General features: G+C 49.2%; 3 protein-coding genes across 8 annotated transcripts; 2 read left to right on the top strand and 1 right to left on the bottom strand.

Moving 5' to 3' along the window:
- The first annotated feature begins 32,699 nt into the window (after nt 1-32,699).
- RIPK1 (receptor interacting serine/threonine kinase 1) lies at nt 32,700-66,281 on the top strand. 4 transcript variants are annotated; one of them, XM_019986152.2, is made up of 11 exons: nt 32,700-32,973; nt 40,145-40,343; nt 41,028-41,184; nt 41,793-41,930; nt 43,347-43,575; nt 45,521-45,670; nt 48,828-48,904; nt 53,659-53,749; nt 55,068-55,631; nt 63,339-63,491; nt 65,370-66,281. In XM_019986152.2, the coding sequence occupies exons 2-11, from the start codon at nt 40,192-40,194 to the stop codon at nt 65,654-65,656; spliced, it is 1,998 nt and encodes a 665-aa protein (XP_019841711.1). In that variant the 5' UTR covers nt 32,700-32,973; nt 40,145-40,191; the 3' UTR covers nt 65,657-66,281. The 4 variants fall into 4 exon arrangements, with proteins under 4 accessions (XP_019841711.1, XP_019841710.1, XP_019841712.1 ...); XM_019986151.2 differs by having other exon boundaries at nt 32,700-33,077; XM_019986153.2 differs by lacking the exon at nt 32,700-32,973 and adding an exon at nt 33,200-33,961.
- A 3,546-nt stretch (nt 66,282-69,827) lies between these two features.
- Nucleotides 69,828-91,534, top strand: BPHL (biphenyl hydrolase like). 3 transcript variants are annotated; one of them, XM_019985775.2, is made up of 7 exons: nt 69,829-69,984; nt 76,805-76,908; nt 80,174-80,340; nt 81,672-81,825; nt 85,315-85,446; nt 87,475-87,598; nt 91,228-91,534. In XM_019985775.2, exons 1-7 carry the CDS (start codon nt 69,878-69,880, stop codon nt 91,313-91,315), a joined length of 876 nt encoding a protein of 291 aa, XP_019841334.2. In that variant the 5' UTR covers nt 69,829-69,877; the 3' UTR covers nt 91,316-91,534. The 3 variants fall into 3 exon arrangements, 2 of the variants coding, with proteins under 2 accessions (XP_070634578.1, XP_019841334.2); XM_070778477.1 differs by lacking the exon at nt 87,475-87,598 and having other exon boundaries at nt 69,828-69,984; nt 76,805-76,982; XR_011563548.1 differs by lacking the exons at nt 69,829-69,984; nt 76,805-76,908; nt 80,174-80,340; ... (1 more) ...; nt 87,475-87,598; nt 91,228-91,534 and adding an exon at nt 81,832-84,977 and having other exon boundaries at nt 85,315-85,447.
- Nucleotides 91,535-92,215: 681 nt separating this feature from the next.
- TUBB2A (tubulin beta 2A class IIa) lies at nt 92,216-96,335 on the bottom strand. Its single transcript, XM_019985774.2, has 4 exons — nt 96,176-96,335; nt 94,661-94,769; nt 94,177-94,287; nt 92,216-93,472 (listed from the first exon to the last, which is right to left on the bottom strand). Exons 1-4 carry the CDS (start codon nt 96,230-96,232, stop codon nt 92,412-92,414), a joined length of 1,338 nt encoding a protein of 445 aa, XP_019841333.1. The 5' UTR covers nt 96,233-96,335; the 3' UTR covers nt 92,216-92,411.
- Between the last annotated feature and the right edge of the window lie 19,361 nt (nt 96,336-115,696).

Genomic DNA, 115,696 nt, shown 5'->3' with positions numbered 1-115,696 from the left:
CATCACACTCCCAACTGCACCTCCTGGTCACACGCCCTCACCTGCCTCCTCCCTGTCCACCCCCCTGGCCCCACAGGTGTCTTCAGACCCTCCTCCACCCTCATTTTCTTTCTCCTCTTCACCTGATCCACCACCAGACGGTGTTCCGTGTTCTTAGCTTCCCTTCACATCTTCATCCCTCTCTCAGAGCTGTTATCTTCGAATCAGATTGATTTTTCAGGGTCATTTCTTTCTGCCTTTCTCGACACCATTTTCTTCAGGCTTTTTCAGAGCGTCCCCGCGTTTTCTTTCAGCGCCACCATCCCAGACCCTCTCTGGGGCTGTCCCCCCAGGTGCCTGCTCAGGGTCCCCTCCAGACTGTCTTCATCATCTCTTTTGAGCCTCGGTTCTCTCGAGATCGTTCTTTTCAAACCGTTGGAACTGGCTTCTTCAGACACTCTTTGGGCCCTCTTTTTGAGCAACTTTTTCAGACGCATCTTCTTCAAAACCTCCCATCTTCTGTGTTTTCTCTCTTTCATGTGTCAATTCTTTAAATGCCGTGCTTGCTGCAGCTTCTTCAGCCTTCATCCTGGTGTGCTGGGATGTTCAGGCAGGACCTTACATAGGAGACCCTGTGCTTTGAAGCAAAGATGGGGTTTGAACACTGACTGCCCTTGTGGCCTCAGGACACTGAAGCGACCCTCATTCTCTTGGGGTCTCCTCAGCCTGGTCCCATCCTGGGACAAAGGTGTGAGAACCACCAAATGTCCTTCCCATGGAGGGTTTGAATCTAGCCACCAGTCTCCTCTGTGCCCTTGGGACACAGGTTGTATCTGGACATCTGTCCAAGAGGAGGAGCTTCCTAACTGGCCCAGACCTTGGACACACTCCTCGGAGGTTTCCTCTGCCCCCTTCAGCACGTGTGGACCATCCTCAGAATCCACACAACAAAGCATCTTTGATGATGTTGGCTCGGTCACAGCTCAGTCACAGCTTGCTCGGGACAGTCCTGCGGCTTTTATTGAGAGACCACTTCCTGGGGAGCTTGCACCTCTCCTGAGCCTCGTTCTGCCCTTCAGTATCCAGGCCCTCACTTGATTTCTTCTCCATGCGGAGATGTTCACATGTGATTCACTCTTCAGAAAACGGCAGCGCCATCTCCTGTTAAGATCATCTCCTTGGTGGTCATGCTGCGTTGGCTAGAAAGGGCGTGGAAGGCTTTGCTGCGATGTCTGGGGACAAGCCAGCCATCAGCCCAAGGCCTTTCTCCCCTGCTCCCCTGCTCCTGAGGTTGGGGGTTTGGGTTTTCTCTGCAGAGGTGTCTCGGCTTTGCTACACCATCATGTGTGTCTGCAGAGGAACCTGACCGACGCGCCATCACGGAGAAGCCAGGTAGCCTGATGTATGGAGCTGATGTCTTCAGCAGTGTCGGGGAACCAGCCTTCTTTCCGGGGGTGTCATTGGCTGCTGCCCAGGAGATGGATTTCTCTGCTGGGATCTCCTGGGCTCACAGCAGGGCACCTGGGCTCACAGCCACTCAGGTTCAGAAACCTGGCAGAGGTTGGGGCAGCACTGAACAGAGGCCCTTTTTGAGAAATGGTGTACAGAGACCCCATGGTGAGTTCATCGTGGGGAAAGAGGAAATCTGAGCCAAGTGCCCAGCCCAGCAAGGGCCCCATGTTTGTGGGTCATACGGGTGCCTCCACAGAGTTTCTGGTTGAGACTGAAATCCTACTGAGACTGAAATCCTACTGAGACTTCCAGTTCCTTCTCCTGGCAGATGGCAGATGAGATTTCTCAAAAGGCCTCCTGCAGCACTGCCCCCACAGCCCATTTAAATGCAAGAAACACACTTCTAAAAACACATCTTAGGAAACAGGGAAATGTCCCGGCTCTGTCCACCCTCCCCCCGCAACACACACAGCAGCCTTGTCCCATAACAACACCTAACGAGCTGCTGGCGGCAGAATGGACAGAAATACGGACCTTCCGGGTCACATGCCGACACCAATACCCTGTGTTACGAGTACTCTCTACTAGCAGTGCTCTACGATACCAGTATTCCAGCACAGAAAGAAGCGAGAGACCAGGCCCTGGGTGTGTGCACTGGGGGCAGCTCAGTTGAGACCTCGCAGAGAGAGGGCTGCCCACCTGAGAAGGAGGCCCTTCTCACAGTAAGACAGGACGCTGAGCTGTCTCCGTCTCAGCTCTGGGTAGAAGAGTCTCTCTCCTGCACTGTGGGGTCCTGGAGTGGGACTAATTCTGCCCGCATCTACAGAGCAAGGGGAAATCTAAAGAAATTAAGTGGGCCCACTTAATTGGTAAAGAATCTGCCTGCAATGCAGGAGACCCCGATTCAATTCCTGGGTTGGGAAGATCCACTGGAAAAGGGAAAGGCTACCCACTTCAGTATTCTGGTCTGGAGAATTCCATGGACTGTATAATCAAATGGGCTCACAAAGAGACATGACTGAGTGACTTTCACTTCACAATGTCCTCAGCAGAGGAAGAAGTCAACAGATTTGCTCCAGAGAAAAACATCATCTTACGCCTGTGAGGATGCTCCCTGAGCAAGTCAGCCTCACAGAAACCCCCAAATGGCCAAATACATGCAGAGACCGCACGAGATGAAAATCAGCAGAAACACCAGGTGGTAGATTTTACCACGCAGGAGCTTCAGATATCAGTGCTATGAGATAGATAACACAAAGTAACAGCGTATAAGGTATTTAAAGAAATGGAAATGGAATCAAACCTGAGCAGCAAACAAGAGACACTCAAAAGTGACCAAATGGGTTTGAAAAAATAGTGACTAGGTGAAGCAGTTGGTTAGACACGGATAGAGAGAGAGTGGATGTACGCACTTCAGGCATAATGTCGAGTGTCACAGAAGATCGCGTGACCAAGTGTACAAACACGCCAGACACAAACTCATCTGGAGATTCTACTGAGGTGGTAGAATGAAAATGAGATATTCAGAATAGGAGTGTGATGGGAGGGGCACAAAGGTCTTTACTGACCTTTGAGAAATCAGCTATGACAGCTATACATTCGAAATCATTTGCAAAAGTAACAAGAGTCAGTCTAGGTATTTACTGTTGTAAAGCCTTCTGAGGGAATGAGCTGAGAGAGTTGCTTTTTCAGAGCCTACCGTGGGAGCCCCAGGGGCTGGGTGGGCTCTGAACCATCTAAGACGTGACTGTCTCAGTGGGCTAAGTCCAGAGGCTGTGCTAAGTCCAAACCTGACCGTGACCCCCAGATGGCCGGGTCAGAGACACAGTGCTGGCGGGCAGTTCAGACTTCTAAGCCCTTCACCTCTTAGGGGTTATAAGTGAAAACCCCTAGAAAACAAACAAGAATTTTGTGCAGTTTGGGTAGAAGTGGGGAGCCCAGTGAATAAGGGCATTTAAGGACCCATGGGATTGACTGGAGGAACACGAAGGATTTGTGCCCGAAGCTGGTGCCGCAGGTGGCCTGAGCTGCTGCTGGAGCAGGGCCCTGCCAGCCCAGGCCTTTCTGTCCACCCCTCCTCTGAAGACCGTCCTCTCCCAGCCCACGGCCCTGGGTTTGGGGCTGGCAGACAAGCCAGAGCTCACAGAGGGCCCCTTTGGCAACATCCATTTGGGAACCCTGAATAAATTCTTCAGGAAGAAGAAAACCATCTTTCCAAGAGGTGGCAGGTTTAGAAGCATGGGCTATTGGAGATGAGGATGAAAAGCCTTGACAAGAATTTTACTTGAATTTCAAACTCCTTGGAAGAATGACCTAAAACATTTTTGGGTTATGTATGTATTATCTTTTTAAGGTCTGATGCAGAACAAGAATTGATGATGTAATTGCATCGCTCTGTCCCCCAGCCCAGCGTTTGGCCTTTGGTGCTGCCCCCTGGCATGGGGGTATTTCCCATTCCACCTCCTGGGAGGACGAACATCCTCACAGGGGCATCCGAGAGTCCAGAGCCCCTGGCCTGGGACAGCAAGGCACAGGACAAGCGAGCCTGCAGGCCTTCCCAGGTCCTGTGCCTCTGTGGTCACCCTGCCATCTGAGTGTAATGGGTCTCAGTCTCGGGGAGCTTAGGCCAGTCCTTCCCACTGTGGGTTTAGTCCAGGACTGGAGGAGAAGACAATACAATCAGGTCGATACTTGTCGGGGTGTGGCTGTGGCTGAGGGCAGAATCAGTGCCCCATCAGCCTGGGTCTACAACGTGAACTTCTTTTATCTTCAGAAGAGCACAAAACTGATCACCTAAAATAACAAAGTTAGACAAGATTTCTAATGGTTTGCTTGTTTCATCATGAGAGGATGTGACTTAGGCTGTCCTATTTTCCAGGTGTATGTGTTGTGAAATCGAGTGACAGTGAACAGTGCAAGTTACCGCTGAGTGTGAACGATCTCTGTGTTAAAGAGTGTGCACTGAGCAAGCCTTCCTGCTCAGCTGGGCCGCAGTAAGGCTGCTGATGCTTTTCTTCTTCCTTGAATTACCACCGAGAGGAATTTTTTCCCGGGAGGATTTCTTTCCAGATTTAGGTAAGAAGGTGGTCACTGTCCGTGTCTTTCAGTGGATCCCTGAAGTGCCCCAGAGGTGGCTGAGCTGAGCCGGCAGGGCCGCGGCTGTACCGTGCCATCTCTGTGTGGTGGACGTGGAGCTGAGGGCTGCAGAGAAGATGCCTCTGGTGAGTTTACAGTTGATATTTACACCCATTCTCTAAAGGTTTCCCTTCTTTTTCTTCATAAGAAATTATCCAGCTGTGACCACGTGTTGAATGGCAAAACAAGATCCAGGAGTGGGGTTTAGGGAGAGGAGCTGGTGGTACCCCCTTACATTTCAAAGCCATGAACATCCGTTTCCAGTCCAAGTGCAGACAAATGAGCCCTTTGAGCTACCGACTGACCAAGCTCATGGGCCTGAGATGGGCTTTCAGCGCTGCTGGACTAGACCAGTCTCATCTGACCCGACAGCTTGTACTGGTTCTGTTTGCTGTCCTCAAAAGATGGAGCACCTAGCACAGACGTTTGCATGAAGTATGTGTACGCACACGACATTGTTCATTAACACAGCACTACCTGATACCTCGAGCCTGTAGGTCACAAGTGACTGGAAGCTCTCATAAGGGCAGGTTTTCTCATAAATACAAGACCTCATGCTCCGTCATTCTCCCTCTCTCTTTCCTATCCAAATAACAGGTCCAAAAAAAAAAAAAAAAGGACAGCAGAGTTTTAAACTTAGGATATCAGAACAGGTTCGGACTTTGCCCACTCAAGACAAAGCGTGCTCATAAACTCTTAGGCACGTGCTCCACCGCTAATGGTTCTGATCTCCGACTCTGCCATCCTGGTCCTGCCAGATGCTGAGTCTGGGATGTTGAGCAGGTCATCTTCTCAGCAGCTTGGTGTCAGCGTTTGTAGGATGGAGATAACAAGCTTCAGCCTTGTGTATTTTACAGAAAAGAATGTCTCTATGCAGCAGGCATTCCGTGTCGTACACCATCTAGTACTTCACACGCGTCCACACTTAGTTGTTATTGATGTCCGAGTCCACGGGAGGGTGGTCCTGGGGACCCAGTCAGAACCGCAAGGACCACAAAGTTGATGTTCTGAGTCTCCAAGCCAGACACAGCTGAGGCTTCTCAGTCAGCCGCATTCCTTCCACCCAGCTGTGGCCAGCTTGGACCTGGCCTTGCCACCATTGTCCTGGTCCCTGGGATCCCAGGACTCCTGCCCGACAAGGCTGGAGGACTGGAGGAGAGTCCCCCTTGTCTCTGTGCACCCTGACGCTTGTCCCCTGCTCGTGATCTTCACACATGGACACTGGCCTGAGAGAGTCAACACCTGCCCACATATCAATTCTCATCTGAGGTGCGGCCACCCTAAGCCATGGAGCCCCCTGTGGCAAGCCCCCTACCGTACGTCCTGGCCTTGGGCCTGTGGAGGAGCAGACGAGCCCCAGGGTGTCTGGGTCTCCAGTGACTCAGAGGGAAGGAAGCCCCGAGCCTGGGCCTCTGACCCACTCCCCAGCACCGAGGGGGACGGGCTGGGCTGGGCGTTTGCTTCCCTCTGGTGGCGGGTGCTGGAGGGAGCAGGGACCAGGTGGCCTCCCTGGAGGGGCTCCGTGACTCTCCCCCGTCCCCTGGGTTCTTCCCATCCCAGTCTATCATGAACACCCTGTGCTGGGTGTCACCTCGGCTCTTCCCCCAACTGTTCCCTCCCCTCCTTCATTCCCAGGGGTGCAGCACGACAGACACCCCAGCCCAAGCAGGTCCCACTGAGCTCACCTCCTCCCGGCCCTGCTCCCTGCGGCAGGGGTGTGAGCCGGCCCTCCCCCATCAGCCCTGACAGTCAGCCTGGACAATCAGTCATCAGCTTGAAGAGCTGAATCTGAACATAAAGACGAAACTCCAGTTGGGACGTGATCGCCTACTTTGCCCTCGTGGCCGCCTCTCTGGCGCTGTGTGAAGCTTTGTGCTAAAGCAAGGGTCCCCAGCCTCCGGGGGCCAATGCCTGATGATCGGAGGTGGAGCTGATGTAGGAATAACTGCACAATAAGTGTAATACACGTGAATCATCCAGAAACCATCCCCCACCCACACCATCCAGGGAAAAGTTGTCTTCCACGAAAGCAGTCCCTGGTGCCAGCAAGGTTGGGGACCACTGTGCTAATAAAGGACAGCACCTTCCAGCGATGCCCGCTGAGCACTGACCCCCTGAATCCTCGGGACGGAGCCCAGGGCAGCCCTTCTGGGTGCGTTCTCTGACGCGGTGCACCAGGCACCCCCAGGCTGAGGCTGCAGCAGGATGACACATGCCAGCATGGTGCCCCCAGGGCATCTGGAACCAAGCGCAGCCACCTCATGCTGCTCCCTGCAGGATGCAGGACGTCTACGTGGAGCAAAGGCCGAAGAGAAGACCGTCTCCAGGAGGAAGCGTGTCTGCTCAGAAAGGGGGTGGCTGGAGGCTCTGAGAGTGGAATTCTGAAGTGTGATGGCCACCATGGGAAACTGCCTTCTTGCTCCATGGGACCTGGACCGTAGCTGGTCTCAGCCGCAGGCAGAAGGCAGAAAAACCACAGGCGTCACTCCAGGACATCCTGTGCACTGGGCCTGACCCCGCTTGGTCTGCTTGGCGAGGCCGCATTAGGGCGTCTGCTTTGAGCTTAGGGGCATTCAGCCTGTCTTGAAGGGGCTTTGGGATGCTCATTTCTCTGAGTGAACGTGGCGGGGGAGGCGGGGTGGGGGGGTTCCAGCTGACAGTCCTGTGTGATGTCCGTGCTGTGGGCTGCACATTTGTACGTCTGAGGTCCTTGCCGTCACATGAGTTTTGCTCCCGAGGCCGCCTCAGAGAAAGGAAAGTGACGGGCACTGTGGCCCCGCGGCTGGCAGTCCTCTGAGGACAATAACCAATAACCTGGGCAGTAACCAGCCAGGCACTCAGCCCACAGAGGGGGCCACTGGCTCTGGGGCAGTCTCCAGGGAGGCCAGGGGTCCACGGCACAGTGTCAGGACGCCCACTGGATCCTACCCAGCAGGGAGCTGAACATGCCACCAGCACGGCCCCCTCCGCAGGGGAACCAGACCCCCGGTCGCACCCAGCCACCTGCGGCTGGGAGGGAGGGTCTATGCAGCCGTGCGTGGAGGCCTCGGCCCTGCTCACTTGGGGTTTCGGGGCTGCTCCCCAGGGTGGCCTCTTGCTCGCCCAGCAGCTCCAGAGCCACGCCAGCCTGAGGCGCACCTTCTCCACTGGGCCTGAACCCCCCGCCAGCTGTGCTCTGGCGGGCTGTGTCCCTCGGCCCGGGGGCGCCTGGAGAGTTGCTGAGGGCTTCCATGCGCTCTTTCATTGCTCCTCTGATACATTCCTCATGTTAAACTCCTATTTAACCTCCTATGTGCCTTCTACCTCCTCAGTTCAGTTCAGTTGCTCAGTCGCGTCCAACTCTTTGTGACTCTATGGACTGCAGGACGCCAGATCCCCTGTCCTTCACCAACTCCCGGAGTTTACTCAAACCCATGTCCATTGAGTCAGTGATGCCATCCAACCATCTCATCCTCGGTCACCTCCTTTTCCTGCCTTCAATCTTTTCCAGAATCAGGGTCTTTTCTAATGAGTCAGCTCTTCACATCAGGTGGCCAAAGTATTGGAGTTTCAGCGTCAGCATCAGTCCTTCCAATGAATATTCAGGAGTGATTTCCTTTAGGATGGACTGGTTGGATCCAAGGGACTCTCAAGTCTTCTCCAACACCACAGTTCAAAAGCATCAATTCTTCGGCGCTCAGCCTTCTTTATGGTCCAACTCTCCTGATAGCACTGGGACAGCTCCATTTCATGTTGCACATAAAGGCTTCATGATCAATAACCCACATGGTCAGAAACTTCCATGAATTAGGGTGACTGATATCTTCCAGTCAAGTCGAGCCTTTCCACATCTTCAAAGGCTGTTCCAGAGACCCCTGGGTTCACGTCCCATGATGCTGTCTGGTGCTTTCATGGACCTCATTCTCCACTACGGTGATTTCTCGTCACAGATACGTGTACGGAGCCGTGTTTTCTTCTACCCTTGCTGTTTCTCCTTTCTGGAAGTAATGAGAATTTATGAAGAAAATATTCCGTTCAGTTCAGTGCAGTCGCTCAGTCGTGTCCGACTCTTTGTGACCCCATGAATCACAGCACGCCAGGCCTCCCTGTCCATCACCATCTCCCAGAGTTCACTCAGACTCATGTCCATTGAGTCGGTCATGCCATCCAGCCATCTCATCCTCTGTCATCCCCTTCTCCTCCTGCCCCCAATCCCTCCCAGCATCAGAGTCTTAAGTTCATTCTTGAGGACTTATCTGAAGAAAATTGTTTAAAAATCACCAAGTTACTTTTTTTTTAATGAAGAAAATTCTAAGTATTATTTGATGAAGCAAGTTTCACTGTATCACACTGACATAATGGCACAAACTGAGAGGAAAAATACATGGTGTTACTCATGGCCTAGAAACCTGCTCACTGTGAGTTGGAATCAGGTGAAGCAGGATTATGCAATCATTAAGAATGGACTTCATGTTGATGTAGGAACCAACACAATATTGTAAAGCAATTATCCTTCAGTGAAAAAGAAATACATCAAAATAAAAAAAGATGAAGAAGAATGAGCTTCCCTGGTGGCTCAGACAGTAAAGAATCCGCCTACAATGCAGGAGACCCAGGTTCAATCCCTGGGTCAGGAAGATCCCCTGGCGTAAAGGAATGGCACCCCACTCAAGTATTCTTCCCTGGAAAATTCCACAGACAGAGAATCCTGAGGGGCTACAGTCCATGGGATTACAGAGAGTCAGACACAACTGAGTGACTAACACTTTTACTATTTTTTTTTTTTACCAAAGAAGGGGCAGCTCCTAGGGCTGACAAGCCAGCCTGTCACATCCTATTTCGGCAGAAGTCGTGAGACTCTGGGCAAGACACAGGATGCTGTGACCCACAGCGAGAGCGGTGCTAGAGCTTATCCTTCTTTTGTGGTGGGTCCCCCTCCCCTCCCTTCCCCAAGACCCTCCCGAGGGTGCCTTCACCGGCAGAGGGCAGCTCTACAGAAGCAGAACCCTAGCTTATGCTTCCTAAACAGGGGGTAAAAAAAAGAGAAGTCACTGCATTTAGAGGAAGCCAAGGCGAGCCTGCTGTTTCCTGAACAGGGATGCTAGCACCTCCCTGGCAGCCGCCCACTGCAGACACGGCCCTGGGAAGCCCCTGGGTGAAGGGACAGGACTGGAGCGCGGGGAACACTCAGCAGGCTCAGTGCCCTCAGGGCCTCGCCTTCCCAACAGCAGAATGTAAAGTAGGCATGAAGCGCGGAGACAGAAGGAAAAAGGCATGAAAAACTAGTTTTGTTGACGTGGTCCTGTTTGCTTTGGCATTGTTCTGTGTGCAATGTGTACATGTGTGTGTACATGTGTGTGTAAGCATATTTGTGTATGAGGACTGGGCAACAAGCACTGTCCGTCTGTTTTCAGAAAACCAAGCAAGAGAGCTCTTCCTGCCAGTGCCGCCTCTGCCTCTCCTCTGCCAGAGGTGCATGCAGCTTGTCACTGTCCTCGCTGCCGGCCACCGGGAGGACACGTCATCTCCCCACGTCCCCGTGGTGCACAGCTCTGCACCTCCCGGGGGTACCCTGTGAGCGCCAGCTCTGAGCTGCCCCCACCCCCACCAGAGGCATCATTCATCCATGGACAGGATCGCTTCGTTTCTTCTTTTCCAACTCTTGTCCACTTTCGCCTTCTTGTGTTTTTAGGGAAACTTCCTATACCATAGCTGGACATCCTTGTCTTATTACTAATCTTAATGTGAATGCTTTTAAGGATTCACCATTAGTATGAAGAATCATTGATGAATTTCTCCATTATTTGTATAAATGTATTAAGGTAAGCATGTTTTAAACTTCAATCTCTTGACTCAGTAAATTTTAGTGATTGCTTTCCTGATTATAAACTAACCATGCTTTCTTGGGAAACCTACTTGGGCCATTGTGTATTATCTTTTTTATATCTCTATGAATTGTTTGCTAATAGAGGATTTTGCATTTATGTTGATGAGTTAAGATTAGCCTGTAATTTTCTTTCCTCTTTCCTTGTCAGATTTTAATATGAAACTTAACCGCAAAAAATGAGTTGGGAGTGCAGCCTCTTTCTCTGTATCCTGGATTAACTTGATTAAGAGTGAAATTGTTTGTTCCTTGAATGTTTGGTAGAACTGTCCTGTAGAACCATCTGGATGTGAAGTTCTGGCTTGATTTTATGGTTCTGAATTAGGTAAGAAAGGCACAGTCTTCTACCTAGTCTCTCCTGCTGACTGCGGCTGTAAAGCCTGGAGAGATGCTTGAAGTGAAGTGAAGTGAAGTCGCTCAGTCGTGTCCGAATCTTTGCAACCCTGTGGACTGTAGCTCACCAGGCTCTTCCGTCCATGGGATTCTCCAGGCAAGAATACTGGAGTGGGTTGCCATTTCCTTCTCCAGGGGATCTTCCTGACCCAGGAATCGAACCCAGGTCTCCCACATTGCAGGCAGATGCTTTAACCTCTGAGCCACCAGGGAGAGATGCTTTGAGAAGCTATTACAGGAGTGTAGCAAGTGAAATTGCAGACAGATTGGGGACGGCCAGTGCTTGAAGTCCTACCAGCCTGGCAATGGGAATCCCCCTGAACTCAGCACAGCCCCAGACCCTGAAGTAGGCATAGGTTGAAGGACAGAACATCTCCAGGAGAAGCCCTCTGGTTCTGGGTTGAATGGCAAGAATGAGAATTGCTCCTTTTCAGGGAAGTGTGAAATATTCCATTCTTTTTCTTTAGCAATCCAGCTTGCAAGTAATCCTGCCATGGCAATTAATGAAGCCTGGGATATCCCAAAGCCGTCCTCTCCAGTCAGTGACACCATGGCCCCAAGACCCTGGGATCAGACCCCGTGACTCTTTCCATTTGTCTCCTCCCATCTCTTGACTCCAGACAGGGGTGCACTTAGTGGGGCATGTGTCAGAGTCTGTGAAAATTAAAGTCCCAGCTTTCTCTCTGCACACTGGAAATAAGGTCCCATAGTACCACAGAGTACTGGGGAGACCATGGAGAGGCAGAGACAGGAGCACAGGAAATTCATAGCCTCAAGTTGCCTGTGAACTCCTGGGCTCACCTGCAAGCTACCACCATGTAGCTCTGACTCCAGTCCCCTGACCAAGGACTGAGAGCAGAGCACAGCTCAGGTTCCAGACTGGACACTAGGTGGCACACACGAGCTGCGTCGGAACAGCCCGGCCGAGGTTTTAAGACCTGCACGGCCTGGAACCACAGCCCACTGATGGCCTCTGGGACTACCGGGCTGAACCTAACCAGGTTTAAAGGGAAAGTAAAAGTCGCTCAGTCGTGTCTGACTCTTTGCAACCCCATGGACTACACAGTCCACGGACTTCTCCAGGTGAGAATACTGGAGTGGGTAGCCTTTCCTTTCTCCAGGGGATCTTCCCAATCCAGGGGTCAAACCCAGGTCTCCCTCATTGCAGGTTGGTTACCTGCTTAAAAAAAAAAAAAAACTAACAGAATTCTCCATGGGATTTCAGTAAGACCCAGGGTTTCATGACATAATATGAAACTTAGCTAGAACACAGTTCAAAACTAACTGCTTGGAGTTCAAAGAACCAGGAAGATCTCAAATTGCATGGAAAAGAAAATCAAGAGATGCTAACACCAAGAGGACACAGATGTGAGGATGAGCTGACACAGAGACTTCACTTGGGGAAGAGCCCACACGCTGCAGGGCAACCAAACCCACGTGCCACAACTACTGAGCCTCTGCTCTGGAGCCCGGACGCCACAGCACTGGAGCCCCCAGCCCTGGAGCCTGTGCTCCGCAGTAAGAAGCCACCACGATGGGAAGCCTGCGGACTGCAGGGAAGAGTAGGCCCCGCTTGATACAACTAGAGAAAGCCCGTGCAAAGCAAGAGACCCAGAACAGCCCAAAATAATAAATACGGTAATAATTCATGGGTCAAAAAGGAAGTCTTGAGAGAAATTAGAAAATATTTTTTTTTAATATTTTGAACTAAGTGAAAATGAAAATACAACATGAAAATTTGTGAGATGCGGCTAGAGAAGTGCCTAGAGAGAAATTTCAGAGAAGGCAATGGCACCCCACTCCAGTACTCTTGCCTGGAAAATCCCATGGATGGAGGAGCCTGGTGGGCTGCAGTCCATGGGGTCGCTAAGAGTCGGGCACGACTGAGCGACTTCACTTTCACTTTTCACTTTCATGCATTGGAGAAGGAAATGGCAACCCACTCCAGTGTTCTTGCCTGGAGAATCCCAGGGACGGAGGGGCCTGGTGGGCTGCCATCTATGGGGTCGCACAGAGTTGGACACGACTGAAGTGACTTAGCAGCAGTAGCAGCAGCAGAGAGAAATTTATAGCATTCAGTGCTTATATTAGAAAAGAAGGTCTTGAATCAATCTAAGCATCCACCTTAAGAAGTAAAAATAAAAAGAGCTACATACACCCAACAGAAACAAAAGTAAGGAAATAATAAAGATAGGAGTAGAAGTGACATTAAAAAAAAAAACAATGGAGAAAATCAATTAAATTCAAAGCTGGTTCTCTAAAACAATAGTGAGATTGATAAATCTCTAGAAAGACTGAGAAAGCAACAAAGGAAAAGACACAGATTATTGATACAATTATTAAAGACAGGATGTCACTACAAACCTGCAGACAATAAAAAAACTAAGATGCCAATAATACTATAAACATTTTTACACACATAAACTTTAGATGAAATGGACCAATTCCTTGAAAACTACAAACCACTAAAATGTGCCCAAGTTGCAATAGACAGAATTAATAGTCCTAGGATTACTGAAGAAACTGAATTTATAACCTTTCAAAAACGAAGTCTCTAAGTCCATATAGTTTTGCTGGTGAGTTCTACCAACTATTTAAATGAGGAAAAAATCAATTCTACACAATCTGATCCAGAAAATAAAAGAGAGAATATTTCCCAACTCCTTTTACAAAGCTAACATTACCATAACAGCAATTAAGTAAATAAATAATTCTTTCTCACTATACCTGTGGCATATCACTATACCTCTGTGTGTTTTTAACATAAAAGCAAAAATTCTCAGCAAAAAGTTTGCAAATCAGACCCAGTGACTTATCAGTTCAGTCTTTCAGTAATGTCCAACTCTTTGCGACCTCATGGACTGTAGCACACCAGGCTTCCCTGTCCATCACCAACTCCCGGAGCTTACTCAAACTCATGTCCATTGAGTCAGTGATGCCATCCAGCCATCTCATCCTCTGTCGTCCCCTTCTCCTCCTGCCTTCAATCTTTCCCAACATCAGGATCTTTTCTTTTTTTTTTTTTTTTTTTCTAATTTTATTTTATTTTTAAACTTTACATAATTGTATTAGTTTTGCCAAATATCAAAATGAATCTGCCACAGGTATACATGTGTTCCCCATCCTGAACCCTCCTCCCTCCTCCCTCCCCATACCATCCCTCTGGGTCGTCCCAGTGCACTAGCCCCAAGCATCCAGTATCGTGCATCGAACCTGGACTGGCAACTCGTTTCTTACATGATATTTTACATGTTTCAATGTCATTCTCCCAAATCTTCCCACCCTCTCCCTCTCCCACAGAGTCCATAAGACTGTTCTATACATCAGTGTCTCTTTTGCTGTCTCGTACACAGGGTTATTGTTACCATCTTTCTAAATTCCATATATATGCGTTAGTATACTGTATTTATGTTTTTCCTTCTGGCTTACTTCACTCTGTATAATAGGCTCCAGTTTCATCCACCTCATTAGAACTGATTCAAATGTATTCTTTTTAATGGCTGAGTAATACTCCATTGTGTATATGTACCACAGCTTTCTTATCCATTCATCTGCTGATTGACATCTAGGTTGCTTCCATGTCCTGGCTATTATAAACAGTGCTGCGATGAACATTGGGGTACACGTGTCTCTTTCCCTTCTGGTTTCCTCAGTGTGTATGCCCAGCAGTGGGATTGCTGGATCATAAGGCAGTTCTATTTCCAGTTTTTTAAGGAATCTCCACACTGTTCTCCATAGTGGCTGTACTAGTTTGCATTCCCACCAACAGTGTAAGAGGGTTCCCTTTTCTCCACACCCTCTCCAGCATTTATTATTTGTAGTCTTTTGGATCGCAGCCATTCTGACTGGTGTGAAATGGTACCTCATAGTGGTTTTGATTTGCATTTCTCTGATAATAAGTGATGTTGAGCATCTTTTCATGTGTTTGTTAGCCATCTGTATGTCTTCTTTGGAGAAATGTCTATTTAGTTCTTTGGCCCATTTTTTGCATCAGGATCTTTTCAAATGAGTGAGCTCTTCGCGTCAGGAAGCCAAAGTATTGGAGTTTCAGCTTCAGCATCAGTCCTTCCAATGAATATTCAAGACAGATTTCCTTTAAGATGGACTGGTTGGATCTCCTTGCAGTCCAAGGGACTCTTGAGAGTCTTCTCCAACACCACAGTTCAAAAGCATCAGTTCTTCAGTGCTCAGCTTTTTTATAGTCCAACTCTCACATCCATACATGACTACTGGGAAAATCATAGCTTTGATTAGACTGACCTTTGTTAGCAAAGTAATGTCTCTGCGTTTCAATATGCCGTCTAGGTTGGTCATAACTTTCCTTCCAAGGAGCAAGTGTCTTTTAATTTCATGGCTGCAGTCACCATCTGCAGTGATTTTGGAGCCCAAAAAATAAAGTCTGTCACTGTTCACCATTGTTTCCGCATCTATTTGCCATGAAGTGATGGGACCGGATGTCATGATCTTAGTTTTCTGAATGTTGAGTTTTAAGCCAACTTTTTCATTCTCCTCTTTCACGTTCATTAAGAGACTTAGTTCTTCTTTGCTTTCTGCCATAAGGGTGCTGTCATCTGCATATCTGCGGGCGTGCTTAGTCGCTTCAGTAGTGTCTGACTCTCTGTGACCCTATGGACCATGGCCTACCAGGCTCCTCTGCCCATGGGATTCTCCAGGCAAGAATAATGGAGTGGACATTTACTTCTCCTGGCATATCTGAGGTTATTGCTGTTTCTTCCAGCAATCCTGATTCCAGCTTGTTTCATCCATCCCAGTGTTTCTCATGATGTACTCTGCATATAAGTTAAATAAACAGGGTGACAATATATAACCTTGACGTACTCCTTCTCCTATTTGGAACCAGTCTGTTGTTTCATGTCCAATTCTAACTGTTGCTTCTTGACCTGCATACAGATTTCTTAAGAGGCAGGTCAGGTGGTCTGGTATTCCCATCTCTTGAAGAATTTTCCAGTTTGTTGTGATCCACACAGTCAAAGGCTTTGACGTAGTCAATAAAGCAGAAGTTGATGTTTTTCTGGAACTCTTGCTTTTTCGATGACCCAATGGATGTTAGCAATTTGATCTCTGGTTCCTCTGCCTTTTCTAAATCCAGCTTGAACATCTGGAAGATCACAGTTCACATACTGTTGAAGTCTGGCTTGGAGAATTTTGAGCATTACTTTGCTAGCATGTGAGATGAGTGCAGTTGTGTGATACTCTGAATATTCTTTAGCATTGCCTTTCTTTGGGATTTAAATGAAAACTGACCTTTTCCAGTCCTGTGGCCACTGCTGAGTTTTCTAGATTTGCTGGCATTGAGTGCAGCACTTTCACAGCATCATCTTTTAGGATTTGAAATAGCTCAACTGGAATTCCATCACCTCCACTAGCTTTGTTGGTAGTGATGCTTCCTAAGGCCCACTTGACTTCGCATTCCAGGATGTCTGGCTCTAGGTGAGTGATTACACGATCATGGTTATCTGGGTCATGAAGATCTTTTTTGTATATTTCTTCTGTGTATTCTTGCCACTTCTTAATATCTTCTGCTTCTATTAGGTCCATACCATTTCTGTCCTTTATTGTGCTCATCTTTGCATGAAATATTCCCTTGGTATCTCTAATTTTCTTGAAGAGATTTCTAGTCTTTCCTATTCTATTGATTTCCTCTATTTCTTTGCATTGATGACTGAGGAAGGCTTTCTTATCTCTTCTTGGTATTCTTTGGAACCCTGCATTCAAATGGGTTTATCTTTCCTTTTCTCCTTTGCCTTTCACATCTCTTATTTTCTCAGCTATTTGTAAGGCCTCCTCGGACAACCATTTTGCCTTTTTGGATTTCTTTCTCTTGGGGATGGTCTTGATCCCGGCCTCCTGTACAGTGTCACGAACCTCCATCCACAGTTCTTCGGGCACTCTGTTTATCAGATCTAATCCCGTGAATCTATTTGTCACTTCCATTGTATAATCATAAGGGATTTAATTTAGGTCATACCTGAATGGTCTAGTGGTTTTCCCTGCTTTCTTCAATGAAGTATGAATTTGGCAATAAGGAGTTCATGATCTGACCCATAGTCAGCTCCCGGTTTTGTTTTTGTTAACTGTATAGAGCTTCTCCATCTTTGGCTGCAAAGAATATAATCAATCTGATTTTGGTGTTGACCATCTGGTGATGTCCATGTGTAGTCTTCTCTTGTGTTGGAAGAGGGTGTTTGCTATGAGCAGTGCATTCTCTTTGCAAAACTCTGTTAGCCTTTGAACTGCTTCATTTTGTACTCCAAGGTCAAATTTATAAATGGCATGACAATGTGGGTATATATCTCAGGCATGCAAGGCAGTCCAGTAATTAAAAATCAATGCAATCCATTATACATTAATGCAGAAAAAGTAAATGATTACGTTAATTAGCACAGTAGAATCCTTCATGACAAACAAAAACAAAACTTTCTCAGCAAACATGGATAGAAAGAAATGTCCCTAAGCTGATACAGCAGAGAAGGCAATGGCACCCCACTCCAGTACTCTTGTCTGGAAAATCCCATGGACGGAGGAGCCTGGTGGGCTGCAGTCCATGGGGTCGAGAAGAGTCAGACATGACTGAGCGACTTCATTTTCACTCTTCACTTTCATGCATTGGAGAAGGAAATGGCAACCCACTCCAGTGTTCTTGCCTGGAGAATCCCAGGGATGGGGGAGCCTGGTGGGCTGCTGTCTATGGGGTTGCACAGAGTTGGACACGACTGAAGCGACTTAGCAGCAGCAGCGGCAAGCTGATACGGAGCATTTGGGAGACCTGGGTTCAATCCCTGGTTTGGAAAGATCCCATGGAGAAGGGAAAGGCTACCCACTCCAGTATTCTGGCCTGGAGAATTCCATGGACTGTATATGTATAGTCCATGGGGTCACAAAGAGGTGGACACGACTGGGTGACTTTCACTTTCACAAAAACCTACAGCTAATGTTAAACTTTTTCTGATAAAGACTAGGGCAAAGATGTCCACCCACCACTCCTATTCCATTTCACCCTAGAAGACCTAGTCAGGGCAACAAGGAAAAGACATGGAAGTTACACACACAGCAAAGGAAAAACTAAAACTGTCCCTGTTTGCAGATTATATGATTGCTTACATAAAAAATTTTGAAGAATATACAAAAAAAACTTCCAGAACAAATTAGAGAGTTTAGTGAGGTCACAAGATACAATAGCAAGCTGTATTTCTATATAATAGCAATGTACAGTTGGAAACTGAAACTAAAATATTTATGAGAGAAAAATGAAATAATGTAACAAAACATGAACACTGTCTCTATGCTGAAAACTATACACTGATAACAAAAAACTAGAGTAGATCCTTAAATATAGAAACACACCGTAATTGTGGATTGGAAGAATCAATAGTAAGTCAATTCTCCCCAGCCACCCCCTTACACATTTCCTTATACATCCATTTAATACAGTTCCAGTCAAAATCCTAGATTTTTGGTAAATACAGAGAAGTTGATGCTCAAATGTATAGAAAAAGGCAAAGAAGCTGGAATAGTTAAAACAGTTTTGAGAAAGCATACATTTGGATCCACACTGCCCAGCTTGAAGACTTACCCTAAAGCTGCAGTAATGAACACAAGATCAACTAAAGAGAGAGGGATACACCCACACAAGTACAGCCGACTGATCTTTTTTAGCATTTTAAAAATTAATAGACCATTTAAAAGAACAGTTTAGATTTATAGACTAATTGAAAGATAGGGCAGAATTTCTGCACGCCCATGGATACAGTTTCCCCTTTATTCAGTTCAGTTCAGTTCAGTTCAGTCGCTCAGTCGTGTCTGAATCTTTGCAACCCCATGAATCGCAGCACGCCAGGCCTCCCTGTTCATCACAAACTCCCAGAGTTTACCCAAACTCATGTGCATTGAGTCGGTGATGCCATCCAGCCATCTCATCCTCTGTCATCCCCTTCTCATCCTGCCCCCAGTCCCTCCCAGCATCAGGGTCTTTTCAAATGAATCAACTCTTCGCATGAGGTGGCCAAAATTTTGGAGTTTCAGCTTTAGCATCAGTCCTTCCAATGAACACAAAGGACTGATCTCCTTTAGGATGGACTGATTGGATCTCCTTGCAGTCCAAGGGACTCTCAAGAGTCCTCTCCAACACCACAGTTCAAAAGCATCAATTCTTCAGCACTCAGGTTTCTTCACAGTCCAACTCTCACATCCATACATGACCACTGGAAAAACCATAGCCTTGACTAGACGAACCTTTGTTGGCAAAGTAATGTCTCTGCTTTTGAATATGCTGTCTATGTTGGTCATAACTTTCCTTCCAAGGAGTAAGCGTCTTTTAATTCCATGGCTGCAGTCACCATCTGCAGTGATTTTGGAGCCCAAAAAAATGAAGTCTGACACTGTTTCCACTGTTTCCCCATCTATTTCCATGAAGTGATGGGACCAGATGCCATGATCTTCGTTTTCTGAATGTTGAGCTTTAAGCCAACTTTTTCACTCTCCTCTTTCACTTTCATCAAGAGGCTCTTTAGTTCTTCTTCACTTTCTGTCATAAGGGTGGTGTCATCTGCATATCTGAGGTTATTGATATTTCTCCCAGCAATTTTGATTCAGCTTGTGCTGCTTCCGGCCCAGCGTTTCTCATGATGTACTCTGCATATAAGTTAAATAAGCAGGGTGACAATATACAGCCTTGATGTACTCCTTTTCCTATTTGGAACCAGTCTGTTGTTCCACGTCCAGTTCTGTTGCTTCCTGACCTGCACATAGTTTTCTCAAGAGGCAGGTCAGGTGGTCTGGTATTCCCATCTCTTTCAGAATTTTCCAGAGTTTATTGTGATCCACACAGTCAAAGGCTTTAGCATAGTCAATAAAGCAGAAATAGATGTTTTTCTGGAACTCTCCTGCTTTTTCGATGATCCAGCGGATGTTGGCAGTTTGATCTCTGGTTCCTCTGCCTTTTCTAAAACCAGCTTGAACATCTGGAAGTTCACAGTTCATGTATTGCTGAAGCCTGGCTTGGAGAATTTTGAGCATTACTTTACTAGCGTGTGAGATGAATGCAATTGTGCGCTAGTTTGAGCATTCATTGGCATTGCCTTTCTTTGGGATTGGAATAAAAACTGGCCTTTTCCAGTCCTGTGGCCACTGCTGAGTCTTCCAAATTTGCTGGCATATTGAGTGCAGCACTTTCAGAGCATCATCTTTCAGGATTTGAAATAGCTCAATTGGAATTCCATCACCTCCACTAACTTTGTTCGTAGTGATGCTTTCTAAGGCCCAGTTGACTTCACATTCCAGGATGTCTGGCTCTAGGTGAGTGATCACACCATCGTGATTATCTGGATCATGAAGCTCTTTTTTGTACAGTTCTTCTGTGTATTCTTGCCACCTCTTCTTAATATCTTCTGCTTCTGTTAGGTCCATACCATTTCTGTCCATTATCGAGCCCATCCTAGCATGAAATGTTCCCTTGGTATCTGTAAATTTCTTGAAGAGATCTCTAGTCTTTCCCATTCTGTTGTTTTCCTCTATTTCTTTGCGTTGATCACTGAGGAAGGCTTCTTATCTCTCCTTGGTATTCTTTGGAACTCTGCATTCAAATGGGAATAGCTCCTTTTCTCCTTTGCTTTTTGCTTCTCTTCTTTTCACGGCTATTTGTAAGGCCTCTCCAGCCAGCCATTTTGCTGTTTTGCATTTTTTTCCCATGGGGATGGTCTTGATCCCTGTCTCCTGTACAATGTCATGAACCTCCATCCATAGTTCATCAAACACTCTATCTAAGATCTAGGCCCTTAAATCTATTTCTCACTTCCACTGTATAATCATAAGGGGTTTGATTTAGGTCATACCTGAATGGTCTAGTGGTTTTCCCTCCTTTCTTCAATTTCAGTCTGAATTTGGCAATAAGGAGTTCATGATCTGAGCCACAGTCAGCTCCTGGTCTTGTTTTTGCTGACTGCATAAACTTCTCCATCGTTGGCTGCAAAGAATATAATCAGTCTGATTTCGGTGTTGACCATCTGGCGATGTCCATGTGTAGAATCTTCTCTTGTGTTGTTGGACGAGGGTGTTTGCTATGACCAGTGTGTTCTCTTGGCAAAACTCTATTAGCCTTTGCCCTGCTTCATTCCATACTACAAAGCCAAATTTGCCCATTACTCCAGGTGTTTTTTGACTTCCTACCTTTGCATTCCAGTCCCCTATAATGAAAAGGACATCTTTTTTGGGTGTTAGTTCTAAAAGGTCTTCTAGGTCTTCATAGAATCATTCAACTTCAGCTTCTTCAGTGTTACTGGTTGGGGCATAGGCTTGGATTACCGTGAGACTGAATGGTTTGCCTTGGAAATGAACAGAGACCATTCTGTCATTTTTGAGATTGCAACCAAGTACTGCATTTCAGACTCTTTTGTTGACAGTGATGGCTACTCCATTTCTTCTAAGGGATTCCTGCCCACAGTAGTAGATATAATGGTCATGTGAATTAAATTCACCCATTCCAGTCCATTTTAGTTCACTGATTCCTAGTATGTCGACGTTCACTCTTGCCATCTCCTGTTTGACCACTTCCAATTTGCCTTGATTAATGGACCTTACATTCCAGGTTCCTATGCAATACTGCTCTTTACAGCATCAGACTTTGCTTCTATCACCAGTCACATACACAACTGGGTATTGTTTTTGCTTTGGCTCCATCCCTTCATTCTTTCTGGAGTTATTTCTCCACTGATCTCCAGTAGCATATTGGGCAGTTACCGACCTGGGGAGTTCCTCTTTCAGTATCCTATCATTTTGCCTTTTCATACTGTTCATGGGGTTCTCAAGGCAAGGGTACTGAAATAGTTTGCCATTCCCTTCTCCAGTGGACCACATTCTGTCAGACCTCTCCACCATGACCCATCCGTCTTGGGTGGCCTCACATGGCATGGCTTAGTTTCATTGAGTTAGACAAGGCTGTGTCCGTTTGATCAAACTGTCTAGTTTTCTGTGATTATGGTTTCAGTGTGTCTGCCCTCTGATGCCCTCAAAACACCTACCGTCTTACTTGGGTTTCTCTTACCTTGGACGTGGGGTAACTCTTCATGGCTGCTTCAGCTAAGCGCAGCCACTGCTCCCTACCTAGGACAAGTCTCCCCTCCTGACCTTGAATGTGGAGTAGGTCCTCTCGGCCCTCCTGCGCCCGCACTCTTTGGACATGGAGTTGCTCCTCTCAGCAGCTGTCCCTGACCTTGGACGTGGGGTTGCTCTTCTCAGCCATTGCCCCTGACCTTGGACGTGGGGTAGCTCCTCTTGGGCACCGCCCCTGACCTCAGACATGGGGTAGCTCCTCTTGGGCACTGCGCCTGACCTCAGACATGGGGTAGCTCCTCTTGGGCACTGCCCCTGACCTTGCACGTGGGATAGGTCCTCTCGGCAGCTCCTGCGCCATCGCAGCCTGGCACTCTCGCCTTTATTATCTTACTTTAATATGGCATGCTTGTTACAATTAATGAACTAACAGTGATACCTTATTATTTTTAAAAGTCCATAGTTTATCCAGATGATCTTGGTTTTTATCTAATGTCTCTTCTTCTGTTCGAGGGTTCCGTTCATGATACCATGTTGTATTTAGTTGTCATGTCTTCTTAGGCTTCTTTTATCTGTGAGAATGCTGAGATTCTCACTTTCAATGACCTTAAGGGTTTTGAAGAATGTTGGTCAGCTATATTGGATGTCCCTCTAATCAAATGTGCCTGATTTTTTTTTTTTTTTCTTTTTCGTCACTAGGCTGGAGTTATGGTTTGAGGAAGATCAGAGGGAGAATGCCATTTTCATCTCACCATGTCGAGGGTACATACTCAAAATAGGATTTATGATGACTGGTATTGAACCTGATCTGATCAGCTGGCTGAAGCCATTGTATTCTGTATGCCACCTTTCCATGGTGTGTGCTTTGGAAAGAAGTCACCTTGTGGATGACACACTTGAAGAGTGGGAGTCATGCTCCCCCTTGGCTAGCCTAGGGGGCTAATGTATGTAAATACAGTAAGTTTGTAAATAATTTATTTGGATTTATATAGTTATAAATACATTTATAATTTATTTGGAATTCTTCTGCATAGGAGATTTATTTCTTCCCTATTTAGTAATTTATTTGTATCAGTATGCATTCATGGATGTTATTTTCTACTTTAGGTTATAATCCAATGCTACTTAAAAAAAAATAATTTTATTTATTTACTTATTTTTGGCTGCTGGATTTTCATTGCCATGCGGGCTTTTCTCTGGCTGCAGAGAGCAGGGGTACTCTCTGTTGCAGTGCACGGGCTTCTCCTTGTGGTGGCTCCTCTTGTTGTGGAGCACAGACCGTAGGGAGTGTGGGCTTCAGTAGTTGCTGCTCCCAGGCTGCCAAGCCCAGACTCAGTAGTTGTGAAGCACAGGCTGGGTTGCTCCTTGGCATGTGGAATCTTCCCCAACCAGGGATGGAACCCATGTCCCTGCATTGGCAGTTGGGTTCTTTACAACTGAGCTACCAGGGAAGCTCCGATGCAACTTTTAAGGTATCTTGCTCAATGTCTTCCAGCTTTGGCCACTGAGAACCATTTTGGAAACAAGTTCTGGTCACTGGGCCTGCTGGTTGCTCTTTCAGGCTCCCTCAGCTGGCAGAGTAAAGAAATGTATGTGTGCAGCCAACGTATGTGTATGTCTGTATCTGTAAGTATTTCTCTGTGCAGCCATCTGTATCCACATTAAGTTCTTACCATCGTCTACTCTGTCCCTTCCATGTGGATTATTCTAGCTTCCCCCCCTTTCTTATCTGTAAATTCTCTGACAAGAAAACTGGCTTCCACCATCCACCATCCATCTGCTCAATTGTTCAGACCCAGCAAACATGTATAATGGCGTCAGAACTGTGAAATTGGTACACCGCGGGAACTGACTTTATCAACTGAAGTGCTGACCTGTGTGAACTGGTGCACCATGGGAACTGACTTTATCCCCTGAAGTACTGTCCTGTGTGAACTGGTGGACCATGGGAACTGACTTTGTCCCCTGAAGCGCTGTCTGGTGTATCGGTTCACAGTGGGAACTGACTTTATCCACTGAAGCACTGACCTGTGTGAACCGGTGCACCATGGGAACCGACTTTATCCACTGAAGAGCTGTCCTGTGTGAACTGATGCACCATGGGAACCAACTTTATCCACTGAAGGGCTGTCCTGTGTGAACCGGTGCATCATGGAAACCAACTTTATTCCCTGAAGCGCTGTCCTGTGTGAACTGGTACACCGTAGGAACCGACTTTGTCCCCTGAAGCGCTGTCCTGTGTGAACCGGTACACCGTGGGAACTGACTTTGTCCCTGAAGCGCTGTCCTGTGTGCACTGGTGCATCATGGGAACTGACTTTATCCACCAAAGGGCTGTCCTGTGTGAACCGGTGCACCGTGGTAACCAACTGTGTCCTCTGAAGTGCAGTCCTGTATGAACTGGTGCACCATAGGAACCAACTTTGTCCCTTGAAGCGCTGTTCTGTGTGCACTGGTGCATCATGGGAACTGACTTTATCCACTGAAGCGCTGTCCTGTGTGAACCAGTGCACCGTGGTAACCAACTTTGTCCCCTGAAGGGCTGTTCTGTGTGAACTGGTGCACCGTTGGAACTGACTTTATCCCCTGAAGCGCTGTCCTGTGTGCAGTTCCTTCTGCTTTAGTCTTAGGGACTCCTCTCCTTTCCACAGAGACCGAGATCAGCACTTCCCCACCCCCAGCTCTCCTTGGTGTGGTCGTTTTGTACTTTTGTGATACTTACGCTCTCTTGTCACAGTCTACATTTTTTTTTTTTAATCTCCAGACCTCTTAAATTATTAGGAGCATAAAGTTCATTCTTGGTGTAGTCAAGTTCTGTGGGTTTTGACATGTCTGATCTTATGTACTCATCGTGATAGTGTCATATAGAATAGTTTCACTCGACTGAAATTCCCTGTGCTTCACCTGTTCATTCCTCCCCTTCTATGCCCACACTTCTGGCAACCACTGATTTTTTTTTTTTTTTTTAACCACTGATCTTCTTATTGCATGTGTAGTTTGCCTTTTCCAAAATGTCACAGAATGGAATCAAACAGTATGTGGCCTTTTCAGACTGGCCTTTTACTGAGAAATAGTCATTTAAGCTTCATCCATGTGTTTCTGTGGCTTGATAGCTCATTTCTTCCTATTGCTGAATAATCCATTGCATGGATGTACCATAGTTTATCCTTCACCTATTAAAGGACATCTTGGTTGCTTCCAGTTTTGGGAAATTATGAATAAAGCTGCTATAAACATGTGTTCAGGTTTTTGTGTAGACTTGACTTTTCAATTCATTTGGGTAAACAAGTAGGCATATAATTGATGCTAAGACCGTGTTTAGCTTTTTAAGAAACTGCCAAACTTTTTCCACAGGAGCTGTACCATTTTACATTTCCAGCAGCGATGAAAAAGTTACTTATTTTCCATATCCTCTTCAGTAACTGGTATTGTTACATTTTATGGTTTTAATTTTAGCCATTCTAAAAGGCATATAGTGATGGCTATAATAAACAGCTCATTGCTGCTTTAATTCCTTTATGACAAATGATACTAAGCACCTTTTCATATTTTTTTGCCAGATCCATATTTTCTCAGTGGGCTTTCCAGATATTTTGTACATTTTTAATATGGTAGTTTGATTTTGTACTGTTGAGTTTTAAGAGTTTTTAAAGAATATTTGAATAGAAATCCTCTATCAGATACATGCTTTGCAAATATTTTCTCACAATATGTAAAACCTCTTCATTTTCTTAATAGTCTATTTCCAGAGCAGAAGTTTTTCATTTTAAGAAAGTCTAATTTATCAATTTCTCTATCATAGGTCATGTTTTGGTTTTTGGTATTATACCTAAAAATTCATTGCCAAACCCAGGGTCACCTAGATTTCCTGTTTTCTCTAGAAGTTTTGTAGTTTTGCATTTCAAACGTATGACTGGTTGTTTAGTTTTGTGAAAGGAATAAGGTCTGTGTCTACATTTTGGGGGGAATATCATTCTAATTATTCCAAGACCATTTGTTGAAAAGAGTACCATTTCTCTATGGAATTACCTTTGCTTCATTGTCAAAGATTAGTTGACTATAAATGGGTGGGTCTTTTCCTGGGTGTTCTATTCTGTTCCAGTGATGTATGTGTGTTTTCTTTCATCAGCACAATACTGTCCTGACCTTTGTACCTCTGTGGAGTTTTGAGGTCCGGTGATGTCTGTCTTCCAACTTTATTCTCCTTCTACAGTATTGTGTTGGCTACTCTGAGGTTTTCTGCATTTTCATAACATAGTTTTCATATAGAATTAGTCAATTTCAACAGAATAACTTCCTAGGCTTTTGTTGGTACTACATTAAATCTGTAGATCAGTTAGAAGAACTGACATTTTAAGAATATTTATTCTTCCAATCCATGAATTTGGAATATCTTTCCATTTATTTATATCTTTGATTTCATTCATCAGAATTTTGTCATTTTCCATGTTCAAACTTTATCCGTATTTTCTTAGATTTATACCTATTTCATTCTTTGATGCTAATATAAATGATATTAAGTTTCAGTTGTTCATTCTTTTTCTTGTCCTACTGCACTTGCTAAGACTTGCGGTACAATGTTGACTAGGAGTGGTGAGAGGAAACTTGCCCTGCTTTTGTTCTTAGGGGAAAAGCATCCAGTTTCTTACAATTAAATATGATGTTATCTGAAGATTTTGTGTGTGTGTTTAGTTGCTTCAGTTGTGTCCAACTCTTTGCAACCCTATGGACTGCAGCCCACCAGGTTCCTCTGTCCATGTCAAGTTAAGGAAGTTCTTCTGTATTCATAGTTTGCTGAGACTTTATCATGATTGGGTGTTGGATTTTCTCAAATGCTATCCTGCATCAATTATATATCATTTTTCTTCTTTAGCTTATGGATGTGATAGATTACTTAATTGATTTTCTAATTTGAATAACCCATGCATGCCTGGAATAAATTCCAATTGATCATGATGTATAATTTTTTGTATACATTTTTGGATTGAGATTTGCAAATATTTTGAGTTACTTTGTATTTATGTTTAAAAGATATAGTTTTTTCTTGTAATGTCTTCAGCTGATTTTGGTGTTAGAGTAATGCTGACATCTTAAAATGATAAGTAATCTCTTTGCTTCTGTTTTCTGGAGATTATGGAGAATTAATATATGCCTACTCAGATTATTTAAATTTTTGTGTTTCAATAGTTTTGTTTTTCAAGAAATTGGTCCATGTCATCTGAGTGATTAAGTTTGCAGGCATAGGGTTTTTAAGTCTTTGTTTACTGCACTTTTCGATGGACATGAGTTTGAGCAAGCTCAGGAGTTGGCGATGGACAGGGAAGCCTGGCGTGCTGCGGTCCATGGAGTCACAAAGAGTTGGACGCGACTGAGCGACTGAACTGATCTACTACACTTTTCACACACACAAAATCAGTTGTGATAACCTCTTGTTGAATTCTGAAATTAATTTGTGATTTCTCTTTTTTCCCCCTTGGTTGGTGGTTTACTGATTAATGATCTTTTCAAAGGACAACTTTTTATTTCATTGATTTTCTCTGATTTTTTATTTCAATGTCATTAGGTTTACCTCTAATTTTTATTATTTCTCTTTTTCTTCTATCTTTAGGTTAACATTGCTTGATCCTTCCTCATGTGCATTTATAACTAAACAGAATGACCCAACCAAGGGCAATTTAGAATACCAATGGCCATTATGGGGAATTTTTGAAGTCCCCAAATTTAATTTACTTAATTCCACAACAGTAGTTCTATTTTGAGACTTCCAAACATTATCAGGAACCTAAAATTGCCTTTCTGCAAAATAAGATTTTAACTGAGGCAGGCAATTAAAAGAAAGACAAAATAGTTCCCAACACCTCAAGTTCTTCCTTGGCTTCTTTGTATCAGACTCAACCCCTGGCACCACCTTGTCTTTCTCCTTCTGCTCCTCCTGCCCAGGGCCTACCACCAGTACCATCTTCCTCCTTCCCTTCTATGCCACCTTCATCTTCTCCATACTCTCAGCTTCCCCATACTAATTCTCTCACCAAACTTCCCCTTTTCTTCTGAACTTATCACAACCTGTCCCTTAAAAATTAAGCCTCTGTGGATCCAGAGACTAAACTCTTAATTTCCTATAGTCCATGGACTAAAGCTGAACTGTAAGCCATAATCAAAGATTTTCCTAAAGTAACTTAAGACCCTCACATATTTGCTGAAGAATTTCATACAGACACTCAAACCTATTAACCTGGTTTCTCTGGCTTATACCAACTAGTTCATATGCTTGTCAGTGAAGCCAGGCCCAGCACTGGGTTTACCACTAACTGACAAAATCCTGAAGGGTACCTAGGATTGCTACTGCAACACTTGGCCAGTCCCTGGAGGAGGACATGGCAACCCACTCCGGTATTCTTGCCTGTAGAATCCCCATGGACAAAGGAGCCTGGTGGGATACTGTCCATAGACTTGCAAAGAGTTGGACACAATTGAGGCAAGTTAGAACAGAACAGCACCTGACCACTAACTTATATGATCAGGCTTTGGCAGTCACTCAGTGACTTAACCAGCCAATTCCTGTGCTTTTCCAAAGCCTGTTGATTAGAACAAAATTCACACTTTCACACAAAAATCTGATGAACCAGTTCATGACTATTAGAATCCATTCTAGATTATTTTTAAAGAAAATTCTAATCTTTCTGCACATGTTGATTCCATTGAGGTAGCTTTTAACTCTGTTTATCAATGGGCAGAACTGGAATCTGTCCCTTCTATTAAAAAGGACCACAACAGACTAGAAAACTGTATCCACTCCAGATCTAGTTACTCTTCTGTCTCACACTCTAGATGAGGCACGACGAAGGCAGACTACCAGATTTCTTACCTTCAACTGCAGTAACGGAAGGCTCCTGCTGCTGCTAAGTCGCTTCAGTCATGTCCGAATCTGTGCAACCCCATAAGACTGCAGCCCACCAGGCTCCCTCATCCCTGGGATTCTCCAGGCAAGAACACTGGAGCAGGTTGTCATTGCCTTCTCCGTGGAAGGCTCCTAAATAAAACCAAAACCCTCCTAGTTTCTGCCATTCTTGCAAACAGTCAAGTTGTTAGAAAACAGGTTATTACAACTTCAAATGCTTTAGGTACCTTCTGCGTGCTAACCTAAGATTGCCGGGAGAAATATCAATAACCTCAGATATGCAGATGACACCACCCTTATGGCAGAAAGCAAAGAACTAAAGAGCATCTTGAAGAAAGTGAAAGAGGAGAGTGAAAAAGCTGGTTTAAAACAACATTCAGAAAACTAAGATCATGGCATCTGGTCCCATCACTTCATGGCAAATAGATGGGAAAACAATGGAAACAGTGACAGACTTTATTTTGGGGGCTCCAAAATCACTGCAGATGTGACTGCAGCCATGAAGTTAAAAGATGCTTGCTCCTTGGAAGAAAAGCTATGGACCAACGTAGATAGCATATTAAAAAGCAGAGACATTATTTTGCCAACAAAGGTCCATCTAGTCAAAGCTATGGTTTTTCCAATGGTCATGCAGGGATCTGAGTGTTGGACTATAAAGAAAGCTGAGCACCAAAGAATTGTTTTTGAACTATGGTGTTGGAGAAGACTCTTCAGAGTCCTTTGGACTGCAAGGAGATCCAGCTAGTCAATCCTAAAGGAAATCAGTCCTGAATATTCATTGGAAGGACTGATGCTGAAGCTGAAACTCCAATACTCTGACCACCTGATGTGAAGAACTGACTCACTGGAAAAGAACCCAATGCTTGGAAAGACTGAAGACAGCAGGAGAAAGGGATGAGAGAGGTTGAGATGGTTGGATAGCATCACTGAATCAACGGACATGAGTTAGAGCAAGCTCTGGGAGTTGGTGATGGACAGGGAAACCTGGCGTGCTGCAGTTCATGGGGTCACAAAGAGTTGGACACGAATGAACTGAGCCTTCTAACCTGCCTTTCTAGTGTCCACACCATCTTCAGTGATATTTTTAACTGCCTAATGAACTATTCCAGTTCTTGCAAAAAAAACTTCTTCCTTCTCAAGGATGTATTTTGTTTATAGTCTGCATGTTTTCTCACTGGACTGAAACTTTCCCTTGCAGAGAGGCTACTACCCCATTTTGTGGTAAAAGTTCTTTTGGAAAACAGTATTCCTATCTGGGAAACAATTCTCAAATGTCAAAGTGATCAAGGAGCCCATTTTACTGGTGAGGTACTTCCAACAAGTGTGCACTGTATGGCCAGTTTTACACTTTCACTGCACTTACCACCCTCATCCTTTGGTTAAGTTGAAAGCACTGATGGTGCTATTAAGGCTCAATTAGGAAAATTTGCAGAGGTCCTCCACGTACTTTGGTTAAGAGCACTGTCATTGGTCCTTCTGAATCTTAGATCCATCCCTTATTTTCTTTTGACTACACCATGGCCTGCAGGATCTTAGTTCCCCTGACAAGGGATCAAACCTAGGCCCTCAGAAATGAAAGCATTAAGTCCTGACCACTGGACTGCCAGTGAATTACTGATCTATTCCTTTTAAAATTCATAAATTTTCCTTTGAGACAGTCACAAGACACTCAATGAACTTAGCTCCCATCTCTTTTGATCCAGAAGTGATAAAAGGAGATGTTCCAATATTGTAAAGGCCTAATCATAATTACTTAAAAATAAGTTATGACCAACCTAGATAGCCTATTACAAAGCAGAGTCATTACTTTGCCAACAAAGGTCCGTCTAGTCAAGGCTATGGTTTTTCCAGTGGTCATGTATGGATGTGAGAGTTGGACTGTGAAGAAAGCTGAGCGCCGAAGAATTGATGCTTTTGAACTGTGGTGTTGGAGAAGACTCCTGAGAGTCCCTTGGACTACAAGGAGATCCAACCAGTCCATCCTAAAGGAGATCAGTCCTTCGTGTTCATTGGAAGGACTGATGCTAAAGCTGAAACTCCAATACTCTGGCCACCTCATGCAAAGAGTTGACTCATTTGAAAAGACCCTGATGCTAGGAGGGATTGGGGGCAGGAGAAGGGGACGACAGAGGATGAAATGGCTGGATGGCATCACCAACTCGATGGATATGAGTTTGAGTGAACTCTGGGAGTTGGTGATGAACAGGGAGGCCTGGTGTGCTGCGATTCATGGGATCACAAAGATTCAGACACGACTGAGAGACTGAACTGAACTGTGTTTTGGTAGAGCAGTCTTTTCAGTGTTTTTTCAGTGTCTCTCAGAAAATGAAGACCTAAAGCATCACACCTTGCCACCTGGAGATTTTATCTACTAGAATAGATACCTCCAGAAAAACTCTCTTCAGCCTTTCTGGAAAGGCCCCTATTAAGTATTCCTAACCAACTCTTGTGACACCAGATTCTAAGGAACTGACTCTTGGATTCACATGACACAGTTAAAGAGAGCGCCACACGCTGACTAGACCTGCACATCATCTGGTGACCTGAAAGTAAAGACTTCTCAGAATTGAACCAGATGACTTCTAATGAGACAGTTTTCCCAAAATATTCAGAACAGGCCTGTTGGAGTTTGTCACCACACCTTTGATGAAGACACTTCAGATGATCGCCACTATTATCCTGGAAATGTATGCACTTTAGGCAAAAAGTGTTTCACAGTTCTGCTACTCCTTGTTATTCAAATGTAAACTCAGTAGGTTTGCAATCCACACTTTCCCTCAGATGTGAAATTGTACAAAGGAAAGGTCCTCCCTGGCATTGAGATACAAAGTCACTGACACACACACAAAAATGTCACACTTGGATCAGCACTGCTTTCTGAGAGATTCTGATCAAAAGGGGGAAATGTAAAAAACAAACACACAAAAAACAAATCTCGAAGAGTCAGGAGATCAGAAAGGCTGGAGAATCTTTTCTAACAGAAATCTTTCTTTCCCCCCTGGCAACGATTCAGCCAATGAAAAGCAATGGACTTTTAAAACATCTCTCCAACTTCCTTTTCCCCCATAATGGTGTCCTCTCCATTTTTGTTGGGAACTTACAAGTTCCCAGGGTGGCAGACCTCAAATTGCAATTCTTTTCATAATAAACTTGTTTACGTTAGAGAAATAGTTGGCAGTCGATTTATTTTAGGCAGACAATATGTGGTGGCATCTCAGTGGTTTTTCAAAGTTAGAGTTTCCTAATATCCTATAATATTGAGCATCTTTTCATATACTTACTTGTCATTTGTATGGCGAGGTGTCTGTTGAGATCTTTTGCCCATTCTCAATTGCATTTTTCCTTCTCTTGCATTTTTAGTATATTTTGGATAACTTTTATCAGCTATGCTTTCTGCAAATATTTTCTTAGTTTGTGGCATCTCATTATCTCCAGATATCTTTTTATAGTATGTAATCATGCTATATATATAATTAACTTTTCATCATAACAGTATAGCAACCATTTCCCATTTTGCTTCAGACTTCCCAACCATCCTTGTATGCTGCTGCTTCCTCCGCAGCCCCACAGAAGAGATTATCCCCACTTTGCAGGTGAAGGAGATAAATGCCTGGGAGCTTGCTGCCTAGGGTTCCCGCGCTGCTGACCTGCAGAGCTCAGAATCCCCCGGGGAAGCAGCCCATCGCCTCCGACCCTGCCTGCCGCGCCCGGCAGGTTTTTGGGAGTGGTTTCTGTGACTCGGCATTTCTTCTGTCCTCTCGGCCTCCCAAACCGCTCTGAGAGCACGATCCTTAGTCTGAGCTTGTCCCGGGATTTCAGAACCGGCCTGCAGGCCTCTCCAGCCGCTGGGCGGGCGCTCTCCCCACCCTCCTCCGGGGCAGGAGCGGAGGCGGAGCGAGCAGTCCACGCCCTCCGCCGGCCGGGCTCCCTCAGTCGAAGCGCGGGCGGCGCGGACACCAGACCGGTGTGCCGGAGCGCCGACCCCGGAGCGCGGGGCCCCAGCGGGCCCACTCCGTGAGGAGCCCGAGCGCGCCGACCACTGGACAGCACGCGACGGACGGCTGGCCCGCGGAGCCGGGCGCGGTGTGGGCAGGGCGGGGCGGTCCCCGCCCGCCTCCCAGCCGACGGCTCCGCCCCGGAGACCCCTTATCGGGCCCGGCGTGCCACCCCGGCCTGCGCCGGCCAGGTACTGCTGGGCGTGGGAGCAACTCTAGGCTGCCCCGCCGCCTCCTTCCTCACCCAGCCTGGGGCCTCAGGAGGTCTCCCGCGAAAGCGAAAGCGAATCTCTCGGTGCGTCAGCTTGGGACCGCCGGGCCCAGAACAGTCTCTCGGGCTGGCTTCCGGAAGGGGGCGGGGCTTTTGCTTCCGGTGGGGGGGGGGCGGGCGACTCGGCTCCCGGAGTTCGGGCGGTGGGCGTGGCCCGCGGCGTTCCTGGAAGTCGGGCAGTGGGCCAGTAGGGTGGTAGGCGTGGCCCGCGAGTTTCCGGAAGTGGGGCGCCCAATTGCCAGCCGTCCACTGGACAGCACGGTTATCCCTGAGGCGTCTCGTCTCGCCGGGAGTTTGGGTCCGGCGGGACCGGGCGGCGATTTGGCTCCGGCGTGATAACTGCGTGACGTGGAGACGGCCCGTCACGTGGTCTGCGCTGTGGTGTCGGGGGAGGTGGCGGGTCGTCCCTGCGATGTCGTTACGAGCTTTCGCCGCCCCGGGTCACGCGGGCGCCCTGGGGCAGGGCCTCTGACGGGGGCGCCGGGGCCTCCGCAGCTCGCGACGCCGTCAGACGCCTTCCCGCGCCGTCTTCGACGAGAGCTGGGAAAGAAGGATCGACGGGCACGGCGGGGAGGGCGTCGTCAACCGGTGGCGCGTGCTTTTACGAAGTGACTGAGCGCACACACGCTCTCGTAGCCTCTTCAGAGTTTTGAAGAAGGTCAGCGCCACCCTTTTCCTTACACTGGACAGCCTCCCACAGAGGCGGGGTTGGCTGTTCATTACTTTGTCTCTCGCTGTTCCTTCGGCTCTTCTTTGCTCGGAGCTCTTGTGTGTCCTGGACAAAGCCCGAGGCCCTTTACACTCAAGCGACTTTGCAGTAGAACCGCTATTACTTCTCCCTCCGTTCACACAGGAAGAAATCAAGGCAGAAGTGACTTCTTACTTGATCTACATTTTGTAACCATCAGGTACGTAGGTGCAAGAGTGGGAAGGAAATTGTAGTCAATTATAAATTTGGGCAACTGCACCCTTCCAAACACAAAAGGTAAAGAGGAAGCTTGTTTAAAACATTTGAGGTATCTCATCATTGTAACTATTATTACTGATAAAACAACTAAAATGATGAACTGTAATTTGCATGTTTCTCTCGCTGAGCTGTATTGAGCACCACAGATACATTGCACTTTCAGGATTGTGAATATTCACGAGAATAAAGAAAAATCCCTAAATAACAGTTTCCAAAATTGAAAATTTCTCTTGGATGCTTATTAATCGGCAACATGGTAATACCACCAGTATGAGCTGGGAATTTGAAAAAGCACAGCTTCCCATGCTATGGTTGGATGTTATACTTCGGCAAAAATGATCGTGTTAACCTAGTAGAATATTGATTTTGAACCACATGTTTTCATATGTTTTTAAAATTTAGTCTGTACTTTCCCTATGTTTCTGAATGTGGCATACTTATTTAGTACAGGTGAGCAGAATTGTAAGATAGGTCTTTGCATCTGATTTTAACAAAGACAAATGATTGTTTGCTCTCTGGAGAAGTAACATGTGTTAGTGAACTGACAGTGGAAATTTGAGTGAAGACATTAAGGCTCAGTTCTGGGATCTGTTACTCTAGGTGAATCATTAAACTCTAAATTTTAGTTTCTTAATTTGTAACTTGAAGCCGATGTATTAATAAGTTGGTACTTCAGAGGGTCATCATGTGCAGGATAACACTGGGTTGAACTCTTGCAGTCTTCTCTCTTGCCCAGAGCTCTTGTTTATCTGAGGCAAAGTATCAAGCAGTTAAAATCCAAGAACCTTGAGAAATTCCCATTGGATGCCTGAATAAAAACAGAGTTCCATCTGCAGAGCAAAAGGGGGGCATGATAGTTGGGTAGCCAGCATTTTCTGTCAGACTCATCATGTATGGTCCTCACTGAAACATTGAAAAAAATTGCCCTCAACCACTTAAAGGTAAATATGAATTTTTTTTAACTTAAAAAAAATTATTGCAATACACAGAAAAGAACACACATCATAACTGTTTGACTCTCTTAAGTGTCCTGAAGTGAACATTAAGAAGAAACAAGTATTGCCATCACTCCCCCACACTTCCTTTCCTTCCCTGCCTCCTGCTTCCACCTCGTAGTAACTACTACCCTGACTGTTAATTTTGTAGATTAATTCTGCCTGGCTCTTTGATGTTATATATTGTTAGTAATTTGTATTTTTCCCCAGTTTTACTGAAGTATAGTTGACAAAATTGAATGTAGATATGAATTTTTTTTATGTAGACTTACAGATAATTTGTGAAGTTTCTTGGAATTTTCAATTAATTTCAGTGGAGAATTCGCTTCCTTAAATCCCTGAATTAAGTACACTTATGCAAAAAACATTTTGAAAATCCATTAAAATAGACCGTTATATTCTCTGTTGAAAGTCCTTGATCATAAGATGATATGACAGGTTAGTGTGTGTTCATTAATTACTGTGTAACATGACTTTACAGTGTGACTTTCTACTTGGCTACTTTCAGAGTTTCTGTGACTCTTGGGTATCTAAACCACTCACCAGTCCCTCCTAAGATATTCAGTACTTACGGAGTTGAATCATTCATGGGGAATGGCCGGGGGAGGGGGGGAGCAATAAAAACAAGTCATTGGAAACCATGCAAAAGGTGCATAAGGTGAAGTAAGACCAGGCTAAACCAGCAAACCACAGATGAGGAGAGCCAGCTGGGGTCAGAAGCCAGCCTCACAGAGTGCTGCAGGCCCACCTGGAAGCCCCTCTCCCTGGAGCTGCATCGCTCCTGCAGGAGGCAAGGCAGGTCCTAGTTGGTCTTGGCAGCTCTGAAGAGAGAAGACCTAGCTGAAGGATAGAGAGCAGGTAGAAGTCCTCATCTAGCTGAATCTTAATACCCTATGGTCATAGTTCAGGGCATGGTTATAACTCCTTCCTGTTTCTGTACTGTCTGGGAGCCTTTTTTAATGTTACTAAACATTCATGCTGTGCTTAGTTGCCCAGTTGTGTCCGACTCTTTGTGACCCCATGGATTCTAGCCCACCAGGCTCCTCTGTCCATGGGATTCTCCAGGCAAGAATACTGGAGTGGGTTGCCATGCCCTCCTCCAGGGGATCTTCCTGACCCAGGGATTGAACCTAGGTTTCCCACATTGCAGGCAGATTTTTTACCAGCTAAGTCACCAGGAAAGCCTAAGAATACTGGAGTGGGTAGCCTATCCCTTCTCCAGGGGAACTTCCTGACCCAGGAATCGAACCAGGGTCTGCTGCATTGCAGGCAGATTCTTTACCAGCTGAGCTACTGGAGAAGCCCACTAAACATTCACATATCACATCATTTTTGAAAACTGCTAGATGACTTTCATAATGTGAATGAGCCATAACTTACTCTCCTGTGTTATGTATATGTCAGTTGTATTATGTGCTTTTGCTGTTCTCTCTAATGTTACTGGGAATATCCTTGTACATAATCTTTATCAGTGTCTCTGATTTGATTCCTTAGGATAAAGAATTACTGAGTGAGGAACTTAACTCCCTTTAAAAAAATTTTTTATTATAAAGGTAATTTGTATAAAAATTAGAAAATGTAATAAATGTGTAAAGAAGAAATAAAAGTCACCTGACCATCCAGATATCCTTGCTAACATTTAGGTGTCTTTTGCTGTGTCTTTTTTTCCTGTACATATAGCTGTATGTGTACCTAGCCATCCACCTGTTAATGTATTGACTATATAATACTATATTTTATGAATGTGCTATAATTCACTTAACTTTATTTTTGGATGATTAAATAGTTCTCTTTTTTAAAAAAAATTATGCATTTAATGACCAACTGCCTTATGCCAGGTTATGTGCTGGGCACTGTAGATTGTGCGTAAGATAGTTTCCTGCCTTCTGTGAGCTTAATTGAAATAATTCCCAAATTATAGCTATCTAACTGGTTCAAGGTACTGGGTGCTGTGAAAATGTCTAATAGGAAGACATAGGATGGCTTCCCTGAGGAAATGACATCTCTGAGACCTCAAGGGGGAGCAACTTTTAGCCAGGAGAAGAATGTGCACTCAGAAGCTTGTAGGGGAGAGTGGACACCCCCACCCTGCTTCACAAGGACTGGTCCATAGAGAGCTACTGTGAAGAGTGGATCCCAGCTGCACACCCCCATTCTCACAGCCTGGGAAACAGTGTGAACGTGACGAATAGGGGTAGACGGGTGGGCCAGTCATAGCCAGAACCACAAAGCAGGCACCAATGTGTGTTCAGATGTTTCTTCTCATACACTGCTTACCAGTCTGTGAGGCAGTCATTATTATTTCCTTTTGCAAATGAGGAAATTGAGGCTTATGTAAGTTACCCAAGGACTGATAAATTAGAGCTAGATTTCATATGGGAGAAAAGCCTGTGCCCTCTTCACTGTCGTGACAGCTTCTAGTAGCTCACCTTCAGGCCCTGCCTCCCCTGCCCCCACCATGGTCATGCCCTTTACTGGGCAGCCTCCCCACACCCCGTGTCACTGCCCCAAAAATGTGCTTCTTTCCAGAGGGCACTTCCTCTTACTTGGAAATGTCTCATGTTACAGGAAAATGGCTCATAGTGTAATCCGCCATGCTGATATGTGAGCTTTGTTGGAGTAGCAGGGCCCACCAAAGACTTTGTGCAGGATGTAGAAGGTTGGTTACCTGAGCCAGACTACAGCAGGCCGCTGACAGGACTGCTCTCAGCTTAGGCATTTTCAGAAACCCCTTCAGCCACTTAAAAAGCTTCCCATCCCAACATTTTATTAAAAATTTCAAAGTGCAAAGTTAGGTTTTACACCCGCAGCTAACATCATACTAACAATGAAAAACTGAAAGCTTCTTAAGATCAGGAATAAAAGGGGAATTCCTTGGTGGCCCAGTGGTTAGGACTCTGTGCTCCCACTGTTGAGGGCCTGAGTAGAATCCCTGGTCCAGGAACTAAGATCCCACAAACCACATGTGCGGTGCTACCAAACAAAACAACAAATCAGGAGCAAGACCAGGGTGCCCACTCTTGCCTCTGTTATTCAACATAGTATTAGAAGTTCTAGCCAGATCCACTAGGCAAGAAAAGGCATGTGAATGGGAAAGGAAGAAATAAAGCTGTCACTGTTTGCAGATCATGTGAGATACATAGAAAACTCTAAAACACTCCATCAAAAAACTGTTAGAACTAAGGAACAATTTCAGCAATGTTGTAGGATACAAAGTCACTAAGTAAATAAATGTTAGTCGCTTAGTCCTATCTGTCTCTTTGCAACCCCATCGGCTGTAGTCTGCCAGGATCCTCTGTCCATGGGATTCTCCAGACAAGAATACTGGAGTGGGTAGCCATTCCCTTCTCCAGGGGATCTTCCCAACCCAGGGATTGAACCTGGATTTCCCACATTGCAGACAGGTTTTTTTTACCATATAAGCCACCAGGGAAATCAGTATACAAAAGTATTTTGCATTTCTATATACTAATAAAGATAGTGGAGGTGATGGAATTCTAGTTGAGCTATTCCAAATCCTGAAAGATGATGCTGTGAAAGTGCTGCACTCAATATGCCAGCAAATTTGGAAAACTCAGCACTGGCCACAGGACTGGAAAAGGTCAGTTTTCATTCCAATCCCAAAGAAAGGCAATGCCAGAGAATGCTCAAACTACCGCACAATTGCACTCATCTCACACACTAGTAAAGTAATGCTCAAAATTCTCCAAGCCAGGCTTCAGCAATACGTGAACCGTGAAATTCCAGATGTTCAAGCTGGTTTTAGAAAAGGCAGAGGAACCAGAGATCAAATTGCCATCATCCACTGGATTGTGAAAAAAGCAAGAGAGTTCCAGAAAAACATCTATTTCTGCTTTATTGACTATGTCAAAGCCTTTGACTGTGTGGATCACAATAAACTGTGGAAAATTCTGAAAGAGATGGGAATACCAGACCACCTGATCTGCCTCTTGAGAAATCTGTATGCAGGTCAGGAAGCAACAGTTAGAACTGGACATGGAACAACAGACTGGTTCCAAATAGGAAAAGGAATTCGTCAAGGCTGTATATTGTCACCCTGTTTATTTAACTTATATGCAGAGTACATCATGAGAAACACTGGACTGGAAGAAACACAAGCTGGAATCAAGATTGCCGGGAGAAATATCAATAACCTCAGATATGCAGATGACACCCTTATGGCAGAAAGTGAAGAACTAAAAAGCCTCTTGATGAAAGTGGAGAGTGAAAAAGTTGGCCTAAAGCTCAACATTCAGAAAACGAAGATCATGGCATCCGGTCCCACCACTTCATGGGAAACAGATGGGGAAACAGTGGAAACAGTGTCAGACTTTATTTTGGAGGGCTCCAAAATCACTGCAGATGGTGACTACAGCCATGAAATTAAAAGACGCTTACTCCTTGGAAGGAAAGTTATGACCAACATAGCATATTCAAAAGCAGAGACATTACTTTGCCAACAAAGTTCGTCTAGTCAAGGCTATGGTTTTTCCTGTGGTCATGTATGGATGTGAGAGTTGGACTGTGAAGAAGGCTGAGAGCCGAAGAATTGATGCTTTTGAACTGTGGTGTTGGAGAAGACTCTTGAGAGTCCCTTGGACTGCAAGAAGATCCAACCAGTCCATTCTGAAGGAGATCAGCCCTGGGATTTCTTTGGAAGGAATGATGCTAAAGCTGAAACTCCAGTACTTTGGCCACCTCATGCGAAGAGTTGACTCATTGGAAAAGACTCTGATGCTGGGAGGGATTGGGGGCAGGAGGAGAAGGGGACAACAGAGGATGAGATGGCTGGATGGCATCACTGACTCGATGGATGTGAGTCTGAGTGAACTCCGGGAGTTGGTGATGGACAGGGAGGCCTGGCGTGCTGCGATTCATGGGGTCACAAAGAGTTGGACACGACTGAGCGACTGAACTGAACTGAGCTGAATCTTCCATGTTTGTAGAAATGAAAGTCTAAGGAAGAAAGATTGTGGTCTTCTGTGATTCCTGGAAATAGGAAAAACATTCATCTTAGAGACTATAAATCTATCTTCAAAAAATAAAGGCACACCAAGCGTGTGGTGGAGCGTTTGTACACTGTTTGTGTGACGACTTGTCTGTACTGACGTGTCCTCTTTTCTTCACAGGGTTGTGTGTTTTCGGGGCATTCTGGCCGTTCAGAAGGAAAGCAGCCATGTCCTTGGACGACATTAAAATGAGTTCTACAGACTTCCTGGAGCAGGCAGACCTGGACAGTGGGGGCTTCGGGAAGGTGTGTCTGTGTTTACACAGATCCCACGGACTGGTGATCCTGAAGAAGGTGTACACGGGCCCCAAGCGCACCGAGTGAGTCAGGGGCAGATTTGGGCAGGCCACGTGCTGTGCCAGGGCGGTGGAATCGGGTGGCACAGCCTTTATGAGACAGACCTGGGTGCAAGGGTCAGCCCTGAGGCTTCATATCGGATGGCCCTGCAGGGCGGTCATTGACATCCCTGACTCACGAGGATTCAGACGCCGGCTAGGGGAGAGCTCCGAGCTGGTAAGTAACAGAAGAAAACTGAAGAGGAGGAAACAGAGAGGAGGCGGCCCAGGGCAGTGCAGGGGCGCTGGGAAGAGGATGGGAGGAGAGGCGGGAGCAGGTGAAGGCTCTGCTCCACGGTGGGTGAGGACCAGCCCCGAGCATGGGCACGAAGCCCTGGTTCGTGAGTCACAGCGTCCAGGACCCTCTCTCTGAGGCAGTCGGGAAGCTGTATTATTTCCCTCTGCTCTCGCCCGAGTGGCTGTGAGACAGGCCATGGGTTTAGTCCACTGTCCAGTGCGGTCTTTGTTTCCCGGCCGCATTTCCTTGGTGCTCTTCACCAGCTTTGCGTTGATTGGTCATTGGGTTAACGCTTCCTGTGCACTGGCCGTGGTCCCGGGAAGGAGGCACCCAGGGTGGAGGGGCAGCCCCGGGGACGCTTGGGGGCGTTCCCAGGGCCGGGAGAGGAGCGGGCTGCCCCTTCCCATCTGACCCCTGCCCCCTGCCCCCAGGTACAACGAGGCCCTCCTGGAGGAGGGCAGGATGATGCACCGGCTGCGGCACCGTCGCGTGGTCAAGCTGCTGGGCGTCATCATGGAGGAGGGCAGCTACTCACTGGTGATGGAGTACATGGAGCAGGGCGACCTCATGCGCGTGCTCAAGGCCCAGGTACGCCTCGCCCGGCCCGCCAGCCCCTGTGCCTCGGACTCCTGTGCGAATGGCTGGTGGTTTGGATTTTCTCAAGAATAACAACACTGGATGAGAAGGTTTCCAAGAGCAAGATTCATCCTGTTTACCAAAGCCAAATAATTTTAATGCATTTTTAAAAGTGTAGATACCTGGACTTTCTCGGTGGTCCAGTGGTTGAGACTCCCTGCTTCCACTTCCAGGGGGCACGGGTTTGATCCCCGTTCGGGGAACTAAGATCCCTGCCTGCCCTGTGGGGTAGTCAAAACACAAGTGTATGTACCTGTTAAGAGCAAGGCCAGTGCTGTTTGCTCAGGAAGCAATAGCAAGTGTGACAGATAACGGGGCACAGGTCGGGATGTGAATGTCTGGTGCGGTGGTGTGTTGACAGACACGCGCACAGCGAGCTGTGGGAACACAGGGGAGGGGCCCCCACCCTGCAAGGTGGTCAGGACGCATCTTCGGGGCCTGTGGGAAGGGAAGCTGCTGGCTCTGTCCTCAGGTCCGGATCCACTGCTCTTGAAGGAAGCTGGTGCTTTGGCCCCTTTAAGTCCCTTTCCGTCTCCCGGACTGACTGCCACTCGTTTCAGGTCAGCATCCCCCTGTCCGTGAAAGGGAGGATCATTATGGAGACCATCGAAGGAATGCGCTACCTCCACGGAGAAGGGGTGATACACAAGGACCTCAAGCCAGAAAATATCCTCGTTGACAGCGACTTCCACATCAAGGTAACCACAGTCAGGGCTTCTGGGGGTCGGCGCGATTCTGATTCTCAGTGTAAGTCCTTTTTCCGGATATGATGTGTGCCAAGAGCAGAGCTCGCCCAACTCCTCCCTGGTGACGGCAGTGCCAGAAAGCTGTGCCAAAGAATGAAAAGAGGGAGACTTGGTGGGGGTAGTGATCTTTATTTATTCCTTTACTTACATCGGGAGAAGGCAATGGCACCCCACTCCAGTACTCTTGCCTGGAAAATCCCATGGACGGAGGAGCCTGGTAGGCTGCAGTCCATGGGGATGCTAAGAGTCGGACACGACTGAGTGACTTCACTTTCACTTTACTTACATCTCCTTTTTAAAAATCCGTGTCCTTTTGAAAACTCTGTCCACTGTAGTCAAAGGAAAAAGAGGGAGGGTTTTCTTTTCTCCTCTAGGTGGACCATCATGTCAAGGTGGCTTTGGCAGCATGAATCCCAGCCGAGCACAAGGGTCTGAAAGGGGAAGTGGAATTGTGGGGAGGACGCAGGAACTGCTTACGCAGGCGTCCCTTTACCAGAAGATTCTGCTTCTAGCGCTCTGTTCCAGCCCTGGACAGGGGTTTTTTTGTTTGTTTTTTTTTTCTTGTGTCTTTAAAAGAAGGTTCTTTACGTTAATAACTTACCTCTTAAGATCTGGGTTAGAATTTGAGGATTCTAGACAATCACATGCCAGAAATCATCCCCAAAAGCTCGGATTCCCTGAAGCAAAAGTGGAACTGCCGCCTCTGGTGTCTTCACTGTATAGCTCTGTCATTCTGCCCTGCCGCCTCCCTCTGTGCTCTGTGTCTGACCTTGGTATTTTTTTCTTTGCCTTTTTGTCTGTCTTTCCCCTCTTCCGCATCCCATCTTCTCTCAGGTTCAGGCTCCCAACTCAGCACCAGCAGCTACACTCCTATCCTCCGTGTGTCTTTGGGATCCTTGGAAATTCACATCCATGGGCTTCTGGACACCCTTTGGGAAAACAGAAGGTGCAGTACCATGTGCTACACAAGCCTGCTGAAAAGAAAGTGCCTGTTTTCCCTAGCCTCAGAACCAACAGAAAACATGCAGAATAAGTGAGGAGTTAGAGTAAACATGTCTAGTTGTTGTTCTTCTCAGGAATATCTTCTGCTTTTCTCCCCATCAACCACCGCCCCTCACCCCCAGATATTGCGTAAGAATCGAGACACCAGAATTTCACACAGACTTTCTTATGGGAGATTTTCCAGACGTCTGAGGACATATGTTTTCTACTAGTTTGTTCAGAGGTAGCTGTTTTAAACCTGTCCGGGGCAGCCGTTTCTGCAAATGTTACAGTCCCTTCATCTACTGGATAAGCCCCCAATATAAAGACAGCTCTGATTTGCTTGCTGCCGTCACAGGAGCATCCCGTTGGTTTGCTCTCCTGCAGATAGCTGACCTCGGCGTCGCTTCCTTCAAGACGTGGAGCAAGCTGACGAAGGAGGAGCACAATGAGCAGCGGAAGGCGGGCGGCAGTGCCGGGAAGAGCGGTGGCACGCTGCACTACATGGCCCCTGAGCACCTGAACGACGTCAACTCCAGGCCCTCCGAGAAGTCCGACGTGTTCAGCTTTGCCATCGTGCTCTGGGCGATCTTCGCCAACAAGGAGCCATACGAGAGTAAGGCATTGATAGAGGAGGGGGCCTGGGGGCTGATGGGAGTTGTCAGTGGGGTAACAGCGTGCAGTGAGGTCGTGGAGGTTTATCACTGTTTGTTCAACGTCTGTCTCACCCACCGGACTGTGAGCTCCACAAAGGCCGGGACCACATCTCATCCATTCACTGCTCTTCCCCCGGTATCTACACACGGAATGTAGTGGGTACTCGGCAAGCATTTGTGGAATGGATAGTAATCTCGATTTAGGAACCGGGGGTCATAGGACAGATCGGAGCTTGGGTAGTGCATCTCAGCTTGCAGGGTGCTCAACAATCCAGGCTTCCTCCCGGACAGGAAGGCTTGCTTGGTCCTTGTGAGGACTTTCAGGGCACACACTCCATACTTTCATCCATCGACACACCCCTCCATTCAGGAATTGTTTATTTTCAGTACTTACTGTGGGCTCTTTACTGGGAACTCAGTCTATAAAGATGAGAAAGACAGGGTTTGTGCAGGAGAACAGGTACATAAGTAGCTGTTCTTCACTGTGTTAAAGTGAAGTCGCTCAGTCGTGTCCAACCCTTTGCGACCCCATGGACTGTAGCCTGCCAGGCTCCTCTGTCCATGGGGTTTTCCAGGCAAGAATACTGGAGTGGGGTGCCATTTCATTCTCCAGGTCAGTGTGTTAAGAACCTGAACTAATGGCCCTTCTCCTGCCTGCTCTTCCTGGGTGACTGTCAGCTTCCAGGATTCAATCCCCTCTTTGCTGCTCAAACCCCTAGTGGTGGCCTGGACATCCTCCTATCTGTTAGATCCAGTCCACGTACCAGAGGACCCCCCAAAGCAGTATCCCCCAAAACTAACCCATGTTTTCCATGCTGCCCGAGTGGCTCACTCAGCTCTGCTCTTACATCCAGAAAATGGCGTTACCATCCACCAACCAAGCTGCCCAACCAAGAACCTCAGTCTCCAGACTCAGCCTTGCCCTCCTACATCAATCAGACATAGAAACCTGTGAATTTGGGAATCCCTGGTGGTCCAGTGGTTGGAACTCACACTTCCATTGCTGAGGGCTAGGATTCAGTCCCTGGTCAGGGAACTAAGATCCTACAAGCTGCACAGCATGGCCGGAAACTGTGACCTCCGGGCATATCAGATTCAAGATGCATCCGCATCTCTCTGTCTCCAGAGGACCCTGTCCAGTTCACACCCTCTGTGGCAGGCTCCTCGTGCCACCACCGCTCGCTCACACTGCCATCAAACAGGCCAATCAGGCCTCTCAATCATCTGTTTAAGATCCTTCCAAGATACCCTTGACATTCGGGATCAAGTTCAAACCTCTCAGTATGGAGCACAGGGCCCTCTCTGATTTGGCTAAGCTGTTCCTTCCCTCCCTTGCCTCAGCCAACATGCCCAGTTACACTGAGCTGGTCATAATTTCCAGATACATCTTGATTTCTGCAACTCCCAACCTATTCAGATCCTGCTTTGTTGGCCTGGAATCTTCCTCTCTGAATCTTCCTTCCCAGTTCCTTACCTGGATAACCCTGTTTATCCTTTTGGACCCAGCAAAGCCTTTTCTGACCTTCCAGTAGTGGTCCTGCCACCAGAGCCCTCTGTGCTTACTTCTTGAACAGCCAGTATCGCTCTGAATTTTAAGTCACTCTTACTAACGAGCTCCTTCAGCGCAACCGCTGTCTGCTGTTTGTCTCTGTATTAAAATCTGGAGTGTGTCACGGCTTTATTTACATATTCAGTCGTCTGCCAGGAGACAGCTTTGCCAATAATCTGCCTTTCCTCTCTTTGATCATCTCTGGGGAGGAACAGGTCTGCTTATCGTCCCAGGGCATTCTGCCCCTCCCTGGTATAACTGTGAGAGATCAGTGGCCTGGTCCAGGTTCTGTCATCTCCCTGCCTGAGAGGAGTGGGACCTGAACGTCTCAGCTCTTCTTTCCATTTGCTCTGTAGACGCCATCTGTGAGCAGCAGCTGATACTGTGCATCAAGTCTGGGAACAGGCCAGACGTGGAGGACATCATTGAGTTCTGCCCGCGGGAGGTTATTGACATCATGAGGCAGTGCTGGGAGGTGAACCCGGACAACCGGCCCACGTTCGCGGGTGAGTCCCCTCCGTGCGGGCACCGCCTCCCTCCCATGTCTTCCTAGTGAGAGGCTGACGGGCGGTACTTGGAGTTTTTAGGAAACCGAGTTCCACCCCTGATTTCAAACTGATTTTCTAGATTCCAAAGGCTTTGTTCAGAGAAAAGTTGCCACCCCTCTCCCAAGCATGAAGGCATACAAGGTCCTTTTGTTTCTTGGTGGTATTTTCCCCCATAGTTAAATTTGTTTAATTGTATTAAAATATACGTGACACACAATTTACCACTGTAATCAATTTTAGGTGTTCAGTTCAGTTCAGTTCTGTCCAACTCTTTGCAACCCCACAGACTGCAGCACGCCAGGCTTTACTGTCCATCACCAGCTCCCAGAGCTTGCTCAAACTCATGTCCATCGAGTCGGTGATGCCATCCAACCATCTCACCCTCTGTTGTCCTCTTCTCCTCCTGCCTTCAGTCTTTCCCAGAATCAGGGCCTTTTCCAGTGAGTCAGTTTTTCGCATCAGGTGGCCAAAGTACTGGAGCTTCAGCTTCAGCTTCAGCTTCAGCATCAGTCCTTCCAATGAATATTCAGGACTGATTTCCTTTAGGATTGACTGGTTGGATCTCCTTGCAGCCCAAGGAACTCTCAAGAGTCTCCTCCAGCACTGCAGTTCAGTGGCATTTAGCACATTCACAGCGTCTTCACCTTCCTCACCTGAAACCGTACCCGTTCACACTGACTCCCCACCTGCTCCCAGCCCCTGGAAGCCGCCACCCTCCTGTCTGAACACTGACTCCCCACCCGCTCCCAGCCCCTGGCAGCTGCCGCCCTCCTGTCTGTCTCTGTGAACTTGGCTTCGCGGGGTCCCCCATGTAGGCGGAATCCCACAGTGTTGTGCTGTCGTGACTGGCTGGTTCACTGAGCACAGTGTCCAGGGTTCCTCCAGGTCATATCCTGTCAGGATCTCCTCCCTATTTCCTGCTGAGCGGTGTTCCGCAGTGTGAGGACCGCACCGTGTCTGTCCAGTCACCTGCTGCCGGATGCTGTGGTGCTTCCCGGCCGTCTGACTTCTTAGCTTCTTTGATCTCAGTTCCTTCCTGTGTGGCTGGCATCTCTGGAAGTGTTATTTGCCATCTGCATCGGGCTGAGAGCAAGAGGAGAAGGAAAGGGACTGGAGTTTGTCACATCCATGTACCTCTTGTCATCCCCCTTTGTCACCTAGGGCCTTACTAAGGTCCTGGAGGCAGAGGGAAAGAGAAAATTGGGTCAGGAAGAAACAAAGAGCAGGAAGGAACTTAGGAGCCTGCAGGGGGTTCTGTGCTCGTATTTCTGCTTTGAGGAAACCGATTTGAAACCCCACCAGCCACTCCCATGAGAGGGTTATGGGGTGATTGATTCAGTTGCTTTCTTACTCAGTCAGCCTGAATCTTGTCCTGGCTTGGTTTCTTCTCATGCCTTTTTCACCTTTTTAAACTGAAATTCTGCTTCTGAGATAATTGTAGACCTATATGCAGTTGTAAGAAATAATGCAGACATCCCGTGTACCCTTTACCTGGCTTCCTCCAAGGATCACATCTGGCCAGACTCAGTACACACCACAGCTGGAATACTGACCCTGACACAGTCAGATTCAACACACCACCATCTCCACAAGGGTCCCTCCTGCTGCCATTCACAGGAGTAAAGCTGCTGGGGATACTCACGTCACAGGTGTTCGTGTGAATGTAAATATTTCTCTAGAGTAAGTACCCAGGAGTTAAGTAAGTAAGTCATAGGTGGTTTAATGTTTAGTTTTTTTTTTTTTTTTTTTTAAAGAAACTGCCAATCTGGGTATTCCCTGGCTGTCCAGTGGTTAGGACTCTTTGCTGTCACTGCCAGAGACCCAGGTTCAATCCCTGGCTGGAGAACTAAGTAGGATCCCAAAAGCTGTGCAGCATGGCCAAAAAAAAAACCAAAACCCTGCCAGCTGTTTTCCAGAGAGGCTGCGCCATTTTATATTCTCACCAGCTACGTGCAAGTGACCCAACTTCTCTACACCCTTACCAGCACTTGGTGGTGCTGCTGCTCGTTAAGGTAGCCTCTGATAGGTACGTAGTGATAGCTCAGTGTGGCTCTGGCTTCATCTCCCCAGTGCCCAGTGACGGTGGGCATCTTCTCGCGGGTGTCTCTGCCATCTGTGTCTCTTCCACGGCGCAGTGTCGCTCTGTGTCTTTTGCCCACTTTCTAATTGGATTTTGTCTTCTCACTGTTGAATGTAGAGTGTTCTCTGTATGTGCCATATAGTGTTCCTTTCTTGGACATGTGATTTTCAGTTAGCTTCTCCCAGTCTGGAGCTTGGTATTTTTTTTTCCATTCTCTTCTCAGGATCTTTCATAGACTGAAAGTTTTTATTTTGATGAAGTCTTCTTCGTTAATCTCTCCTGTTGTGGATGATAATTTTGGTGTCAAGTCTGAGGACACTGTCAGGATTAGATCCAAAATACTTTCTTCCCTTTTTTTTTCTGAAAATCTTAAGAGTTTTACATTTAAGTCTGTGTTAAGTTCTTTTTTTTTTTAATGATTGTCAAGGAAAATTCATTATTGCCAGTGAAGGAATGACAGCACAGAACTAAATATTTGGTTTCTTTTCTTGCCATTTATTTAATGTCTTATTGGGAAAATACCATGATCCATGTCGAGTTAATTTTTGTATGAGGTGTGAGGTTTAGGCTGAATTTTGGTTTTTCCTTTTTGCCCTGTTCCACCGCCATTTGCTGAACGGCTGTCTCTCCTCCATTACCTTGTTTCTCTGACTCTTTACACCAGATCCCTACCCTGCGTATTCCATCCTGGATCACCTCTGATGCCAGAGGGACAAACAAGGAGCCCACCCTTCCTTTATCATCTGGATATTAGCCCTCTTAGGCAGGGCCTTGTGCTGCAGCAGAGCAACTACCTAAAGCTGCATTGTGTTGGGCAGGAGCCCTTGGTTTCCTTCCAGTGGTATCCCAGCCTTCGTTCTGTCTGCATAGAAATTAGTCTTGTCTATTTATGAAAGTGATTTAAAGTTTTATTCTGTTGCTTTGCCCACAGATTAAGGCACGTAATTCAAAGATAATAGACTCTTAATATCTAAATTTTTAGAAAATACTTAAGAAATTTTAAAGTGCTTTTTTTTTTTTTTTTTTTACGTATAGGCATTGAAGAAAAATTTAGGCCTTTTTATTCAAATCAATTGGAAGACTATGTAGAAGAGGATGTGAAGAGTTTAAAGGTGGGTGACATACCAGCTGCATTAAAGCAAATACCGTATCAGTCATGAAAACCAAAGCATTACACTTTACTACTGAGATTCGAGCTAAGCAGCTGGGGAACTGGGAAGTTCCCCTGTAGGGGGGCATGGCAACCCACTTCAGTACTCTTACCTGGAGAATCCTCATGGACAGAGGCGCCTGGTGGGCTGCAGTCCATGAGGTTCCAGAGTCGGACACGACTGAGTGACTAAGAACAACAGAAAGCACAGCTTGGTAACCACAAAAAAACAAAATTAGCAGTTTTATGCAGGTATCATCAAGTTAGCATTACTGGACCCATTCCTCTGTCAAAACAAATGAAGTGAGAGGAAAATATATCTAGCAATATGGAAAAAGATAAGCACAGCATCACTGGAATAGGGTGGAAAGGAACCATAGGTGGGTCAGTCATTTTGAAGAATTCTTGAAAGATTAAAACGCCAACAGAAATATCTTTTGAGACATATAACAGGAAAAAAGTTTTAAAAGGCCAACTCAAACATAATACTCAAGAAGTCCTGGAGGAGGAAGTCTTGGGTCAGCGTATAGAGGAACAGATCTCACCTGGCACGTTGGCGGGCATTGTCACCTGGGAGCCATGCTTGTGTTTGTTTCAGAAGTTGACTCTTCCCCCCAGCCCCTCCGTGCTGAGCAGCAGATGGGAGCAGACCCTTCCCGGGATCACAGAGGTTTGTCAGAGACCGTAGCCAGCTAACCAGCCAAGAGGAGCAGAGACTTCCCCCACTCACATGCTCGGGAAACAAGCTATTGTCCTAAGTCTTACCATGTTGCTCTTATCGTGGGAGAGAGACTGCGCTAAATAAAACAGGCAGGAAACAGAGGTTTTAAAATACATACAGATACACACACGCAATCAGACAGTCAAGAACTGCCAGACTTTTGAGGGACACCTACACTGTAACAGAGAGGTACCCGGTGCAAACCAAGGAAGCAATCACAAGGACATCGAGGAAGGCAGTTGCTAAAGCAGAAAAGCATGAGCGCAGCGCTCAGGGATATCTCACGATGATAAAAGCTTCATTTCACCAGAAAGATGATAGCCTGAAGTCTGTTGGCCTTTGAACAACACAGATTTGAACTGCATGGTCCACTTATACTCAGATTTTTCTCAATAAACACATACTACATGATCGTCACTTGGTCGAATTTGTGACATGGAACGACAAATACCAAGGGCCGGCTGTAAAGATGTATTTGGATTTCCGGCTGTGAGAGAGGTGAGTGCCCCGATTCCTCTGTTCAAGGATCAGCTGTGTAATTTAGAGAAACCGGCTCAACTAGAGACAGAAAACCTGAATATTCCTATAACTATTAAAAGAGAGTTAAGCAGTCTTACAAGAAAATTCCACAACCACATAACTTAATCAGCAATTTCTGTCGAATATTCAGTGAAGAAGTTACCCCGATGTTATACAACTTGTCTGGATAACAGAAGAGGCAACTTTTATGAGATGAGCATAACCTTGATTCCCAAACCTGAAAGGCAGATACAAGAAAGGAAAACTACACAATGATTTCGCTTAACAATGTGGTTTTGAAAATCCTGAACAAAATGTAAACAAGTTGAATCCACCAATGGACGATAAAGATTGCAAAAGATATGTGGTTTCACTAACAGAAAAGCAAAGTGAATTCATTATAATTTTTCATCCATTAGATCAACAAGAGTTTTGAAAGACTGATACATCAAGTGTTGGTGAAAATGCAAAGTAACAGACACTTTCATGCAGTATTAGTAACAGTGTAAGTTGGTAAAGTTTATTGAAATGTGAAGCATCTATCAGACTTTTAAGCATGAACTTTTGCTGCAGCTCTGCTTAGTAATCTATCCTGTTCACGTGTATGCTCAAAGATTTAGCTTCAGATGTTTGCACCTTTGTGAGACTTAAAATTTGGAAATATATAAATTTGGAAATCACCCAAATATTTCTAAGTAGATGTACTAAGTTATGGTTCAGTTCACTTCAGTCACTCAGTCACGTCTGACTGTTTGCAATGCCATGAACCACAGCACGCCAGGCCTCTGTGTCCATCACCAACTCCTGGAGTCCACCCAAACCCATGTCGGTGATGCCATCCAACTCTCATCCTCTGTCGTCCCCTTCTCCTCCTGCCCTCAATCTTTCCCAGCATCACGGTCTTTTCAAATGAGTTAGCTCTCCACATTAGGTGGCCAAAGTATTGGAGTTTCAGCTTCAACATCAGCCCCTCCAGTGAACACCCCGGACTAATCTTCTTTAGGATGGACTGGTTGGATCTCTTTGCAGTCCAAGGGGCTCTCAAGAGTCTTCCCCAACACCACAGTTGAAAAGCATCAATTCTTCTGCGCTCAGCTTTCTTTATAGTCCAACTCTCACATCCATACATGACTACTGGAAAAACCATAGCCTTGACTAGATGGACCTTTGTTGGTAATGTCTCTGCTTTTTAATATGTTGTCTAGGTTGGTCATAACTTTCCTTCCAAGGAGCAAGTGTCTTTTAATTTCATGGCTACAGTCACCATCTGCAGTGATTTTGGAGCCCAGAAAAATAAAGTCAGCCACTGTCTCCCCATCTATCTGCCATGAAGTGATGGGACCGGATGCCATAATCTTAGTTTTCTGAATGTTGAGCTTTAAGCCAATTTTTTCACTCTCCTCTTTCACTTTCATCAAGAGGCTCTTTAGTTCTTCTTCACTTTCTGCCACAAGGGTGGTATCATCTGCATATCTGAGGTTATTGATATTTCTCCCGGCAATCTTGATTCCAGCTTGTGCTTCCTCCAGCCCAGCATTTCTCATGATGTACTCTGCATAGAAGTTAAATAAGCAGGGTGACAATATACAGCTTTGACATACTCCTTTTCCTATTTGGAACCAGTCTATCGTTCCATGTCCAGTTCTAACTGTTGCTTCCTGACCTGCATACAAATTTCTCAAGAGGCAGGTCAGATGGTCTGGTATTCCCATCTCTTTCAGAATTTTCCACAGTTTATTGTGATCCACACAGTCAAACGCTTTAGCATAGTCAATAAAGCAGAAATAGATGTTTTTCTGGAACTCTCTTGCTTTTTCCATGATCCAGCAGATGTTGGCAATTTGATCTCTGGTTCCTCTGCCTTTTCTAAAACCAGCTTGAACATCTGGAAGTTCACGGTTCACGTATTGCTGAAGCCTGGCTTAGAGAATTTTGAGCATTTACTAGCATGTGAGATGAGTGCAATTGTGCAGTAGTTTGAGCATTCTTTGGTATTGCCTTTCTTTGGGATTGGAATGAAAACTGACCTTTTCCAGTCCTGTGGCCACTGCTGAGTTTTCTAGATTTGCTGACGTATTGAGTGCAACACTTTCACAGCATCATCTTTTAGAATTTGAAATAGCTCAACTGGAATTCCATCACCTCCACTAGCTTTATTCATAGTGATGCTTCCTAAGGCCCACTTGACTTCACATTCCAGGATGTCCGGCTCTAAGTGAGTGTGAATGATCACATCTTCATGATCATCTGGGTTATGATCTTTTTTGTACAGTTCTTCTGTGTATTCCTGCCACCTCTTCTTAATATCTTCTGCTTCTGTTAGGTCCATGCCATTTCTGTCCTTTATTGAGCCCATATTTGCATGAAGTTATGGTTAGTAAACAGTGTCAGACTTTATTTTTCTGGGCTCCAAAATCACTGCAGATGGTGACTACAGCCATGAAATTAAAAGACGCCTATTCCTTGGAAGGAAAGTTGTGACCAACCTAGATAGCATATTCAAAAGCAGAGACATTACTTTGCCAACAAAGGTTCATCTAGTCAAGGCTATGGTTTTTCCTGTGGTCATGTATGGATGTGAGAGTTGGATTGTGAAGAAGGCTGAACGCCGAAGAATTGATGCTTTTGAACTGTGTTGTTGGAGAAGACTCTTGAGAGTCCCTTGGACTGCAAGGAGATCCAACCAGTCCATTCTGAAGGAGATCAGCCCTGGGATTTCTTTGGAAGGACTGATGCTAAAGCTGAAACTCCAGTACTTTGGCCACCTCATGCGAAGAGTTGACTCATTGGAAAAGACTCTGATGCTGGGAGGGATTGGGGGCAGGAGGAGAAGGGGACGACAGAGGATGAGATGGCTGGATGGCATCACTGACTCGATGGACATGAGTCTGAGTGAACTCCGGGAGTTGGTGATGGACAGGGAGGCCTGGCGTGCTGCGATTCATGGGGTCGCAAAGAGTCGGACACGACTGAGCGACTGATCTGATCTGGTCTGGTCTGATAGTAACTATATAATCGTTTAGGAGTGGTGGAAACTAACAAATGGAATGGAAAGATCTTCAAGACTTAGTGTAAGTGAAAAAATAAATCGCAAAACCACAGAGCATGACTCTGTACATGTGAGTGCTCAGTTGCTCAGTCGTGATAAAGAATAATAAAAAAATTTTTTTTCATCAGTCAGCTTTATATGCAAGGGTTTATTTTGGTTTCATTATATTCGTTGGTCTATATGTCTTTCCTTAGTCCAATACCACACTGTTTGATTACTGTAGCCATGTAGTGAGTTTTGAAATCAGGAATCTTTTTAAGATTGTTGTGGCTATTTAGGAAAAAAAGTTCATTTATTTTTTTTAATATTCACTGCTTGTAAGAACTATGTGATATTTCTACCTTCTGAAAAATTAATTCTTGTAAAAATTTTTTGGAACTATTTTCTGCTGTTTACCTAAAGTGTGTTTTTATGCTCTTAATTTTAGAAAGAGTTTCCAGGCCAAAATGAAATTGTAAAGAGAATGAAGTCTCTCCAAATTGACTGTGTGGCAATAGCTCCAAGCAGGTCAAATTCAGGTAACTTATATTGTGATTGAAAATCTATTTATTTACTTGTTTGCTCGTTCACTCACACAACTGCGTAAAATGTTATTTGAAATTGTATGAGAAAAAGAAGCTGTAAAATTTAACGCCTATCTTAAAGGAATTAATAGTATATTTGGAGTTAAGATACATATGGGCTTACCTGATAGCTCAGTTGGTAAAGAATCCGCCTGCAGTGCAGGAGACCCTGGTTCGATCCCTGGGTTGGGAAGATCCCCTGGAGAAGGGAAAGGCTACCCACTGCAGTATTCTGGCCTGGAGAATTCCACGGACTGTATAGTCTATGGGGTCACAAAGAGTCAGACACGACTGAGCAACATTCACTTTCAAGATACATGTATTTGAAATACTGGGTAACAACAGGTTCACCAAATTCATCAAGTATCCTGAACACATACTCTGATAGGGACACATAATATATCTGATAGGGAGGAGGTGACAGTTCATGAAAAAGAAAGGAACACAGGCAGGAGCAAGGTCCTCGAGAAGGTCAGGGACGGGCACATCCAGAGGACGTGCAGGGAGGCTGGCCTCAGAGTCAAGCAGGCGTGCTTTTCTCATTGTCACAAAAGGGAAAGCAGAGTCTCAGAAATTAAAGCCACTCATCAGTTGTCTATTCTGGGGCAAATTACTCAACTTCTTGTGAGCCTCATCCATCATTATGGTAATAATTGCTCCTGGTCTTTTGTGCTAAGTCACTTCAGTCGTGTCTGACTCTTTGCAACCCTGTGGACTGTACTCTGCCAGGCTCCTCTGTCCATGGGATTCTCTAGGCAAGTATACTGGAGTGGGTTGCCATTTCCTCTTCCAGGGGATCTTCCTGACCCAGGGATCTAACCCACGTCTCTTGCATCTCCTGCACTGGCAGGCGGGTTCTTTACCACCAGCACCACCCGGGAAGCCCACTCCTAGTCTTACAGGGCTTTTAAAGAATAAAAGAACCCACGGAAATGCTTAGCCCAGAGCTGCTGCCGTTCTCATTTTCCACCCCTCATCACACCAAGGAGACACTTTCTCTGCTCCAACACAAGTCCCTTTCTTCCTTAGTCATTCCTACAACACCTGCTTTTCTGCTGCTTGGTTATAACTTTTCTTGTGCTCTCTCACCACCAGCAGGACAACCACTCACTACCTATGCAACTAGGAGGAAGACCAACTAGTAAATGCTCTTTATTTGTTCTCAGAGTTTTCAGTCTCTTGTCCGAGGTGCAGATTCCCGATGGTGCTCGGGGTCTGTTTTACTTCTTAGTGTTCCATGATGCTCTTTCCGATGCTGGTCATTTCTTTCCAGCCACAGAACAGCCCAGTTCACTGCACAGCTCACAGGGCTTCGGCATGGGTCCCGTGGAGGAGTCCTGGTTTGCTCCCGCCCCAGATCACCAGCCGGAGGAGAATGACTTCCTGCTGCACAGTAAACTCCAGGAAGAGGCCAACTACCACCTTTATGGCAGCCGCATGGACAGGCGTACAAAAGAGCAGCCTAGACCAAACATGGCTTACAGCAGTGAGGAGGAGAGGAGGCGCAGGGTCTCCCATGACCCTTTTGCACAACAGAGACCTTATGAGAATGCTCAGAGCCCAGGGATAAAAGGCCTCGCTTACCCTGGTGTGATGAGTCACACCAGTGCAGCCCAGCAGCCAGCGGGGCTAAGCAGCCAACCCCAGTCACCATACTGGAGAGATGGATCATTTCATCCACTTGGAGTGAGACCGCTGGACCTGGGGACCATGAGTCCACGAGTTTGGTATGGGCCAAACCCAGGCCACATGCCAAGCCTGTATAAAACTCCAGTGCCTGAGACCAACCTCCTGGGGAACACACCCACCATTCCATTCACCTCCTTGCCATCAAGAGGTAAATGGGCCTTGGAGTCACACTGTTCTTTTAAATTTTCCTGAAAATAAAGCCAGCCACTACTCTGTCAGAAACTAGAAGGTAACAAAGGTCAAGCTGTTTGGAGTCTTCAGCCGCCAGACGCACCTTGCCACCCCGGAATAGTCTCATCAGATCCCTCAGCCTAGGCTGTCTGTTCAGGTGGGCTTCAGGCAGCTACCCACACGTGCGGGGTGACAGAGCCTGGCCTCCAGGAGGCGTCCTCCGCTCTAAGCCGAATCTCAGTAGTCCACTGTGTCCTGGCTCTGATGTAAGGGGAAGTAACTGCCTGTATTCTTTCACTTGCTTGCTGTTTTCTGAAGGTAAGAAGTAAGTCTCAGACACGTTCATCCTTTATCTCGTCTAGACCACAGACTACCATTTGTGATGAAAACCACATTGTTGGGCAACCATCCCCTCCAGAACTCTTCCTTCTTCCCAAACTGAACCTGTCCCCGTTAGACACTAACTCCCCTTTCTCCCTCCTTCCCAGCCCCAGGCAGTCAACCTTCCGCTTTCTGTCTCTACAAATTTGATGACTCTGGGACCTCATATAAGTAGAGTTGTATGGCATTTGTCCTTTTGTGACTGGCTTACTTCACTGAAGAGTGTCCTCAAGGTTCATCCATGCTACATCATGTGCCATTATTCCCTTATTTTAAGGCTAAATAGTAATGCATTATTATTATGTGGTCCATCCAGAATGGACCACATTTTGTTTATCTGTTCATCTGTTGACGGACACTTGGATAGCTTCCACTTTTGGGCTGTTAGGAATAATGCTACGAACATGTGTGTATAGATATCGGATTAAGACCCTGCTTTCAGTTCTTTGGGGCATATACAAGTAGAATTCCTGCATCGTATGGCAGTTTTTTTTAACTTTTTGAGGAACCACCACTGGTTACCACAGTGGCTGCATCTTTTTATATTCCCACTAGCAGCGCACAGAGGTTCGTTTCTCCACATCCTTGCTGACACTGGTTGTTTTCTGTATTTTTGATAGTTTCCAACCTAATGGATGTGAGATGATTCAGCCAACTTTTTTTTTTTTTTTATAATTAATTTTATTTTATTTTTAAACTTTACATAATTGTATTAGTTTTGCTAAATATCAAAATGAATCCACCACAGGTATACATGTGTTCCCCATCCTGAACCCTCCTCCCTCCTCCCTCCCCATACCATCCCTCTGGGTCGTACCAGTGCACCAGCCCCAAGCATCCAGTATCGTGCATTGAACCTGGATTGGCATCTCGTTTCATACATGATATTTTACATGTTTCAATGCCATTCTCCAAAATCTTCCCACCCTCTCCCTCTCCCACAGAGTCCATAAGACTGTTCTATACATCAGTGTCTCTTTTGCTGTCTCGTATACAGGGTTATCATTACCATCTTTCTAAATTCCATATATATGCGTTAGTATACTGTATTGGTGTTTTTCCTTCTGGCTTACTTCACTCTGTATAATAGGCTCCAGTTTCATCCACCTCATTAGAACTGATTCGTATGTATTCTTTTTAATGGCTGAGTAATACTCCATTGTGTATATGTACCACAGCTTTCTTATCCATTCATCTGCTGATGGACATCTAGGTTGCTTCCATGTCCTGGCTATTACAAACAGTGCTGCGATGAACATTGGGGTACACGTGTCTCTTTCCCTTCTGGTTTCCTCAGTGTGTATGCCCAGCAGTGGGATTGCTGGATCATAAGGCAGTTCCATTTCCAGTTTTTTAAGGAATCTCCACACTGTTCTCCATAGTGGCTGTACTAGTTTGCATTCCCACCAACAGTGTAAGAGGGTTCCCTTTTCTCCACACCCTCTCCAGCATTTATTATTTGTAGACTTTTGGATTGCAGCCATTCTGACTGGTGTGAAATGGTACCTCATAGTGGTTTTGATTTGCATTTCTCTGATAATGAGTGATGTTGAGCATCTTTTCATGTGTTTGTTAGCCATCTGTATGTCTTCTTTAGAGAAATGTCTATTTAGATCTTTGGCCCATTTTTTGATTGGGTCATTTATTTTTCTGGAGTTGAGCTGTAGGAGTTGCTTGTATATTTTTGAGATTAGTTGTTTGTCGGTTGCTTCATTTGCTATTATTTTCTCCCATTCTGAAGGCTGTCTTTTCACCTTGCTAATAGTTTCCTTTGATGTGCAGAAGCTTTTAAGTTTAATTAGGTCCCATTTGTTTATTTTTACTTTTATTTCCAATATTCTTGGAGGTGGGTCATAGAGGATCCTGCTGTGATGTATGTCAGAGAGTGTTTTGCCTATGTTCTCCTCTAGGAGTTTTATAGTTTCTGGTCTTACGTTGAGATCTTTAATCCATTTTGAGTTTATTTTTGTATATGGTGTTAGAAAGTGTTCTAGTTTCATTCTTTTACAAGTGGTTGACCAGAGTTCCCAGCACCACTTGTTAAAGAGATTGTCTTTAATCCATTGTATATTCTTGCCTCCTTTGTCAAAGATAAGGTGTCCATATGTGCGTGGATTTACCTCTGGGCTTTCTATTTTGTTCCATTGATCTATATTTCTGTCTTTGTGCCAGTACCATACTGTCTTGATAACTGTGGCTTTGTAGTAGAGCCTGAAGTCAGATAGGTTGATTCCTCCAGTTCCATTTTTCTTTCTCAAGATCGCTTTGGCTATTCGAGGTTTTTTGTATTTCCATACAAATTGTGAAATTATTTGTTCTAGCTCTGTGAAGAATACTGTTGGTAGCTTGATAGGGATTGCATTGAATCTATAAATTGCTTTGGGTAGTATACTCATTTTCACTATATTGATTCTTCCAATCCATGAACATGGTATATTTCTCCATCTATTAGTGTCCTCTTTGATTTCTTTCACCAGTGTTTTATAGTTTTCTATATATAGGTCTTTAGTTTCTTTAGGTAGATATATTCCTAAGTATTTTATTCTTTTCGTTGCAATGGTGAATGGAATTGTTTCCTTAATTTCTCTTTCTGTTTTCTCATTATTAGTGTATAGGAATGCAAGGGATTTCTGTGTGTTGATTTTATATCCTGCAACTTTACTATAGTCATTGATTATTTCTAGTAATTTTCTGGTGGAATCTTTAGGGTTTTCTATGTAGAGGATCATGTCATCTGCAAATAGTGAGAGTTTTACTTCTTCTTTTCCAATTTGGATTCCTTTTATTTCTTTTTCTGCTCTGATTGCTGTGGCCAAAACTTCCAAAACTATGTTGAATAGTAATGGTGAAAGTGGGCACCCTTGTCTTGTTCCTGACTTTAGAGGAAATGCTTTCAATTTTTCACCATTGAGGATAATGTTTGCTGTGGGTTTGTCATATATAGCTTTTATTATGTTGAGGTATGTTCCTTCTATTCCTGCTTTCTGGAGAGTTTTTATCATAAATGGGTGTTGAATTTTGTCAAAGGCTTTCTCTGCATCTATTGAGATAATGATATGGTTTTTATTTTTCAATTTGTTAATGTGGTGTATTACATTGATTGATTTGTGGATATTGAAGAATCCTTGCATCCCTGGGATAAAGCCCACTTGGTCATGGTGTATGATCTTTTTAATGTGTTGTTGGATTCTGATTGCTAGAATTTTGTTTAGGATTTTTGCATCTATGTTCATCAGTGATATTGGCCTGTAGTTTTCTTTTTTTGTGGGATCTTTGTCAGGTTTTGGTATTAGGGTGATGGTGGCCTCATAGAATGAGTTTGGAAGTTTACCTTCCTCTGCAATTTTCTGGAAGAGTTTGAGCAGGATAGGTGTTAACTCTTCTCTAAATTTTTGGTAGAATTCAGCTGTGAAGCCGTCTGGACCTGGGCTTTTGTTTGCTGGAAGATTTTTGATTACAGTTTCAATTTCCGTGCTTGTGATGGGTCTGTTAAGGTTTTCTATTTCTTCCTGGTTGAGTTTTGGAAAGTTGTACTTTTCTAAGAATTTGTCCATTTCTTCTTCGTTGTCCATTTTATTGGCATATAATTGTTGATAATAGTCTCTTATGATCCTTTGTATTTCTGTGTTGTCTGTTGTGATCTCTCCATTTTCGTTTCTAATTTTATTGATTTGATTTTTCTCCCTTTGTTTCTTGATGAGTCTGGCTAATGGTTTGTCAATTTTATTTATCCTTTCAAAGAACCAGCTTTTGGCTTTGTTGATTTTTGCTATGGTCTCTTTTGTTTCTTTTGCATTTATTTCTGCCCTAATTTTTAAGATTTCTTTCCTTCTACTAACCCTGGGGTTCTTCATTTCTTCCTTTTCTAGTTGCTTTAGGTGTAGAGTTAGGTTATTTATTTGACTTTTTTCTTGTTTCTTGAGGTGTGCCTGTATTGCTATGAACTTTCCCCTTAGGACTGCTTTTACTGTGTCCCACAGGTTTTGGGTTGTTGTGTTTTCATTTTCATTCGTTTCTATGCAAATTTTGATTTCTTTTTTGATTTCTTCTGTGATTTGTTGGTTATTCAGCAGCGTGTTGTTCAGCCTCCATATGTTGGAATTTTTAATAGTTTTTCTCCTGTAATTGAGATCTAATCTTACTGCATTATGGTCAGAAAAGATGCTTGGAATGATTTCTATTTTTTTGAATTTACCAAGGCTAGCTTTATGGCCCAGGATGTGATCTATCCTGGAGAAGGTTCCATGTGCGCTTGAGAAAAAGGTGAAATTCATTGTTTTGGGATGAAATGTCCTATAGATATCAATTAGGTCTAACTGGTCTATTGTATCGTTTAAAGTTTGTGTTTCCTTGTTAATTTTCTGTTTAGTTGATCTATCCATAGGTGTGAGTGGGCTATTAAAGTCTCCCACTATTATTGTGTTATTGTTAATTTCTCCTTTCATACTTGTTAGCATTTGTCTTACATACTGCGGTGCTCCTGTGTTGGGTGCATATATATTTATAATTGTTATATCTTCTTCTTGGATTGATCCTTTGATCATTATGTAGTGACCATCTTTGTCTCTTTTCACAGCCTTTGTTTTAAAGTCTATTTTATCTGATATGAGTATTGCTACTCCTGCTTTCTTTTGGTCCCTATTTGCATGGAAAATCTTTTTCCAGCCCTTCACTTTCAGTCTGTATGTGTCCCCTGTTTTGAGGTGGGTCTCCTGTAGACAACATATGTAGGGGTCTTGTTTTTGTATCCATTCAGCCAGTCTTTGTCTTTTGGTTGGGGCATTCAACCCATTTACGTTTGAGGTAATTACTGATAAGTATGATCCCGTTGCCATTTACTTTATTGTTTTGGGTTCGAACTTATACACCATTTTTGTGTTTCCTGTCTAGAGAATATCCTTTAGTATTTGTTGGAGAGCTGGTTTGGTGGTGCAGAATTCTCTCAGCTTTTGCTTGTCTGAGAAGCTTTTGATTTCTCCTTCATACTTGAATGAAATCCTTGCTGGGTACAATAATCTGGGCTGTAGGTTATTTTCTTTCATCATTTTAAGTATGTCTTGCCATTCCCTCCTGGCTTGAAGAGTTTCTATTGAAAGATCAGCTGTTATCCTTATGGGAATTCCCTTGTGTGTTATTTGTTGTTTTTCCCTTGCTGCTTTTAATATTTGTTCTTTGTGTTTGATCTTTGTTAATTTGATTAATATGTGTCTTGGGGTGTTTCACCTTGGGTTTATCCTGTTTGGGATTCTCTGGGTTTCTTGGACTTGGGTGATTATTTCCTTCCCCAGTTTAGGGAAGTTTTCAACTATTATCTCCTCAAGTATTTTCTCATGGTCTTTCTTTTTGTCTTCTTCTTCTGGAACCCCTATGATTCGAATGTTGTAGCATTTAATATTGTCCTGGAGGTCTCTGAGATTGTCCTCATTTCTTTTAATTCGTTTTTCTTTTATTCTCTCTGATTCATTTATTTCTACCATTCTATCTTCTAATTCACTAATCCTATCTTCTGCCTCTGTTATTCTACTATTTGTTGCCTCCAGAGTGTTTTTAATTTCATTTATTGCATTATTCATTATATATTGACTCTTTTTTATTTCTTCTAGGTCCTTGTTAAACCTTTCTTGAATCTTCTCAATCCTTGTCTCCATGCTATTTATCTGTGATTCCATTTTAATTTCAAGATTTTGGATCAGTTTCACTATCATTATTCGGAATTCTTTATCAGGTAGATTCCCTATCTCTTCCTCTTTTGTTTGGTTTGGTGGGCATTTATCCTGTTCCTTTATCTGCTGGCTATTCCTCTGTCTCTTCATCTTGTTTAAATTGCTGAGTTTGGGGTGTCCTTTCTGTATTCTGGCAGTTTGTGGAGTTCTCTTTATTGTGGCTCTTCCTTGCTGTGTGTGGGTTTGTACAGGTGGCTTGTCAAGGTTTCCTGGTTAGGGAAGCTTGTGTCGGTGTTCTGATGGGTGGAGCTGTATTTCTTCTCTTTGTTCAGTCGCGCTGTGGGGAGGGAGGGAGGGATGCTGCAAACAAATAACACTGGCGTGCGCTCGCAGTGCCTCAGCCACACTGGGTCTGCCCCCGCTCATGGCGCGTGTAGCCTCCCTGCCCACACTGCTCGGGCTCTAGGTTGTTCCGCCGGGAACAATCCGAGGCTGGCCCTGGGCTGCATGTACCTCCCAGGTCCAAGCCGCTCAGGTTCAGGCACTCGGGTAGTCCTCAGAGGCGCAGACTCAGTTGGGCCTGCGTTTTGTGCTCTTCCCAGGTCCGAGCAGCTCAAGTGATGAGGTGTTTGGTGAGCGCCAATGCTGCGACTTATCGCCTCCCCACCACTCGGTTATCTGGGTGTAAAACCGGCGCACCTTCTCAGGCAGATGTTAACCGTCCAGACCCCCAAGAAGTTTTAGTTAGCAAAGAAGCCTGCTTACAGTTTTATAGATAATGTCTCTCTGGGGCTGCGATTGCCCCCTTCCGGCTCTGGCTGCCTGTCACCGGAGGGGGAAGGTCTGCAGCCAGCTATCTCTGTTCAATTCTTTGTTCCGTGCGCGGGCCTGGCGGTGTCTTAGGTTGGGGCTGGCTTTTCGCGTGGTAGATATCCCACAGTCTGGTTTGCTAGCCCAAATTATTTTGCTCAGTTAGTGCTCAGGGTATTCAGGCCAGATTCTTACTCTCAGCGATGCAGCCCGCGCTGCGCCTCCCTGCCCAGCCCCCGCTTGCTAATGGCGCGTGCAGGCGTCTGCGCTGCTTCTCCGCTGGGGGAGTTACCGTAGGACTTGCAATCTTCGAGTTTTAATTGTTTATTTATTTTTTCTCCCTGTTATGTTGCCCTCTGTGCTTCCAAAGCTCGGCACAGATTCGGCAGTGAGAAGGTTTCCTGGTGTTTGGAAACTTCTCTCTTTTTAAGACTCCCTTCCCAGGACGGAACTCCGTCCCTCCCTCTTTTGTCTCTTTTTTTGTCTTTTATATTTTTTCCTACCTCCTTTCGAAGAGTTGGATTGCTTTTCTGGGTTCCTGATGTCCTCTGCCGGCATTCAGAAGTTGTTTTGTGGAATTTACTCGACGTTTAAATGCTCTTTTGATGAATTTGTGGGGGAGAAAGTGTTCTCCCCATCCTACTCCTCCGCCATCTTGGCTCCTCCCTCTCAGCCAACGTTTAAAGAAGAAAATTTCAAGTGGTGGCATAGGATAAATAATTTTACTTAAGCATTTGGAATAGAGTCCTGCCCCTTTACCAGGCTGTACTTTTTTCTCTTCCTTTCAGTCTAGATATACTACTAATCTCTGTGTGTTTCTTTCTAATTAGATGAGTCTTCAAAATATACCATACACAGCAGTTCTGGCATTCAGATTGGCGACAGTAATTACATGGAGATTGGTGGAATGAGTTCATCGGTGCTCGACAGCACATACATGAACTTGAAAGAAGAGCCGGCTTCTAAGTACCAAGCTATCTTTGGTAAGATGCCCTTGAAGGACTCATCCTACAGCAACCTTGAACCTTCTCACCTAATTATTTCTCTGATTACTCTCCCTGAAGATGCCGTATTGCTCCTCATGTAATTTCCATAGAAGTGCTTTGTAACTTATTTATGTGTACCGAGGACATAATTTGAGTATCTAATTCACGGGTTTGCTATGAAAGTGAAATGAGTCAATGCAAATAAGGCGCTTACGCACTGCCTGGCCCATAGTAAGGTCTAGAGAAGTGTTAGACACATCAGCATCATCAACATGGCCGCCCAGACCCAGGAGCTCATCAGGCCCTCAGCAAAAGGGATTCCGTAAAAGACAGAAGACTATGCCCTCAGCTGCACTTGCATAATAAAAATTAGAGGGCTTTCTCACATGGGGTTCCACTATACAGCCTCATAACATTAATCCCAAAACACGACCTGGGAAAAACGGTGTGATTTAAGAACCCAGCTTCCTAATTAACCCCAGGATTGGCATTCTTTTTTTAATCAAGGGCCAGAGAGTAAATGTTTCCGGCTTCGCTGGCCATCTCTGTTGTAGCTCCTCAATTGACACCACTTCCATGAGGGCCTCCCTGGTGGCTCAGGTGATAAAAAAAACTCGCCTGCAGTGTGGGAGACCTGGGCCAGATCCCTGGTTTAGGAAGATCCCCTGGAGGAGGGCATGGCAACCCACTCCAGTCTTTTTCCCCGGAGAATCCCCATGGACAGAGGAGCCTGGTGGGCTGCAATCCTGGGACCGCAGAGCCGGACAGGACTGAGCGACTGAGCAGAGCACACAGCACAGCTGACCCCGCAGCACACCAGTAGCCTCAGGCAGCAGGTGCATGGATGGGTGTGGCCACGTTCTAATAAAACTTTGTTTAAGACATGCAGTGGGCCACGTGTGGCTCACAGGCCATAGTTGGCCAAAGTGAAAGTGAAGTCGTGTCCGACTCTGCGACCCCTGAACTGTAGCCTGCCAGGCTCCTCTGTCCATGGGATTTTCCAGGCAAGAATACTGGAGTGGGTTGCCCCATCTAATCCTCTCAAAGCCAGTCTTTAATGCACTAGAGCAGAGGTTCCTAAGGTTTGGGGTGACAGGGTACCTTTGAGAACCTGCTGGAGCCCAGGGTCCCTCTCCTGGTGAAGCACTGAGACTCTGGCCGGGAGGCTGACACCTGGTGGTGACGGTCAGAGCTGCACTGCGGGAGCCGAGGAAAGAATGGGTGTTCTGCGGGGGCATGAGGTGTCTCTATTATTCCGCTTACTGAACATCACGGAATATGGCTTGTTTGTGGTGGTGTGGTGGTTATATACTTCTGTTTGCTTCATTTTATTATTTTTATGAAGGCCTGAGAGGAAGGAACCAGTAGGGAGAGAGGGGTTACGGCTCTAGGAGAAAGGAGGACTGAGTGGGGCAGGGGAAGGATGAGCCCAGAAATACTGCACCCGTGAAAAGACAGTGCAATCAAAGAGTTTCCACGCAGTGGTCTCAGTGTCCCGGACCAAGTAAGAGGAATGCACACCGCTGGGGGAAGGTATCCTGAGTTGAGTGACCTTAATTCTGGCCAGATGTAACCAGAAAAGGCCCAAAAGGAACGAAAATGGTGTTTTCCCCTTTGACGTCGGAAAGTGTAAACAGGAGCTGTGGCTCAGCTGGTACGGAACAGCCTAGCAGCCGAGGGGGCCGCTCCCAGGAGGAAGCAGGTCCTCACGTGGGCTGGTGGACAGGTGAGGGTCATCCAGGGAGCCGACAGCCAGAGCGTGGGGAAGTTAACCTTTCTTACTGACTCCTGATACTCTCTACTTTATGCAGGTGTTTGAAGCCAGATGTTCACCTGGCCATAGCTCAATGCCTTCTCCTCTTTTCTGTTTGGCAGATAATAGCACTAGTCTGACTGATAAACACCTGGACCCGGTCAGGGAGAATCTGGGGAGACACTGGAAAAACTGTGCCCGTAAGCTGGGTTTCTCTGAATCTCAGATCGATGAAATTGACCACGACTATGAGCGAGATGGACTGAAAGAAAAGGTTTACCAGATGCTCCAAAAGTGGCTGATGCGGGCCGGCAGCAAGGGGGCCACAGTGGGAAAGCTGGCCTGTGCGCTCTACCTGTGCTCGCGGATAGACCTGGTCAACTGCTTGATCCGCATCAGCCAGAGCTAAGCCCACAGGGGCTCCTGCGGCGGGGCCACCTCCTCCCCAGTGAAAGCCTGCTGCCTGCGGCGATTCGGACTTCTTTTCTCCCTGACACAGGGGGTGCTGTGTCTGCGTAAAAATCACTTCCTGCCTTTCACAGCTGGAGGATGGAAAAGGGAACCGACAGCAAACCACCCGCTATGCAGGACGACCTATTCGTGGCCAAGGCCCAACCCAACAAGAAGCCTAATTGGGCTCTGAAAAGGAGAGAGTTGAAAAGATCATTTTTTTCTTTCATATTATCCCATAATCTTCATGCTATTCATTCTGGTTTCTGGGAGTTTTGTTTGAGCAAGGAAAAAAAAAAATTCGGAGAACATAACCTAAATCAGCTTTCTAATTTTACACTGTCTTCTCCACATAGGCGCCTGTTATAACCAAAGTAAAAAAAAAAATTCTCATCCAGTCGGATAGCGGAAAACTGGAGGGGGAGACGGTCCTGAGCTGTGGGAGGGGGCAGGGTGATTCCTTTCCCAGATGGATCCCTTGTGACCACTGTTCTCTAAATTCCAAACAGGTTTTAATCAGTGTCAGAGGCAAAATGCAGACAATGTTTTAATAGACTAATTAAAATTTTGTACCTCAAATAGAAGCCACTGAAATGATGTGTTTGTATAAACGAAACGGTGTGAGATTCTCCATGGTGACTTTACCACGTGGGTCGGCGTTTCCTTTTCACCTGGCTACTGGCAGGAGAGGGGAAGCTGGGGAGAAAAGAGCTTTCCTGACCGTGCATTTTGACTTTCAAAATGCAACACCCACGGGCCCGAGAGTCTAAGCACTGCTGTCCCGCACACCTGGCTCAGGGGCCTTTCCTTCAGCCCCTACTGTCTAAACACTGGACCGAAGAGGGCTAAGTTTACACCTGAGGAGTTTGGATACTAGGCCCAAACGCCACAAGAACACTCGTCTTGGGCAGGAATCAACGAAGTGGGACGACACCGACTACAATACGAGAAAGAAGGCAACCTGTTCTTGGCTCCGAGAAAGGTATCCAGACCCTGAGGTTGATACTCGTGACACCCACTCCCAGGCCGCAGACCCTGGTCAGCAGAGTCCCCGCCTGTCGCTGTCGTGATAATCTTTGCTGTGGGTCAACACGGTGAAGTTAGATCTTCAGCAACATGAAAAGGAGTTATTTCTCACAAGACATTTTAAATAGTTTAAAAAGCTTTTCTAATTACAGTAATTAAGTAAATAGGATAGGTCTCTATACGGTCAAGGTGTGAGAAGCATCTGATTACAAAGAAATCACTGAAGGACTAGTTCTATGGTGTAATCCAGACACAGGCCTCTGAAATCAAGCAGGCATTAGTTCCACTCTGGCCGTGCACCTGGGGCCTGCTTCCTGACCTTTCCCAGCCTCAGTTTATCTGTAAATAGGGTGCTAGGACATAAGGTAGGTGTGAGGATTAAAATTAAGATGATGCATCTCATTTTAGGTGCCTGGCGCAAAAAAGTTAAAGATGTTTTTTGATGTAGACCATGTTTAAAGTCTATTGAATTTGTTACAATATTGCTTCTGTTTTTATGTTTTGGTGTAGAGGCATGTGGGATCCTATCTCCCCCATCAGGGGTTGAACCCACACCCCTTTGCATTGGAAGGCAAAGTCTTAACCACCAGGGAAGTCCTTAAAAATAGTATTTTTAAAATTAGTTTTTATTGGAGTATGCCGGAGTCCAGCTCCAGCAGCCAGGGATTCAACCTGAAGAGATGGACGGTGTCGGCGATGATGATGTAGCCTCTGACTCATAGTATGGAGTGACATGTTTATTTCAAGCTTCAGGTTCTCTTTTATACTTTGACAAAAGCATTAGGTCAAAGGTTTGACATTTTTAGTTTCCCCACCCAGATTTACTATACTCAATTTGGGATTACATTGTAACTCATGCTACATTCCTCAGTTTCTTATCTTTCTAAATCCTGTTTGCCCCTAGCATCTTAAGATCATTATCTCCTAAAAAGGCTTCTAGCTATTCCTAATTAATCCTAAACCCAGCAAACTTCTTTTGCCATAAACATTCCCCTCACAAACAGGTCTCAGATGATAATCCTTCCCATGGCCTCAAGCTGCCTACGTGCTCATCCTGGGACATTCTTTGTAAAGATCCTTGAACAAATGTCAATGGTTATTTTATAGATTATTTTCTGGGCACAACTGTAGAAGGCTTTGTGCTTTCTCATGCTTCTCTCAAGCACCTTAACATTCTTTCCAGCCAACTCAACCAAAGAAAGGAAAGAACAAGTCAGAATCTCAAGGCCTAACTCCTTCATCCTGGGGCCGTGCCTGCGAGATGAGGAGAGGGGGCTGGGGCCATGCCTCCATTTTGTCAGTAATGCCTAAAGAGGCTCCCAACAGGAGTATAGTTGATTTATAATGCTTTGTTAGTTTCAGATGTACAGCAAAGTGAATGTTAAACATATATCCACTCTTTTTTAGATTCTTTTATAGATTCTTTAGGTCCTTATAGACTGTTGAGTTCTCTGTTAAAACAGTAGGTTTTTATTAGTTGACATCAATAGCCTTAGCCTAAGACCTCAGCACTACCATTTTTGCTGACCAGTAGGATAACTAGTGTTAAAATCGTAGAATTATTTTTAACCCTCAACATCTGACAAGAAATCCCAATCAACATTTCATAAAAAAAATAAGGAAATGTTGACCCCACCCAAGATTCTGAAAGTCAAACAACAGTAGCTGGAACATTACATATTTCTCTTTCCTTCTGTGCAGGAAATTGATGTGACAGCTTTATGTTGAAAAAACATTTTATCATAGTATTTAAATCAAACCTCCCTTTACTGCCAAGAAACTCCCATGGGTCAAGGAGGACACTGCGGGTAAAACAATGTCCTATGGCTGTAACACCAGGAAGCACTGTGCAATCCACTCCACTGTTACAATGGAAGGGTGTCCAGAAGAAGTAATATAAAATGCAAGGAAGCTGCTGGAATCTCCAAATCAAGACAAGGCTAAACAGCAGCCACCGATATGCGGTTGTTTTCTGTTAAGGGAGAGAGTGAAGTGAAGTGAAGTCGCTCAGTCGTGTCCGACTCTTTCAACCCCATGGACTGTAGCCTATCAGGCTCTTCCGTCCATGGGATTTTCCAGGCAAGAGTGCTAGAGTGGATTGCCATTTCCTTCTCCAGGGGATCTTCCCAACCCAGGAATTGAACCCGGGTCTCCTGCATTGCAGGCAGACGCTGGAGAGAGTAGCCACAATCAAAAGGTATTGTTTTTTATTTTCCCTATGGAACCTTCAGCTGCAAATACTGTTTATAATCTTTAAAGACTGAACTGGTCGTAAGAAGCACACACACTCAACAGTGGTGAAATACACATAAAATCTGCCATCTCAACCGTCTTTAAGTGCACAGCCCTAGCACATTCACACTGTTTGCCGCCACGTTCCTGCAAAACTGAGGCTCTGCCCCCATTAGACACTAACCCTGCCCCCGGCCCAGCCCGACACCCACCTGCTTCCCACCTGGGCCGCAGGGGCCTCACTGATCTGGACTCACACGCGACTCCGTTTACAACCGAGCCTGCAGTCCTCGCCGATCCCCCGCCCCGGAGGCGGCCAGGGACCCCCACGCGGACACAACCCCCATCCTCCGCACCTGGCGCCCCTCTCTGCTCCCGCCACAGCGCCGAGAAGCGGGAGCCCCGGCCTGTCTGCGGGATTCATCGGAGGCTCCGGCTTAGCTCTCGAGGCCCGGCCCCCCGCCCGCACCGCTCTCCAGCCGCCGCTGGCCCTCCCTAATCTCCAGGATCCCCGAGGGCAGGGGCCCTAGCGCGTGTGGGCCGGTGTAAAAACGCACAAAGCAAACCCCAGTCCCCTCCAGCTGTCAGGCTGGCGGCCCTGAGCCCACTCCTCCGCGAGGGCGAGACGCCGGTCACCGTTAGGCTACAGGTGACACCCAGGGGAGACGCTCTGTGCCGGTGTCCCCGGGAACCGCGAGCACAGGGGCGGCGAGGGATCGCCTGGACACCCTTGGTCTCTAGCTCAGCGCCCAGATTGCCCCGCGCATGCGTGCTCGGGGCGGAAGGGGTCGAGCTCGGGGCGGAAGGGGTCGAGCTCGGGGCGACCGAGGGCCGGGCGCATGCGTGCTCGGGGCGGTGCGCGCTCCAGGCTGCTGGGAGACCCGGCGCATGCGCACTCCCCGGGCAGTCATATGCACTCACCATGGCGGCAGCGCTAGGCAGTCGGGCCGCGCGGCGGATGAGGCGCCTCCTCTCAGCGCTGAAGCCCGGCATCCAAATCCCCCGGGCCGGACCCGCGGCCGCGTTCGGGTAATGGCGCCGCTCCCCTCCAGGGGCCCCCATATCCTCGTCCGCGCGCTCGGGGCGGCGGGAAGGGGGCAGGGGCCAGCGGCCGGGCCGGGGCCGTGAGTGGTCGCCGCCTGGCCGACCCCTTGCCCGTCAAGCCGTGACCTGGGCGCGGCCGAGGGGGCGCTGCGCTCGGCCTCGGTGGGGCGTCCGTGAGGACTGAGGCCAGGGAGGAGGCGCTCTTGAACCCCGGACCCTGGCTCCAGGGCCAGCCTGCGGTGTCCGCGCCGCGTCAGGTCATGGAGCCGCGGGCTGGACCTCGAGCTGGGACGTGCGGGAGACCCACCCGGGGGACCGGAAGATGCGGGTTCCTGGGCCCGGCTCCCCGAGGGGTGCAGGCCGTGGAGACGCCCGAGAGTCTGCCTTTCTCTCCTCTTACCACCCCCACATACCTTGAGAGTAAACAGCTCCTGGATTAACCTCTGACCCCCAGTCCCAAAGTGGGCGCCCCAGGTCCCAGGTGATGGTGGCCTGTCAAGGGGCGCGCGCGGGGTGGTCGCTGCTCACTGCCGGCGGGTCAGTTCCGCTCTTGACGAGGAAGGTGTCTGCGCACAAGCTCGGCGGGTACCTGGCCTTCAGAGCTTCACTGTACTTGATGGGGAAAAGTCCATTCCGAAGGCGTAAGGAGAGGTCTGACTAGCTTTATGCTTTCATATTCTGATTCATTGGGTCTTGAGTTTAGGATTTGATGTTGTTACCATTTTATATCTATTAGATTTTCAAAACTGTTTTCATACAGATGGTAAAATAATGTCAGTGTCTGCAGCCTCTGTAAGTCCACTGAAAAATGCCCATCTATCCCGTTTCCTGTTTACAGAAAGGGATTGAAATGAGATTACTGTGATTGCACCAGTATCTGTTACTGTTGGTTAGTGGTTGCAAGAAGGCCTCATCCACTTAGCAATGCAGATCATTCGCCCTAAAATATCCCTGGGAAACAGGTTTCTCTGGATTTTGAACCGCCATTTTGTAAATGCAGTTGAAATTGATCTGACCAAGGAAATGGCAACCCACTCCAGTATTCTTGCGTGGAGAATCCCATGGACGGAGGAGCCTGGTAGGCTGCAGTCCATGGGGTTGCAAAGAGTCAGGACTGAGCGGCTTCACTTTGACTTTCACTGTGATGGGCCAAACAAGCAGGGTGTTGATTAATCCTGAAACAAGAGTGCAGCTTGTGTAAGTAGATGAGAGCACTCCTGTAAGACATGGCTTCAGAACCACGGGTGCCCTGACCCACAATTGAGTTGTGCTCCAGAAGCTCCTCTGTACGTCTGCCGTCTTCCACCCCAAGCCTTTTCTACCTGCAGTTGTATGTTATGTGCAGTTACAGTATTAATAACTTAGGAAGCATAACAGCCCACCTGAAGACAGATGTTTTCCGGTTCAATCTGGGGATGCTCTGCCTGAGGGGAAGAGACGCACCTGCCCCTGCCTCTGTCCAGCAGTCAGGGTGAGTGCTGGCCTGGTGTCCAGCCCTGAAGGGGACTCTATTTGGCAGTGCGGTTACAGAAAAAGCATGTACACAATCAAGTTATATAACCTCTCTGGGCCTCACGCCTTGCAGAATTGTCCTAAGGATTTGAGACAGTGAATTTTAAAGGCCTGGGCAGTCAGTCATGCCCAGCTGTTTGCGACCCCGTGGACTGCAGCCCGCCAGGCTCCTCTGTCCTTAGGATTCCCCAGGCAAGAATACTGGAGTGGGTTGCCATTTCCTGCTCCAGGGAATCTTCCCAACCCGGGGAGCAAACCTGCGTCTCTTTCATCTCCTCCATTGGCAGGCCGATTCTTTACCTCTGTGCCACCTGGGAAGCCCCCATACTAGGTAATTAGCAGTTAAAATTAATAATACAAATATGAATATCTAGATAATAATACAGTGTATGAAAGATGTAAAAATAAGTCATCAAAATTCGTGTTTATGCAAGCCAGTACTTTGATGTTGCTAATACTTCATTGGAAAAGGTCAGTTTTCATTCCAATCCCAAAGAAAGGCAATGCCAAAGAATGCTCAAACTACCGCACAATTGCACTCATCTCACACGCTAGTAAAGTAATGCTCAAAATTCTCCAAGCCAGGCTTCAGCAATACGTGAACCGTGAACTTCCAGATGTTCAAGCTGGTTTTAGAAAAGGCAGAGGAACCAGAGATCAAATTGCCAACATCCGCTGGATCATCGAAAAAGTAAGAGAGTTCCAGAAAAACATCTATTTCTGCTTTATTGACTATGCTAAAGCCTTTGACTGTGTGGATCACAATAAACTCTGGAAAATTCTGAAAGAGATGGGAATACCAGACCATCTGACCTGCCTCTTGAGAAATTTGTATGCAGGTCAGGAAGCAACAGTTAGAACTGGACATGGAACAATAGACTGGTTCCAAATAGGAAAAGGAGTAGGTCAAAGCTGTATATTGTCACCCTGCTTATTTAACTTCTGTGCAGAGTACATCATGAGAAATGCTGGGCTGGAGGAAGCACAAGCTGGAATCAAGATTGCCAGGAGAAATATCAATAACCTCAGATATGCAGATGATACCACCCTTGTGGCAGAAAGTGAAGAGGAACTAAAAAGCCTCTTGATGAAAGTGAAAGAGGAGAGTGAAAAAGTTGGCTTAAAGCTCAACATTTAGAAAACGAAGATCATGGCATCTGGTCCCATCATTTCATGGGAAATAGATGGGGAAGCAGTGGAAACAGTGTCAGACTTTATTTTTTTGGGCTCCAAAATCACTGCAGATGGTGACTGCAGCCATGAAATTAAAAGACGCTTACTCCTTGGAAGAAAAGTTAGGACCAACCTAGATAGCATATTGAAAAGCAGAGACATTAGTCTGCCAACAAAGGTCCGTCTAGTCAAGGCTATGGTTTTTCCAGTGGTCATGTATGGATGTGAGAGTTGGACTGTGAAGAAGGCTGAGCACCGAAGAATTGATGCTTTTGAACTGTGGTGTTGGAGAAGACTCTTGAGAGTCCCTTGGACTGCAAGGAGATCCAACCAGTCCATTCTGAAGGAGATCAGCCCTGGGATTTCTTTGGAAGGAATGATGCTAAAGCTGAAACTCCAGTACTTTGGCCATCTCATGTGAAGAGTTGACTCATTGGAAAAGACTGATGCTGGGAGGGATTGGGGGCAGGAGGAGAAGGGGACAACAGAGGATGAGATATGAGATGGCTGGATGGCATCACTGACTCGATGGACATGAGTCTGAGTGAACTCCGGGAGTTGGTGATGGACAGGGAGGCCTGACGTGCTGCGATTCATGGGGTTGCAAAGAGTCGGACACGACTGAGCGACTGAACTGAACTGGACGGACTGATGCAGCCTTTACGGAGAAGGCAATGGCACCCCACTCCAGTGCTCTTGCCTGGAAAATCCCATGGACGGAGGAGCCTGGTAAGCTGCAGTCCATGGGGTTGCTAAGAGTCGGACACGACTGAGCAACTGAACTGAACTGAACTGAATGCTTCATTGTAGCTAACAATCCTTTTAGAAAAAAATATACAACCCATGGCTGATTCATGTCAATGTATGGCAGAAAACACTACAATATTGTAATTAGCCTCCAATTAAAATAATTTTAAAAAATAAGTAGAAAAAAATATACAAAAGGAAAAGCTGAACATACAAGGTACAGAGAATATGTTGGACTTTCAAAATGAGGATGTATCTGATGAGGTGGCTCCCGTTTTTATTTCTGAGCCGAGTGTGACATTCAGGTGCTCGCTTCGACTTTGCAAATTGCAAGCAGGGTGACTGGGGCCCGTTACCTAAACTCTTAACACTCAGCTTCCTCGCTGGTAAAATGAGGCAAAGTCTAATGTGCATCATCAGAGGACATCATGTAGTTTAATAATTAAACTGACCGGTTAGTTCTCCTGTAGTTGTCTGCCCCAAACGGTTCTCTTCTTGCCGGCCCTGCGGTCATCTCTCCCTCACTGGGGGGGTCTGCTGCTCTGTTGGTCCTGCCGCCCAACCCTCGCCGCTCACACACAGACTTGTCCGTCCAGCCTCCCAGAAGGAGAGACAGGACAGACATAATACATGGCTTCCCAGACTGTGTTTAAAAAGGAGGCTGAATTTTTCTCTCCTCCAAAATGAATTCAGTATAACCTTTCTTATCCTTGGTTGTCTATTGGATTCTCTTGGGGAATTTAAAAAATGCAGATACCTTGATCCCATCCCAGAGATGTTCATTTAGTGCAGCCTGGGCATCTGGAGATTTAAAGGTTTGCCAGAAGATTAAAGTTAAGCTTGGGACCCCCGCTCCCCACCCCGGGTATCATGGGGGGAGGAAGTGTCTCATATACAAGGGGGCTGAGTGGGCAGGTGTGTTAGGGTGTGGAAAGTGTGAACCTGTGTCTGCTGTGTGCACCCCAGGGTCTCCTGTCTCTGCAGCTTCTGTCAGAATATCAGTAGTTGGCAGACTGGTCTTCTCTGCCAATCCCTAGGCAACATGGGGCGCCCAGCACAAAGTAGGGGTTCCGGATGTACATGAATGGGCGAATAATACAGCAGTGTTTCAGAAAGCACGCGCCAGGGCTCTACCCCAGAGTGACCGGTGGGTCTCCCGGGGTTGTCCTGGGCCGCTGTATCTTTAACTCCTCAGGTGATTCTAATGAACACCCCTGCTTAAGAACACCTAGGTTAGAGAAACAATAGGAGGGAGAAAGTGGTGGAGGAGTAAAGCCCAAGGGAAGGAGGTTCATTTTTGTTCTTTTAAGTTTTCTAACTTTTTCTGGGGCCTGACTGCCATCCAAGAGCCCTTTGATATGCTGGAGGGAGAATGCAACACTCATTTCAAGTGTACTGATGTGGAAAGTTAATTCAATAAATATTTTCTAAAAGGAAACTTTTCTTACATTTAAGTTGATTTGCTATTGTCCAGTTTTCTGTCCTGTTTCTCCAGCCTGGAGATGGAGGCAAGGTTCTGGGAGCCTCCGATGCCCCGGGGCCCGGCTGCTGTGACAAGGGCAGGGCCCAGCAGTGAGTGACAAAGCCCCAGGCGTGCTCCCTGCCCTGCCAGCCCAGCCGCACACCCACCGCCCTCTAGCCTGACCTTTGCTCCTCTGTGCCCACACTCTTGCCGGCCTGACCTCACCTGCCTTGCTCCACGTGTGTCCCTGACTCCTGGGCCCTGAGCGCACCAGTTCTAGAAGCACGCTCCCTACCCCATTTTCTCTCCAGCATTTTGCCCATCTTACAAGTTCATCTCAAAAGCCACTTCTCCACCCTTCCCCAGCTGCCTCTCTCCAGAACCCACAGGGCCTCTCATACTCTGAAGCCACCTTCAAAGTCCTCTGCCTTAGCAACCCTCCCCTGACACTGAGCGCCCATCCGCCCTTGTCTAGACCTGGTTTTATCTCTGTGTGCTTAGGCATTGGGGAATCTACGTGGATAGGGCAAAACACAGGGAAGTGAGAGGCTTTTGGCAGCGGAGACGTCGGACAGACCACGAAAGGGAAGTCATGTGAGCCGGGCCCCAGGAGGCTCCCAGGCCTGAGAGCCCGCAACCCCGGGTGGTGAAAGGCCCGGGGCTCAGAGATCGCGAGAGATGGCGGGGCCACGTCATATGTGACACCTTCCCTGTGCAGAATGCTGTTACAAGACATCCTTCACGCTGCAAGGCAGGGGCCCTGGAGAACCTTTCGGGCTCAACGAGTAGCAGGAGCAGTCCCTGAGCTGAGCAAGCACCGAGTGTCTGTCTGTCTGGGGAGCAGCCTCGTTCCTGTGCTGGATAGGAGTCTGACCGCTTCTCTCCCATCACGACCCTCCCCTCCCTGAGGGTGTGCAGTTGCTGCTCTGCAGATGGCCGGGGGCAAAGGAAATGTCAATAAACTGTTGTTTCCCAAGATGACTCGGAGTAGAGTGTTACGCGATTTTATCTGGTTCTGGAGCTGTCCAAGGAGCAGGATGTTAATAACGAGTAACAGCAGGGTCCGTGAGACTCAACCCAGCTCAAGGGTCCTGTGACATTTCTGTGGATCGTGAGCCTGTAGTTGGTCAGTCTCACTACCACCCAGGTCTGTGTGCTCTTTGACTCACTGCGCCTGGCAGCATCTGTCCTGGTGTGCCTTCATGGCCCTCCCGCGTGTCACCGGCCATCTGGGGAGCTGCTGGGAGGCTCTTAGAGCCTGAGGCGGGGCCGTGTGTGCGCTGTTCCTGGGTGCCCCGGTGCAGTGGTCCTGGAGCTTCTGGGACAGTCACCGAGGGGGTTGTCCTGCGCAGAGCCCCCAGGACGACACATGGTTAGATGGTGCAGCGTGGCGGTTTTGGGTCAAGGAAGGGGGCGGGGTGCGGGACTCTAGACACAGACCGGCTACTTAACAGTCAGTGCAGAGACATCTCAGCATCTTACAGACCGGTCTGGCCACATCCGAGCAGACAGGCATTCTTGACCAGGGCGGCTGCCTAGCGAACAGAGAGGCAAGAAGGTCAGCCCGTGGACCCCAAGACCAGCGTCACCCTTGGGATCACTGCCTGTGCAGCTGAGGGTCCGGGTGGCTCCCCTGGACCTGCCGGGGCCTCGAGGGGCTCGAGGCTCTGTGCCAGCGTCCCGCCCACCTCACCTCCCACGGCGGGGGCCCTGCCTCCAGCTGCGGGGCTGTGGGCCGGTTGATGTCAGCAGGCCTGTCAGCACTCCCGTGGGTGGGCCTGGAGCTGGTGCTGCAGTGACCCGCCCTTTCTGGGTTTGGGAAACTGAAGCGCAGAGGGGGCGGGGCGGGTGCTGGGGCTGGCTGGCGTGCAGGCTCAGTCGCCCTCGGGGCTCGGGGCTTCTCTCTTGCAGCTCCTCCGTGACCTCCGCCAAGGCGGCGGTGAATGGCGTCCACCTGCACTACCTGCGGACCGGAGGCGGAGAGCACGCCGTCCTGCTGCTCCCGGGGATGCTAGGTGCGCGGGTTTCCGTGGCGTGCCCGGCACGCTGTCCTCTGAGCTCGGCCCCCAGTCCCAGATGCCCAGGCTTGGTACGCAGCCTTGGTGCTTTGCTGAGATGCTTTCTGTAATATTTGCCGCAATCAACTTTAGGTGGTCCAGAAAGCTACCTTTCTTGTGAAGTTTTACTTACTTCTGGCTGTGCTGGGTCTTCATTACTGGGCTTTTCTCTAATGCAGTGAGCAATGGCTACTCTCTAGTTGCGGTGCTTGGGCTTCTCGTTGTGGCTGCTTCTCTTGTTGCAGAGCACAGGCTGGGGTTGTGGTTCACAAGCTTAGCTGCTCCACAGCATGTGGGATCTTTCCAGCTCAGGGATCGAACCCGTGTCTTCTGCATTAGCAGGTAGACTTTACCACTGAGCCACCAGGGAAGCCCTGAAGATACCTTTCTACTTTATGCAATTTTCATTCCTTTAAATACCCACTTTTCTCCATGGAAGTCCAACACTGTGTAGTTTCCTGCAGCCTGAAAGTGAAAGTTGCTCAGTCATGTCTGACTCTGTGAGACTCCATAGACTCCAGGCCAGAGTACTGGAGTGAGAAGCCTTTCCCTTCTCCAGGGGAATCTTCCCAATCCAGGGATCAAACCCAGGTCTCCCGCATCGCAGGTGGATTTTTTACCAGCTGAGCCACCAGGGAAGCCCCTTCTGCAGCCTGGGGACAAGTCAAGGAAGGGGAGGGAAGGCAGGCAGGGGGAGGGAGGCAGTGAGTAGGCGACCAGCTGGCCCGGTTTGCCTGGGATTGAGGGGTTCCCGGATGTGAGGCTTCGGCTGCTACAAGTGGGACTGATCTCCCTGCTGTGCGTAACTGTGTTCAGTTACGGCTAAGTCGCTTCAGTCGTGTCCGACTCTGTGCAACCCCATAGACAGCAGCCCACCAGGCTCCCCCGCCCCTGGGATTCTCCAGGCAAGAACACTGGAGTGGGTTGCCATTTCCTTCTGCAATGCATGAAAGTGAAAAGTCAAAGTGAAGTCGCTCAGTCGTGTCCGACTCCTAGTGACCCCGTAGACTGCAGCCCACCAGGCTCCTCCATCCATGGGATTGTCCAGGCAAGAGCACTGGAGTGGGGTGCCATTGCCTTCTCTGGTGTGTTCAGTTAAGGTAAGAGCAAAGAACAAAGCTGGGCTTTCACAGCCTTTCTGAAGGTCAGAATTAGTTTGGTGTGAACAGAGCGTGGTAAAGCTAGATGGATCACCATCGCCTCCTGCAGGTAAGAAGTTTAGGTGTAGAAAGTTCAGGAGTAGAGTTTCCAGTGATCCCAGAGTATCTCAAATTTGATTTTAAGGTAAGGTTTCTGTTACTGTTTTCGGAGAAGGCAATGGCACCCCACTCCAGCACTCTTGCCTGGAAAATCCTATGGACAGAGGAGCCTGATGGCCTGCAGTCCATGGGGTCGCAAAGAGTCAGACACGACTGGGCGACTTTACTTTCACTTTTCGTGCATTGGTGAAGGAGATGGCAACCCACGCCAGTGTTCTTGCTTGGAGAATCCCAGGGACAGGGGAGCCTGGTGGGCTGCCGTCGATGGGGTCGCACAGAGTCGGACACGACTGAAGCAACTTAGCAGCAGGGTTACTGTTTTATTTTTTATTTAGTTAAGTGATCCCATCATATACTTATTTCCTCATGATTTGCTTCTTAATCCTAAAAGTAAAGTGGCAACGTTCTTCAGTTACACGCTGGTTCCAGCTGACGCAGCCTCAGCTGATTGTTGCAGCTATTGAGGCATCAGTGTCCAGTGTTTAGTATCTTTCCATCCAGCTAGTGTAATAGAGGAGGACCTTTCCTCCAGTGGGTGATCCCGAGCTAAAGCGATGCAGTTTGCCAGCGTAGATGGCCATTGGTTCAATATTGCTGTCATTATCCTGTATGAAAAGCTTTTAGCAATTTTAATTTTTGCTTGTGTAAAACATTAACCTGATTCAAAAATCAAGCAGCAAGTTTCTCCCCTGAACTGCTGTGTCCCCCAGCACCAGTTCCCCTCCCAACGGGCAGCCGGTGTTGATGTGTTTCCTTCTGAGGTATCGTATACTGGTAACTACTCTTTAAAGTAATTTTTTAAGGTTTTAGTGTTCTTTGCCCTGGTCTTCAGATGTGTGCCAGAAAGTGTGTGTCTTGTTTCTGAAAGTGGTGTTGAGCTCCACTGCTGCCTTTTCCCACCTTCTGCCCCTCCTGCAGGGCGGTTCCCTGGAAGTCCCTCCAGTTCAGGGATCATGAGAGCAGCCTCAGATGTCAGAGCAGTAGGCTTGCACTGAAATCCATTTTGTTCTTGGCTTGGGTTTTCTGGACGGCTTACCTGGTGTTGAGAAGGTACATTCTGTCAGGGAGAGTGACAGTCCTTGATGATGTTCAATGATCCTGCAGTGTCTTCAAAGACATTTTCTAATCATCACCAGTTTGTGAAGCAAGGTGTGGCCAGAGTTGTGAGTCCTTAGAAACCAAGTAGAGCTTAGAAATGAGATGCTGACCTGCCCCTGGACTGGGCTCCTTGGGAGTCTGGCCTTCACACCGTGTGGACCTCACCGGGCAATGCTGCCTGCCAGTCAGGTCCACCACCAGCTTGAGAACACAGTTCTACTTGCCAATACTCACATACTGTTGTCGTGAAACACACTGATTTATCCCCTCCGTGTCCTGCCCTCCATCATTTCCGAGTTTTAGTTTAATTTTCTGGTTTCTAGTTATGACCAGAAAATAAAATCTCCAGGGCTATTCTCGTTAGCTTTGTAAAAAACGTCTGGTATTTTAGAATTTGGCTTTGAATAATTTGGATCAAATCTCATTAATGTGTCTACAGATACTATTAAGATCTCTCTCATTTGTAATAGTCATTTTAAAAAAGAAAAAATAACCCAGAAGTACGTTGTTTCAGTAGGTTTATTTCTAGGCAGTTTCATGAGTCCTTTTTTTTTTTTTTTTTTTTTAAATAGGACAGTTAAACTGAAAAGATATCAAGCGTGCTGGATTATTAATGATACAGGACCAAGGGGAGAAGTGCGTCGTCCTCCGAGTAGCCGCTCGGGGGAGGCGGGAGCAGGTCTGAGCTCCCGCGGGAGAGGAAGCCCCGGGTTCTCTCTCTGCCAGTCTGCTTTGCTGGTTATAGATTTGCTGCTAATTTGACTAGAAACCAGTTACATTGTCCCCCTGTTTCTTTTTGCTGTAGTGTGTTTGAAGCAGTGACAGCATTTCTTGGAGTGTAACCGGATGACCACTTTTATTGATAGGCAGTGGAGAGACAGATTTTGGACCTCAGATTGAGAACCTGAATAAGAAGCTCTTCACGGTGGTTGCCTGGGACCCCCGAGGATACGGACACTCCCGCCCACCCGATCGGGATTTCCCAGTGGACTTCTTTGAGCGAGACGCAAAAGATGCCATTGATTTGATGAAGGTGGGTCTCGGGGAAGAATCAGGAGGAAGGAGGCTGGGCGTCTTCGTTTATTTTGTTTCTGTGTGTGGTTTCTTCAAGGCTGACTCCTGTAGACATTCAAAGGGTTCAAAGAGATACAAAGAGGAAAGTTTTTAGAGCTACTGCTCCCATGGCTTTGAGGCTCTTCTTTTCTGGGCAGTCTTATTAAATATGTAAATAGTTTGTATTGATGGCATCCTTCTATACCTAATGGTTTTCCAGCTTACTGTTTCATTGGAGTTTATCAGATAGATACTTCTATGTTAATAAATACAGATATCCTTCAGTTTATAATAGGCACTTGGTATCCATTCCATTGTGTGGACACACTGTGTCCTAATTCCCGTCTTCTGATGGGAGATACATTATTTCTAAGCTGCTGCTCTGTGTGTGTGTGTGTGTGTATGTGTGTGTGATTATACAGGAAGTGCAGGGAGCACTCGTGCGTGGACACTGTGGCCCTTATTCACTGCTGTAAATAGTCCTGGTGTGGCCTTTGTGGGCCTGCCCTGGTGCGTGTGTGTGAATTCCGTGCACATTTAGGAGATGACTTGCTGCGTGATGGAAGATACAGGGTGGAGCCAGAGTATTCCCCACAGGAGTCACACCAGTTTACAGTTCGGTCGACAGATGTCTCGGACTGATACTTGTTAATTTACTTTCCCAGTCATTCAGTTTTTAACTGCTCAGGAGCATCTCTCAGGTGTAACCTCTGTCCATGTACCCCATCAAGCGCATTCTTGGAGCCTGGCCGACTCACCCAAAGGTTCAGCAGCACCCCCCACCCTCACCGCTGTGTCTCCTCTGTCCCAGGCTTCCTCCTGGGGCCGGTTCTTCCCAAAGCTGCAGTAGTGACTTCACCAGATGCAGTGGCTCCAGCCCTCCAGCAGCTCTCAGGAGGCCCTCTCTGATCTGCAGACTTGCCCGCAGCATCTTCACTCAGGCCTGTGTGGACGCACACGTTGTCACGACCAAGTGGAGCTGACTTCCGCTGTGTCCTTTTCCGGGAGATGCGCACCCTGAAGACGTAGCGCCCTCCCGACTCAGAACAGCACTGGATGCTGTATGCGCGCTTAGGCGTCTGTGACAGCGGTCTTCTCACCACAGCAGGCCGAGAGGAGACGTTCATGTCACAGATTGTGGGCTCCGGGGTGTCTCTCTGACAACCAGCGGACACGCCACAGCTGTCTCGACCCCAGGCGTTATCCATCTCGGGTTCTCCCCACAGCTAGGAAGCTGTGTCGACCCCGGGCATTATCGATCTCGGGTTCTCTAGGAGCCCTCACCGTGCTGTTTTGCTGTGTTTGCCACAGACACTGAAGTTTAAGAAGGTCTCTTTGCTGGGGTGGAGCGACGGGGGGATAACAGCCCTCATCGCAGCCGCACGGTACCCCTCGTATGTCAGCAAGATGGTGATCTGGGGGGCCAACGCCTACGTGACTGAGCAGGACACAGAGATTTACCAGGGTAGGTCCCTCCTCCCCGCCCTGCTTAGACGTGTGTTGACAGGTCATGGAGAGATGAAGGGTTCTCAGCAAAGTCCTGCACTTTAACTAGTCTGCGTTTTAAAGTTTCCTATTTCCAGAAGTGACACTCAGGAAAATACATCAGTATTTACCTTTCCTGCTGTGCTAGTGACCTTCTGGGAAGGAGGGGGGTTGACGTGAAGTGTAAGTTGCAGCCTCGGGTACCCTGAGTGTGGAAGGGAACAGTGTACTCCAGTGGGAAACCTTAGTTTTGATGAAGAACTCTTGTGCTGTTCACACTTTCTAAGGTTGTCCTTCAGGCTTATCTGTGAGGACTTTTAGAGACACAGAGCAGGGGCTGCAGATGCAGCCCACCAGCCCGGCCACCGCCTGTCTGTGTCCGGCTGAGGCTCCAATGCAGGCAGCCGGCACTGTGGGTGCCAGGGACCGGCTGGGGTCCCTGCCCAGGCCCTGTGCAGGCGGCTGGTTCGCCCCACCAGGCCCCCGGTCAGGACATCTAGCTGCCAGCTTGGGAGCTGCTAGGCCCCCAGCAGCCGAACCTGCCCGGGGACTCCAGCCCCGCCCATGGCTGCCCCTCCTCTTCCGAACCATTTCCCCAGTTTGTCAGAGTTTAACAAAACACAAAAAACCCTCCTTGGGGGGGATCTCCTCACTGAGTGGGTGTCCACCACTTACTTTTGCTCCTCCTCCTCCTCCTCCCCCAGCCTCCTCCCTCTCCCCTCTCCTTCCCCCTTCTCCCCCTCCCCTCCCCTCCCCTCCCCTCCTCTCCTCTCCCCTCCCCCTCCTCTTCCCTCCTCCCCAACCCTTTCAGGGACTGATTGAACTTTGTAGACTGAGATTCCACTTCCCTGTTTTTGTTCATCTCCATCTCAGCGTTGCTGTGTGTAGGGCTCTGCATAATTTCTTAAGCTTTTTCTTCCAATTTTCTAGTTGTTTCACTAGCTTTATAAAGATTGTGATTGTTTTGTGGTTTTTTGATTCAGTTCAGTTCAGTTCAGTAGCTCAGTCATGTCTGACTCTTTGCAACCCCATGAACTGCAGCATGCCAGGCCTCCCTGTCTGTTACCAACTCCCGGAGCCCACCCAAACCCATGTCCATTGAGTCAGTGATGCCATCCAACCATCTCATCCTCTGTCATCCCCTTCTCCTCCTGCCCTCAATCTTTCCCAGCATCAGGGTCTTTTCCAGTGAGTCAGCTCTTCACATCAGGTAGCCAAAATATTGGAGCTTCAGCTTCAGCATCAGTCCTACCAATGAACACCCAGGACCGATCTCCTATAGGATGGACTGGTTGGATCTCCTTGCAGTCCAAGAGACTCTCAAGGCTCTTCTCCAACACCACAGTTCAAAAGCATCAATTCTTCAGTGCTCAGCTTTCTTCACAGTCCAACTCTCATCCATACATGACCACTGGAAAAACCAGAGCCTTGACTAGATGGTTTTTTGATTAGCAAGTAATTGCTTACCCTTAATCTGAAAACAAACAAAATAAATGGTGAGCATAAATTGAGAATGCTTTCCTTCAGAGCTGTCCACTTGCTGCCCCTGGGAACCACTGGATGGTGCCAGGTGAGGCCCAGTTTCATCCCCAGTTCAGCCGTGTCCACCCTCCCTCAGTGAATAGTCACCCTCCCTCGAGGCAGCCCTGCATTCGAGTGGTCACACCAGTCTGCTGTGTTTTCAGGGTTCCTGCCTTTTATGCGCACACACATACTCACTCATACTCGTTTTCATCAATTACTGCAGACTTCAGCGATGCAGCAGAAATTATATGTTATGAAAGAGCTCCTTGTTCATGGCAAGAGGGCCTGCAGCGGGTGTGGTCCGCTCCGTGGCTAAGGGCAGAGCCACTGGTCCCGCGCCGGCTGCCCGCTCTCCCCTCCCCGTCCCCCACCACCGCCCGCTCTCCTCTCCCCTCCCTGTCCCCCACCACCGCCCGCTCTCCTCTCCCCTCCCGGTCCTCCACCACCCTATCTCCCCTCCTCGTCCTCCGCTGCCGCACGCGCTCCCCTCCCTGCTCCTCATCCTCCTCCTCCGCTCTCCTCTCTCCGTCCTCCTCCGCAGCCCTCTCTCCGTCCTCCTCTGCAGCCCTCTCTCCCCTTCCCATCCTCCTCCTCCTCCATTCTTCCCTCGCCGCCCACTCTCCCCTCCCTGTCCCTCACCCGCGCTGCCCTCTCCCTCATCCTGCACCACACACGCTCCTCCCTCCGGACCTCCTTCCGCCTCTACTTTTCAGGCTGCTTCTCTACATCTCCCCCTCCCATCCAAAGTCTCCTCACTTCCGCCCAGAGCAGTTCAGTGTCCTCAGCCTCTGGAGTCGTCCTCAGCCTCTGAAATCCACCCCAACGCACATCTGCAGGGTAGGGGAGCAGGAGGAGAACGGCAGGCGCTCTCTGCCGGCTCACCTGCCCCAGGCAGCAGTTCGAGCAGCCCACTCACCCCGAGCATGCTGGGCCCCCAGGTGCCCGGCCCAGTCCCGGTCACCACATGGGCCACGTGCGCCTGCCGTCCTGTCTTCAGGACGCGTCATGCAGATGGAGCTCTGTACCTGAGGGGCTCGGCGAGCGCTGTGCACTGTCCTCAGGAGCAACAGACTCCACAGAGTCACTGTGTTGTAAAGAAAAATGGAAAAAGCGGGCTAAGGGATTGAATTTGCTTATCCATTCTGAAGCCATCATTTCCTTTCTGATCAGAGTCATCTGTGAGACAGCTTGTAGTTAGTAGTTACAATTTCCCCAGTGGCAGAACTTGGAGCAAATGATGTTTATGCATTTCTCAGTGTATGTAAATACAATTCAGAAAAACTCTGTTATAAGTAATCTCATTTTTACTCTGCTGACCCCAGTTAGAGAAGGAAATGGCAACCCACTCCAGTCCTCTTGCCTTGAGAATCCCAGGGACAGGGGAGCCTGGAGGGCTGCCGTCTATGAGGTCGCACAGAGTTGGACACGACTGAAGTGACTTAGCAGCAGCAGACCCCAGTTAGGGGAATACCGCTTCTGTCTTACACCTTTAATGGAAGCCATTACTTTAGATCTGATTTCGTTCCCTTGGTCAGAATCTGCTGGTGCCCAAGGGCCGCCGTGGAGGACAGAACACGCGGGACCCTGACACAGCACTCAGCATTCACTGTGGGTGCAGCAGCCGGTGGGGGTGGCGGTGCTGGGCAGTGACACGGGGGCTGGGTGGATGCAGCAGCTGGTGGGGGTGGCGGTGCTGGGCAGTGACTCAGGGTCTGGGTGGATGCAGAAGCCAGTGGGAGTGACGGTGCTGGGCAGTGACGCGGGGGCTGGGTGGATGCAGAAGCCAGTGGGAGCGACGGTGCTGGGCAGTGGCATGGGGGCTGGGGAAGGCCTGGCCGGCCGGGCGAAGCCTGGCGAGCCACATGGCGCTGGCCGCTGTGCTCTGTGGGTGACGATGGGTTTAGTCTCAGACCCATCCTTGCCCACACGTCTGTCTGTCTTCCAGGCATCCGGGATGTTTCTAAGTGGAGTGAGAAGACGAGAAAGCCTCTGGAAGCCCTCTATGGGTTCGACTACTTCGCCAGAACCTGTGAAAAGTGGGTGGATGGCATAGAGCAATTTAAGCATCTTCCAGACGGTAGGTCACACGAGCCACTTAACAGTCCCTTTGCTGGTTAGAGAGGCCGAGTGAGTTCCCCTGATGCTTGAGAATTCCTTGGGGATTGACACACTCGCCCACCATCCTTCCACACTGACGCGTGAGCAGAGGGTGATCGTGTACAAAGGCAGGTTCTTGTGCCGCACACCCTTCTGGCATCAGAGACAGACATGTGCACAGAGTTCACGTTGCTGAGTCTCTCGTAGCACGCTGGTCTTTTCCCCTTTGTCTCCAGAAGTCTCACATGCTCTTCTAACTCCAGGATGGTCACTCAGAAACAAACAGTGGCCACACAGACGTCCCCCTTTTCACGTCTAGAGGCATCAGCCCACTGCCGCCTCTCTTACCCGCCAGGAGAGGAGGGGTCTCTGTCACGACCCTCGGCCCCCGTGGAGTCAGGAAAGGAAAAGGGTATTCAGCCCTTTCCCGTCTTCAGAGCGACGTTGTGTCACTTCGGCCGTGACAGGTGTGTTCCAATAACAAGAACTGGCAACCCTTGAGAGAAGCTCTGAATTAAAGTCTGTTCTTAGAGCTGTTTTCATTTGTAATCTCTCATTTTTCTAATTGCCAAAAGAATAGAGAGTAGGTGGGATCTGACCTTGAAACACATCAGTTACCAAACAGTTATGATTCAGGGCCCAGTTTTGTCTCCTCAGTAGTCATTTCCAGAATGAGTCATCTGTCAGAACTTTCATAATGAGAAGGACGTTTAGAAATGTTACTTTTTTGCTGTAAGTTCAAAACAAGTATATCCTGTTCAGACACGGTATCCACCCATAGGAACAGGGCCTTGAAATATGTTTCAGGAGGCTGGAAAGGCAAGCCACAGACAGGAGTGACTGTTTCCCGAAGGACGGGGGTCCAGGGCTTGTGAGGTCTTCGTTCCCCGACCTGGGATGGGCTCCCCTGCAGTGGAGGCACGGGGCCCTAACCTCTGGGCCATCAGGGAAGTCCCTGAAAAAACTCTAAAAACTGAACAGGTAGAAAACAGCCTCATTAAAATACAGACAGACAGTGAGATCCCACTACCTCTTAGAACAGCCACACGGGAATTTTAGGGCAGTGAGAGCACTCTGTGTAGTATCATAGTGCCGTGTCTGTGTCATCCTGCGTTTGTCCAAACCCACAGCGTGAGAACCGCAGATGCAGGGTGGTGATGATGCGTCTGCTGTAACAGATGTCTGACGGGGGTGTTGGTGATGGGGAGGCGAGGAGACGGGGTGTGTGCCCGTGCCTGCCTTGCAATTCTGCTGTAAACCTGAAACTCTGAAAAATGAGGTCTACTGCAAAAGAGAAAGGGAGGGAGAAAGTGTCACGGAGAATCTGGCACCGCCTGAATCATCTTACGGCAAGGCTGTCAGTAAACGACCTCTCTCCCTGCAGGGCTGGTTCCATGCATTGAGGCCCTTGTCCAGTCCTCGGGGTTGTGGCCGCTCAGCGTAGTGTACGGACGGGTCGCGGGTTTGGCGTCAGACAGGCCCGGGTGTGTGCTCTGGCTTTGCCATGTGGCTGCTGTCCGAGTGGATTCAGGGAAACAGCAGGTCGGGACGCGGAGCCCGGCCTGTGCCTTGCTGCCCAGGAATGCGGTCGTCCCTCGGGGCAGGGCCTGTGGTCTCCCCAGGGCGGGCAGGGGGCAGGCAGGGTGGAAGGCAGCTTCCGTCCTGCTGAAACTGTGGCTTCGCTGTGAGGAGCACAGACTTGGAGGGCCGGCGGGGGCCCCTGTACTTCAAGGGAGAAGCTTTTCAGATGGCCCATGTAATATGAAGACTTGCAGGTTTTTTTGTTCAACTGCTGTTTTATATGAATTATGAATCTTAATCAGCCAGGACTCCTTGTTCACTAGTAGAGCTTAAAGGAAAAAGGCCAGGAGAGACACAGAAAAGGAAACCTGCAGACTGTCGGAGCTGGAAGCACTCAGGCCATCTGATCCAGGCCAGACGCTGGCGGGGGTGGGTGCCTGCCCCCCACCCCAGAAGGGCCTCAGGAGAACAGTCTCGTGTCTTGCAGGGAGCATCTGTCGGGACCTGCTCCCCCTGGTCCAGTGCCCTACCTTAATCGTGCACGGCGAGAAGGACCCCCTGGTCCCACGTTTCCATGCAGACTTCTTACACAGACATGTGAGAGGGTCACGGTGAGTCCAGCTGCAGCCAGCGCTCTGCCCCAGGGCCCTGGGAGGCAAGCGGGAGGTGCTGCAGGAGGCAAAGGCTGAGGGCTGGGCTTTCAGGGTGTACCCCACCCCATTTGGGAAAGAGGGGCCCAGGTGCCCTGGGTTTTGGCAGCGGGATCAGGGGCTCCCGCCCTGGTGGCACCAACCCAAACAGCCATCTCTCCCTTGGGAGCTCTCACTGTAAAAGCACCGCCTGCCCAGCAAGTCTATAGAATCAAAACAAGGAAGCAGATCGCTGTCACTTGCCATCCACGTAAATACTTCCGTGATTAGCACTTTTGTGTGTTCCTCCTTTCCTAGTATTTTTTAACATAAATACAGTCGTATTCTGTCTTCAACTTTGATTCCTGCCTTTTTCCTGCTTAAAATTATGTTGTACACTTTTCACGTTAAGCCTTAAACATATACACCTCAGAGAAGAACCTGTTGCTCAGAACCACAGGAGAGCAGGGTCTGCCCGCCGGCCCCGGGCACACTGGAGGGCCTGACGAGATGTGTCAGCAGAGCCTGGTCTTCAGCCTCATTCATGTCTGTGTGGAACAGAAGTTTATCGTTTAAATACTCAGGCTGACGTGAGAGGCAGCTTCTGCTGGTACTTATTCAGGATGAAAATTCCACGTTGAATAAACCTGATGTTTCCCTGATAACACAGTGAGGCACATTGTGAAGGAGAAAGTAAGGTCTGGCCAGGAGGTCGTGGCTCGCAATAAACTCCCAGGGAACCCTGACCTGTTGAGAGCCTGAGTATTCACCCCAGAGATGCTGTCATTACCCGGGACATCTTTGGAATTGTATAGAATTCTTTTGAAATTGGCCTCATTCTAAGTGACCTAAGAACATCCTTCTCCTCCCCGACGTGAGCCACTTCCAGTGCCAACTGCAGGCCAGCCCGCCTGGACCGCCCCTGAGCTCGGAGTAGACTCAGACACGGTCCCTCCACTTCCTAATTGTGCTCTTTATTCCACAAGAGATTTTAACAAACAGATTTCTTGGACAGTTTATAAATGTGGGAAACATGCTTCTTATTCTGCAATAAAATATCACTAGTATAAACTTGTATAATTTCTGTTTCCAAACAGCATTTCATATTTCAGAAGGCACCTTATTTTACTACAGTATCTAATTGTACTTTACAGCAAAATCATGGAAAAAAATTCTGTCCCTATTTTACAGATGGGGTAAAATCAAGGCTGAGACACGTTAAGTCATCTTCCAAGGTTGCATAGCTAGTAAATGACAAGTCCTGGATCTTTTTTTTTCCTCGTAATACAGTGCGTCCCTCCCCCAACACAGCTGCCTCTCATACTCTTATTTTAATATGGTGATGAGAGGCCTGAATCACCTACTTTCTGACCTGGTTAAGTGTCTTCTCTCTTCAGAAATGACAAGTTTTTGCACATTGACGCTCATGATAAATGACGTGTGTTCTCTTAGAGAGCCAGGTTCAATAAAAGTCTGCAAGAAAGTTTAATTTAGGAATTCTGTTCCAGACCCATCTCCTAGCAACTGAATACATCAATATGGGAGAAAAATATTCCCTTACCGTTCAGATGTTAATGGTTTCAGTACATTCGTTTATGGAAGGTCGTTTTCTCAGAGTAGGATTCTTTGGAACAGTTGAGTCAAGAGGAAAGTGTGCTGCGATGATTGTCTGAAACTGGCCGGCATATTACGCTCGTGCCCTTCCTCTGCCGGGAGAGCCCTGTAGGTTGGCCAAGAAGCTAAAAACAGTGGTTAATTTTGGACCCACAGAAGGAACGTTGATTCCTTGAGCATCAAGGTCCTCCTCCGACTGTGCTCACAGGCCTTCTGACCCCTAGGGAGCCACTTAAGTGCAGGGTGCTTCCCATGAACTTGGGGCTTCATTTCCTTGCCAGAAACAATTAAAGACACAGGCTGGCCCCTCAAAGATTTTACCTGCAAATAGATATCAGGTATGAAACAAATGCCTTTGTCTCCTAGAGCTGCTCCCAGAAACAGTCGTGTGTATTTCTGTATCCGTTTCCCAGGTGGGCCCAGTGGAGTCTGCCATCCCTCCCTGCTATCTTCTTGCGGGATGAAGAGGGGCATATGCACACACCTGAGACGGACAGGGACTCAGGACAGAGTAGCCGCCTCTGCGGACGGGACGCTGGTGTGGGCGTCAGTGGTCAGAGCCCGAGACAGCCGCGGGGAGCACGGCGGTCAGTCAGCGGCGCCCTTGGGCCTGCTGGTGGTCTTTGCTGAGACCGAGCTCTCTACCTGGGGAGCACAGACCGCACCGTGCCTGAGTGGACAGGATTCGTAGCTGGTGTCGGTGCTTCCTGCTTGGGAATCTCCACAAAGCACGGAAGAGGGCTGGCCCCCTCAAAGCAGGGCTCCGCGTCAAGGTCTAGCTCGGTCCACGCTGGGAGGCCCGGGGCGGCTCAGTGCCCCCTTGCCTGCCGGCATCCTCGGTAGCTGGCTCTTTCTGTCCCTTGAGGACAGAAGCCGTGAGCGTCCTGCGAGCCCCGTCCCTCTAGAGGGCCGCTCGCCCTTCTCTTCTGAGCAGCACTGGCCTTGACTGGGGAAGGCCTAGGCTACTGCTGACAGCATTACTAACCTTCCCCAGGGGCTCAGAAAGATACCAACCACAGATCCTCCTCTGTCAAGCCGGTGATCTTGACAGCCTGGATACCCCCTCACCCCCCTGCCCCACATGGTCAGTTGCCAGAGACCGGGCATCACCCAGGGACAGGTCTGTTCCAAGCTTCCCCCCTGCCCGTTCACCAAGGTCCTGGAGCTCCCAGCCCCCTGCTGTGGAAAGCAGAGAAGCAGGCGATGTGGTGACTGGCATTCTGCCTGAATACAGTCCTTTTAACATCAGTGACAGTGGACAGAGCAAGTCAGGCCTGCACGTGTGTCCTGGAACCTTTGTTTAAAACTCCATGTCTGCACTGTTATAGGCAGTAATGCAGTTTAGAACTCAGAGAAGCCTGCCTTTATTAAAGAAATTGCAGACCATCCACATCTGATGAGCCCCGTTGAAAGGAAGTGCCTCCCGAGGGGGGCGGGGTGTCCTGAGGGCCGCAGATCCGGGCGGGGCCGGCACCCCCAGCCTCAGGGAGGCACTGCCCGGCCGTGTGCAGACTTACCCAGTCCTCCAGCACCCAGGGCAGCCTGGGGGCTTCAGCAGCAGGCGGCAGCGCCTTCTGACGGGTTTTCCCACTACGCAGATACTCCAGGAAGCTCCAGTCCAGTGGATTCTGGACACTTCGTATTTTTACCATCTTTCCAATCCTCTCTTAAAACCAGTCTTACTAAAATGCTTTTTCCCTTAGGTACCCACCAGGTTGCACGTCCTCCTCTCAGTCAGGTTTCCAGTCAAACCACTCCTTACCTGGTTCAGCTCCCAGTGCAGCGGAGCACTCCTTGGCTGTTGCGGCAGCCTCGGGCTCTCGCTCCCGAGTCTCTGTTCTGGGGCCACCCCTTAAGATGGACTCACCCTTTCTCCTGATGGAGGTCGCAGGGGACAGAAAACAGGGCGGTTGCCCAGTGAGGTTTCCGTGAAACGTCAGGGAGGGGGCGGGTTTTCTGACGATGCGCCACTAACCGTCCGTCCGCCTTTCCCTCAGGTTACATCTGATGCCGGAAGGCAAGCACAACCTGCACTTACGCTTCGCAGACGAATTCAACAGGTTAGCGGAAGGCTTCCTCCAGTGACGTGTCCCAGGACGTGTGGACTGGTGAGGCCTGGGCCCGCGGGCCAGCCCTCTGCTCACCTGCCTGCCAGGCTCCCTGTGCCTCCCCACAGACTGCTCCTAATCCAGTACCGCTGAGGACACAGCATCCTCTTTCATAGCTGCAGAGCTTGAATCTGACCTCTTCATACTGGGATTTTCTTCCATTGCTTTAAATAAATTCCTGTCGTGATTTACTTTACTTTCAGGTAAGGTTAAGCACGTGTAGTGCTCACGACTGCTGCTCTTAAGGTGAGCTGAATGTACGTGCTGCCTTCTATTGGAGGGGTGCAGGCGTGCACTGGCCTCTGGAGTCATCACATTGTCCACAGAGAGGTGGGGAAGCTGAAAGCAGACCCCGCCCAGGGCCCTGGATTCCATGTGCTCACGGGGCTGCTGGGATCACGCAAACCGGGGAAGAAGGCCAGCGTGGTGCCCTGCTGTCTCCCTACACACTCCTGGCTGCTAGTCCCTGAATGCTTTGGGCCAGTGGAGATAAATTTGCTTGCTTGCCTCTCTCCCTGGTGTCTCAGATGGTTAAGAATTCACCTGCAATGCAGGAGAGACCCAAGTTAAATCTCTGGTTTGGGAAGATCCCCTGGAGAAGGGAATGGCAACCTACTCCAGTATTCTTGCCTGGGAAATCCTGAGAACAGAGGAGCCTGGTGGGCTACAGTCTGTGGAGTCACAGACAGTCAGACATGACTGAGTGACTTATAACACTTTCAGTACTTGCCTCTCTCTACTAAAAGAGCAGAAAGGCTATTAATTAAAAATATGAAAATAAAAATCCTATTAACAGTTACTAAACCCAGAAACATACTTGGAAAGGAACCATTCAGTGAAAGAATAAAAATTATTTGCAATAAAGAGAGACCACAGGTTTTGGACACATGCTTTTTTATTAGTATAGATATCTTAGACAATATTGCAATTTCCAGAGGAGTTCCACATTATTACATCAACAGTGAATTTCTGACAGAGGCAAAACTGAGCACCATAGTATACGAATAGAAAGACCATGCTTGATTGAGGACAACAGAAGTCACTAAGGATGCACGATTTATCTGACAAAGTTCTCAGGCCTCGTCCTCGCCCTCCTCCTCCTCGAACTCGCCCTGCTCGTCGGCCGTGGCGTCCTGGTACTGCTGGTACTCGGACACCAGGTCGTTCATGTTGCTCTCGGCCTCGGTGAACTCCATCTCGTCCATGCCCTCGCCCGTGTACCAGTGCAGGAAGGCCTTGCGCCGGAACATGGCCGTGAACTGCTCCGAGATGCGCTTGAACAGCTCCTGGATGGCCGTGCTGTTGCCGATGAACGTGGCCGACATCTTCAGGCCGCGGGGCGGGATGTCGCACACGGCCGTCTTCACGTTGTTGGGGATCCACTCCACGAAGTAGCTGCTGTTCTTGTTCTGCACGTTGAGCATCTGCTCGTCCACCTCCTTCATGGACATGCGGCCCCGGAAGATGGCGGCCACGGTCAGGTAGCGGCCGTGGCGCGGGTCGCAGGCGGCCATCATGTTCTTGGAGTCGAACATCTGCTGGGTCAGCTCGGGCACCGTCAGCGCCCGGTACTGCTGGCTGCCCCGGCTGGTGAGCGGCGCGAAGCCGGGCATGAAGAAGTGCAGGCGCGGGAAGGGCACCATGTTCACGGCCAGCTTGCGCAGGTCGGCGTTGAGCTGGCCCGGGAAGCGCAGGCAGGTGGTGACCCCGCTCATGGTGGCCGACACCAGGTGGTTGAGGTCCCCGTAGGTGGGGGTGGTCAGTTTCAGGGTGCGGAAGCAGATGTCATACAGCGCCTCGTTGTCAATCGAGTAGGTCTCATCCGTGTTCTCCACCAGCTGGTGCACGGACAGGGTGGCATTGTAGGGCTCCACCACCGTGTCGGACACCTTGGGCGAGGGCATGACGCTGAAGGTGTTCATGATGCGGTCGGGGTACTCCTCGCGGATCTTACTAATGAGAAGGGTCCCCATCCCAGACCCCGTGCCGCCCCCCAGCGAGTGGGTCAGCTGGAAGCCCTGCAGACAGTCACAGCTCTCGGACTCCTTCCTGACCACGTCCAGGACCGAGTCCACCAGCTCAGCGCCCTCTGTGTAGTGGCCCTTGGCCCAGTTGTTCCCGGCACCACTCTGGCCTGCCAGAGGGAAAGGACAGTATCAGACGCTAACCCTTCAGTAAGGAATTCCAAATTCTGTCTTCCTGACTCTGGACTAATTTTAGAGATGAAAGAGCCTTCTTTTTCAGAAAGACTGTCTATCTACAGAAAAGTTTTCTATATATCAGTGATCCTCAGAAACACTGAAGATCTAATACAACAAAAGATTTAGTTCGTATGACGTTATTAATTAAGAAGATAGTTTAACAAAACCCAACTGGTTTAAAACTAAGAACCTTCTATAAATTCTTATTGATAAATCAACAGCTGTTGGCTGGCAGGGCGGAGGCGCACGTCATCAGAGGGCCAGCTCAGCTTCTGCTCACAACCTGCGCCTTTGGCCTCGGCTTCTTAAGGGGCTTGCCTGTTGTCACGGGTCCTCTGAAATGACCAGTGGCCTGTGAACTGCTGCTGGAAGCTTTCCTTCACTCTTTGTTCTCTGCCCCCCTGCTCTGGGCTGCTCTGCAGTGGGAGGGCTGCGGCAGCCTCTGCAGGCTGACCCTGGCCTTTGAGTTGTGTGGACAGGGGCCAGAGGGCTGACAGCCCATGGACCAGGTACAGTGAGGCCGGGATTCGAGGCCTCTGTGAACACACAGCCTCCACCAGGTACTCAGCAGTGACCCCCATGGGGTCAGGAGGAAGGGGACCCACTGAGCCAGGGCCCACGCATCACCCCTACGTACCAAACACGAAGTTGTCGGGCCTGAAGATCTGGCCGAAGGGTCCAGACCTGACGGAGTCCATGGTGCCCGGCTCCAGGTCCACCAGGATGGCCCGAGGCACATACTTGTTACCTGCGGGGACACAGCAGGAGTCAGACCTGGCGCTTGCAGAGCAATCAGACAACACTCTGCTCTCCGTGCCCCTCCAGGCAGAGCTCATCCCAGAAAATTCCAGCAAGACGCAAAGAGCAGATTAGAGGAGGTTTCTGCTCTATAAAGGGAGGTGAGGGCCTGCCCGGTCATGACCCGAATGCAGGGAACTTCAGGGACTCTGAGGGTATTTCTGAGCAGCTGACTTTAAACGCATGCATGGAACATTTCTTTGTCGTGTGTGTGTGTGTGTGTGTGTGTGTGTGTGTGTGTGTGTGTGTGTGTGTTCCTGCTACACAGAGGCTGCCAGAGAACGGAACACAGGAGAGGGGGCCGAGCACGAGGCAGTCCTCACCAGCAGCTTCGTTGTAGTACACGTTGATTCTCTCCAGCTGCAAGTCACTGTCTCCATGGTAACTGCCAGTGGGGTCGATGCCATGCTCATCGCTGATGACTTCCCAAAACTGGAGACAGAGAAAGAAGCACGTGATGGTCTGACATCCTAGGTGTCAGCACGATGGCCCTTCCCTTCCTCTCCTGTCCTTGGAACAGTGGCAGTGTGGGCAGACAGGCAGGAAGCCGCAGACAGGCCCGCAGCTGCCACCCTGCTCCTCCAGCAGCTTCTGCGGAGGGGCTCGGGGATGCGCAGAGCATCAGCTATATCAGGAGACAGATTGGGAAGTGGGGAGGGGCCCTGGAGAAGGAGGGAGGGCATGGCTGCAGATGCTCGGGAGGCTGGGCCCCCAGGCAGGGCTGGGCGTCAGCATCCCAGCGGATGGACAGGTCCTGCCCAGGACAGGTGGACCCCGCCCTGCGGCTGCCTGCAGAGATCGCCGAGTCCTGGCACAAACTCGACCTCCAAGCAGCGCCGCGTTAGGCGCGGGCATCCGCCGGGCTCCTGGGTCACTGACTGCAGAGGCGGAATGGGGGGGTGAGGGGCACGGTGCAGCGTGCGTCTGCGGCAGGAAAGGCGGGGGGCGGGGGGGCAATATGGCGGTTGTGAAAGAGACCACGTCCTTGTGCGGGCGCCCGCCCACACCCGGGCACCCGGCCCGCGGGGCCTCGCCCACTGCGGCGGCTCGGCCCGGGGCTGCCACCTGCCGCCGCGCCCACGGCAGTCAGACTGCGGTGTCACCCGCCACCCCGTCTGGATGGTGCACCCCGTCTGTCGGACCCACCAGAACCCTCCAGAGCATCTGTCACCCAATGACACTGCAGTTTTTTCATTCGCAATGCAGACAATATACGCAAAATAAATTCCGCAGGAGGCCACGGGATTTTCACGACCAAAGCCCCCACCCAAATCTCAGAGTCCAATCTACGGGGAGGTACCAACCGCGTCCCTCACAAGGGCCGGGGCCGGGCCCGTAATTAAAGACCCACAGCTGCGTAGCCCTGAGCATCAGTGCCGGCTGTGAGGCGCCCGGCCCCGCCCCGCCCTGCGGCCGCGCTCCTCCCGGGGGTCAGCTCCCTACCCGGTCCCGCTGCGGCCGCGGCGCGCACCCTGGGGACCCGCCACCCCTTCTCTGTCCCTCCGGGGTCCCCGCCCTCGGGCCCTGCCGACCCTCCCTGCCCCCTCCTGGTCCCACACCCTGGGGACCCGCCGCCCCCTCTCTGTCCCTCCGGGGTTCCCACCCGCGGCCCCTTCCCCGCCCCCTCCTTGGTCTTCTCCCTGGGGACCGGCCGCCCTCTCTCCGTCCCTCCGGGACCCCCGCCCTCTGGCCCCGCCGCCCCCTCCCCGGGGGTCAGCTCTCTCCCCGGTCCCTCTCCGGCCCCAGGCGCACCCTGGGGCCCCGCCGCCCCTTCTCTGTCCCTCCGGGGCCCCCGCCCTCGGGCCCCGCCGCCCCTCGGCCCCGCGCGCCGCGCCCACCTTGGCGCCGATCTGGTTGCCGCACTGGCCCGCCTGGATGTGCACGATCTCGCGCATGGTGCCGGCTGTGGAGCGGGTGGAGGCGCGGGCCTGGACAGAGCGCGGACCGGCGGACTCGGCGCAGACCCCGCCGCCGCCCGGGCCGCGTCTTTTAAGGCGGGGGCCCCGCCCCTGTGACGTCACGGCGGGGGCGGCGCGGGGACTGCGGCACCGCGAGGGGGAGCCGGGGCGCGGCGCGAGGTGCGGGCGGCCGGCCGCCGTGCGCGCGGGGTCCCGGTGCGGCGCGTTCCCGTCCCCGGGCCTGTCCCGGCCACTGGCCTCCGGCTCTTTCTTCCCGGGGTGGGGGTCACGGCGGCTGTAAGCGCTGGGAGGGGCTGCAGGGCGCGGGGAGTGGGGGTCCCTGGCCGGGGCTGAGGATGGCCGTCTCGGCGGGGGGCTGCTGGGGGGCCCTTCCGCCCCTGCCCACGTTAGGAAGGTGCTCAGTTGGGGGGGAACTAGGAAAAGTCGCTGGGCGCTGGCTGTCCCGTCAAGGCCGCTTAATGTGGAAAATTCCACGTGTGTGTCCCCATGGCCTCCTTATGGAGCTCGACAGGCGAGAATTTGTCTGTGTGTGTGTGTGCATGCGTGTGCGTGTGTCTGTGTGTGTGTGTCCCCATGGCCTCTCTGGAGCTCAACGTGTGTGTGTGTCTGTGTGTCCCCATGGCCTCCTTATGGAGCTTGACGTGTGTGTGTCTCTGTGTGTCTCTGTGTGTCTGAGTGTGTGTCTGTCTGTGTCTGTGTGTGTGTCTGTCTGTGTCTGTGTGTGTGTCTGGGGGGGCGGTGCATGTGCCTCCGGGGTATTTTGTTGCCTCATCCCCCTGCCCTCCTTATGGAGGTGGGCGTCCTGCTCCAGGTCAGCAGCCACGTGTGGCCTCTGAGCCCAGGGAGTCTGCGTTGAGATGTGCTTTGATGTGAATGCTCATCCGGTTCCATAGACTCAGGAAATTAAAAGAATGGAAAAGATTCATCACTAATTTTGTATATTGATTACTGATCAATATAATATCTTGGATATATTTTTGAAATTAATTTCACTTGTTTCTGTTTTTTAAATGACTGCTACACTCATAGTGACTACTGGAAAATTTTAAATTACCTACGTGGCTCACAGTGTATTTCTACAATTCTGGAGTAAACATTATTACCATCCCAAGTTAACAGCTTCAGAAAGGAGGCTCATAGCTTAGCAGCCACAAAGCTTGTAAGTGAAGGCATAGAGTTTCATTCTACAAAGAAAAAGGGCAGGGGGGTTTTAAAGGCTTGGCCAGGACGAGGTTAAGACCCAGCCTTCATTGTTCCTCGGGACTGTCCTGACCTGCGGGCCAGGGCAGCAGAGACCAGGGACAGCTGCTTTTCCTCTCCGGGGCCAGTTCCTCCAGCTTTAAAGTGATAATTACAGGTGCCCTGCAGCCAGCTTTGTGAGTAGGAAACGAGAGGCTCCATATGAAAGCGGGTCGAGTTTATGGAGCAAAAAGGCCGCTGTAAAACCCAAGGTGATGCTGTCGTTACAGATCTTAAGCCCATTTGCCGTGTTAATGGCAAAGTCATGGCTCTGTCACCCCTGATCCAGGAAGCCAGTTCTCAGGGTCCCGCCCTGCCCAGGCAGGTGCCTGGTGCCCCTCGGGGAGGGGCGTCTCTGGGGCGCCCACATTCAGCCCCCTGGCTGGCACTGCACCCACATGCTGAGGGCGTGGCCTCCACCTTCTCACGAGCGCTGCCCCAGCTTCCGTGCCCTGGGCTCTTCACAACCAGGGAGACCTTTCCAGAAGCTGTGCAGAGGACGGGCCTGCTCCCCGTAGCTTCTGCGATCGCTCGGTTCACAGAGGGTTTCTGGAGACGGCTGCCTCTCGGCCTTTGTTGTTTCATTCAAGGTGGGGGCTGGGAGCCAAGCAGATGAGACCTAGAAGGGCTGGTGCTGGGTAACAGGTGGGCATCTCCTGCGAGGGGTGGCCCACTCTCCTGCATCGTAGTCAGGCAGTTAAGCAGTCACCTGAGCGCTCAGGCCCCGTACGGAAACCTGGAAACTGGCCTCATTACACTGTGAAGACGAGAGAGGGTGTCTGGGAGCAGTGAGTGAGTGACAGCACTGGTTCCAGCAGGCCCAGGCCATGGGTGTCCCTGGCAGCAAAGGCTGTCTCCCCAGCACCCAGCGTGCCCCCGGCCCGCCTGTCCCAGCCCCACCCGTGTCTGAGCCGGGCAGTCAGAGACGCACCGGTGCAGAAAGGACGCCTGCCCGACCGCAGGTGACTCACCCGGGGACTCCGTGCCAGCTGGAGTCGGCCATGTGGACACGGCACCCAAGAGACTGCAGGAGGAAGTGGGGCCCGCCGAGCCTACCCCCCGCCGGGACGGGCTTTGACGAGGCCTCGGGAGAAAGTGGCTTCTCCCCACGTCTTCCTGTGTTGGAGAAGAAGGGCTCCTCTGGGCCTGGGCAGGGCGACGGGGGCGGGGAGCCAACCTCCTCCAGCCCCAAGTCGGTTCCTGTCTTGGGCTGATGTCACCGGTGTTCGAGCCGCCCTCACCCCTAAGGCCCTTTGGGTGACAAGACAAAACTCAGGCGGGAGAGGGAAGACGCGAATTCCCTGCGCTAGGCTGGGCGTGCGTCTTCCTAAAAGCTCTGCCTTCCCCTGCTGCTCCCGCCTCCCTGCGAGCCTTTCAGCGGACCTGCCCTCCCTCATCCCTGGTCCTGTGAGGGCGGCCACTGCCCTTGGCGGGTGCATCAGTAAGGGACAGACGTGGTCCAGGGGAAATGTATGTCAAGCACCAGCTTCCTCTGTAGAATAACGAGAACCCGAGAGCCATCAGCAGGAGAATGGTCTCAGTTATTCTGGAACAGTCGCTCTCACCCTCTTTGTGACCTCAGAGGAAGCCCAGGAGACCAGCTCCTCAATAACAGCCCGTCTGCTCCTTTACACACACACGTTCGGGTTTTTAATAAAAGTGTCTCTTCACGTGTACTCCAGTGTTCATCGCAGCACTGTTTATAATAGCCAGGACATGGAAGCAATCTAGATGTCCATCAGCAGATGAATGGATAAGAAAGCTGTGGTACATATACACAATGGAGTATTACTCAGCCATCAAAAAGAATACATTTGAACCAGTTCTAATGAGATGGATGAAACTGGAACCTATTATACAGAGTGAAGTAAGCCAGAAGGAAAAACACCAATACAGTATACTAACGCATATATATGGAATTTAGAAAGATGGTAACAATAACCCTGTGTACGAGACAGCAAAAGAGACACTGATGTATAGAACAGTCTTATGGACTCTGGAAGAGGGAGAGGGTGGGAAGATTTGGGAGAATGGCATTGAAACATGTAAAATATCATGTATGAAACGAGACGCCAGTCCAGGTTCGATGCACGATACTGGATGCTTGGGGCTGGTGCACTGGGACGACCCAGAGGGATGGTGTGGGGAGGGAGGAGGGAGGAGGGTTCAGGATGGGGAGCACGTGTATACCTGTGGCGGATTCATTTTGATATTTGGCAAAACTAATACAATTATGTAAAGTTTAAAAAAAGAAACGTGTCTCTTTATGAAGATGGAGGAATTTTGCCTAAAGCATTTGAAGTATGACTACCTGAAACATAAAGAGTCTGAACCCCAGTTTGAAGATAGTCAGCTCAACCGAAGTTTATAAATTTTTGAAGAATAATAATTTGGAGTAAATATATAATAATGTTTTTCAACTACTTTCTGGAATGTTTCATGTCCCGGTATGAATTATTTTTACTAGAATTGTCAATCTGGTCCTTTCTTAACTGAAAAAAATATGTAGTATAATGTGTGTGTGTAATATGCATACACATTATATATGTTATTGTGGTAAGGATGTCTTTCATATACACATTTTCTGAGTATAAAATTTTAAAGTTTATAAAATACTAAACAGAAGTATGTCTTCCCACTGTCCTCTAGTTCTATTTTTGATGTTTGATGTTTTCCTTTTTCCCTCCTTTCATGGGTTATTTAGATATTTTTGTTCCTTTTCATCATGGTTTCAATCATTTTTGCCTTGGACATTAAGAATGAAAAATACTGTTATTTTTACACTATGACTTAAATGAGACATAGACCCCCAAATTATCAAATACATGTTATCTTCTCCCAACTGCTACCATCTTCCCTGTAACCTAGCATCCCTGGATCATACTAAGTTCTCTGAACAAACTCTGCTTCCCACGGCCAAGGCTATTCACGTGACCGGGCTGAATGTCCCCCCACTCAGCCCGCCCCTACATTCCCTGAGGGGTTAACACCACAGGCCCGCACGGTTGGAGTGGGTGCGGATCCTGACTCCACCACTTGCCAGCTGTGTGACCTAGGGCAAGGCACTTAACCTGTGTGTGCCTCAGCTGTACCATCTGTAAAGTGGGGTTAAGTGTTCTATCAGCTGCTGACATGTGCATTGCTGTTCGCTCTTCCCTGTAAATCGGGGCTCAGTGCTGGTGCCCCAGGTCCGTGATGCCCCCTCCTTCGTGCCTCGCAGTACACTGTCTCACCTCCATGCTGCCGTCCTGGCCCCTAGTCCACGAAGCTGCCCACAGCCAGGAAGGGGCCGGTGGGAAGGGGAGTCGCAGAGCTCCTAAGTGAGCTGACGCCCGACTGAGAGTCTGGAGGTCAGCTGGGGTCCCAGCACCGTGCAGGACGGTTCTAAGCCTGAGCACCCTGAGAGCAGGGCACAGACTGGGCTGGAGGCTAGGACCCAAGAGAGCTGTTCCCACCGCTTCCCAGCTTCCTGGCCCCCTCACACCTGTCTTCTGAAGGCAGGATTTCTTGCGCCAAAATCTGAATGGCCGGAGACTTGGGGTGAGGCCAGCCTGCTGATGACCACCGGGCCAAGCAGGGCACGGAAAGGGTGCTGGTCACTTTCCTAGAAACTCCAGGGCTCAAGCTCTGCTGTTTCTCTTTTAGGGCAAGCGTGGAAAGATTGCCGTCGATGTTCCCCTCCCCGAGGTGAGGAAGCCAGGAGTTCCTGTGGAGCCTAGGACTGTCTTCCGAGGACTGTCTTCTGAGGACTGTCTTCCGAGGACTGTCTTCCGAGGACTGTCTTCTGCTGCAAGTGTGCAGGGCACAGGTGGAGCAAGTGGGCTGGCATCCAGCCAGCTGCCCGGTCCGCTTCCCCACCACCACCCTCTGCCCTCCAGGGGCTCCCTGGCTCGCCAGCGCCCCCTCCCCACTGCCAGGGGTCTCACCTGTGACAGAGGAACCCCCCTGCCATCCCCCCACGTGTGGTCTGCACAGCTTTCTCTAGAATAGTCTTTGCAGTGGGAGCAACAACAACCTACCACCCAACTTGTAAAATCCACCAAGGAAGATGTGACTAAAACATGAAGCGCCTTTTTAACTATAAAAATCACACCAAGGTACATTTTAAAAGTGTTTATTGGGCCTTTGAGCATTCGAGTTATGGAAGAACACGACCTGGCCTCCTGATGCAGCGGGCAGCATGTCCATCTGTCTCACAACCTGAAGGTCTTAAGTCCTGGAAAAATCCAGGTCCCAGGGCCGCGTCAGCTGTGCAGCCAGGAGTCTGGAGAGAAACCCCAGATCGTCTCCTGTTCACGGTTCCTGTCTTTGCTGACTAAGTCCCAGACATACTTGATCTGATCGTGAAGGAATATTACTTCTTGTTTATAATCAGTTTTTATCTATGCCTGATTGTCATGTGCTAGAAAAACAGTAATGAGGATCATTTCAAACACAGGGTGGATTAATTTTGTTAAATTCATTATTCAATTATGCAAACTTTGCTGCACACTCTTAGGCTGATGCTCTGTACCTTGCTGCCAGTGTTCTCTTGTTTTTCTTAATTAGAAGAAATATCTGTTAGTTTCACTCTTTTATCAGCAAGGCCACTCTAAGCGTAGCCCTTGCTGGTTTTCAGGACCTAAGAAAATGAGCGGTAGGGCTGACAAGGCCAAAATATGAAGAGAAACCTGCAATAGTGAAATTAACACGTGTAATTAAATTAAACCTACATCGATTAGCCAAACGTGGCTTAGCATTTAAGCATGACACAAATTACAATGAAGTAAACATTTTACAAGATAGAAATTTAAATATTTTTGATATGATGTGAGTGGTGCCTCCAGAAGTAGGAGTATTTTCTATCTACAAAACTCTTAAATTGGCTTCGCCCATCCCTCACAATCAGTATCACTGTCTGGATACAAAGAAATAATTTAAACTTTTTTGGTAAGGAGAAGGGAAAGGGAGGTTAGAGAATATGGAGACGGATAGGAAAGGGGTGGTCCGAGAAGGTTTAACAGAGCTGTGAATTCTGTAAGGGAGGGAGGCACACGTGTGCACTCGGCCACGGAGGAAACCAGAGGTCTTGGGCCAGTCCTTTCCCTGCGCTGGCCAGCAGGGGGCGGCTGGCCGAGGCCCGCCTGGTTGCTGAGTGTTCGGACAGGAAGGCAGCCAGACACGTCTGCGTGTGGGGTGTCCACAGTCAGGCTTCTGTTAACTTATGGGAGGCGTGAATACCGTGCAGACTCTCAGGTGACCCTGAAGACTGGGTAGTTTTATAAGTCACGCGGCATTTGGGTCCCCCTGAGATGACGTCAAGGCTGTATATTGTCACCCTGCTTATTTAACTTCTATGCAGAGTACATCATGAGAAACGCTGGACTGGAGGAAGCACAAGCTGGAATCAAGATTGCCGGGAGAAATATCAATAACCTCAGATATGCAGATGACACCACCCTTATGGCAGAAAGTGAAGAGGAACTAAAAAGCCTCTTGATGAAAGTGAAAGAGGAGAGTGACAAAGTTGGCTTAAAGCTCAACATTCAGAAAACTAAGATCATGGCATCTGGTCCCATCACTTCATGGGAAATAGATGGGGAAACAGTGGAAACAGTGTCAGACTTTATTTTTCTGGGCTCCAAAATCCCTGCAGATGGTGACTGCAGCCATGAAATTAAAAGACACTTACTCCTTGGAAGGAAAGTTATGACCAACCTAGATAGCATATTGAAAAGCAGAGACATTACTTTGCCAACAAAGTCCATCTAGTCAAGGCTATGGTTTTTCCTGTGGTCATGTATGGATGTGAGAGTTGGACTGTGAAGAAGGCTGAGTGCCGAAGAATTGATGCTTTTGAACTGTGGTGTTGGAGAAGACTCTTGAGCACCCCTTGGACTGCAAGGAGATCCAACCAGTCCATCCTAAAGGAGACCAGCCCTGGGATTTCTTTGGAAGGAATGATGCTAAAGCTGAAACTCCAGTACTTTGGCCACCTGATGCGAAGAGCTGACTCATTGGAAAAGACTCTGATACTGGGAGGGATTGGAGGCAGGAGGAGAAGAGGATGACAGAGGATGAGATGGTTGGATGGCATCACTGACTCGATGGACATGAGTTTGAGTGAGCTCTGGGAGTTGGTGATGGACAGGGAGGCCTGGCATGCTGCGATTCATGGGGTCACAGAGAGTCGGACATACTGAGTGACTGAACTGAACTGAACTGAGATGCCGGGACCAAGGTCAGAGGAATGAAGCGAGGCTGGGGTGCAGGCCGAGGCTGGCCCTGGTGGGGGGCACGGCAGCCCACAAGTCAGCTGCAGGTCCAGCGGAGACAGTGCTCGCTCGGGTCTAGACCTGCTGTCCAGCCTCACTGCCCGGCCGGGAGGACGGGCTGGGAAAGCAGGACCAGGAAGCTCAGCAGTGAGTGTGAGCCGGGCCTCCCCCTGCAGGGCTGCTGCTGCTCCCAGCCCAGCCTTTCTTTGGGAGGCAGAAATGTCCATTCCAACTTCCTGCACTTGCAGACTTAAACCGCTGAGTCGGAGCCAGACGAGGGAAGTTGCAAGGGTGACTCAGCTTCCTTCTTCACTTTTCCCACCTGTTGGGACTCTTCCACCGACTTGAGTACACAGTTCCCAGCGCTCACGAAAGTCGGGGCCCAGGAGATATCTTAATACCAGTCAAGGGCGGCCTTACTCTGAGGAGCAAGTGGGTTAACTCCTCCAAGCAGGACCCCAGAGAGGCACCGACCCCTGTGGTCACAGGGGTCTGAAAATCCAACATACACAGTGAAAGGCGCCCATACGCTGGCCTGTCTTGGCCCCGTGTGGGACTCCTGACAGGCCACGGAGACTGTCCTGAACGGACTAAGGCCCAGAGAGACAAAGGCTTGCCCAAAGCCACGCAGCAGGTAAACAGAAAACCACATCCTCGGAGCACAGGTCCGGGTGTCGGAACCAGAGCATCCAGAGGCCACGTGTGCTCACTCCCCAGCTGCCCACTGGAGGCAGGCAGAACTCTAAGGCCCAGGGGTCGCCGGCCTGGACTGCACACACCTGTGCCCAGTTGTTCAATGGAGCACCAATGTCAGCGCAGCGTGAAGGGACTCCGCAGGTGTCGTGAAGGGCCCGGATCAGTTCCCCTTGAAATCAGGAGCTCACCTGACTTGAGGAAGGGCAGGCCTTCCCTAATCACGCGAGCCCCCCAAGGGGGGAATTTTCTCCAGCTGGTGGCAGAAACCTCCGTGGAGACCTTCTGCAGGCTGCCATGCTGGGGGCCTGTGGCGGGGTCGGCAGGCACCTCGGAGCCCAGAACGGCCTCTGGCCAATAGGGAGCTCAGAGCCAGGACTTCGAGGAACCGCACAGATGACCTCCTGGGGGGCCGAGAGGGCCCTGAGCTGGGGATGGAGCGGCCGGGATGGTCAGCTGTGCACAGCCCTGGGCAGACGGCCTGCCGTGCCCTGCTCGACGTCGTGAGCGTGTCACAGAGGCCACCTCTCTGGGCCAGGAGCAGCGTGTCACACACTCGGCCTCCCCTTGGGTCTGAGGTCAGTCCCCCGGGCCTGAGGTGAGGATTGTGTTAGTGTTTAATTATAATATGCTCTTTTAAAATATTTAGTTTATTTATTGAAGTGTCAGTGATTTACAGCATCACTTCAGGTGTATAGCGAGCTGTTTTCTGTAGCGGCTGCACCAATTTACATTCCCATCAGCCCGGTACAGGATTTCCCTTTTCTCCACAGCCTCTCCGGCATTTACTATTTGTAGACTTTTTGATGATGCCATTCTGACCGGTGAGAGGTGATACCTCTTGCATTTTTCTAGTAATTAATGATGTTAAGCATCTTTTCCTGTGCCTGTTGGCCATCTGTATACCTTCTTTGGAGAAATGTCTCTTTAGATTTTCTGCCCATTTTTTGATTGAGTTGTATTTTTTGCTGTTTGTGTTTTTGATGTTGAGCTATAAGAGAGATTATATATTTTGGAAATTAACCCCTTGTCAATTATATTATTTGCATATATTTTCTTCCAGTCTGTAGATTGTCTTTTCATTTTGTTTATGGGTTCCTTTGCTGTGAAAAAGCTTTTAAGCTTGATTAGGTCCTATTTGTCTGTTTTTGCTTTCATTTCTATTGCCTTGGGAGACCTAAGAAAATATTTCTACGATTTACATCAGAGAATGTTTTGCCTGTGTTCTCGTCTAGGAGTTTTATGGTGTTGTGTCTCACATTTGAGCCTTTAAGCCGTTTTGAGTTTACCTGGTGAGTGATGTGAGGGCCTGTGCTGACTTCATTGATTTACACACAGTTGCCAAGCTTTCCCTGGAGAAGGCAATGGCACCCCACTCCAGTACTCTTGCCTGGAAAATCCCATGGACAGAGGAGCCTGGTGGGCTGCAGTCCATGGGGTCGCTAAGAGTCGGACATGAGTGAGCAACTTCACTTTCAGTTTTCACCTTCATGCATTGGAGAAGGCAATGGCAACCCACTCCAGTGTTCTTGCCTGGAGAATCCCAGGGACGGGGGAGCCTGGTGGGCTGCCGTCTGTGGGGTCGCACACAGTCAGACGTGACTGAAGCAGCTTAGCAGCAGAAGCCAAGCTTTCCCAGAACCACCTGCTGAAGAGACTGTCCTGACTCCGTCGTATATTCTTTCCTCTTTTGTTGGAGGCTAACTGACTGTAGGAGACTGGATTTGTTTCTGGGCCTGCAACGAGGATTTGAGTGGAAGTTTGTTGGGGGCTGATCCCAGGCAGTGGGGCCTGAGCGGGGAAGGAAGGAAGCTGAGTTCCGCCCGGGGTCTGAGAGCCCCTCACCGGGGCTTCCCCCGCCCCGAGTCAGAGTAAGTGGCTCAGTCATGTCCAACTTTTGCGACCGCATGGACTATAGAGTCCATGGAATTCTCTAGGCCAGAATACTGGAGTGGGTAGCCTTTGCCTTCTTCAGGGGATCTTCCTGACCCAGGGATCGAACCCAGGTCTCCCACATTGCAGGTGGATTCTTTACCAGCTGAGCCACAAGGGAAGCCCAAGAATAGTGGAATGGGTAGCCCATCCCTTCTGCAGTGGATCTTCCCGGCCCAGAAATGGAACCAGGGACTCCTGCATTGCAGGCAGATTCTTTACCAACTGAGCTATCAGGGAGGCTGAGTCTGGGAAGCTGGGTTCTTAAGTCCCCAGCGTGTCCTTGGCTGGTCGTCCTTCCAGAGGGGCGTGTGAGGGGGCCTGAGGGACGGTGTCAGCTGCAGGGATGCTCATTAGGACCCCCCCGCCGGGTGGCGTGAGCCGCGGAGCCCGGGGTCCTGGTTCGGCCCCTGAGCTGGGCCCTGCTCCTCATGCTCGTCGGACCTTGCCATTTTCACGCTGCCCAGGAGTGCGCTTCACTAGACAAACACGTCCACGCTCTCCCTGGACCCAGGGCCCAGGACGCCGGGCCCTTTCCTGTTCGGGTGCGGGGGACCCTGGGCCGATGGCTCTGGTCGGGAGCTGTAACGAGCCTGTGCTCCGGCCGCGTCAGCCTCCTGGCGGCCGCCTCGCTCTGCTGCCTCACGTGAGGCTGTGTCTTTGTGGAGAGGCACCGCGTCCTCCCTGCCTCGCTGCTCCTGGAGCTGGGACTCCAGGGGACGGCGTTACACGACTGCCTGAGCCCGGACCTGCTCCTGCAGGAAGGGCCCCGTGCTCACCGCCAGTGTGCTCAGGCCTTTGTTCAGTACTTAAAACCCTTAAATCAGCTGAAGCAGGTGGAAGGCTAGAGGCGCCTGTGGTCAGAGGGCCGGCTCAGCTTCTGCTCACAACCTGCGCCTTTGGCCTCGCCTTCATGAAGGGCTTGCCCGTTGTCACGGATCCTCCGAAATGACCGGTGGCCTGTGAACTGCTGCTGGAAGCTTTCCTTCACTCTTTGTTCTGCCCTGCAGTGGGAGGGCTGCGGCAGCCTCTGCAGGCTGACCCTGGCCTTTGAGTTGTGTGGACAGGGGCCAGAGGGCTGACAGCCCATGGACCAGGTACAGTGAGCCCGGGACTCGAGGCCTCTGTGGACACACAGCCTCCCCCAGGCACTCAGCAGTGACCCCCATGGGGTCAGGAGGAAGGGAACCCACTGAGCCAGGGCCCACGCATCACCCCTACGTACCAAACACGAAGTTGTCGGGCCTGAAGATCTGGCCGAAGGGTCCAGACCTGACGGAGTCCATGGTGCCCGGCTCCAGGTCCACCAGGATGGCCCGAGGCACATACTTGTTACCTGCGGGGACACAGCAGGACTCAGACCTGGCGCTCGCAGAGCAATCAGACAACGCCCTGCTCTCCACGCCTCTCTGGGCAGAGCTCATCCCAGAAAATTCCAGCAAGACGCAAAGAGCAGATTAGAGGAGGTTTCTGCTCTACAAAGGGAGGTGAGGGCCTGCCCGGTCATGACCCGAATGCAGGGAACTTCAGGGACTCTGAGGGTATTTCTGAGCAGCTGACATTTCAATGCATGCAGGGAACATTTCTTTGTCGTGTGTGTGTGTGTTCCTGCTACACTGGGGCTGCCAGAGAACAGAACACAGGAGAGGGGGCCGAGCACGCGGCAGTCCTCACCAGCAGCCTCGTTGTAGTACTCGTTGATTCTCTCCAGCTGCAAGTCACTGTCTCCATGGTAACTGCCAGTGGTGTCGATGCCATGCTCATCGCTGATGACTTCCCAAAACTGGAGACAGAGAAAGAAGCACGTGATGGTCTGGCATCCTAGGTGTCAGCACGATGGCCCTTCCTTCCTCTCCTGTCCTTGGAACAGTGGCAGTGTGGGCAGACAGGCAGGAAGCCACAGACAGGCCCGCAGCTGCCACCCTGCTCCTCCAGCAGCTTCTGCGGAGCCATGTCAGGGAGACAGGCTGGGAAGCTGGGAGGGGCCCTGGAGGAAGAGGAGAGGGGCACAGCTGCGGTTGCTCGGGAGGCTGGGCCCCCAGGCAGGGCTGAGCGTCAGCATCTCAGCGGATGGACGGTCACCTCTGGGGGCAGCGGCCAGAGCTGGGACCACTCCAGGGAGCAAGGCAGGGAGAGCAAGCCAGTGTAAAATCAGCTGGCTGCGGCAGGAAAGTGTTCTCTGACGTTAGCAGCCCGGCAGCCTGAACCATCAAGGGTACAGTCTTCACCTGAGCACTTGTTTCAGCCTGCGGCCCGTGCAGGGAGCCGGCCGATGTTTGGTAAGACATGGGCAGCTGTGAAGACCTGGCCGTCACTCCTGCTGTTTCATACGGATCCAGTCTGTGGTCAGACGCTCCGAGGGACGAATTACGGTCAGTGTGAGGTTGACATGGGTTGATTGGTTTTCAGGGCTGGGTGGACTTCCAGTTTCTTGTTGGCCCTGTTGTCATCTGCTGAGCAAGTTCCTAAACCGATGCTGTTAGAGGGTCTTAGAGACTGGGGCTTTCACCAGAGGGGTGCTCAGGAATGTTATTTTAACAAATATTCTAGGTAAATTAGGGAGGAAAACACAGGAAGGGAGCTGTTGAGAAGACTCTGAGATATCGGGCCTGAGGCCTATTTCAAGGGCAGAGTCAGAAGGGCAGTGGCGATGCGATGATCTCTCAGTTTGCAGGAAGTGCTTCCGCGGTGGTGCAGACATGTATGAGAACGCCCACACGCTCGTTACTCCTGACCTCTGCTCCAGGGCCCCTGTGGTCAGCTGGGACCACGCCCAGTGCCGGCCAGCTGTGGAGGGCCGTTTGCTGAGTCCCTGGAGTCTCTGGTGATGACGTGAATGTCTGGTGAGATTGTCCTCTGTGCTGGTCGCGTCCTGAAGCAGAGTGTGTGGAAGGTGTGGGCTTCTGGCCCTCGGCTGAGTGGCTCCAGACACAGGTGTTCACCTGAGAGCCCCCAGAGCCCTTAGTCTCTCCCTTAAAATCATTTTATTTGGTGCTGCACCAGGTCTTAGCTGCAGCATGGGAACTCTTGGTCGTGGCCTGTGGGATTTGCTTCCCTGACTAGGGACCGAACCTGGGCCCCCTGCACTGGGAGCCTGCAGTCTTAGCCGCTGGACCACCAGACAAGTCCGCAGATCCCTTAGTCTCTTGTTCCAAAGCTTCTTGAGAACCTGGCAAAGAAGGAAGGTCGAAGCCTGTTCCTGCGGCCTGATTCTGCACGTCGGCTCGTAGCTGTAGTGTGCTTGAGTTCCATAAAGACGGCCACAGAGAGCTTTCCGGTCGTCTAGTGCCTGGGAACCGAAATCAGAGGTTAACAGTGTCCTGATGATAAAAGAAGGCCGTTTGGTTAAAGATTAGATAAGGGCCAGTAAATAAGACCGGGAGTGACAAGTCTGTTCCACGTGCAGGCCTGGTCTTCCCTGTGTTGGCCACACCCTGCCGAGGGGAACCCTTGTAGAACCAAGAGGTCGTATGGCCCAAACCTGGCCCCACGTCCCAGATCCTAGGCTGTCTGAGTTTCCTGCCCCAGCTGCTCCAGGCCCGCTTCCAGCCTCCCCCCCAGGGTCTCCCTGAGGGCAAGTGATTGAACTTAGTGCGAAAGGAGACCTGCAGCATGTGGTGAGGGTATGACGGGGTCGGGTGTGTGGGCAGGGCCATCCTCAAATGTGCCCAAGAGGCGCTCTGAGCGCAGGACTCTCAGGTGAGCGCCCGGGCCGGCCGTTCTCCGTGCCCGTCGTCACGCGTGGATGCATGTCCCGACCCCATGGGACGACCACAGAGACGGCGCCAGGTCCTTCTCCAGCTCGGCCCTTGGCCCTCTCCCCTTGGCTGATTTCAGTCTGCATCCTTTCCCTGTAAACAAACAGAACTGTGAGTGCAACAGCATTCAGCCAGTCCTGCAAGTCCTCCCAGTGAACCGTCCAGCCTAAGAACCGTCTTAGGGACCTCTGCCCTTGCAGTTGGTATCAGAAGTAAGACTAGTCCTGGAGACCATTGCCTCTGACCTCACGGTTGGCCCAGAGGCTTCACGGTTGGTGCCAGCAGTGGCATTTGCTCGAGTGCCCCGACTCACAGAAATGTAAGAGGAGGTGACCGGGTGCGGGTGATGAACCTGTGGTTCCTAGGGGGCCACAGGTCAGCTAGGGCGTGGAACTGGAGCCATGCTGCTGTTAGCTATTGGAGGTCAAAGTCACCAAGAATTTTGAAATGATGGCCCCAGCTCCCGAGGAGCCCGCTCCCTGGATGCCTAAGAAAATGCAGAGTAACAGGCGACTGTCTGTCCCTGGGCGGTCCCTGGGTGGTGGCTGTCTGTAATGAGTGAAGTGAAGGCAGCATGTTAGGATGGAGCTTGAACTGAGCCAAGCTTGCGTTCAGGCTGCCCTGAGCTGGCACAGGGATGCCACCGAGGGGGATAGTCAAGGCAAAGGCGCAGATAGCCAAGATCCATGAGGCTCTGGGGTAAGTCCAGTGGGGTTCAAATCTGGGAGCAGTTGTTAGTGGATAAATAAAGCAGACACCAATGGGATCAGAATGAAGGTCTTCCTGTGGCGCTCTCTGAAGTCGGGGGTCCCACGGGAGCCCCTGCCGGTCCCCCCACCTTGAGGGCCTTCAGTCTTCTGGAGGTGGACCAGTTCTGGAACATTTGAGGAGCCCCTGGGCCCTGCAGCTGCCTGGGTTTTGCTGCAGAAACCGCTCTATTGACCAGGAGAGCGGCCCGGTTTGCGGCTGGCATACTGCCTGGAGAGCAGCCACCCTTATTGAAGGAGGTAGAAAGCAGTCAGCTCAGTGGACTGGAATGCAAGCTATTTGCTTCTGTGTTTGGGCTTTCAATGACTCATAGGTTGTGGGCAATGGCCTGGCCCTGAGGTCAGGCAGACGGGCAGTGAAGACTGGGCTGTTAAAGGGGTGCCTGCATGGGGCACAGCCTTGTGGAAGCCGGTCTGGGGATCTGAGAGGTGCATTGACACGGGGCCCTTCTCTGCCACAAGAAGAACTCATTTTGGGATTGGGAGGGGCTGGAGTTGGCAAGTGGCCCTCCTTGGGGTGGCCTCCGGGGTCCATGGACTCTGTGGACGTGTGGGCACCACAGCCGCGCAGAGAAGGGCTGGCTCAAGACCTGTTTGTCTTGAGGACGGTGGTACAGTCTGCTCACAGAAGGACCGAGGGAGCAGGTGGTCGGGGTGGTGGCTGCAGGGAGAGCCGGTGTCAGGTGCCGCCAGTCTGACTTGGAGCACCAGCCGTCTCTAGCGGGGTTTGTGGCTGGGGCTCTGGGTCACGAGGCGCCAGGAGTGATCTCCCAGGAACCGGAGGCCCAAGGCCTGGGCGTCCAGGAGGAGCTGGCACTAGAGGCTGTGTGTGGGCGGCGGGTGGCCAGGCCACAGGAAGAACTTGGAGCGTCGTCTCCACTGGCAGCGCTGTGTGCATGCCGTCACACGTCGATGCGGGGGTCAGCGTGACTGTGTCCCCACGGGGAGAGGACGACTCAGTCCTCTGTTGGGGCCTCCTGGACGCCTCCCTGAGCTGCTCCTCCCTTGCCTGATTTTAACCCACGCCCTTTCCCTGCAATAGACCATAAGCAGAGTATAACAGCTTGTAGTGAGTTCTCTGAGTCCTTCTGGTGAATTACCGAGACTGAGGGTGGATCAGGGACCCCCTCAAGCTTGTGCCGAAGTGAGGGCAGTCTTCTGTGTGGATCCAGAACCCCCAAACCTTGTAGTCAGCCCTCTTGAATTCAGGGGTAGGTCGGTAGGTAGGTCGCTCAGTTGTATCTGACTCTTTGCAATGCCATGGACTGTAGCCTACCAGGCTCCTCTGTCCACGGGATTTTCCAGGCAAGAATACTGAAATGGGTCGCCATTTCCTTCGCTAGGGGATCTTCCCGACCCAGGGATTAAACCTGTGTCTCTTGTCAAGAGGCGTCTCCTGCACTGCAGGTGGATTCTTTATCGCTGAGCCATGGGGGAAGCCTTATTCAGGGAACATGTTGAGCGTTTACTCTGAAGCTGAAACCACCAGGCTTCTCCTCAGTTCTCGGAGTGGGGAGCAGGATGTGGGTGAGGATATTGTGGGGAATATGGTCATCTTGGGAAGAAAGCCCTAATAGAGTGATTATTTTGCCATCTTGTGCTATGTAAACCCCCAAAATTTGATTAAGACAAAGCATTTATTATTAAGCACAGATGCGAGGGCTGGGTGAGTGCATTTTGTCTAGGACCAGCTTCCCTGGGGCTCCATGTCCCGGGCAGCTTTCCCAGGGCCAGTGAAGGATTCACCAACCGTCTGGCCGCTGGCTTGAAGTCATCCATCAGGTTAGTCACACTCCTGCATGTGGCGGCCCAAGGTCCCCCGCGGTGGAGAGGGCAGGCCCCAGTGCACAGGCCCCTCTTCACGTTCATCACCTAAGCTGCTGCTCTATCAGACCTGCACCCAGTTATTCAGTGATGCCTGCTGAGTGGGCGTAGCAGGAGGATAAAATCCGCACTGAGCCCCCCGTGTCCTCCAGCCAGCCAAGGCGCTTACACACACGCATGCACACACATGTGCGGTAGATCAGATCTCCCCTTCGGACACAAGGGAACCACTGCAGAGGGGGCAGGAAGACGGCCGAGAATCACACAGCACCAGCAAAAGAAATCAGCTGCTGCATCTCATGCCGCCTGCCTGCACGTTTCCTGGAGCTCCACATCCATGCTGTTTCCTAGGAAACCATCACACGGCCCACAGGGCTGTCTGCCTGAAAGAGGGGGGTGGTCCGTCCAGGGTCCACTCTTTCCCTCTTTTCCTGCATCAGCGACGCTGCGGCCCTTTGTCAGCGCGTTAATGTAGCGAAAACAGAATGCCCAGAGCTTGCCGCTGGGATTACATTTCCAGCGAGATGTTTGTGCTCACTGAAGGACCAGGTTCACTGAGCCTCTCGCCGGTCAGAGCAGTGAGTCCGTTTCTGTTTGTTCTCCCTTTCCCGCAGGCTCTGTCTTCACGGCAGGCTCCCTTCAAGGTGCTGCAGCCTGAGAACCCCTAATCCAGGAGCCTGTGCCCTTGACCCCAGGCCCTCTTCCCCACGGGCAGAGGCTCTGCAAAGCCCGTCCTACCCTGACCTTCTCGTGACTGCGACAGGGTCTGGGGCCAGCGAGCGCCTGTGCCATGGGGCCCGGCCAACCTGGGGCTCTGTCTTCGTCATCATCTGCCCCATGGTGGTCCATGCGGGCGGCTGCGGGGACCTCAGGAGTCTGAGCCCTGCCCTGACCCCGAGGCAGGCTTGGGGAGGAGGGCTTGGGCGAGGGGCAGGAGCCAGAGCAGACCCTCCTCCCCACCTGCAGTGGTTTGATCTCGCTGCCTCCAGAGCATCTCCTGCGCTTTTCTGAGAAGCTGAAGTGCATTTGCTGTTACGAGCAGCTCTCTTCTGACATAAATATTAATGAAGGCAAGTTCCCGCACGTTGCTGCTGGGAGCCATTTTTCGTGGCAGCATCTTGTGCAGGAATGAGTCGGAATGCCTGGTCCAGTCCCATGATGCTCGATTGACATCTTCTCCAGCCGTTGGAAACACCCACAGCTGCAGCTGGGCCCCGGGCGGGATGGGCAGGCGTCAGCCTGGCCCTGGGTGGTCCGCAGGCTCAGGGCCGTGGCCTCTGTGAGAAGGTGCCCGCATCAGGGGTCTGAGCTGCTGGGAGAAGATGCCTGGCGCTTCTCTTGACGGTGTCCTCCCCAAGTCAGGCTTTTCATCCTGGACAGCAAGGGGCAGAGCAGGGGCAGGGCTCGGTGCCCGACAGCCAAACTGGCACCAGGTCCAGCTGGCGCACAACCCCTGGGTGATGCAGCGGGATGCTAGGGGGTCCTGTGCATTAACGACATGCTTCCTGGGTGTGGGAGCAGCTTTGCGGCCCGGGGAGAGGCTGTCTTTGTCCTCAGAAGCTGTGCTCTGACTCAGCGTTGTGACGTCCGTGGTCTACATTCAAATAATTCACCCAAAGCGCGCGCGCGCGCACACACACACACACGCAAGCCAAGGCTACACAGTGGGCAAAATGCTAATGGCTGTTGAAATTTGAGGACGACATGTTGGCTGCTATTCTTTCAACTTGTAGGTTTATAAATAAGTTACTTTAAGGACCAATGATTAGTTCTGGGGCTTCCCTGGTGGCTCAGTGATATAGAATCCGCTTGCAATTCGGGAGATGCCTTTTGCACAGGAGGCGTGGGTTCACTCCCTGGGTCGGGAAGATCCCCTGGAGAACAGAATGGCCACCCAGTCCAGTATTCTTGCCTGCAAAATCCCACGGACAGAGGAGCCTGGCGGGCTGCAATCCGTGGGGGAGCAATAGCGTTGGGCACGACAAGCAGCTAAAAAACAGTGAGACATGAAACAGATTCCTCGTAACGGGCCTAGAGTGACACCCTAGGAAGAGGGGTGGTTTCTTACTGTTTTGGTGACTTCCTTATTAAGGAGGAAGAGTCCAGACAGGATGCACTCTGGTGAGAACTCTGCCTTCAAACCCAGCCGTGAGAAATGCAGCTCACAGAGCGGGCTGGGGAGTTCTATTTTTATCGTGGGCTTTCTTGTCCTTGCATTTTCAATGCTTAATTGTTTTCTTCTTTCAAAAGAGCGTTTGTATCCGCTGGCCGTCCTGCAGCAGGCAGAGTGGGGAGTGGTGTCTGGAGACAGCCCGAAAGTGGAGGGCGAGTCTCCCAGTCTTCCTGGAGTTCTGCTTGTATCGCCTCGAGGAAACAACTCCATCAACCGAACACACGCGGAACTGCCGCACAGCTGGCCACCGGCACGTAACTCATGGAGCATTTTAAAAAGCAAGTATCCTCTGTTTTGATGCTCATGCAGAGATGAGTGCCTGGCTCAGAAGGGTAAATGCACGTGCATCTGCCTCTCCTCCTGGACTGTGAGGTTCGTAAGGGCAGGACCGTGTCTGTCTTATTAATATGTGAACCCCACTGCCCAGCACTGTAAATATTCACCGATAAATACACGAATCAAGAAGTGAAAACAGGAGAAAGAGATGTGATGATATCTGAATCTACAACAGCCAAGGATCATGCAAATCCCTAATACCTTTGTTTTCATGATTTATCATGTTTGTAGCAGATGGATGCCGTGCTCCAGGGGAGGAGCTTAGGGAATGACACAGCACCATCGTATCTAAGTCTGTGTTATTGAGGAAGGATCAGACTCTCATTAAAAGAAAAAAGAGGAAGATGCTTTTGCTTTAGCATGGTGAGATTTGAGGCAGCCTTCTTTATCCCGTGTTCCATCTGGTTTTTAATAAAAGTGACTTATAAACGCTGATGACCCCCGCAGGCGTGCAAACTGAAGCT

This window comes from Bos indicus, chromosome 23, assembly GCF_029378745.1.
Source record: "Bos indicus isolate NIAB-ARS_2022 breed Sahiwal x Tharparkar chromosome 23, NIAB-ARS_B.indTharparkar_mat_pri_1.0, whole genome shotgun sequence".
In the NCBI taxonomy this organism is placed as follows: domain Eukaryota; kingdom Metazoa; phylum Chordata; class Mammalia; order Artiodactyla; family Bovidae; genus Bos; species Bos indicus.
Note: the sequence above shows the minus strand (reverse complement) of the source record. Positions and strands in the feature narration are given on the sequence as shown.

Excerpts from the sequence above, each read along its gene's own strand:
- RIPK1 (XM_019986152.2), top strand. The coding sequence starts at position 40,192 with ATGTCCTTGGACGACATTAAAATGAGTTCTACAGACTTCCTGGAGCAG. Across the intron at positions 45,671-48,827 it reads CAACCGGCCCACGTTCGCGG|GCATTGAAGAAAAATTTAGG; the intron begins GTGAGTCCCCTC and ends TTTTACGTATAG. Across the intron at positions 55,632-63,338 it reads CACCTCCTTGCCATCAAGAG|ATGAGTCTTCAAAATATACC; the intron begins GTAAATGGGCCT and ends CTTTCTAATTAG.
- TUBB2A (XM_019985774.2), bottom strand. The coding sequence starts at position 96,232 with ATGCGCGAGATCGTGCACATCCAGGCGGGCCAGTGCGGCAACCAGATC. Across the intron at positions 94,288-94,660 it reads GTACTACAACGAAGCTGCTG|GTAACAAGTATGTGCCTCGG; the intron begins GTGAGGACTGCC and ends GTGTCCCCGCAG. Across the intron at positions 93,473-94,176 it reads GCCCGACAACTTCGTGTTTG|GCCAGAGTGGTGCCGGGAAC; the intron begins GTACGTAGGGGT and ends TCCCTCTGGCAG.
- BPHL (XM_019985775.2), top strand. The coding sequence starts at position 69,878 with ATGGCGGCAGCGCTAGGCAGTCGGGCCGCGCGGCGGATGAGGCGCCTC. Across the intron at positions 69,985-76,804 it reads GGACCCGCGGCCGCGTTCGG|CTCCTCCGTGACCTCCGCCA; the intron begins GTAATGGCGCCG and ends TCTCTCTTGCAG. Across the intron at positions 80,341-81,671 it reads ATGCCATTGATTTGATGAAG|ACACTGAAGTTTAAGAAGGT; the intron begins GTGGGTCTCGGG and ends TGTTTGCCACAG.